The 144179-nt window shown below is 37.0% G+C and overlaps 2 protein-coding genes, 1 non-coding gene and 1 pseudogene across 4 annotated transcripts; 2 read left to right on the plus strand and 2 right to left on the minus strand.

The window, feature by feature from the left end:
- Positions 1 to 13657: 13657 nt before the first annotated feature.
- SCRN3 (secernin 3) lies at positions 13658 to 59231 on the minus strand. Of its 2 annotated transcripts, XR_012474263.1 has the most exons (9): positions 59113 to 59194; positions 47109 to 47280; positions 35935 to 36116; positions 35385 to 35581; positions 30807 to 31016; positions 24683 to 24845; positions 24138 to 24318; positions 16600 to 16827; positions 13658 to 15190 (listed from the first exon to the last, which is right to left on the minus strand). XR_012474263.1 is itself a non-coding variant. In XM_074215684.1 (8 exons), exons 2-8 carry the CDS (start codon positions 47262 to 47264, stop codon positions 16654 to 16656), a joined length of 1263 nt encoding a protein of 420 aa, XP_074071785.1. In that variant the 5' UTR covers positions 47265 to 47280; positions 59113 to 59231; the 3' UTR covers positions 16590 to 16653. The 2 variants fall into 2 exon arrangements, 1 of the variants encoding a protein (XP_074071785.1); XM_074215684.1 differs by lacking the exon at positions 13658 to 15190 and having other exon boundaries at positions 16590 to 16827; positions 59113 to 59231.
- Positions 18475 to 18581, minus strand: LOC141510382 (U6 spliceosomal RNA). Its single transcript, XR_012474877.1, has one exon. It is a non-coding gene; the product is annotated as a U6 spliceosomal RNA (small nuclear RNA).
- On the plus strand, positions 21472 to 23550 carry LOC141510201 (small kinetochore-associated protein-like; annotated as a pseudogene).
- A 32-nt stretch (positions 59232 to 59263) lies between the features above and the next one.
- On the plus strand, positions 59264 to 104480 carry CIRSR (corepressor of RBPJ and splicing regulator). The gene is made up of 10 exons (XM_074215685.1): positions 59264 to 59404; positions 67852 to 67946; positions 69862 to 69935; positions 70485 to 70495; positions 70595 to 70659; positions 71371 to 71419; positions 72675 to 72792; positions 99383 to 99489; positions 100323 to 100408; positions 101696 to 104480. The coding sequence occupies exons 1-10, from the start codon at positions 59333 to 59335 to the stop codon at positions 102477 to 102479; spliced, it is 1461 nt and encodes a 486-aa protein (XP_074071786.1). The 5' UTR covers positions 59264 to 59332; the 3' UTR covers positions 102480 to 104480.
- Positions 104481 to 144179: the final 39699 nt, after the last annotated feature.

Consider the following 144179-nt stretch of genomic DNA (forward strand, 5'->3'; position numbering starts at 1 on the left):
TATAATACTTGCTATCTATGGAAATGATATTATTATTATTATTATCATTATCTGAGGAATTCTGAAAAGTGATCTTAAAACAAAATTATTAAAAATTATACATAAATCACCTCTAGATGTTTCAATCTGAAGTCAGGAGGATCTGAGTTCAAATGTGACCTCCACAGACAACTAATAATTACCTAGCTGTGTGACCATAGGGAAGTCACTTAACCCCCATTGCCTTGCAAAAACTAAAGAAAAGTAAAATATTTAACTAAATATAAGACCTCTAACTAGGGACAATTCAGTTAACTCCTCCCTTTACTCTCCCCAGATGAGAAAACCAGGACTATATAAAGGATAAATGATTTACCTAACATTACCTATAGTTGGCATAACTAGCATTAAACTAACATTTACAACAGTAAAATCAGTATTTCCATAGAAAAAGGCCCCACAAAGAAGAAATTAAGATGGCCAGATCTTTGACAAGTTATTTTATCTCAATTTCCTCCACTTTTCAAAATATAAAATGTGGTGTATGAACTAAGACTATCACTCCAGTGTTCATGTTGCCAATAGTTTTCAAAAAATCCTACTTATATTAGAACTTCTAAAAACTCAACTTGATAGAAATATAGAATAAGCTATGAGTTTTCTGTTATGTTTATTATAATAGATCACACATTAATAATTCAAACAGTAAAAATTGATAAAATATATACTTTGTACAACTATGATTAAAGAAAGAATTCTTAACGTATAGAGATCAGAGAAGATTAAAGATGAAAAACTTTTGCATGGAAAAATCAGTACAAAAAAATTAAAATCAATGAGTTAATTGGGAAAAATTTTTGCAGCAAATGTCTGATAAAACTTTGATGTTCCAAGATACGTAAGGAATACACACACACGCACACACACACACACACGCCACTCACTGCCTTGCCAAAGAATATAAGCAGAGTTTGGGGGGGGGAGCACAAGCTATCCACAACCACATAGGATGTTCCAGATCACTAATAATAAATTGCCAAAAAACATCAAAAGACAAAAATGATAGCTGTTGAGCTGTGGGAAGGCAGGCACTACTGGAACTATGAAACAGTTCATCCATTCTGGAAGGCAATTTGATGTTAGATTAAGAAAATCACTTCCATCAACACATGCTATTTGATTCAGCATACAAGGTCAAACAAAGAAAAAGGTTCCACATATACAAACAGGAACTTTTTAATAGCATAGAAGAGGCTGTTGACTCCTGGAGAAATGAGTGAACACATGGCTGTTTATGAACCTAATGGATTATTATTGTGTCTTAAGAATAAAAAATTCAGTGAAACAGTTAGATCCGAATGAATATTGAATAGAATAAGCAGAATCGAAATAATTTTCACAATGCCCACTGTATGTCCTAGAATCTTAGTTATTATACCACATTTTATGTTTTGAAAAGTGGAGGAAGTAGATAAAATAACTTGTCAAAGATCTGGCCATGATCTTAATTTCTTCCTTGTGGGGCCTTTTTCTGTGGAAACATTTGATTTTACTGTTTTTTTAGTCATGAAGAGTTGGACATGATTGTAACAACTAAACAAAATCATAGAAATAATTATCTAGTCCAGGGATTCAATCTGGTGAAGACTAAAGACCTCTTGTATTTTGCTTTGTTTAACATTCAATATTTAAGTTTTGAGTTCCAAATTCTATCCTTCTTTCCCTCCCCTTTCTCCTCCCTGATATGGTAAACAATCTAATATAGGTATACGTGTGCAAATGTGAAACATTTCCATATTAGTCATTTTGAGTTAGAAAAAGAAATCAAGCTTCAGTCTGTATTGAATCCTTTGGGATTGTCTTGGATCAGTGTATTGCTGAGAATAGTGAAGTCATTACTGTTGTTGATCTTCAAATAAGATTGCTGTTACTGTGACCCTCCTTCTCTCCCTTTGTCCCCATAGGGAATCATATCCTTCCTTGCCTGCATCCCAAAGGAATATAAATTTTGATCACTGAAACCACACAAGATATCTTGGGAATTACCATGCCTAAAACTCAAAATCACTCTGGCTCTTATTGTTTGGTTAACACCAGGTCTCAACCCAAGCCTTACTTGGCCATTGTTTGGACCCTAATGGCTCAGAGTGGAGTGGAATGACAGTTTCAGTTTTGCCCCAGAAACCCTTAAAAGTCTTCACCTCCCAGATTGAGTTTTTTTTTTAATTAGCCAAAGAAGCCATTTTTAGTCTTATTTCTTACCTAGTCACTGAATGGCAAGACCTTAACTGAAAAAGGCTAAGGTCTCCCACTGCACTGTGGTCATCTCCAGTTGTTCTAATCCATATCTTGCCACTGAACCCAGATGGGTCCAGAGGAGAAAGTGAGGCTAGTGTCTTTGCCCAATCCTCCCTCACTTAAATCCAATTCATTTGTAAGTCACAGCATTACCTTCCTGATATCATGGGCCTCTTCAAGAAAAGAACCAAACAATAATACTGAGTACAATGTTCTAGTTCCTTTCACTTCAGTCTGCATCAGTTCCTGTTTCCTTGTTTTGTTACAATTTATTTACTATTCCCCAATTGATAGGCATCCCCCATATTTCCATTTCTTATCATCACAAAAATAGGCCTTTTTAAAAAAAATCTTTTTGGGATACAGACCTATTAATAGTATTGCTGGCTCAAAAGGGTATGCATATTTTTTAGGTTTTTCGTAAGGCAAACAGGGTTAAGTGGCTTGCCCAAGGGCCACACAGCTAGGTAATTAAGTGTCTGAGGTGGGATTTGAACCCAGGTACTCCTGATTCCAGGGCTGGTGCTTTATCCACTATACCACCTAGCTGCCCCAGGGTATGCATATTTTTATAGCTCTTCTGCTATTGTTCCAAATTGCTTTCTTGAATGATTAGATCATTCACAACATCATTAACAATGCATTAGCAGGGGCAGCTGGGTGGCACAGTGGATGGAGCTCTGGCTCTGGAGTCAAGAGGACCCAAGTTCAATTTTTGGCTTCAGACACTTAATATTTACTAGGCTGAGTGGCCTTGGCCAAGTCACTTAACCCCATTGCCTTGCCAAAAAAAAAATTGCATTAGTGTTTCCCCACTTCCCCCTCCAACTTTTATCATTAACATTTTTGACATATTACCCAATCTGATAGGTATGAGATGGTACCTAAAAGTTGTTTTAATGCGCATTTCTTTAATCATTAGTGATTTAGAGCATTTTTTCATGACACTGAAAAACTGCTTGTTCCTAACCTTCGACCTTTTATTTATCAACTGGGAAATTATTTTAAAATTTGACTCCTAGGGGTGGCTAGGTGGTGCAGTAGATAGAGTACTGGCTCTGGAGTCAGGAGTACCTGAGTTCAAATCCAGCCTCAGACAATAATTACCTAGCTGTGTGGCCTTGGGCGAGCCACTTAACCCCATTGCCTTGCAAAAAAAAAAGAAAAAAAATTTGACTCCTCTAGAATACTGATTTTTGAATACATTAAATAAAATACATAGAATTATAAAGGAAATCAATTACCCTAAAATATATTTACCAAAATCTTTAAAGAAATAAGTTGGGTGGGGGCAGAGCCAAGATGGCAACAGGAAGGGATCCATTCTTAGGAGCTCTCTGATAAAAACTCATAAACTAAGGACTCTAACTAAACTTTCGAGAGACAGAACCCACAAAGGGACCTAGTGAGGCAGTTCTCCTACTCAAGGTAACCTGGAGAAGAGCAAAAGGGCTCTGCTCCCCCAGGGCCGGAGGGGCGACGCCAGAGGGGTGGCCCACCAGAGCCAAAGAACCTCAGCCTCCCGGAGGCAGCCCTAGGGCGCTGGGAGCTGAGGCTCACAGCAGCGGGGGAGTCTCCTGAGCTGCACCCCGGGGAGCACTGGCACAAAGTGGGGGAACGGGGGGGGGGGGGGACCCCTGCCAGAGTGAGCACGTGGAGCCCAGCCCTCAGGGCACACAGCCTAGACCGGGAAACAGAAGCAGGTGGAGCCCCCAGGGCATGAGCCCATTGAGCTGAGGGAGGGGAGTGAAGAGAGGCTACAGAGCTCTGTCCTCTGCCCCTGGAACAGGACTCTGGAGCTCTGAGCACATTCAGATTCTGATCACAGTCTAGGCCCCCCCATAGAACAGCAGGGCCCCCCCCCACCTCAGCCCCGTGGCAGAGGGGGACGCTTATGGTCATTCACAGACCAGGAGGGAGGACAGAACCTCACACACTGAGACCCTTGTGGGAGTGTCCCAAAAGCTCAGGAAGCACCCCCCAAAAAACAGGCTTAGGCTGGGAAAATGAACAAAGAAACAAGAGGAAGACCATTGAGAAAGATTTTGAAAATGAGCCCAGGAAGGATCAAAATACTCAGTCTGAAATGAGGAAGCACAAGCTCCTGCATCTAAAGACTCCAAGAAAAACAGAAATTGGGCTCAGGCTATGATAGAGCTCAAAAAAGACTTTGAAAACCAAATGAGGGAGTTAGAAGAAAAACTGGGAAAAGAAAGGAGAGAGATGCAGGAAAAACATGAAAATGAAGTCAGCAGCTTAGTCAAGGAAATCCAAAAATATGCTGAAGAAAATAGCATGCTAAAAAACAGCTTAGGTCAAATGGATAAAACAGTTCAAAAAATTATGGAGGAGAAGAATGCTTTAAAAAGCAAAATTGGCCAGATGGAAAAAGAGATAAGAAAACTCTCTGAGGAGAATAAATCCTTCAGACAAAGAATAGAATTCAGGGAGATTGATGAATTTACCAGAAATCAGGAATCAATACTTCAAAACCAAAAAAATGAAAAATTAGAAGAAAATGTGAAATATCTCATTGAAAAAACAACTGATATGGAAAACAGACTTAGGAAAGATAATTTGAAAATTATTGGAATACCTGAAAGTCATGATCAGGAAAAAAGCCTTGACATCATTTTCAAAGAATTACTACAGGAAAATTGCCCTGATATTCTAGAAGCAGAGGGCAAAATAGAAATGGAGAGAATCCACCGATCCCCGCCGAGAAAGAGATCCCAAAAAACCAACCCCTAGGAATATTATAGCCAAGTTCCAGAACTCCCAAGTCAAAGAGAAAATATTACCAACAGCCAGAAAGACACAGTTCAAATATCGTGGAGCTGCAGTCAGGATCACACAGAACTTAGCAGCAGCTACACTGGAAGCTCATAGGGCTTGGAATACAATATATCAGAAGGCAAAAGAGCTTAGAATGCAGCCAAGAATGAACTACCCAGCAAGGCTGAATGTTCTCTTCCAGGGAAAAAGATGGACTTTCAATGAATCAGGGGAATTTCAAAGGTTCCTTTTGGAATGGCCAGAGCTGAACAGAAGGTTTGATCTTCAGATACAGGACTCAGGTGAAGCATGGAGATTGGAGGAGAGGGGGGGAAATATGAGGGACTTAATGAGGATGAACTGCATGTATAGAAAAATGATACTGATAATATTCATATGAACCATCTCAGTTAATAGAGCAGGTAGAGGGAGCTTTTATAGTTGAAGCACAGGAGAAAGCTGAATTCGAAGATAAAATATGGTGTAAAAATGGAGTCAATAAGAAAAAAAGGGAAATGGAATGGGAGAAAGAAAAAAGGGGGAATAGTCCAAGCTATTTCACATAATAAGATTTTTTTTATTACAATGAGGTATTGCAATGATATGGAAGGGGGGAGGCAAGGGGGAATGAGGGAACCTTTGCTCTCATCAGAGATGGCTAGGAGAGGAAACAGCAAATATACTCAATGGGGTATAGACAACTGGAGTAAGAAGGAGGGGGGGAGCAGGGGCAAGGGGTGGGGATGTGAATAAAGGAGGAGGGTGGACCATGGGGGCACAGTGGTCAGATATAACACATTTTCTTTTTCTACTTCTTGCAAGGGGCTGGGATTTGATGGCCTGCCCAGGACCATAGGGCCAGGTGGATTCTGGGCCTAAGGGGTGGTATGGGGGCTCAGGGCTTCTTGGCCCCAGGACCAGGGATCTGTCTGCTGTGCTACTCAGCAACCCTACAGCAGAGTCAGAGTGAAAGGAGAGAGAAAATATAGTACATGGTAGTGGAGAAATAAGAAAGGAGGGAGTTGCAATCAGCAATGGCAATGTTAGAAAAATATGGAATTAACTTTTGTGATGGACTTATCATAAAGAATGTGATCCACTCACGACAGAGTTAATGGTGTTGGAACAAAGACTGAAACACATTTTTTGTTATTATTATTTGGGGGAAGGTGCAGGGCAAGTGGGGCTGGGTGGCCTGCCTGGGGCCACATAGCAGGGATCATTGGGTGTCTGGGGCCGGATTCGGACCCAGGTGCTCCTGGCTCAAGGGCCAATGCTCTGTTTGCCACCCAGCCACCCCTACTATTATTACTATTTTATTTTATTTTGGGTCTTTTTTTTTCTTTTTGGTTTTTGCAGGGCAGTGGGGATCAGGTGGCTTGCATGTCACATGGCTGGGTGATTATTGGGTTTACGAGGCTGGATATGGGCTTGGATGCTCATGGCTCCAGGGCTGGTGCTTCGTCCATTGCACCACCTGGCCATACCTACAATTATTACTATTATTTTTTTTAATTTTAATTTTTTTCTTCCCCCTTTACTTTTTTGCCCAAGCAAGTCTATCTATATTCATGGGGGGAGGGGTATTTTGTTTACTTGTAAACAAGTATATTTTATTAATGTAAAGAAAAACATTTGTACAAAATGAGAACAAAAAATAAATTAAAAAAAAAATTTTTTTAAAAAGAAAGAACTAAGTTCCGGACTTTGGGCCAAGATGGCGGAGAGGAGACAGGCACAGTTCTAAAGTCTCCTGATCTCTTCCCCATCTATCACATGAAACAAACCTCTTTTTTTTTGTTTTTTGTTTTTTAGATTTTTGCAAGGCAAATGGGGTTAAGTGGCTTGCCCAAGGCCACACAGCTAGGTAATTATTAAGTGTCTGAGACCAGATTTGAACCCAGGTACTCCTGACTCCAAGGCCTGTCTTTGTCCACTGCGCCACCTAGCGGCCCCCTAAACAAACATCTTAAAAGAAATCCGACCCACAAAACCCAGAAAGAAAAGCCAGGAGAAAGAACATCTACCTCAGGATTTGCCTCTGGCTGCAGTTTTGGCTGAATTCGAGCTGGTGAGTCTGGGCTCAGAGGGAGGATCAGCCCTGGATCAGCCAGATTAACAGCTGAATTGAGAGCCAGACTTGCTGGATCAGAGATGGGGCTGGATGACAGGGGCTTGGGTCAGTGGGGCAGCAGAGGCGCTGGTGTTGGCCCTGTCCCCCTGGAGCTTGCAGACGGGGTTGGGGGGAGAGTTCTGGTGCAGGAGAGCTGTGGACACCATGCCTGGGCTCCTTGGGTCTTGAGGAACTCAAGTCCCATTACAGCTCAGACTTCTTCAGAGCAAACAAATGCAAACTACTTCTGCCTCAGGCCCAGGTGTGTGAGCAGAAGAACCAGCCCAGTTGAGGAATGACCTCAGGCCAGGGTAAAGCCCACCATTGATTGAAGGCAAAAGAATTCAATAGCTCCAACTCCTCCCTTCAAGCAAAGGGAGAAGGCCTCGGCCAAGGTCACAGACACTCCAGAGAAATCAACCAACACCTCTTCCTGGCCAGCCACAGAAACTGCACTCAGGGAGTAAAGCCTTTAGCAATCCCAAGCCCTGGTGAACCAGCACCCCCCCCCCCACAACTCAAGGTCTTAGCAAAATGAAGAAGGGTCAGCGAAAAGGTGGAGCCATAGAAAAATTCCTGGAAGGGAAAGACCCTAACTCAGAGAGACCTGGAACCTCTGAGGAGAAAACAATCTGGTTTCCAGCACAGAAAGACTTCCTTGAAGAAATAAGGAAGGAGATTAAAACTTTGGGATAGAAAATTAATACCTTGCAACAAGAAAACAAAACCTTAGAAAGTACAATTGGACAAATACAAAAGGAGAATAAATCTCTCAGATCATCAATTGGACAATTACAAAATGAGAATAATTCTCTCAGATCCTCAAATGGCAAATGCAAAAAGAAAGAAATTCTCTCAAAACCTCAATTGGTCAAATGGAAAGCTCTTTCAAAAGTAGAATTGACCAATTGGAAAAGGATTTACAAAAGGTTAATGAAGAAAACTCCTCCCCCCAAAAAAGAATGGAGTCTGCAGAAACTAATGACTCCATGAGACAGCAAGAGTCAGTTAAACAAAATCAAAAAATAGAAAAAATAGAAACAAGTGTAAAATACCTCATCAACAAAAGCACTGACCTCGAGACTAGATCGAGGAGGGGCAACCTGAAAATATAGGACTTCCTGAAAACATTGAAGAGAAAAAAAGCCTGGACTTAATATTACAGGATCTAGTGATGGAAAACTGCCCTGATATCATGGAATTAGAGGGCAAAGTAGTTATCGAAAGAGTACATCGATCCCCACCGGAAAAAGATCCTCAAATGAAAACACCAAGGAATGTTGTGGCCAAACTCCAGAACTATCAGATAAAAGAGAAAATCCTGTAAGCAGCCAGAAAGAAACAATTTAAATATCAAGGAGCCACAGTAAGGATCACTCAGGACCTGGCTGCATCAACATTAAGGGATCAAAGGGCCTCAAATGAGATATTTCGAAGAGCAAGGAAGCTTGGAATGCAGCCAAGAATCTACTTTCCTGCAAAGTTGAGCCTTCTCTTCCAGGGGAAAAAGATGGACATTTAACAAACTGGAAGAATTCCAAAAATTCCTAATGAAAAGACCAGAGCTAAACAGAACATTTGAACATCAAACAGGAGGTTCAAGAGACAAATGAAAAGGTTTAAAAAAAAAAGGTGGTGGTAAAAGGGAAAAAAATGCAATCCAGTAAGTTGAAACTGGCTATATCGCAGCATGGGTTGGCGGGGTGGGTGGGGGGGAATTCTCATAAATCTTGAGAATTGTAACTCTAACAGAGAGAGAATACACCTAGCCAGAAATGATGGACATTCATGACCTATCCACGGAACTGCTATCTAATGGGATGTAACTGGCTTTAACCCCACTTGGAAGAAAGACTTAATAACTCTCAGGAATTTCGACTCTATTCGATAGAATATACTGAAGTAGAAGGGACACTCGGAATTTTCTATGACTTAGAATGATCTTAAAAAACACTACCTCCTTAAAAAGGGGGATAGGAAAGAGACTGGAAGAGGGAGGGGATTGAATAGAGTAAATCTCATTACACTAAGAGGAACAAAAATCCTATGGTAATAGAGGGGAAGAAGGGAGCAGAGGAGAAACACCTGAATCTTCTCATCAGACTTGGCTTAAAGTCAACCTACACATACTCAGTTAACTTATAAAACATCTAACCTTTTAAGTATTAAAAGGGGAAAAGGGGAGGGGGGAATGGAGAAAGGGAAGGGGAGTGGGGGAGAAAAGGAAATAACAAAAGAAAGGGAAGGGAAAAAGGGAAAGGGGAAAGAACGGGGAGGGTGTGATATAGGAGGGCAAACACTGAAGGGGGTAGAATTCAGAAACAAACTACTGGGGAACATGGATAAAGGGGGGAAAGGGGGAAAAATACAAACAGAGGGAAGATAGCATGGAGGGCAATAAAGAATTAGTAATCATAACCTTGAATGTGAATGAGATGAATTCTCCCTTAAAACGTAAGCAAATAGCAGAGAGGATTAAAAACCAGAATCCTACAATATGCTGCTTATAAGAAACTCATTTTAAGCAGAGAGATACATATAGAGTAAGGGTAAAAGGTTGGAGCAAAATATATTTTGCTTCAGCTGAAGTAAAAAAAGCAGGGGTAGCAATCCTTATCTCAGACAAAGCAGCAGCAAAAATAGATAGCATTAAAAGAGATAAGGAAGGAAACTATATCCTCCTAAAAGGTACCATAGACAATAAAGTCATTTCAATATTGAATATATATGCACCAAGTGGGACAGCACCCAAATTCTTAGAGGAGAAGCTGAAAGAACTACAGGAAGACATAGACAGCAAAACTCTACTAGTGGGAGAACTCAACCTCCCGCTATCAGATCTAGATAAATCGAATCATAAACAAGAAAGAAGTTAAGGAGGTAAATAGATTGTTAGAAAATTTAGATATGGTAGACTTATGGAGGAAACTGAATGGGGATACAAAGGAATATACCTTTTTCTCTGCTATACATGGAACTTCTACAAAAATTGACCATGTACTAAGATATAAAAACCTAATGATCAACTGCAGAAAGGCAGAAATAGTGAATACATCTTTCTCAGATCACAATGCAATAAAAGTTATACGAAATACCGGGCCAAGGAGATATAGACCCAGAACAAATTGGAAACTGAATAACCTCATTTTAAAAAATGAGTGGACCAAAAAACAAATTATAGAAAGAATTAACCATTTAATTCTAAATAATGATAATAATGCAACAACATACCAAAACCTATGGGATTCATTCAAAGTGACTCTCAGGGGATATATTATAGCTCTAAATGCTTACATGAATAAATTGGAGAAAGAGGAAATCAATGAACTAAACAATGCAACTAAAAAAATTAGAGAAAGAACAAATCAAAAATTCCCAATTAAATACCAAATTAGAAATTCTAAAAATTAAAGGAGAAATTAATAAAATTGAAAGCAAAAAACTATTGAATTAATAAATAAAACCAAAAGTTTTATGAAAAAACTATTAAAATTGATAAACCTCGGGTCAATTTGATTAAAAAAAGGAAGAAGAAAACCAAATTGCTAGTATCATAAATGAAAAAGGTGAACTCACCACCAATGAGGAGGAAATTAAAGTAATAATTCAAAATTATTTTGCCCAACTCTATGCCAATAAATTTGATAATCTAAGTGAAATGGATGAATATTTACAAAAATATAAGTTGCCCAGGTTAAATGAAGAAGAGATTAAATACCCAAACTACCCTATCAGAAAAAGAAATTCAACAAGCCATTATTGAACTCCCTAAAAAAATCTCCAGGGCCTGATGGATTCACATGTGAATTCTACCAAACATTTAAGGAACAACTGGTTCCAATCCTATATAAACTCTTTGGAAAAATAGGGAACTCTGCCTAACTCTTTCTGTGAAACCAATATGGTACTGTTACCTAAACTAGGAAGAGTAAAAACAGAGAAAGAAAATTATAGACCTATCTCCCTGATGAATATAGATGAAAAAATCCTAAATAAAATCTTAGCAAAACGATTACAACAATTCATCACTAGGATAATACATTATGATCAAGTAGGATTTATTCCAGGAATGCAGGGTTGGTTCAATATTAGGAAAACTGTTAGTATACTCAATTATATCAACAACAAACCTATCAGAAACCATATGATCATATCAATAGATGTTGAAAAAGCTTTTGACAAAATACAGCATCCATTCCTATTAAAAACACTAGAGAGTGTAGGAATAAATGGACTGTTCCTCAGAATAATTAGGAGTATCTATTTGAAACCATCAACAAGCATTATATTCAATGGGGAGAGGCTAGAGGCATTCCCCAATAAGATCAGGGGTGAAACAAGGGTGCCCATTATCACCATTACTATTCAATATTGTATTAGAAATGTTAGCTTCAGCAATTAGAGAAGAAAAAGAAATTGAAGGAATTAGAATTGGGAAGAGACAAAACTCTCACTCTTTGCAGATGACATGATGGTCTACCTAGAGAATCCCAAGAAATCTTCCAAAAAACTACTGGAAACAATTAGCAATTTTAGCAAAGTTGCAGGTTATAAAATAAACCCTCATAAATCCTCAACTTTCCTATATATGTCTAGCAAGAAACAGCAGGAAGAGCTAGAAAGAGAAATCCCATTCAAAGTAACCTCAGACAATATAAAATATTTGGGAGTCTATTTGCCAAGACAGACTCAGAATCTTTTTGAAAACAATTATGAAACACTTCTCACACCAATTAAATCAGATTTAAATAACTGGGCAAATATCAACTGCTCATGGATAGGGAGAGCTAATATAATAAAAATGACAATTCTACCAAAACTAAACTGTTTAGTGCCCTACCATTCAAAATTCCAAAAAATTAATGAGTTAGAAAAAATTTTAAGTAAATTCATATGGAGAAATAAAAAGTCAAGAATTGCCAGGAGCTTAATGAAAAAAAGTGGAAAAGAAGGTAGCTTAGTCCTACCTCATCTAAAATTATATTATAAAGCATCAGTAATCAAAACTGTTTGGTATTGGCTAAGAAAGAGTGGTGGACCAGTGGAATAGACTAGGTGTAAAAGCAGGAAATGATTATAGTAATCTGCTGTTTGATAAACCCAGAGTCCAGCCATTGGGATAAAAACTCCCTCTTTGATAAAAATTGCTGGGATAATTGGAAGTTAGTATGGAAGAAACTTAGATTAGACCAACACCTCACACCCTTTACCAAGATAAGATCCAAATGGTTACAGGACATAGACATAAAAAACAATACTATAAGCAAATTAGAAGATCAAGGACTAGTCTACCTGTCAGATCTATGGAAAGGGGAGCAGTTTATGACTAAGGAAGAGTTGGAGAACATCACCAAAAACCAATTAGATGATTTTGATTACATTGAATTAAAAAGCTTTTGCACAGATAAAACCAATGTAACCAAGATCAAAAGAGATGTAAATTGGGAAACAATCTTTACAACTACTGATTCTGACAAAGGACTCATTTCTAAAATATACATAGAACTGAGTCATATTTTTAAAACAAAAAGCCATTCCCCAATTGACAAATGGTCAAAGGATATGCAAAGGCAATTTACAGATGAGGAGATCAAAGCAATCCATAGCCATATGAAAAAATGCTCTAAATCATTATTAGAGAAATGCAAATTAAAGCTTCTCTGAGGTACCACCTCACACCTCTCAGATTGGCCAATACGATCAGGAAGGATGACGATCATTGTTGGAAGGGTTGTGGGAAATCTGGGACACTACTACACTGTTGGTGGAACTGTGAACTCATCCAACCCTTCTGGAGAGCTATTTGGAACTATTCCCAAAGGGCAACAAAACTGTGCATACTCTTTGACCCAGCCATACCACTACTGGGTCTATACCCTGAAGAGATGACGAAAAAAGGGTAAAAACATTACTTGTACAAAAAATATTTATAGCAGCCCCTGTTTGTGGTGGCAAAGAATTGGAAATCAAGTAAATGTCCTTCAGTTGGAGAATGGCTTAGCAAACTGGTATATGTATGTCATGGAACACTATTGTTCTATTAGAAACCAGGAGGGATGGGATTTCAGGGAAGCCTGAAGGGATTTGCATGAACTGATTCTAAGTGAGATGAGCAGAACCAGAAGAACACTGTACACCCTAACAGCAACATGGGAATGATGTTCAACCTTGAAGGACTTGCTCATTCCATCAGTGCAACAATCAGGAACAATATTGGGCTGTCTGCAAAGGAGAGTGCCATCTGTATCCAGATAAGGAGCTGTGGAGTTTGGACAAAGTGCAAGGACTATTCCCTTCAATTTAGAAAAAAAACATATCTTATTGTCTGATCTTGTTACCTCTTAGACTTCTCTTCTTTTAAGGATATAATTTCTCTTTCATCACACCCAATTTGGATCAAGGTACAACATGGAAACAAAGTAAAGACTGACAGAGTGCTTTCCGTGGGGGTGGGGTGGGGGAGGGAAGCAAGATGGGGGGGGATTGTAAAACTCAAATAATATCTTTAATAAAAATAAATTAAAAAAAAAGTTCCTAGATTTTAGATTTATAATTCCTATCATTGGGCCTTATTCTTCAGATAAAGAGCCTGAATTTTGATCAATGTATAGTAATTTTGATTAATGTATAGCAATTGTGATCAATGTATAATGTTTGATCAATAGAAACAATGTAAAGACTATCAGACTGCCTACTTTGGGGGGTGGGTGGAGGGAAGGAAGCAAGATTGAGGGGAAAATTGTAAAATTAAAAAAAAAAAAAACAATTGCAGTGATTTCCCCCAAAGCACACAAGTAGTAAACAGAAAAACCAGGCTTTAAATCCAGATGTCCTGCTTCTAGCTCTGTGATCTTTTCTATATGTTACTAAGTGATCCACTAAGATGTCTCCTAGTTCTAAATTCTCTTTTTTATAAGTATTTTCCTATTGCTGATGCGAAAAGTCAACCATTACATAGGCAGGCATAAAGCAATGCTCATATACCGCCCCCCCCCCCCCCATTCGGAAATGTCTTCAGTCTTAGGTTTTGGTGCCTTACTTTATTATTCTCGAAATGAAGAAGTGAAAATAAAATTGGACCTAAGAGTTGAGACCTAGTTCAAATCCTGACTGCCACTAACCTAACATCAACTAAATCACTATCTCTGTAAACCATTTACTGTATTAAAAAAAAGAGAGGTTTGGGTCAGATGTGTCTGAAGCCTTGTCCAACCACAAATTCTTAAATACCGTATGCAGATAGTAAAGGGAACATCAGAATAGGACAAGAATGACAAACCTATATTTTTTCTTTTTTTTTCTTGGTTTTTCAAGGCAATAGAGTTAAGTGACTTGTCCAGGGTTACACAACTAAGTATTAAGTGTCTGAGGCCGATTTGAACCCAGGTCCTCCTGACCCCAGGACCAATGCTCTATTCACTGTGCCACCTAACTGCCCCTATACTTTTTTCTAATAGTAATAATCTACATATAGGGGAACCACACAATATACAAATTTTTTATTAACACTTGAGCTACAAAGACCAAAGTATTATGTCCTAACTTCTATTGATCAGTTATTCCTTTAGTGTGGGGACTCCCTCCACCAGGGCAGAAAAATATTCCTTCCCAACTGATAACTTTCTCATTCTATATGACTTTTATCCATACTTGTCCATAAAGGATCACACGCATTATTCTTGGTTCCTTCTTTTAGTTTCTTGAGGATCAATGTGCATTAGATATGCAATATAAAGCTTAATAGGAATAGATATGGGGATCAGACCCATCATTTTACTGATATAGAGAACATCCCAGAAGAAGAAAAAACTCCTTGTACCATTCTAGGCTGGCACCTTCCCAGATATAAATTTAAACACTACTTACTTGAAATATATGTCCAAGGGGTGGCTAGGTGGTGCAGTGGATAAAGCACCGGCCCAGGAGTCAGGAGTACCTGGGTTCAAATCCAGTCTCAGACACTTAATAATTACCTGGCTGTGTGGCCTTGGGCAAGCCACTTAACCCCATTTGCCTTGCAAAAACCTAAAAAAAAAAAGAAATGTATGTCCAAACACTTAATTTTCTGCTTTTTCCTAATCTTCCCCCCCTGGCAGAACGAATATAAGAGTGAAAGGACATGAGGAAAAAGAAACAGCTAAGGCCTAGTTTTCTCCATTTTATGTTCCCAGACAAGGTTTCCTCCAATAGGATGAAATAAAGAAACAACACAACTTTAGAGCTGGCAGGGCAAATATGGGGTTTAGAAGTACACTGATACTGAGAATGCAGATGTCACTTGACATTAGATACGGATAAATTTTTTTTTTTTTTTCAAAAAAATACTGGAACATCAACTGGTAGGATTCACTGATTGCAAGTCTTTTTTTTTTTCCTTAGGTTTTTGCAAGGCAAACGTGGTTAAATGGCTTGCCCAAGGCCACAGAGCCAGGTAATTATTAAGTGTCTGAGACTGGATTTGAACCCAGGTACTCCTGACTCCAGGGCCGGTGCTTTATCCACTACGCCACCTAGCTGCCCCTGATTGCCAGTCTTACAAACAAGGTAGGTGCTACATAAAGTGCCTTGGCAGAATAAATATATTGAAATTGAGTAGAAGAGCAGTATGTAAATTGAAAAGTTTCTTGTTTATGGGACATGGCAGCACATACCTATAAACTATGGATGGGGAGGCTGAGCCCGGTGAGTTGCTTGAACTCAAGAGCTTTGAGCTGTAGGAGGCTTAGTGTCTGGCACTAGCATGGGGGAAGGGGAGTTGGGGAGGGGCCTCTGGGGAGGGCAGATAATGATGGGAAAGGTTACTAGGAAAGGGCAATCTAGTCCAGGTCAGAAAGGGTCAGGCTCCAAGCTTCCATGCAAAGATACAGTGGTATAAATATCATGAATGGCCAACACACTTGCAGCATGAGAGAAAGGCAGACATAGAAAGAGAGGGAGGGAGAGGGAGAAGGGGGAGAGAGAGAGAGAGAGAGAGAGAGAGAGAGAGAGAGAGAGAGAGAGAAACTTGGTCTCTAAAAAAGAAATTTATTGTTCTGATAATTTTTATTTAAGATCAGATAATCTTAAACCAGTCTGCATCTCTAAAACAGCCTGTTTTCTTATTGTAATTGAAAGACTTTTTAGGATACTGCATAATAATTGTATTAAATGTGAATCTGCTTCATTATACACATTATGCTTCCATACAGCATTAAAAAATCAACTTGAAATTCATAATTATTTTGACAGCAACAACATTCTAGTCTGCTAACTCCAAGTAACATTTAAGTGTTATATGAAATAAGTATGTCAGTTAAAATTCATGTAAACCTTACTTTCTTCTTCAGTATCTCAGAAAAATAATGGCTTAATGATTTTACTGTAAAATTCATGATTAAATTTCAGTCCCCTTTAGATTATTAAAGAGTGATAAAGTCTACTGAACACAGATTTACCAGATTTAATCAACTTAAGGCTGCCTTTGAAGAAGACCTCGGAACATGGTATGTTCACTGAGAGTGAACATTTGGCTCATAAACTTTAATTTCATTTGTCACATACTCAGAAAAAAGGTTAATAGCTTTGTTCACATCAAAAAACTTATTCTGAAGGATTGATTCCATCTCTTTGATTATTTCTTTCTCCAGTATCCTCAGCTTCTCCTGTATTTTTTGTCCTGTTTCCTAAAAGAAAAATTTTCAAATAAAACACTATTACAGTACAAGATTTCAAAAGATCAACAAACATTTGTTCTAGCCTCCTACTTATTAACCAATCTCTTCAAGTAAGATTCATTTTAATTTCCAAACAATTTTCCTGGATCTCTCCTACTCCCATCATTTGAAAGGCAGATATGATTATTTTTAAAAAGTTTTTAAATTGCTGCCATTTAGACTTTTATAAAGGACAATAACGACAACAAAAACAAATTGCCCTAGAGGGAGATCTAGGATAGCTTTTAAGTTCATACTTCTTCAGCAAGGTGAGAAAAAAAATTTCTTAATGTGGCCTTTAAAAAAGTACAGCTCCTCATTTCTAAAATTATAACATTTTCTGAAATTAATGTAAAATATGTTTCTTGGTAGGCCATACTTAATGAGACACTTAGAACCACCCTTGTGCTCTTACTCTATTCTAACTATAATAGTTAATATTTGGTTTTTTGTTACATTCCTCCCTTACCAGTGATATCAGGGACATATCTTACTTCTCTTTGTCAAGTGCCTAGCATACTAATTGCCTTGTCTAATGTATTTAGTTCACACATGCTTAATTGAATGAAACAAATATGCAAAGAAGAAACTAAATTTCAAATTTTTCCAACTGGAAGTAACTAAATTAGGAATAAAACTGTATCTAACAATACAATTCAAAAATGGTAAGTAACCTACCCCAAATTCCACAACCAGTTAGTGACAAAGCTAAAATTAAGGCCTACACAATCTTTCCCTACCTGTAGCCTTCAGTATTTTTAAAATATTTTTAAAAATTCATAATTTTTAATGTTATTTCAATATTATTTGTCCAAAAAGTTCACATTAATTAGTACTCTTTTAAAGTCTACAACGAATACCCTTAGCGTGGAATTTCTATGCTCTGTACCTTTAAATACTTCTGATGAATATAAATTATACATACAGTTGATCACTTGTAAGAGATATAATTCTAATTTTTGCATCATACACTAAACTTGCTTCAATAAATTCCCATTACAGTTTTGCAATACTTCAGACTTCCAAGATGTTGAATTCCGTTCTGGAGGCCTCATTTTTTTTTAGGTTTTTTTTTTTTTGCTTGCAAGGCAAATGGGGTTAAAGTGGCTTGCCCAAGGCCACACAGCTAGGTAATTATTAAGTGTCTGAGACCGGATTTGAACCCAGGTACTCCTGACTCCAGGGCCGGTGCTCTATCTACTGTGCCATCTAGCCGCCCCTGGATGCCTCATTTTTAAGAGGATATCAATAAGCTAGGAAAGCGTCCACAATGGGCCTTGCATTCATGCCATGGGAGAATCAAATAAAAGAATGAGCTATTTACTTTTCTATTCTTTATTTTGTCTTTGGTTATTATTTTATTTTTCCCCTGGTTACATGCAAAAACATGTTTCAACATTCACCTCCAAAACTTTGAGTTCCAAATTCTCTCCCTTTCTCCCCCTATGCCACTTCCCTCATTGAGAAAATAAATTACTTGATATGAGTTAAAAATGTGTAGTCATGAAAAACATTACCATAGTCATGTTCTAAAAGTAACCCCCCCCAAAAAAAGAAACCTCAAGAAAAATAAGGTTTTTAAAAAGTGTGCTTCAGTCTATTTTCAGACATCCTTTGGGAAAGATAGTATTTTTCACAAATTTGCATGTCATCTTTGCTCAGGGGCCATGCTAATCTTCTCTGTATCGTTCCAATTTTAGTATATGTGCTGCTGAAGCAAGCACGAAGGATAGTATTTTTAATCATATGTCCTTCAGAGTTGTCTTGGGTCATAGCATTGCTGAGAAAAGGTAAGTCATTCATCCTGCAATGAATGTTGATCTTGCAATATTGCTGTTTGTAAAAATTACATTTCACATTGTATCTGCTCAGAGCATCCTGTTCATCATTTCCCATAACAGAACAGCATTTCATCTCAACCACATACCACAATTTGTTCAACCATTCCCCAACAGATGGACATCCCCTTAATTTCCAGTTCCCACCATCAGAAAAGAACTCTGCAGATAGAGGTTCTTTTCTTCCAGTATTTTGTCTCTTTTGGAATATAGATCCAGAAGTGGCACCACTAAGCCAAAGGGGAGGTATGGTTTTATAGCCCTTTGGGCATATTGCCCTACAAAATTGTTGGGCAACTCCTCCTACAATGCATCTGTATCTCAGTTACCCTTCATGCCTTCCAATATTTATCTTCCAATATTTTTCTCCATCTGTACTATTAGACAATCTAATAGATTTAAGGTAGTACCTCAGAATTGTTCCAACCCACACTTCTCCTATCAATAATGAGTTGGGACATTTTAAAAAATGATTCAAACAGATTGCATTGCCAATCTCATCTGAAAACTCTTCATGATCATTTATCAGTTATGGAATTATTTTTATTTGACTCAGTTCTCTGTTTGAGAAATTTGTTTTAGTATTTTTCCCCACAGTTAACTATTCCTAATTTTATTTCCCTCCATCTTATTCCCCTCCACCCTTCACTCTATCTCTATTCAAGTATTTTGCATCAGACTACCTCCACACATAATCTTCCATCCTTCCTATCACCTAACTTCCCCACTCCCTCAAAATAAAAGCATCTGCATCCAAAGCCTCCAAGAAAAATATGAATTGGTCTCAGACCACAGAAAAATTCAAAAAAGATTTTGAAAAGCAAGCAAGGGAGGTAGAGGAAAAATTGGGCAGATAAACTAAAGTGATGCAGGAAAATCATGAAAACCAAGTCAGCAGCTTAGTGAATGGGATACAAAAAAATACTGAAGAAAATGACATCTTTGGTTCTCAGACTGGGCCAAATGGAAAAAGCCAATGAGAAGAATGCCTTAAAAAGCAGAATTGACCAAATAGAAAAGCTACTGAAGAAAAAAATTCCTTAAAACAGAATTAAGCAAAGGGAAGCTGATGACTTTGTGAAAAATGAAGAAACAATAAAACAAAACCAAAAGAATGAAAAAACTAGAAGAAAATATAAAACATCTCCTTGAAAAAAACAACTGAACTGGAAAACAGATACAGGAGAGATAATTTTAAAATGCCCTGAGGGGCAGCTTGGTGGCTTAGTGCATAGAGCATCCTCCTGCATTCAGGAGGACCTGAGTTGAAATCTGGCCTCAGACACTTATTAATAAATGCCTAGCTGTATGACCTTAGGCAAGTCACTTAACCCCACTGCCTTGGGAAAAAAAAATTCTTGGAATACCTGAAAGCCATGATCAAAAAAAAGAGCCTATCATTTTTCAAGATACTATCAAGGGAAATTGCCCTGATATTCTAGAAGCACAGGGTAAAATAGAAATTGAAAGAATTTACTGATCACCTCCTGAAAGAAATCTAAAAACTGTCAAGAATATTATAGCCAAATTTCAGAGCTCCAAAGTCAAGAGCCAGAAAAAAAACAATTCAAATGTTATGCAGTTACAGTCAGGATAACAAAATATTTAGCAGCTTCTACATTAAGGTATTGTAGGGCTTGGAATATGATATTCTGGAAGACAAAAGAATTTGGATTACAACTAAGAATCAACATTCAGCAAAACTGAATACTTTCAAGGGAAAAAATGGAAATTCAATGAAACAGAGGTCTTTCAGTCTTTCCTGATGAAACCACCAGAGCTGAACAGAAAAGTTGATCTTGAAATACAAAACTGAATTGAGGCATAAAAAAGTAAACAAAGAAAAGACAAATCATAATGGCACTGAATTGCTTATTTTACTGCATAGGAAGATAATGCCAATGATTCATATGAACTTTTACATTTATTAGGGCAGTTAAAAGGGAACATAAGACAAGGCACAGTTGGGAGCTGAACTTGTAGGAACAATGTATTAAAGAGATGATGATGATGTTTGTCCTTCATTTTTGAAGGAGACCATGATATCAGAAAGGTGATGTAATGACAAGCACGTGAATTGGCAACTAGTGAGGGGATGCTGTGCTAAGTCATCAGCTTAACTTTCTCCTCCAGAGCCATCTCAGTCCAGTGGCCAGATATTTATCAGAATGACTGATAAATTTAGCCAATCTAATAGATATAAGGTAGTACCTCAGAATTGTTCCAACCCACATTTCTCCTATCAGTAATGAATTGGAACATCAAGATTGAGTGTCAAATGTCTGAGGCTAGATTCAAACTCCTATCTTCTTGACTCCAAGCAGTGCTCTATCTATTGCACCACTAACTATCCCTATTAAAAAGATAAGAGTTAATGGGCAAGAAAGGAATGGAGAAAGGGAAAAGAGGTAGAATGGGGGTGATTATTTCACATAAAGAGGCAAGAAAAAGCTTCTGCAGTGGAGTTGAAAAGTAGGAAGATGAGGGAGAGTGAGCGAGCCTTACTCTCATTAGAATTGGCTCAGAGAACAAACAACATACACACTCAATTGGGTATAGAAATCTACCTTACCATCAAGGAAAGTAGGAATGGGCTATTTAGCCTAGAGAAGACTTCAGTAGAAGTTGTCATCAATCATTTGAAAAGCTGTCAAGTAGAAAGGGGATTAACCTGCTTGTTTCCAGAGAACAGAACCTGAAAAAATGGATGAACAAATTACTAATAATTAGAGCCATCTAATGAAATGCCATGGGAATGTGGTTTTCTTCTCAAACAATGGCTGGGTGACCACTTGTTAGGTGTTTTATAGAATGAGTTCTGGTTTGAATAGATTATTCTGAAGTCTTGTTCAACTGAAATTTTGTGATTCTAAAAAGACATTTTCAAAGCTTAATTAAAATGAGAAAGGGACTAAGTGATATAATGAAAAATAGGCAGTCAACACGTAACTATGAATCAAATTTTCTGATCAAAACTTGTCTCTGAATTTCTTCCCCTACTTAACTGATCAACTTGTTTTCCCAGAATCCCCAAATTTGGAAGGGGATATCCAAAGCACTCTAATCTCTTTATCTAGTCTAATCTGTTCCTGTGCAAGAATCTTATCTACAAAATGCCTACCAAATAGTCAAAGTTTTTGCTTCAAGATGAACAAGGAGAGAGCTAATCAGGGTAGAATATTCCTTCTAACATCAGGCCTCAATGGGCTTCTCTGTAATTTCTCTGTACAACAGAGTTATGCCCTCTGGGGTCAAGCAGAATGTTGGTTATGCCCTCTTGGGTCAAGCAGAATAATGTTTAATCCCTTCCAACACCAGTCTTTCACATGCTTCAAAAAAACAATCACGACCTACCATTAGTCCTCGGATGGCTTAACATCAAAGCCCTATACCATCTTGGATGCCTTCCACTTGGTACTTCCCAGATTATCAATATCCTTCTAAAATATCCTGCCCATTAGTAAATACAGAATTCCAGATGCCCTCTGAGTAAAACATAATACAGAGGAACTGTAATCTACCTAGTCCTGGATACAATCTCTCTCATGAGACTTTAAGACTAATGAAGCTTTTTTGGTTGCCATATCACACTATTAAATTCCATTATATTAATCTTAGCTCTAAACCCTAAATATTATCCAACCATACTTCCTACAATTTATATTTGTGAAGCTCATTTTTGAACCCAACTGTAAGGTGCATAAATGACATGCTCACATTGGAATAATTTATCTTGTTCAATATTTCCTTTTAATGTGATAATGAGGGATAATGGACTAAATTATTTGCTTTTCAAAGACATAGATTAGATATGACTTAAAGTAAGAAATGAACTGTAATTTTTGAAATAACTGACCCCCGCACTGCCAGAGGCTTCTGAGACTGTCTGGGAGGTGGGTGAAGGAGAGGGCGGCCAGACTGGGAGCCACGGACCCAGCCTGTGAGCATCCGGGAGACCCATTCTCAGGCTGTTTCTAAGAGTCAGATACCCCAGAGATCCAAAGAAGTAGAACTCCACAAGGCCCTCACTCAACTCAACAGGCCCAGAGAATGAATTGTACAAAACCACCAAGCAGAGGCAGATGAAGACTAAGGATACTGATATTAAGAAGAACATTAAAAAGAGTTACAAACCTTTAAGTAAATAAAGAAATGAGGAAGAACTCAAAGAGAAGAACCAACTGTTAGAGGCAGTTAACAAGCAGTTGCATGTGAAGCTAACTGAAAGTCAGGAAGAGGTGAAGGTGTTGACTCAAAGGGTGGAATTGCTGGAAAAAATCTCAGGAGAACTACTTGGCAGTTTTGGAGAACAGCAGTATTGACCCAGGCAAACATCCTGGGAAACCTGCAAGAAACAGTCAAAGAGGAAGTGGAGTCTTCGTTGGTCTTCGGAAAACTGAAAGATCAACTGAAGCATTTTAACCAGATAGCTACAAAGAGAATGGAGGAGTTACAGGTATTGAAAGCTAAATTGAAGATAAATGAAGAGGAAAGAGCTCGTTTCCTAGAAAAACAGGAAGCATTTAACAGTGAAAAAGATGAACTCACAATCACCATTGAGAAAATGAAACAAATGTTAGCAATCTGGAAAAAGGAGAACATTCCTTAAGCTTTAGGTCAAACTATAAGAACATTTTCTTAAGTTTTCCTAAAATAGGACTTCCCTCATTCTCCCAACTAAAATACCTTCAGAAAAAAATAATCTTAGTTTATATTGAAAAATATTCCTGCCAAAGAAACTTAATGCTGTCCAAGTAGTCAGATATGTGAATCATCTGTGGGTAGATAACCTTAAGATCCAACTAGGAGAGGACAGACCTTTGGGTAGCCTTCCTGTAATAACTAAATAGCAATTCAGCTTGTGGGCAGAATCAGAAATTGAAATGACTTATCAGAACATCCAAGAAGTATCATTCCCAGATTGGGGCCTGGAAATTTTAAATGTTGAAAAGTTTGTAGAGATTTACTTAAAAGAAGAGGGAAGGTTTACAGGTAGATGACTATTATCTTTCTGAAATAACTGAATAGAATAATAAGACTTGGAATGATTCTTTATTGTCATCATTTTGGTCCAACTCACTTGGTGTTTGGGTTTTTTTTTTATTATTTTCTTATAATAAAAATACTTCTATAAATAAAAAACAAATAAAAAAGAGATGAACTATAATAAAAGTTTACTGAATAAAAGTGTCACAAATATTCCATTTTCCTGTGCTTTAATAAAACTCTTTTTTGAGCCCACTTAAGAAATTGAAACTCAAATTGTTGACTATGGATAAAACTCAGATTAACTGAATCTTGAGGACACTAAAACAGACTGTAACTTCTATTATGGCAGATTCTTTATCTTATATAAACTTGGCATCCCACAACCATCACACCTAGACCTATCACATAGTAGACATTTAATTAATGTTTTTGAATTAAATGGAATTTTCATACCTCATATAAAGTCATTACTTCCATTGCATGTTCATGTTTGAGGTAAAGAATATGTCTTCTGTCAGGTTTACTCTGAAAACGTGGCTTCTTTTTAACTGGATCTTCAAGTCCAAATGTTGGTGAGACAGTATCTAGTAATTGAGGTGTATTTGGTACAAAAATGAATGGCTTAAAAACAGATCTGGAAGCAAAAAAAAAAAAAACAAACAGAATCTTGATTACTGTACGGGCAATCAAGATGTACAAAGTATTTAATACACTAATTTTCTTCTATTACTCCTTCTAGGAAAGTTTTCATTAATAAATTTATATTTAATTTCTATAACTGAAATATATTAAAAGGTAATTCTCTTCTTATAGAAACAAAGAATTCACTATTATCAATTATATATTCATAGAGGTGAGACACTAAATATTTACAAGAAAACATTCTGTATTTTGAACCTTTTAAAAATTAGTTATCTCATTAAAATTAAAATGATATTAATTTAACTAAATGTTAAGTTTCTTTTCCCTGCCCACCAATCCCCCACCTCTGACTATACCTTTCAGGATTAGGGGTTCCTGTCAAGAAATGAATGCATGGAAGGCTGGGATCTGAAGGCAAAACAGAAACCATGCTACTAGTAGTCTGAAATTCTCCATCCATATTAATTCCACTTTTTTTATCTCGGAGAATTTCCATCATTGTTTCAAAAGTTATATTTCCTATTGAGAAATTTGAAAGTCAAATTAGTAATGCATCTATGTTATGCATCTATGTTAACACATCCTAATTCCAATCTGTGTACTTTATGGCAATTTATTTCACAGACCTATATAAGACTTATTTTTCCTAAATCATCCTGTCAGAAGCCAAAACAAAAACCTGTTAGAATTAGATTTGTAATTAACTCAAGCCAAACACTCAAACACTTTTGCTTAAGAGAATGCCCTTTTCTCAGCTCTTTTCCCAAGTTTGCTGGTAGGACCCACTGCTTTAGTCAATTGTATTCCTGAAATAAGATGGTGAAGATTAGAATTGATGGATTTGGCTGTATTGGGCACTTGGTCACTCAGGCAGAGTAGATGTGTGGCCATCAATGACCCCTTCACTGATTATAAATGCATGCTTTATATGTTTCAATATGTTTCCACATATGGCAAGTTCATGGGCACTATCAAGGCTGAGAATGGAAAGCTAACGGTCAATGGAAAAGCCATCTTCCAGGATACCATCAGTATTAAATGGGGAGATGCTGGAGCCAAGCATGTTATAGAGTTCCTTGGTGTCTTTACCATTATAGAAAGGGCTAGGGCTCACTGGAAGGGAGAGCCAAGTGGGTTATTATCTTTATCCCTTCTGCTAATGCCCCAATGTTTGTAATAAAAGTGAACCATGAGAAATAGGATAATTTCCTTAAGATTGTCAGTAATGCTTCCAGCACTACCACAATGGGAGGCCATGACATGAGTGAAAATGTAGTAAAAGAGATAGAATAGCAATAGTCAGGTAATCAGAGGAAACCAGCAGATATCAGTATCACAAAACTCCACAGAGAAAAAAAAGAATCAAGGAGAAGAGGATGATCAATTAGAGGTCAAAAGGATGAGAATTGAAAAAAGGCTTTTAAATTTAGCAATTAAATCATTGTTAATTTTACAGAGAGCAGTCTGGGTTGAACAATGAGGTCAGAAGCAAGACTGAAGTGCGAAGAAGAAGAAAGAAAATGAAAGCACATATTGTAGACAACCTTCTCCTGGTCATGTCTTTCCAGTAGCCCAATAATTTTTAAATTATCTCTTCTAGATCTGTTTTTGAGGTTGGTTGTTTTTCCAATGAGATATTGCACATTTTCTTGTTTTTTTTTTTAAATAGTTTTATTCCTGATTTTTTGCAAAGTCATTGGCTTCCTTCAGTTCCATTAAGCAGTTGAAGGAGTTATTTTCTTCAGAGAGCTTTTTTAGCTCCTTTTCCAACTGTGCAATTCTGTTTCTTTAAGGCATTCTTCTCCTCATTTGCCTTATGTGTTGCTTTTTCCATTTGGTCTAAACTGGTTTTTAATATATAATTTTCTTCAGTATTTTTTGTATTTCTTTTACCAAGCTGCTGACTTGGTTTTCATGATTTATCTGCATCACTCTCATTTCTCCTCCCAAGTTTTCCTCTACCCCCTTAGTTGCTCTTCAAAGTCTTTTTTTTTTGAGTTCATCCATAGTCTGAGCCCATTTTCTATTTCTCTTGGAGGTTTTAGATACAGAAGCTTTGATTTTTTTCATCTTCTGAATCTTCATGGGAACAAAGTAATTTTCTAAGGTCAGATTCTTTTTCTTTTCTTTGCTCATTACTTCAGTCTATGATTGATTTACCACACTTCCAAGAATTTGCGGGGAGGGGTTTGGGGGACATCCCACTGGGACTTTAATTCTTCCAAGGTCTTATGAGAGGCTCTGACTGCTTTCTTGCCTGTGCTTTGATATAGGGACTCCCTTCTGCCCTGGAGCTGTGAGGAGAGTCCCTGCTTGGCCATGGTGGTATGGAAGCCCAAACTGCAACCTGAATCTAAATGTGGGCAAACAGCAGAGTCCTGCCCCAGGATGAGCAGAGATTACTCTGAAGTCTCCCCCACCCCCTTACCATCTGTGGGCTGCGCTCTGGAGGTGCAGGCTGACTTCCCTGATTCCTGCTGCAAGTTCTCACCTTAGGGCTGCTCTGAGGATGGTGCTTGTTCTGCACTCACTCTGGTGTGGCAGAGTTCTCTCACCAAGCTGTTGCAGGTGATCTCTGGGCCAGGAGGTCTGGAAACTGCCCCCTCTGCCACAGCCGGCTGCACACTGAGGCTGTGGCTTTTCCAACCCCCAGTCCTGGTGAAACAAAACTTTCCTATGGAACTTCTAAGTTGTCTTGGACTGGGAAATGGTGTCACTCAGTCTTTCTGTGGGTTCTGCCCCTCTCAATTTTGGTTAGAATCATAATCTGACAACTTTTGTAGTTTGGGAGGGGAATGAGTTTCCAGGAATTCCTGCCTTGGCCCCACCCTCCTTAAGAAGGTAGACAACTTTCTCAAGGAGTTTAGCTAGAAAGGGAAGAGAAATATAGGATATGAGTTAGCAGGGATGGTTGGATCAAATGAGGATTTCTTGAGAATGAGAGAGAGAAATGGGTTTATTTGCAGGCAGTGGAAATGCAGCCAATAGACAAGAAGGAAATGAAAATTAATGAGAGAGTAGGGTTGATAAAGGGGACAAACTTCTGCAGAAGATGAGATGTGATGGGATCACTTATGCATGGGGATAGATTTACTGTGGCAAAAAGAAGATCTACTTATACATATGAAACAAGTGAAGGAGGAGATAGTGGCAAAGGACATCTGAGAGTTGTGAGATGAGATGGGGAGAAGAAGGAGCAAGGTTCTCGGCAAAAAAAAAAGGCAAAGGTAAAAAGAACTCTAGATTTAGAGAGGAAGAAAAGATTTGGAAAAGCCACTCTGATGAATGGAATAGTGAATCGACTAAGGAGGTGTAAAAGAAGTGCTTTGCTCCAATGAGGGCCCAGTGGAGATTATGTAAGATAAACTAGTAGTGGACCCAGTCAACATGGCTTCATGATTTTCTCCAGCTTTGTTTAGCAATATGTATGTGAAGGCAAAGGTAACAGACAGTGAGAGTTATCCAAACTGAAGATTGGCAGGGCAAGATTTTCAACTGGACAAAGGGGCAAAAGCTTCCAGAGAAGAAGACAGCATAAATTTGAACTGGTTCATCAAGAAATCAAGATGAGAAAGGGAAGAACATGCATTAGATGTCAGGGTGAGAATGAAAAGCAAGGTGTGGAGTTGTGAGAGGGGGGGGGGGAATTATGAAAGATTATGAACAGATAAAGGAATTTCAGAGTTCATCCATATGGGATGTTCAACACTTGTTGTATAGATCAAGGGTATGGATAACCTTTGATGATAATGACCAACTAGTCTCATATACTGAATACATTTTCTGAATAACTCCATTACAACAATGTTTCTGCCAGTGTTTTTCCACTATAAAAATCTCTATTTTTAAACTGGACTAATCTCCTACATATATAATGAAGTAATTTTTTTTTTAGGTTTTTGCAAGGCATTGGGGATAAATGGCTTGCCCAAGGACACACAGGTTAATTATTAAGCATCTGAGGCCAGATTTGAACTCAGGCACTCCTGACTCCAGGGCTGGTGCTCTATCCACTGCACCACCTCGCCACCTTTCAAGTAAGTAAATTTAAAGAATTTGAAGTTCTTAAAACCTCTTCCTTTCTGTGCCAAGTTATTTTTCCTGACATTTCACTATGCATGTATACATTTCATTAAACGATGGCTTTAAAATGCAGAGAAAATAGTTAATTTTTCTCCATAAATGACCCTATCACAAGTTAAATAATCTTTCTACTAAATTTTACATTAAATCAAAAATAAAAAGCAAAAAGATAGGGCAGCTTCAAAAATCAACTCAGTCTGTTTTTTTAAAAGATAAAATCCAAACAACTACCAAAAACACCAAATAAAACCTATGAATCAGGCAGATAACAGGAACACCCAGTGTGATTTTAAAACGGTTGAGATCTAAATTCCTGAAAATAAGGATTTATAATGAAAACAGTGTCAGAAATATAACTCTGCTATAATACAGATATTATGAAAATGTCTTCTCTATTCAAAACCTACAATTCTCAAAATGAAGGAAGAATTTACATGATCATAAGAGTAGGACAGCCATAAGTAATCCACTAGGCAAGCACTGAATAAGTACTAAGGCTGTGGTAGAAGGGTTCAGTAAAATGAATAAAAAACACAGGGGTGCAATTTCATTGCAATTTAAACTAGTTATTTCAAATGCAGGAGTGAATGTATTTGCAATTTGGATATACATGCAGCACAGTTAATAGCTACCATGAAGGAACACTTGGAAGAAATATAGAAGTGTTGGTCTACAGAAATCTAAAGAAAAGTTACAATGATTATAAGAAAATTGAATGCTCATGTGAGGAGAAAGGCCTTTCCTCTCTTGAGGATTCACAGTGAGCTAAATGGATTGCCCTTTCCACACAGAAAAATAAAAAAATTAAGACCCACTTTTTAAAAAAAAAATAACTACCTATGTATTAAAAAAATTCATTTTCTAATTAATTTATAATTAAACAATTTAATTTTAACACATTACAAAGTAGATGATGAATTCAAAGCCCTTTTTCTTCCTCCTTCAATTGCCCTAATAACTTATGATCCTTTACATTTCCTCTTCTTTTACACTTCAACAGTGACCTTTAGGTAATAGTGTCTGATGGTTATAATTCATAAGCCAAAGTTTACTGTCATAAATAAGGACACACAATCCCTTAGCACAACAACTCTAAGTGATTACTCTATTCAAATTTCTAGAAGAGTGTCCAAGTTCACAAAAATAAACAATAAAGAAAAATAATAAAAAAGAAAAAAGAAAAAATAATAAAGAAAAAAAATAAATCTTTAAATCTTTCTAAATGTAATCCAGATCTAACCAGGTTAAAAACTATATAACCTAAGAGTTGATTTTCTAATTAGAGCATTGACATTATTTGAAAACATTTTCATTAACAAAAAAATGTACAAATTTTACTCCATCAAAACTAAAAACAAAAAAGTCAATCTGTATTTTTAGGAACCTGTTGATAAGAAGCTATCTAAGCTATCAGTCCACCATTGAAGAGACTGCTAACAGTAAAATGAAATAAAGTGATTTCAGCCTAGATTGACATAATTGCAGGAGGAGTACAGAAAAGGAAAAAGGGAAGACTAATCACTTCCCCAATTCAATGCCCTTAACTATTCTTTTTCCTTAATACCACTTGCTTAATTGTTATTAGAGCAACAACACCATTATATTCTTCCTTCAGATATGAATTTTTTTTCCAGAGGTCATCAGTATTTCAGTAATAGATCCAATGAAATAGAAATGAAACAATATTCAGATACCAGACATAGTAACTAAGAAAATGCATTTTTAAACATTCTCTTACAACTCTACTCTTCAAATGAGGAAAAAAAAATAATAAATTTTTCTTAAGCAGCATATTTATAAAATAACTTCTATAAATGTTCCAGAAATTGTTCACAGACTGTTTCCTACTGATGCTAAAGTTTTCACTTTCCGGTGTTACTATTAGCAAAGCTATACTATCTCTCTTCAAAATAGCAGTAAATGAAAATATTGTGGAACATTAAAATATTCCATTACAAGGTTTTTTCTTATATATATTAATACATAAGCACTAATGAAGAAAATTATAGACCCTGACTTTTTCACTTATGAAAAGCTGTATTCTGATTGACTTTCAGAAATCAATTTGTATTTCAGCTAGTGATGCAACATGTTGGTCATGAAAAGGTTATTATCTAAACAAAACAGACTTCTTTTAGTAAAACTCACTTTTTCTTTTAAAAGAAAATATCTGCCATTCAGCAATTTGCTAAAAGATAATTTTTCTGGCATAATTTTGGAGTTCAGCATATCAGAAATTAATACTACATCAGAAGCAGTGATTAACCTAGAACATAATAAAGTTTTAATACAGTTAATAAGTCCTTATAATGAATGATTATTTCATCATTATTATATAGAAAGACAGAAAGGTATACAAAATTTTATTCAGATAATTTATTTAAATAAAAAGATTACCTTTATATTTGTTCAGAAGTTTGTTACCCTCAGTGTATCTGTCTGATGAAGCAATAATCCAAAACTTATTATAGCCATATGTAGCAGAAAAATTAAATTCCTTTTGACCATCCCACCAACCTTTGCTTTTAGCATATTCTCTCATTTTTGGATGTTCTCGGTCAATCTTTGTTGTTATAGAAAGTTGATTGGAAATATTACGAACTCCCTCTGTTATCAAAGAAAAAGAATATAATATATATATATTATATATATAATATATATAATATATATATATACACACATATACATATACATAGCTGGATTGTTCAATAAACATTTGTTAAGCAACTACTGTGTACAGTTTGCTAGGCAGTAGGGACACAAGGATATAAAAGGAATAGTTCTGTCCTCATGGAGTTTATATTATATAAGGAAAAACAGCATTGCAAATAGTAAATACAAGGTAATTTTCAGTGGGAGTTACTAGCAGGCACCTCAAAAAACCTTGTGATAGAAGGTGGCAGGAGTTGAGTTTGGACAAGGTTTGAGATTCTAACAGATGAAGAGATATCAAGCATTCTAGATAAGGGGAGACAGCCTGTACAAAGAAATAGAGAAGTAAGGAGGTTCCTATGAGGAGCAATAGGCAAACCAGTTTTGCTGAGCCAAGAGTAAGTGAAAGGGAATAGTCAGGTTATGAAGAACTTTAAATGCCAATTAGAGCAGTTTGTATTTGATTCTAAAGAAAAGCATTAAGAGAACTTTTGAAGTAAAGAAGAAGAGTGGTCAAGCTTGTGTTATTAGAGTCTCGTACTGGCAGGTAGATAGAGGACAGACAAGAGGAAAGAGACACTTAGGTAAGATGACCAATTAGGAGACTCTGCAAGAAACGATGAAGGGGGGCATCTAGGTGGCCCTAGAGTCAGGAGGATCTGAGTTCAAATCCAGCTATAGACACTTAATAATTACCTAGCTGTGTGACCTTGCACAAGTCACTTGACCCCATTGCCTTGCAAAAAAAACTAAATAAAGGAAAAAAAAAAGAAGTGATGAAGGGCTGAATCTGTTAAAGTGAATTGCAATTTATGAATCGTTTCTTAATTATGATTTACTTTTACTCACAAAAATGCAGAGCTGAAGAAAATTTCAAGTAAATAATTTAAAGAACAAAATCTTCTATTGAAATTATCATTGGAAAAGATAGTTAAAATTGTATCTAGAGGGGGCAGAGCCAAGGCGGTGACAAGAGAGGATATCTCTTAGGTGCTCTCAAACTTATAAACTAAAATTTCGAGAGACAGAACCCACAGAGGGACCCAGTGAAGCAGTTTTCTAACTCCAGGTAACCTGGAAAAGAGCAAAAAGGCTCTGCTCCCCGGGGTTGGAGGGGCGGCCTGCCAGAGGGGTAGACTGCCAGAACGAAGGAACTTCAGCCTCCTGGAGGCAGCCCCAGGATGCTGGGAGCCACAGCTCACAGAAGCGGAGGAATTTCCTGACCCACACCCCGGGGACCACTGGGCACAACTTGGGGGATCAGTGGGGGACCTCTGCCAGAGTGAGCACGTGAAGCCCAGCCTACAGGGTGTGGCTGCAACAGCCCAGATCCAGGAACAGGAATCAGAAGCCAGTAAGAAGGAGCCCCCAGGGCATGAGCACACTGAACCTAGGGAGGGAGCCCAGAGAGATTGCCAAGCTCTGTCTTCTGTCTCTAGAACAGGACTTGGGTTCTGACCACATTCAGATCCTGATCGCAGTCTAGGCCCCCAATAGAACAGCAGCCCCCCTCCACAGTACCAGGGCAAAGGGGGGCACTTATGGTCATTCACAGACCAGGAGGGAGGACAGAGCCTCACACACTGAGACCCTTGTGGGGGTGTCCTAAAATCTCAGGAAGCACCTCCAAAGCAGGCTCAGGCTGGGAAAAGGAGTAAGCAGAGAAAAAAGAACACCATTGAGAAATACTTTGCCTGTGATCCCAAGAAGGATAAAAACACTCAGTCTGAAGATGAGGAAGTACAAGCACCTGCATCTAAAGACTCCAAGAAAAAAAACAGAAATTGGGCTCAGGCTATGACAGGGCTCAAAAAAGACTTTGAAAATCAAGTGAGGGAGACAGAAGAAAAACTGGGAAAAGAAATGAGAGAGATGCAGGAGAAACATGAAAATGAAGTCAGCAGCTTAGTCAAGGAGATCCAAAAAATGCTGAAGAAAATAGCATGATAAAAACCAGCTTAGGTCAAATAGATAAAACAGTTCAAAAAGTTATTGAGGAGAAGAATGCTTTAAAAAACAGAAGTGGGGGCTGCTAGGTGGCACAGTGGATAAAGCACCAGCCCTGGAGTCAGGAGTACCTGAGTTGAAATCCAGTTTCAGACACTTAATAATTACCTAGCTGTTGTGGCCTTGGGCAAGCCACTTAACCCCATTTGCCTTGCAAAAACTTTAAAAAACAAAACAAAACAGAATTGGCCAGATGGAAAAGGATATAAGAAAGCTCTCTGAGGAAAACAAATCCTTCAGACAAAGAGATTGCTGATTTTACAAGAAATCAGGACTCAATACTTCAAAACCAAAAGAATGAAAAATTAGAAGAAAATGTGAAACATCTCATTGAAAAAAACAACTGATATGGAAAACAGATTTAGGAAAGATAATTTTAAAATTATTGGAATACCTGAAAGTCATGATCAGGAAAAGAGCCTTGACATCATTTTCAAAGAATTACTACAGGAAAATTGCCCTGATATCCTAGAAGCAGAGGGCAAAATAGAAATGGAGAGAATCCACCGATCTCCCCAAGAAAGAAATCCAAAAAAAAACAACCCCCAGGAATATTATAGCCAAGTTCCAGAACTCCCAAGTCAAAGAGAAAATATCACAAGCAGCCAGAAGGACACTATTCAAATATCGTGGAGCTACAGTCAGGATCACACAGGATTTAGCAGCAACTACATTAAAAGCAAGTAGGGCTTGGAATTTAATATACCAGAAGGCAAAAGAGCTTAGAATGCAGCTGAGAATCAACTACCCAGCAAAACTGATGTCTTCTTACAGGGAAAAAGATGGACTTTCAATGAACCAGGGGAATTTCAAATGTTCCTGTTGGAATGGCCAGAGCTGAACAGAAGGTTTGATCTTCAAATACAGGACTCAGGTGAAGCATAGAGATTGGAGGAGAAGGGGAAAATAGGAGGGACTTAATCATGAACTGCATGTATTCCTGTATAGAAAAAATGACACTGATCTCAGTTAATAGAGCAGGTAGAAGGCGCTTTTATAGATGAAGCACAGGAAAAAGCTGAATTTGAAGATAAAATGTGGTGTAAAAATGGCATCAATAGAAAAAATGAGAATAAATAAATTTAAAAAAATTTTTAAAAATTGTATCTAAAGAGATAAAATGATAATGGCTGGAATTTAGACAGCCCTTTTCAGGCGTGCAAAAATGTTTTATATCCATTATCCCATTTGATTCTTATAACAACCCAATAAGGTGTTGTTATTATCCTGATTTTTCAGATGAAGAAACTGGGACCCATAGAAGTGATGTGATTTGCTCAGGGTCACATAGATAATAAGCATCTGAGGCAAGATTTGAACTTGTCTTTATGACTCCCAGGACTGTCTTTTAATTACTGAGACACCTAAGCTTCCTGACTTCCTAAATGTGTGAAACTGGGCAGGTCACTTAACCTCTTTGCCTTCATTTTTTTAATTTGTAAAATAAAGGAGTCCAATGTAATGATCTCTAAGATACTTTAAAAAAATCTAAACCCATGATCCTAGATTCTAAGGTTGTAATGTTTCTATCAATTATTATGGAACAGTCGTAGATAGTACTACATTATTTTGTATTATTATTTAACTTTGTCCTCCTATATATCTGCCTTGCCTTCTCAATGAGACTTGAAGCTTCTTGATAAAAGCAACTATCCAAAGCACCTGTAAGCACATAGAAGACATGTATTTAACTTAATATTCATTTATCCATATAAAAGGACTAAATCTAATGTAAAGTATTTTCAAGCAACTGAACTGAATTATTTTTTTGCAAGGCAAATGGGGTTAAGTGGCTTGCCCAATGCCACACAGCTAGGTAATTAATTATTAAATGTCTCAGACCAGATTTGAACCCAGGTACTCCTGACTCCAGGGCCAGTGCTTTATCCACTGCGCCACCTAGCCGCCCCTGAACTGAATTTTTTAAAAATAATGACTAGATTTTATATTTCAATGTATACATAATAAAAGCTTTTCATCTAATCTGTGTACTTAGAAAGAACAAATGTTCAAACAATTCCTCTCTAAGCCCTCTTGAAACACCTTTGTATTTCAGTTCTGAGGAACAATAAAAAAGAAAAATAGAACTTAATAAGCTAATAAGGACAAAGGGGTATTTACTAAAATCTCAGGGATATTTTACATTGTCCAAGTAAGGAAAAACAACCAAAAGAAGTTCATTTCTCCCTCTTCTCCAAATGATCCTCATATTACATCAGGTTTGTATCTTGGACAAATGAATACCTTTCAGCCCTGAGAAGCAAGCCAGTAAAAGGTGTGAGTATTTAATGTATTATAAAATGAATTCATACATACCTTCTATTTTTTCTGCTGCCCAATATTGTCCTGCAGTCTCAAGAATCCAGGCTTCATGCCTATCAGCTATCAGAAAACTATTGTGATAGCTAAGTACCATACTCTCCGAACAATTTCCACCCTGGCCATATTTTTCTAGTAAATCAACAATAACATTGACTGCTTTTTCAGCTGTATCAGCTCTTTCAAGTCCAAGCCTAAAATAAAATTTAATAAGTTCTTATAATTGCATTCTTTCAAAATTGTTGTTTGTAAGGTAGCATATATTAATTTCAACATAAAATTTATTTAAAAATAGCAACCAATTGACGAGTATTCTTAAACTTATCCTCTATCTCTTACATCTGGACTTCTTAGTTTTTCATCTTTCTATTCTGTGGTATTTTAGCTAAAAAAAAAACCTGATGTTTTCATTCTCTTACGGTAATATAACAAATAACAGAACATTTTAAAATAGTCTGGCATTATAAATTAAAAAGTAAAGTTAAATTCTATAAAATGTGATTTGTTTTTTTCCATACAAATGTAAACCATAAGTATATCTGATAACCTGACGAGGTCCATGCCAAGTAATGCTTCTTCTTCGCTTACTTCTTCTCTTCCCCATACAGCTTCATTACCAATGCAAACTCCATGTTCATTGGCTCCCATTTCTGCACCCCATATCCAAGATGGCCGACTCAGTATAACAGCATAAGTTTCTGGCACTTGTTCAATTTCTATATAGGTGCACTATAAAGAAATTTATAGTTTAAAAATAAGAATCTATTAATGATTCAGGGAAAGTTGGAATTCAATAGTTTTACAATCTAAACTATTACAAAAGAAGTATAACAAAAATCATTGAACAGGGTAAACAATAACTAAAATTTTATAAGATATATTCAAAATTACCCTAAAAATGAACCAATATTCCAAATAAAAACAATGTAAAGTACAGTATTCTTCTTAAATGAACCAATCCAAAAAATAAATTTGAACATATAACCAAAAGGGAAAAAAACTACAATATCAACATAACCCCATTTAAAAGTAAGTAGCACAAAATGTTATGGTTCCATTAGTAGACATTAGAACAAATAAGATCACAATAATTTTATTTATTGCATATTAATGATTATAAATGATTACTAACAAAGACATAATTTTTAATTAGCTATGTATATTGTCAAAGAATTGGCTTAAATCAAAATCAATACCAAGTAAGAATAAAGTAAAATCAAAAGAGATAGCAACTAAATTAAAATTACTCAAACTTGTCCTATTTAAATATACTACTGATTCAGAAAAAAAAATTTACTTAGAAAGAGTATCATGATAGTCAAGGCAACAGTGACTTTAGAATATTAACTCATTTGTAAAATTATAATGAAGAAGAAAGGTATAAGATTATAAACCATATATATTATCTCATAAAACAGCAAGAACTAGTTGAGATATAAAACAATATTGGTGAGAGACCAAATTAAGTCAGATCATTCTTTTTAGGATGAAAACAGAAAAAGTCATGTTAATATCACTGTTAAAAACCATTTTTTTCCAGTAAGGATAGTATTTTTTGTTTTGTTTTGTTCTGTTTTTAGGTTTTTGCAAGGCAAACGGGGTTAAGTGGCTTGCCCAAGGCCACACAGCTAGGTAATTATTAAGTGTCTGAGACCGGATTTGAACCCAGGTACTCCTGACTCCAAGGCCAGTGCTTTATCCACTACGCCACCTAGCCGCCACCTAGCCGCCACCTAGTAAAGATAGTATTGCTGCAATATTTGAACTCTTAACGCTACAGTTCCTGATCTACTTTGTGATGTATTAGAAATGCCACTAAAGAAAGATATGAAAAAGCAATCAGGTTAGAATCTATGGAAGATCTATGTGAAGATGTTATAATTATGAAAGTACTGAAGGACAAAGATTCAAAATATCTAAAAGAGGAAGATACCAAAACCTTGGTGGGGGAAAAAACCCACCATATATTTTACTCTTGGAAAAAGGCAATCAAGAAAATGCCAACAGAATCAGTAATGACCAATTCATATGCTTACATTCCCATTGCTATAAATTTGTTTATAAGAATAATCTATATCATTATCAAGGACAAAAATAATCAAAGAATGAGAAGGGAACATTAGAAAGACAGAATTCGAAGACTTTCATAAAATGAGATTCTATAGCAGACTACATTTTATAATCATTAGATTGACTTAAAGGTTACTTTGCTTACTGTTTGTTGACTACAAAAAAAACTCACAAGATTCAGTTCAGTAAAATGACATCTTCTTCATCCCATGGGTATGTAAAAACCATACAAAATTTCTTGAAAGATATAACAGAGATAATTCTAATTCATACTTACTGATTATAAGTAAAGGCATTAAACTAGTTAGTCACAGAGAATATCCAGGACAGAATTGAAATGAAAGAGGAATTTTTATTGATGGTGAGGTCCTCCAGATGTGCCTGTTTGGGGATTACATTATGCTGTTTTTATCAAATCCTGTAATACTGTTGTGCCTCCTAAATGAAGTCAATAATAACAAAGATTTTAGCCTAATTATCCACATAGGAAAAATAAAAGGGGAAAACAAGTATGCCTGTTGAGCAGACTATGACAAACTGTATAGTTCTTCCACCAGCAAATATAATTTGGGCCTAGAATTAAATAGGGGGTGAGCAGGTTAGAAATTGTATTTGAAAAACTATATGGTATTTTTAATGATCTCAAACTTCTCCATGAAACAAGGTTCATTTTTTAATCCCTATGAATGGGTTAAAATGTGAGATTTCTTATAGAAAACATTTTAGGGGGCCCCCACCCTTTCTTCTTCACCTCCTTCCTGGATCTGGTATTTTAGGACATCCTATTTATCCTCCCCTTGTTCCAACCCCAACTGCATTAGGTACCTCGGACAAATACATTGTGTTAATGTCCCTTTTTCTTTAGATTTCGTGCTTAGATTGTAAACATCACTTTCTCCGCGGAGGAGGCCAGCGGTCAGTGGCCGGCGGACTCGCAGCCTCCCTGCGGAGGCTCGCCCGTGAAGGTGCCGCCCGCTTCTCCCGAGTCTCTAGATCTTCATCTTGCTAAGTCTATACCTTCTATACCATACGCTTTGGGGGGCTTGTTCGGGATTGTGTGACCAGCATGGAGGCTGAGGGCTTCTCTCGCCAGCAAGGCACCACCCTGCCTGATTTTGGGGGTTCAGAGGCCTATGACCTGAAGTGGAGAGACTCGCTGCAAAATGAAAGTAGATTCTGCGGCTCAAACTCCTGGCAGCCGGGCAGCTTGTGTTCACAGAACCCGGAGTGAGCCTGTGCCCCGGCGGGGGGCATTACTGCACCCCTGGGGGTCAAGACCACACCGGGGGACTGAGGATCGGAGGCGGCTCCAAAGAATTTGGCGTAAAAGGTCTGGAATTGGAGTATGCCGGCTCCTTCCACATATTTAAGATAGGAACGCTCAGTCCGAGCCCCCCACAGAGAAATAGAGGCGCCTATAGATAGCCTATAGATAGCCCCGCAGGGATTGAGCCGAGTTACCAGAATATAGGGGGATGAGTAAGAAGGAAAGGATAAAGGACTGTTGGTTTGTACAGGGGAACAAAGATATAGGAGGAGGAACCATTTGGCCCTTGTGGGGTTCAGCTGAAAATTGGGGGTGTCAAACATTAAATGTGTTTGTGAATGGAAGAGAGCCTATCACTCTAGAGGAAATAATGTGTGCTAACCCATGGCTCCTGGGGAGAAAATATTTTTGAACCAAAAAGAAAAAGATGAGAAGGAAGAATGGGAAGAGGAGTGGGATCCCCTCCTATCACTTCCTCCCCCTTACCCCAATCCCTGGCCTATCATCGCTCCTCCCCTTGCTCCTACTCCTGCCCCTGCGACTCCTATTATGCCAGGCCTTCATGTTCTCCCAGGGAGGGGAATTAGGCAATTACAAAGGGATCTTGAAAAGTTCCCCTTGGGGTCATGGATCCCAAATTACCAGCAGGGAGGTCCCCACTGGGGCTTTTGTAAATGCCCCACTCAGCATTGCTGACATCAGGCATTTTAAAAGGGAAATGAAATCTTTAATGGAAAAACTCACAAGACTAGCAGAACAATTTAACCAATTTCTGGGTCTGAACTTGTACACCTGGGAGGAGCTAATGTTTATATCTAAAACCCTGTTTACACAGGAGGAACTGGGGATAATAAGAGGAGGAACCATGAAGGAATGGGACCGGAAGGCTCCCCACCCCACCCCCGCAGGAATTGTTCCTGCTGAACAAAAGTTTCACCTGGGGATCACTATAACCCAGTCCACCGAGGGCATTTGCAAGACTTGAGGGAGTTGATAGTTACCGGAGTTAGAAATGCGATACTGAAGGCTCAAAACTTAAAGAAAATCTTTTTAGTGATACTGGGGAGAGAGGAGTGTCCTGTTGAATATCTAAATAAATGAAAAGAAAGCATGAAGTACTCTGCATTTGACCCTGAATTTGACCCTGATGACAAAGAAACTGAGGGAACCCTAAAATTGCATTTGCTACTAATGCCTGGCCAGACATCAGTAGAAAGTTACAGAAGATAGAAGGATGGAATAATAAGTCCCTCACTAGTCTATTGGAGGAAGCTACCAAAGTTTACACCAGAAGGGATTATGAGAAACAGAAGCAGAAAGCCAAGGCTTTTGTACAAGCTGAAAAGAATTAAATTTAGGAGGAAGAGAAGTGTTTAGAAGAGAAGTATTTCAGCCCTCAGGCCACAGACAAGGTTCTGTTGGAAGGAACTCCTCTGAGGGTGGGATGCCTAAAGGCAGAGGTTCAGGAAACAGGGCCCCAATAAAATGTTGGGACTGACAAGCAGAGGGACATATTTTGAGGGACTGCCCAGGGAGGAAGAAAGGACAGCAAGCCTATTCCCTCATAAAAATGGATGATGATTCAGGAAGTCAGGGGTTCTTTGGTACCCACCTGGAACCTTGGTAAATTTGAGGGTGGGGCTGAGGGAATGACAAATATTGTCTCCTCCTTAGACACAGGAGCTGCTAGAACTTCACTCATACAGCTTCCCATTGGGGTTGGATTATCTAAAGAAACCATTATTATCTCAGGAGTCAAGGGAGAAAAATCCCTGGTCCCTATGACCAGGAAATGGAAAGTTAAATTGGGAAAACAAACTACTCCTGATCCCAGAAGCTGGAATCAATCTATTAGGAAGAGACTTAATTTCTAAATTAGGCATAGCGTTAATACCAAAAGGGACAAATATATGTCCTAACAGAATAGCAAGGCTCTGGGAAGATTTACTGATTGCAGGAAATAATAGAGAACACACTAATAAGTGTATAGAAAAAGAGGTCAAATATTTAGGACATCTGATTAGTGAGGGAAATAAGAGGCTGGATTAGCTAGGATCAAGGGTATTCTGCATTCTCCATTACTTAAAATATTTTCCCCAATGTCTGGGCAGGACCCGATAACCCAGGCAGAACTGATATAAACCCTAACAAAATTACCCTTTGAGACTCAAGGGAGGTAGTCAGGATTAGGAAGGGAGGTAGTCAGGATTAGGCAATATACACTCTCCCAGGAAGGCAGGGTGGGACTGTAATATATAGAGACTCCTGAAAAACCACCTGATTGAACCCTGTATCTCACCCTTCAACACTCCCATTCTATCAGTCCGGAAGAAGGATAGTAAATTTAGAATCCTTTAGGATTTAAGAGAAGTCAATAAAGTGGTCTTGTCATCTCACCCTGTTGTCCTGGACTCATGTACCATTTTACGAAAAATCTCTAGTGCTATCAAATGGTTAATGTGGTAGATTTAAAGGACATATTCTAGATTTGCCCCCTAGAAGAGGGTTGCAGAAAAATATTTGCCTTCAAATGGAAGGACCACAATACCAGGAGGAAACAACAGTCTCAATGGTGTGTTCTGCCTCAAAGTTTACACCAGAAGGGATGATGAGCAACAGAACTTAAGGTTGATAAAGTAAGGCTTCGTTATAAACTGAGAAGTGATAGGGCTAACCAAATCTCCAAATCTATTTAGGCAGGTTATGGAAACATGTTTAGAGAATTTTACCCTGGTTGTGGATACTAGAGTTCTGCAATATGTGGATGATTTACTGATTGCAGGAAATAATAGAGAACACACTAGTAAGTTTATAGAAAAAGAGGTTGAGGGGTGGCTAGGTGGAGCAGTGGATAGTGCACCAGCCCTGGAGTCAGGAGTACCTGGGTTCAATTCTGGTCTCAGACACTTAATAATTGCTTAGCTATGTGGCCTTGGGCAAGCCACTTAACCCCATTTGCCTTGCAAAAAAAAAAAAAAACCCGGAAAAAAAAGGTCAAATATTTAAGACATTTGATTAGTGAGGGAAATAAGAGGCTGGATCTAGCTAGAATCAAGGATATTCTGCACACTCCATTACCTAAGACCAAGAAAGAGCTAAGGAAGTTTTTGGGCCTAGTCAGATACTGCTGGGCCTGGATCAACTCCTATGCACTGATCACTAAACCTCTATATCAACACCTATTGAAACAGAGTCCAGACTTCATAGATTGGAATCTTGAAAGTAGACAAAACTTTGAGAAACTAAAACAAATGCTTATTTCACCCCCCCCACCAGTGTTAGCACTCCCAACATTAGAAAAGCCCTTTCATCTGTTTGTGAACATAGCTGAGAACAGGGTAGCATTGGGAGTCCTAGCCCAAATAAGAGGAGGGCAAAGGAGACCCATAGCTTTCCTATCCAAAATACTAGACTCTGTAGCAAGAAGATGGCCCATCTGTGTGCAGGCAGTGGTGGCCACTGCTTTGCTGATGGAAGAAAGCAGGAAACTCACCTTTGGATGAAGTCTCGTCAGCATCCCTTACCAGGTTAGAACTATATTAAACCAGAATGCAGGCAGATGGTTGACTGACTCTAGAATTCTGAAAGATGAGGCTATAGTATTAGAAAAAAGACAATTTGGTAATATCTTGAAATCATAATTTGAACCAAGCCTCATTTTTAACTTCAACCCTAGAGTCTAACCCAGATGAAGAATATTATTGTCTGGAACTAATAGAATATCAAATTAGAGTGAGGACTGACTTACAGGAGTCCCCACTATCAGGGAGACTCAATTCATTGATGGATCCTCTAGAGTAGAAAATGGGAAAAGAAAGAATGGATTTGCCATCATTGATGGAGACGTGACCATTGTTGTAAGATCTGGGGGGTTACCAGTCACTTGGTCAGCACAGACCTGTGAGCTGTTTGTGTTTAATCATGGTTTACCTTAAAAAATATTAAATCATGCTTTAAAACTAATTAAAGGAAAAGGATGGAAACATATACACTGATTATAATTATTCCTGGGGAGTAGTACATGTGGTAACTCCTTTGAAACCTGAGGTAACTTATTAGCAGATGAGAAAGTACGAGAGGCTGTAGGGAAAAATGAGAATCCAAGTATGTTCATGCTGATTCCAACATTCCCCATCTTTACAAAAGAAGAGACATAAAAAGCTTCATGCCTTGGAGCAGCTAAAAGGGCAGATGGTTGTTGGTGTCTACCAGACAGCAGAGAGGTACTGACCAGAGCAAGTATGAGACAGGTTCTCCAATGCCTATGTCAAGGGAGCCCTTGGGGTGTTCAAAACCTGTGTGATGCCATATTAACTAAGTATGTAACTCCTGGGTTGCACACTCTGGCTTGACAGATGGCAGACGGCTGCTTGATTTGTTGGAGGATGAACAAGATAGCCCAATGCCACACCCCATGGAGAAGTTGACCACCCAGCATAAGGTCTTTTCAAAATACATAGGCAGATTTTACTGAACTTCCCCCAGTAGCACGACTCAAATATTTGTTAGTCAAGTGGACCATCTGACCTCTTGGGAGGGGGGGAGGCCTTCCCCTTGTCTAGAGCAACTGCTTCAAATGGTAACTAAGACTTTATTAGAGCGAATTATACCTATATATGGAACAGTGGAGAAGACAGACTTGGATCAGGGAACACATTTTACAGACAAGATTCTGAAGGACCTAGCTTCATACCCCTTGGCATCCTCCATCTTCTGGCAAAGTTGAGAAAATGAACCAGGAAATCAAAAAGCAGTTGACTAAACTGGCAATAGAAACACACCTCCCCTGGACCAAGTGTTTACTTTGGTAAGGATCAAAACCAAACTCCATTGAGATATTGCATTATTGCCTTATGAATTACTATATGGATACCTCTTTCTCACCCCAACCCTTCCCTGGGATCCTATCTCTGATACCAGACTTATTCCTGAAAAGGTACCTTAAAACCTTAATAACTCACAAGAATTACAGCAAAAAGGGTTAATTGCACCCCCCCCCCCATTTCCTTGTACATAAATTCTAAATTGGAGATTGGGTATACCTAAAAATTTTAAAAGATGAGAAATTAATTCCGGGCTAGGGTGGCCCCTTTCAGGTTTTGCTAATTTCAGATATGGCTATCCACACTCAGGAATGGGACTGCACACACCACACCTAGGTTAAAGAACCTGCACCCCCACCAATACCAGAGTCTTTGACTGAAAAGTAGAATGATCTCAAACTACATCTGAAAAGGAAATCTCCCACAGGTGGATGCACGATCTTTGATGTGCATCCAGCTTCACCTCTTCCTCAGTCTCTAAGGGTTATTGGTGTATTTTTCTTCTAGTTATAATATTGTTAATTTTGGTGTTTGTGGCGAATGTATTGTTTTTATTTCTGAATCTTTCCAAACCTATCCCATTCCAGGGTTTAATTATAGTGTCACTCCTTAGGGTAAGCCCTATCGCTTCTCAGCTTATAATGAAGCCTTAATTTATCAGCCTTAAGTTAGCTTATGTTGCAACCCTCTTGACATCCTCATTCCCGCTTTGGTAGAGGACCAATTCCTATTGCTTATGCAGAAGATTAGAGGAATTTTTAACCTTTCCAACTGTTGAATTGTGGGGTGCCACACCAATTGGATCAGTAGCTTTGGGTTCCAGTTCCACTGGACCCAGCATGGATACTCAGAAAAACTTGTGGGGAATTGAAACTATCCAACTGTTGTGTCAAAATTGATGGTAATGACCAATTGCTAAAGAAAATCACCAAAGACATCATCAACAATGTGAGGCAGCATTATGAAATTTTGAAGAAATCTCATCAAAATAAAGAGGAGGGATTCAATGGGTTAAAATGTGAGATTTCTCATAGAAAATATTTTAGAGATCCCCTGCCCTTTCTTCTTCACCTCCTCTTTCCTGCATTATATACTTTAGGACATTCTATATTACCCCCTTGTTCCAATTCCACCTGCATTAGATACTTTGGGCAAATATGTTTCATTTACATCCTGTTTATTTAGATTTCGTGCTTATATTGCAAAATCACATCCTCAGTCAATGAGGATAAAGGTCAGTGGTGGGCAGAGGCTGTGTCAGGGATCTTATGTAATACCCTCACTATTTTGTATTTTTCTGCCTCCCTTCAGTTGCTTGTCCAGTGAAGGTGATGCCCACTTCTCATGAGAAACGAGTAAAACCTTTCATTTTGTACCTAGAAACATCACCAAATTTTAGTTTTGGTTAAGAGTCAACTTCTGTACCATACACTCATATTCTAATGGTGATGGTCACATGAATAACAAATCATACAATACTGGTTTTTTTAAGCTTTCGAATTGTGGTTCATTCAAAGGACAATGGAAAGACACTAGCTGAACATGAAAAGGTTTCATCACATCATATAACCAATAAAAATACACAAGCAAAGTAGCACGAAATAGGCTATCAGAGAGTTAGAGAGACCCAGAAATGAACACAAGTCATTCAGAAAGTCTGAGGGCTAATCAATGAATAGTCCATGTGGACTCTAGACAAACTGCTGAGATCTAGAAAAAAGCTAAAACATCTTAGGCCTCCTCCCAGGGAAGATTTACTAGACATGAACAAAGCGTGGATGGACCACAATCTACACATTTGGAGGGGGCACCCACATTGATGGGATAACGATTCATCAAAATACTAATTTTCAACTAATTCCACATGCATAGACACAATGAGAACTATCCTACATTGGAAAAATCACCAGATTTGGAAACACAAGAACCTGGGTTCAAATCTTGGGCTCACTCACTTACTATCTATGTGAGTTAGGGAGGTCATTCAACTTTTCTGTGTCTGTTTCCTCACCTATAAAATGAGGAGGTTGGGTTAGAGTGTCTCTACTAGATGACTTCTATAGTCCCTTCTAGATTTATGGTATTCTGATAGTGACATCATTAGATCTAATTACTCTTCTTTGATGTCTGGGAAAAGTAAGATGATATAAGATTTTTCAAAGATTATTTTTATTCAATCAATTGAATTTGACATACAAGTTCTAAGCTCCTACTAGTTATAGAGCACTATGCTAGGCACCATAGGAGTTAATTTTTTTTTAAATGAACCTTGCCCTCATATAGTTTATGAGCTATAAGAAACAATATATATGCAAAAGCTATAATACAAACAGAATGTAAATTTTTAATTAAATTTTGCTACTCTGAACTTGATAAACATTTTCATATTCAAAAAACCAAAATATTATATATAAAACTGCAAGCCTCTGTTATGGCTCTATTATTTTAAAGATTCATACTAAATTCAACAAGGATAAATGAATTTTTAAAAAGTATTTTGCAAGGATAGAAACAAGAAAGGTCATACCCAGCTGGGAGACTCAAGGAAGACTTCATGGACAATACGGCCATCTGGCTTAAAGTATAGATGAGAATTCAACAACTTGAGACAGAGGAGAAGAAACTGTAGGCTTTATGTAACAATGGGAATGGAGTTAAGAAAAGATGCAAGACTTGTAATAGGAAAATGAGTATCCAAATTTGGCTGGAATATAAAGTTACATTGTAAAGAGTAATGTGAGATAAAACTTGAAAGATAAGATCATAACAGACCATGATGGTTCTTGAATGCAAGGATAAAGAACTTAGACTTTATATAATAATACACAGTGGATAGAATCCCAGGTGTGGATTCAAGAAGACCTGAGTTCAAATTTGATGTCAGATATCTAATAGCTGTATCTGGGTAAGTCGCTTAACCCTATTGTCTCAGGTTCTTCATCTGTAAAATGACCTGGAGAAGGAAATGACAGAACATTCCAGTATCTTTACCAAGAAAACCCCATATGGGATGACAAAGAATCAGACACAACTGAAAACAACTAAACAACAAGAAGTACATAATCACTGAAGAGTTTTTTTTTTTGGCTTTGGTTTTTTTTTAGGTTTTTGCAAGGCAAACAGGGTTAAGTGGCTTGCCCAAGGCCACACAGCTAGGTAATTATTAAGTGTCTGAGACCGGATTTGAACCCAGGTACTCCTGACTCCAAGGCCAGTGCTTCATCCACTACACCACCTTGCCGCCCCCTACTGAAGAGTTTTAAGCAAAGAAGTTACATGCAAGTGACAGTAGAATGTAAATTCCCAAAAGGTAGGGCTTGCCTCAAAAGTCTTTATATCCCTTAGTTCCTAGTACAAGACTTTGTACAAAGAAAGTAATTAATAAAGTCTTATTAAATTAATTTGAACATATTATAAAAGTGCATCTATTTTTACTGGATTTTTTTTCATATTCAATTTCTTGAATTTTTAACTTACCTATCCGTGGAATAATAGCTCACTCATAAAAAATATCAACACAGTTCTTAAGAATAGTATTTTAAACAAAACATTTTACCTTACCTCAAGTTTTCTTACAGCACCATGAACTAAAGAAGGAAAATAAACTATCTCTTGTACTTCATTAAAGATTCTATCTGAATTTTTTCCAAAAATAATCCGGTTGCCAATTGTTGCAGGAGGCAAGGCCACAAATGTATCACAAGAAGTAAGTTCCATGTTTCTTGAGTCAATCCTTTAAAAAAAAGTACAAAAAAATCTTTAGAGGAAGGAAATTTGGAAAATAAATCAAACAAGAAAATCTAGTTTATTTGAAGATCAAAAGCTTATTGGGGGGGGTTACTAAGTGAGATTGTGCATTTAATAATCAAAAGATTTTTCTGCAATATTTGAAGGGCCTGTGATTATGTTAATGTTATATATGCAAATTAGACCTTTCTATGATGTGAAAATCTTTATGGTTTATGTAACCAAAAAACTCACCACCCTGCTGTCAATCTAGAGAAAAACTTCTCTCAATTTCAGCTGGCCATCAGGTGACAAAAAGTAATTTGTGTAGATTTGAAATCTTTCCAGCTTGGGAAGCCTTTGGGAATTCCTCTCCACTCCACCCCCACAATGAGGCAGTAGGTGGAAATTCAAAATGGGACAGAATTATGGAGAAAACTGGGCTCCCAAAGGCTATGCCTGTGAAATAAAAAGCTCCAAGGATCCCATTATAAGCTCCAAAGACTTCATATTCAAAAGATAACAAGATTTTATAATGATAGCCTAAAAAGAGTGGCAATAAGAATACCTATATTAAAGAATCAGGGATTGTTGAAGTATGAACTATGTGAACCAAAGAAAATGGTATAGGATAGTATTGGATCCAGACCTGTTGCCCACTAGACCCCACTGATTATCCTTTACTAAGGACACAAACCTTAACCTCCATAGAAACTCCAAATAATGCACAATCTCACCTTAGTGAACCCAAAATAAAACATATGCTCCATGGAGACTCCAATGACTCTCATACCACCTTGACTTCTATATTCAATACACTATAAAAGGGGGGGGGTGGGTAGCTAGGTGGTGTAGTGGATAGCACACTGGCCCTGGAGTCAGGAGGACCTGAGTTCAAATCCAGCTTCAGATAATTATTGCCTAGCTGTGTGACCTTGAGCAAGTCACTTAATCCCATTGTTGTAAACAAATTAAAAAAATGTTTAAAGTACCCTATAAAAAGACTTGCTCTCCCCACTAGCCACTGCTGGAGTCTGCTTGGACCCAGCCCACTGTACTTTCCTCAATAAACAACTTTGCATTTACTTCCATTTATAAAGCATCATCTTCCTTTTTACAGAGGGTTCATTTTTTGACCTTTCATTTGGGGCTGAAACCTGGGAGAGGAAAAGCAGGGATTCATGAAGGTTTGAGCTCCAGCTAATTCCTTGATCTTCCCTAAGGGAATCCTTGCAACCCTTTCCTGGGCCTACAGATCCTTCATATTTTACCACCACTGCTACCAGTCCTCCTATTCACCCCAGTCACTTCAGAAGAAGTAGCTAATTTGAGAGATAAGACTCCTTTCAGGGCACTCCCCCTTCCTTCTTGCCAGGACACCTAGAGTGTTTCTTTCTGAAATCCTACCTAGGTGGGGAACTACCTCGAAACAGAGAAACAGAACTGGCACACCACTTTCTTGTTTAAACTATAACCAAATGACTCAGCAGGTGGGGATGCCCCCATGAGAGTCTTAGGTATGGTCACTGGGCTCCTCTGTGGATCTTCACCCCTCCTAGTACTCATCTTCATGGGGATTTTACATTCCAAAAACAGGCCAGACACTCCACTGAGATGTGCCTACAAAATTCTGAAACAAATAGATCCCCAACTCAGGCCTGAAGGACTTGTCTTTCTTTCCACCATACAGTGGCCTCAATATAAATTGGATAATGGGAAGGCATGGTCACCTGAGGGGACTTTTGGTTCTCTACCCTCACTGACCTAAACAACCTGTGACAGAGGCAAGGCAAATGGAGTAAGATTCCATGTTTTTTGTACTAAGATGGAGTCCTTCCCTATGCAAATCCATCTCCACTACCCAAATTCTTCTCCAGCAACTAGGACTTACTAGAATAGTACAGACCCCTCAGTCCCTTGCATGGCTCCTCCAAATGATCCCCTGGAAGATCCCCTCCTTTCAGCCCCACTCCACTTTCCCCTTCCTTAAGCTCCTCCTCTTCCTCCACCTGATTCCACCTCAGGTCTTTTGCTGAATGTGGCCACAACATCCATTCTTCTTCCTTCTATGTCAGATAATCTATCTTCTTCAACCACCACCACTTCTCCCCTTCTTTTACCTCCTCTCGGGGTTTGCCTTCGCCCCTGTCCTGTTCTCCCTCTTCATGAAGTGGCAGGTCCCAAGGGCAAACCTATCAGGGTCCATGTCCCTTTCTCTTTTTCCAACCTCAGTCAAACTGAAAAACACCTTGGTTCCCATTACACTGATCCCTCTCAGAAATCCCTCTAAAGAATTTCATCATTGGGGGCGGAGCCAAGATGGCGGCAAGAGAGCACTGTCTCTTAGGTGCTCTCTCATATAACTTCTAAACTAAGGACTCAACTAAATTTTTGAGAGACAGAACCCACAGAGGGACCCAGTGAGGCAGTTCTCCTACTCAAGGTAACCTGGAAAAGAGCAGAAAGGCTCTGCTCCCCGGGGTTGGAGGGGTGGCCTGCAAAGGGGGGGGCCCGCCAGAGCAAAAGAACTTCAGCCTCCTGGAGGCATCCCCAGGGCACTGGGAGCCACAGCAGCGGGGGAGTTTCCTGGCTTACGCCCCGGGAAGCACTGGGCATAATCTGGGGGAACAGCTGAGGGGGAACCTCTGCCAGAGCGAGCACGTGAAGCCCAGCCCTCAGGGCACACAGCAAGCAGCATGGCCACTGCATTCCAGATCCAGGAAACATAAGCAAGCTGAGCTGGTAAGCAGGAGCCCCCAGGGCATGAGCCCATTGAACCTAGGGAGGGGAGTGAGGAGAGAGACTGCCTAGCTCTGTCCTCTGTGCCAGGAACAGGACACTGGGGTTCTGACCACATTCAGATCCTGATCGCAGTCTAGGGCCCCCCATAGAACAGCAGGGCACCCCCCAGCCCGGTGGTGGTGGTGGGGTGCTTATGGTCATTCACAGACCAGGAGGGAGGACAGAGCCTCACACACTGAGACCCTTGTGGGAGTGTCCCAAAAAGCTCAGGAAGCACCCCCAAACCAGTCTTAGGCTGGGAAAATGGGCAAACAGAAAAACAAGAGGAACACCACATTGAGAAATATTTTGCTTGTGAGCCCAAGAAGGATCAAAACACTCAGTCTGAAGATGAAGAAGCACAAGCTCCTGCATCTAAAGACTCCAAGAAAAACAGAAATTGGGCTCAGTCTATGACAGAGCTCAAAAAAAAAAGGCTTTGAAAATCAAATGAGGGAGATAGAAGAAAAACTGGGAAAAGAAATGAGAGAGATGCAGGAAAAACATGAAAATGAAGTCAGCAGCTTAGTCAAGGAAATCCAAAAAATGCTGAAGAAAATAGCACGCTAAAAACCAACTTAGGTCAAATGGATAAAACAGTTCAAAAAGTTATTGAGGAGAAGAATGCTTTAAAAAGCAGAATTGGCCAGATGGAAAAAAGAGATAAGAAAACTTGCTGAGGAGAACAAATCCTTCAGACAAAGAACAGAACTCAGGGAGATTGATGAATTTACGAGAAATCAGGACTCAATACTTCAAAACCAAAAGAATGAAAAATTAGAAGAAAATGTGAAACATCTCATTGAAAAAACAACTGATATGGAAAACAGACTTAGGAAAGATAATTTTAAAAATTATTGAAATACCTGAAAATCATGATCAGGAAAAGAGCCTTGACATCATTTTCAAAGAATTACTACAGGAAAATTGCCCTGATATCCTAGAAGCAGAGGGCAAAATAGAAATGGAGAGAATCCACCGATCCCCCCGAGAAAGAGATCCCAAAAAACCAACCCCTAGGAATATTATAGCCAAGTTCCAGAACTCCCAAGTCAAAGAGAAAATATTACAAGCAGCCAGAAGGACACAATTCAAATACCATGTTGCTGCAATCAGGATCTCACAGGACTTAGCAGCAACTACATTGGAAGCTCGTAGGGCTTGGAATATAATATACTGGAAGGCAAAAGAGCTTAGAATGCAACTGAGAATCAACTACCCAGCAAGGCTGAATGTCCTCTTCCAGGGAAAAAGATGGACTTTCAATGAACCAGGGAAATTTCAAATGTTCCTGTTGGAATGGCCAGAACTGAACAGAAGGTTTGATCTTCAAATACAGGACTCAGGTGAAGCATAGAGAGTGGAGAAGGGGAAAATATGAGGGACTTAATGATGATGAACTGCATATATTCCTGTATAGAAAAATGACACTGATAATACTCATATGAACCTTCTCAATTATAACAGAGCAGGTAGAAGGAACTTTTATAGATGAAGCACAGGAGAAAACTGAATTTGAAGATATATTGTGGTGTAAAAATGGAGTCAATAGATAAAAGGGAAATGTAATGGGAGAAAGAAAAAGGAGAGGGGGAATAGGCCAAGATATTTCATATAATAAGATTTTTCTTTATTACAATGAGCTATTACAATGATATGGAAGGGGGGGAAGGCAAGGGGGAATGAGGGAATCTTTGCTCTCATCAGAGGTGGCTAGGAGAGGAAACCGCATATATATTCAATGGGGTATAGGCATCTGGAGTAAGAAGGAGGGGGGCAGGGGGAAGGGGGGAATGTGAGTGATGGAGGAGAGGATGGACCATGGGGGGAGAGTGCTCAGATATAACACATTTTCTTTTTTACTTCTTGCAAGGGGCTGGGATTGAATGGCCTGTCCGGGACCATAGGGCCAGGTGGATGCTGGGCCTAAGGGGTGGTATGGGGGCTCAGGGCCTCTGGGCCCCAGAGCCAGGGATCTCTCTGCTGTGCCACTCAGATACCCTACAGCAGAGTCAGAGTGAAAGGAGAGAGAAAATATAGTACATGGTAGTGGAGAAATATGAAAGGAGGGAGTTGCGATAAACAAAGGCAAGGGTGGAAAACTATGGAAGTAACTTCAGTGATGGACTTATCATAAAGAATGTGATCTACCCATAACAGAGTTGGTGGTATTGGAACACAGACTGAAGCACATTTATATTTATTATTATTATTATTATTTGGTGGGGTGCAGGGCAAATGGGGCTGGGTGGTCTGCCTGGGGCCGCATAGCAGGGTGACCATTGGGTGTCTGAGGCCGGATTTGAACCCGGGTGCTCTGGGCTCAAGGGCCAGTGCTCTGTCTGCCACCCAGGCACCCCTACTATTATTACTATTTCATTTTATTTGGGGTCTTTTTTTTTTATTTTTGCAGGGCAGTGTGGTCAGGGTGGCTTGCACATCACACAGCTGGGTGATTGTTGGGTGTACAGGACCAGATATGGGCTCAGGTGCTACTGGCTCCAGGGCTGGTGCTCCATCCATTGCACCACCTGGCCATACCTACAATTATTACTATTATATTTTAATTTTAATTTTAATTTTTTTCTCTCCTCTTTATTGCTCAAGCAAGTCTATATTTTTTGGGAGAGGGAGTATTTTGTTTACTCTTAAACAAGAATATTTTATTAATTTATAAAAACATTATTTGTACAAAATGAGAATAAATATTAAATTTTAAACAATTTTTAAAAATTAAAAAAAAAGAATTTCATCATATAACTGTATCCCATGACCTGATCTGGACAGATCTTTGTTATTTTTTTCCACTTGCATGACTGCTGATGAGAAGGAAAGGGTCCAGGAAGTGACACAGGATCATGCAGACAAGTTAAATAGATAGAATCCTGCAGACTGTCCCATGGGGACAACTGCTGTCCCTACTGACATTCCCAAGATTTATATTCTAGGGATTGCCTGGTTCTTTGCCTGATAACTAACTGCAGCTATCAACTTTGATAAAGTTAAGGAGGTTTTGCAGGGCTCAAGTGAAAAACCCCACAATATAAGCTCTTAACAGATTTAAAGAGGCTACTGTCAAATATACTGTTAATTCTGAATCTCTTGAAGAGATTATTTTCATTTCTCAGTCAGTTCCTGATCTCCATAGAAAATTGAGGAAGATGAAGGCTGGGCCCTAGACACCTAAAGGAGATCTGGTCAATGTGGCCTTCTTGGTCTTTAATAATTGGGATGAAGAGAAAGTTTTATCTCAAACCAAATCTCTCAAGATGTTAGCCTCTGCCATTAAGGGGTCCTGAAACCCCCAAAGAGCATTTAGTAATGGCAATGATCCCAGAGGTGATTGTTTTATATGTGGTAAGTCAGAACATTGGGCAGCTCAATGCTAAAATCCCAGACCTCCCCCCCCAGCCTTGCCCAAGTATGGCAAAAAAGGACACTGACAATCAGACTGCATGCACCTCCCTTCCTCAAAAGGGAGTACCTTGGTAGGCTCCTAATGACCTTCCTGCTCTCCTGGGTTTGGCCATGGGTGACTGATGATGCTTAGGATCTACCTCAGTCTTCAAACCCATCATACATTTAGAACTTTGGGAAACTCTACAAATAAGGCAAGTAAGGTAACATCTTTTCTTCTAGACACAGGGCCACTTTGTCGTGCCAGAATATAAAGGACCCACAAAGAACTCATTCATTTCAATTATGGGGACTGAGGTACTCACCTCTAATCCTCTAATTACTCCTCCTTTACCCTGTTCTACTTGGGGCTTCTATTTTTACTCAACCCTTTCTGGTGGTTCCCAGTTATCCTTCATCTATATTAGGCAGTGATATCCTCTCCCATCTAAAGGCACATATCTTAATTCCTTCCCTTCAGCTATACCATGCAAGGATCCTATGGATAGTTTCCTTTTCTCACTTTCTGACTACTCATGCTACTTCTACTCTCCCTCATCTCCCCATAAACTGTCATTTGAGACATCTCTGTCCCTGTAATCGCTTTCCATCGTGAGCAAATTCTCATTAAGCTGAAGGACCCCACCTCCTTCCCTAACAGACCTCAATAGCTTGTCCTTCTTGCAGGTCTTAGAAGTCTCAAGCCTACAACTGTTACACTTAAGGTGGGGCTCTTATGATCCACATCCTCCCCTTATAATAGCCCTCTTCCCCCACAGACTTCCTCTCAGTGAGCAGAAGTCATTGTCTTAATTCGAGCCCTAGCTCCAACAAAAGGGAAGCATATTAACATCTACACAGGCTCTAGATATGCTTTTCATTTTTTACATGCTTATATCTCTATATGGGCAGAAAGGGACTTCCTTACTTCTAAAGGCTCTCTGAGAACTAATGCTGACCTAATCCTTTGGCAGTGATGCATTGTAACGGCCATCAGGGTATGTCCACCTACATGACAACTGGGAATGAGAAGGCCGACCAGGTGAACAAACACAATGAATGCTAACCCTATACACACCTTCAATTAGTTAGCTTGCCTTCCCTGAATCCAGAATATATACTGGATGAAAAACAAGCCCACCTCTCTAAAGGGCCATTTGGCATGCATCCTGGCTAAGGCAGAATGGTCATTCCTTCCCCAAAAGCAAGCTGGTACCTTTCTTTCTCACTTTTATGATTCCCTCCATGTAGGACATAAACCTACCCTATAATTTCTATCCCTACTGTTTAGTACTCCTGCTCTGACACCCTCCTGAGACTTATCAAAGACTGACTTATCTCTCTCTCTCTTTTTAAAGAGATTTTAGTAATTTTGAGTTTTACAATTTTTCCTCTATTCTTTCTCCCCCACCCCCCACCCCCCACAGAAGGCAGTCTGTTAGTCTTTACATTGTTTCTATGGTATACATTGATCTAAGTTGAATGTGATGAGAGAGAAATCATATCCTTAAGGAAGAAACATAAAGTATAAGAGATAGTAAAATTACATAATAAGATAACAGTTTAAGACTGACCTATCTCAAGGAGACCTTTGTATTCCATCCCCTTCTTTCCCAATCCTCTCACTTTGGCACAGGGAGAGGAATGAGTTTGCCCACCTCTTCTCTGCCCAACTTGGTGTATGCTTGAGAGGAGATGAGATCTTCTTCCCCTGTAGGAATGTAGCATACCTTTGTCTCCCCAACTGGACAATTTGTTCACTGATCTACTTCTCACTCCACATTGAGGTAGCCCCTCAGGTCCTTACTGTCACCCTCAAGACACATACAAGGTACCAAAGGGCTCCCGCTCTCATTCCTTTCTTAGTGGCTATAAGTATCCTTTCTGGATTGGACATGGTGGTAGGAGACATCACAACTTCTCTGTATTACTGTCAGCAGCTATCACAAGACCTTAAGAACCAAAAGCTTCCTACAAATTCAAGAGCAACTGGATTCCCTAGCCACTGTAACACTACAAAACAGACAGGACCTGCTGACTGCTGAGAAGGCCTCTGTTTGTTTCTGGATAAAGAATATGGTTTCAGTCTGGATTGATTCAGGATGCTGCTAAAAAACTGAAAAATCAGCTGACACCTGATCCAGTTGGTTTCAGTCTTCCCGCTTACATAGTCCCCTAGCTCCTTCCCATATGAACCCAACTAATCATGGTCTTTCTGGCACTCTTCTTAGATCCTCCTTTGTTCCGGATGTTTATAGCTTTCATCCAAAAACAGTGAACACTACATCTCAGATGGCCAAACTTATGATTCTACTTCAGGCCCAAGGATACTAATAGTTCCATCCTTTACCCTGTGCTGTACCTGATGATATCATTGCCCCCATCAGCCAAAAAGTGCAAAAGTAGCTCCAGAAGAAGCATCTCCAACCCCAATCCCCCCCCCCCTTTAGCAAAATTAAAATAAAAAAGGCTGGAATGTTGGATCCAGACCTGAGTTTCATTGTCTCTCAGGAAGAGCCCCATTGATTATCCTTTCCTAAGGACACAAACCCTAACCTCCATAGAAACTCCAAACAACACACAATCTCACTTTGGTGAACCCCTAAAGAAAAATAAATCCGTCATGGAGACCCCAACGGCTCCCAATCCCTATGGAAACTATACTACCCTGCTTCCTCCTATATCCAATACCCTATAAAAAGACTTACCCCTATCCACAGCTGGAATCTGCTTGGACCCAGCCCAAAGTTCTTGTCTTCAATAAACAACTTTGCATTCAGTTCCATTTATACTACCATCTTCTTTTTTAACCAAGGGTTCATCTTTTGACCTTTAAGATAGGCACTATTTTTATATGTAATAATTTCATATATATATATATATATATATGTGTGTGTGTGTGTGTGTGTATGTGTGTATATCTATATCTATATCTATATATATACATATATCAAACAAGCATATATATTTTTCAAAGTAAATCTTGTGTCTTTGGATTTGGAAAATCATTTTAATAGCAATATAAGACTTATTAAATTCTACATAGAATCATTTATACCAACTAAAAGAGATATTAGGGAAATGTTTTGCAACAAATGCTATTATTGTTATTATGCTGGCAAGTCCAAAAAATGATGTCATGATTTACAAAAATTCCAAACTACTGAAATTCTTAGTTATACAAAACCCAATGAGCATTTCAAAATGGATGTCCCATCAAATTCAACATATTCTAAAGAAAATTCATTGTCTTTTCCCAAAAAGTATGAATCTGAAGAATTCTTATTTCTTAGTGACCTAAATAAACTCACAATGCTCTATTCTTTAATTTCTAATTTTGCTTGTAGGAGCAATATTATTTTTATAATTCATCACTACTTTTAGGTATCTTGTATTTTCCTTATTTTGTCATCCTTTTATTGACATGAAGGCTATGTACATTTAATAAATAATATAATCTACATAATATTATATATATTATAGCATTTATTCATTAGTATACTAGCATTCTGAAGAAAAATCTAGGAAAATCCCTAGCACATTGGCAGGACCTCCTATGGCAAAATTGGACATTGACAAGAGTGACAAAGCAGTTGGGTAAATATGGATGTTGATGATCTGCAGATTACTGACACATTGAGAATATTAAAAGATTCATTTGAGTGAATTTTTTAAAAGTCTAAAAACAAGGACCATGAAGAGTCCTGTAGGAAAAAAAATGCGGGAAATTTCAAGCTCACCACCTGACATTTGGGAAGATTCTGCTTCTCTCTGGTCCTTAGTTTAATCTTTCATTAAGAGAATGCTTTCTAAATTGCCATTTAGCTTTAAAACCAGTGCATTTAATTTTTCTTCTTCCCCTTTATTTTCTATCTACTGTAAGGGCAATAATGCCCTTCTCTTGAACCTCATTTCTGTGCCTCCCTACTCAACCCTAAGCTGATTCTTTTCTCACTCCTGGCCCTCACTGTTGACACTACTTACTTAACCAGCCACTTTTCCCAGTCCTAGCTGACCAAATGGGGCTTGATCTGGGACCTTTTGTTGATTAAAGAGAACAAACAACAAACAACAACTTTCCATTGATTCTTCCAGACTTTCCTTCTACCACCATCACTTAACTTCTACTTCTAATTTCCTATTATCCAAATTCATCACCCAATCAGATGCTGTTTATTATCCACTGACCCAATATTCCCCCTTTCTCAAAAAGTTCAGGACCAGACTGTCCTTGTTCTCCATTCCAACTCCAACCCTTACTCATACTAGAAGATGGTAATAAACATATGGATATTCCCTCAAATAATCTAATTATCCAATCACTCAAGTTATTAATTTTCTTTTTTTAAAACTTTATTTATTTAAGGCAATGGGGTTAAGTGAATTGCCCAAGATCATATAGCTAGGCAATTACTGAGTGTCAGAGGCCTCATTTGAACTCAGGTCCTTCTGACTCCAGGGCTGGTGCTCTACCCACTGAGACACCTAGCTGCCCCAAGCTAGTCATTTTTCATGACCTTCTTTTTCCTCCATTACCTCAGCTACATAAAGTTGGTCACAATTTTGATCTTCTCTATCCATTGATCCTCCAATTCCACATTTATAAACTTCAAAATGCCTTTACCTAATCAGAATTTTTTTATCATTTCATCTTTCCCTGTGCCTTACAACCCCAAACACAGTTCTTTGTACTCCATCTCCCATATGCCGCAATCTTTTCCTAAGTCAACAACCCTCCTGAACCTTTCCAGTCTTGACTCTTTGGTGACCCTATTCAACTTGAATCCCTTGCCTTTTTTATACCCAATGAAACCTTGCAAAATCCTAACTCTAAATGACTTCCCACCATTCTCTCCTTTCACTCCTGCTCCTGTGCTTGCTGTGGGGAGTCACAGATCCTATTGATCAGATCCACTATTACTTTATTTCCTCTACTCTCACATGGGCCCAGACGGGGAGGCAATGCAATGCTACAGTTTCCAGATTTCTCAACACAGCGGTAGTCCCAAACTTTCCTACTTCTCCTCAGGCCTCTGTGCCCAGTCAGTGGAGTACCAGTCACGCAGCATCCCTGGTAGCAGGCCCAGTGCTGCTTGGCAGAGGAAGCAAAAGGAAAGACAGAAAGGACCAGAACCAAAAAAGACCCTGGAGGAGCTCACACTGGAGGAGGGCTGAAGGGGAGGGAAGTGAGATGCTGCCTAGGGGGGGCTCCCTAAAGGGAAGATCTGGAAGGGGGAAGGGAGGAACCTCTGGGAGAGGGTCCTGAGGAGGGGGATCCTTCATAGTTGAGGATATTTTGCCGGATTATAGATTTCTGGAGGTCGTGATGAGGGGGAAGGGGAGCTGGAGACAGATCCCCACAGACAACCCTAGCAGGTGGGTGCTGTTATTATCCCCATTTCACGGACTTGGAAACTGAGGTAAACAGAGGTCAAGCGACTGGTTCAAGGTCACAGCTAAGTAGTGTCAGAGGCCGGATTTGAACTTGGGTCCTCTTGGCCAAAAGTGCAGCACAGGATGACCTCCTTCGTGTCACCCTTTGCCTTCTCCAATCAGAGGGAGGAAGGGGCTCCGGGAGCAGAGAAAAGAAGTCCTGCCTGCTGCGGGCTGGGAAGCCCCCTCCCCCCCGACCCAGTCAAACCCCCCGCCGCCCGGCCCTCACCTGGGCGAGGGGCTCACTGGAGCCTGCGACCAGCGGGGGGCGCGCTGGAGCCCGAGAGGGATGTCAGTTACCGGGTCAGGCTCAGGCCGGGGAAGTTCGTTGGGGCGGAAGTCGCGTCCTCCGACCTCGGAAGTTGTCCCCGAGAGCCGGAGCAGTTCCGGTTCGACGGTGAGAGATTGTTGACGTTGGGCGCCGCTCGGCCTCCGCCACCGTTTCAAACATGGGGAAATCGTTCGCAAACTTCATGTGCAAGAAGGACTTCCATCCCGCGTCGAAGTCCAATATCAAGAAAGTAAGAGGGGCCCGCTCAGAGAAAGTGCGGCGGGGCGAGCCGACGGCGCCGGGGAGGCTAAGGGCGGGCATCGTCCCCGGCCCGGGGCCGCCGAGAGCAGCCCTCGGTGCCGCCGCCGAGGACGGGGCCTCTGGGGGCGCAGAGGTGGCGGGCTGTTGTCCAAGAGGTCTCCCCCCACCCCCAGAAACCCCTGGAGATGGCCTCCCTTCTCTGATCGGGCCTGGCCCAGAGTTCTGGTTAGAGTAGTTAGTGGCAGCCCCGGTTTTCCGAAGGACCCCGACCCTCAGGTTAAGGAGGCCGATGGGGCGGTTGAGCCCCTTCCACTGACTCCGCCTGAGACCATAGAGGCTTAAATAGCTCATAACTGGCGCTCCCCCAGGGGTGCTGCCCGGGAAGTTTCAAGAACTCTGCTACAAATACAAGTTCCCTCAAATAGAGTGACTATTAGGATAGCCAACATCTGGCTCACCTCCTAACCTAATTCAGGGTACTTGTTAAACTTGGACTTCTTTTTGTTTTGTCCTTTATTCAGTTCGGATTTATTTGGAGCAATACGGAGAGCTTATGCTGAAAAGATCTCTAAATACAATGCAAGGTTTGATTGGGTATAAAAAGGGCAAAGGGATTCAAGTTGAATAGGGTCACCAAAGAGTCAAGACTGGAAAGTATACAGAAATGATGCTACTTGTTCGACTTAACCTATTGAATAGAGGAGACAACAATGTAGTGGGAAATTCTGGGGGTTTTGTACCTCCAATTTTGAAAGGGCAAAGAAAGTTTTTCTCCATATTAATTCACAAAGCTGGATTTCTAATTGACATTTTGAAGTCCCACAGAAATTACTCTACTACCCTTGTTCTTTGAAGTGTGGTTATGGTCTAGTCTGGTTGTCTTTTTCCCCCAAAATTCCTTTGATTACCTATTTGCCCTTTTAAGAATTAATGTTCTCCTTTTCCTCTTCCTCATCTCCTTACATTAGGAAATACTAATCTTCTCTTAAGGGCCAGTTTTTTTTTTTAAGGTTTTTTTCCAAGGCAATGGGGCAAAGTGGCTTGCCCAAGGCCACACAGCTATTATTAAAAGTGTCTGAGGTCGGATTTGAACTAAGGTACTCCTGACTCCAGGGTCGGTTCTCTATCCACTGCACCACCTAGCTGCCCTGAGACCCTTTTGTATACCATGATCTAATTTTAATTTTATTCAGTGAGCACTTGAGTGCCAGTGCAGTTTTGTAAATAGGAAAGAGATACTGGAGCAGTGTTTTAGAAAGACTGAGATATTATGATTTTTGAAGACTGAAGGGGAGATGGAATAATTTAGGACCTTAACCGAAATAACTGTTGCAAGTTCAGAGGAAGCTATATCAACTAGCAAAGGTGTGACCAGTCTTTCTTGACATATTATTAGATATGTCAAAGAAGGTAATTCATGGATGCCTACTAGGATATGAACCTAGATGATAGGAAGAATTGTAGGATCTCATAATCTTAGGTGAACAATATTGAATAGGATTTAAAAGGGACTGTTGTGATCATTTTTATTTCCTTTCATTCGTTTTTATTATTTTTGATACTTTTTTATTAATTATTTTTTTCTCCAGAGCCTTCTCTTTTGTTTAGATTATTTGAATGACAGAAGCCTTTTCCCTTGGAATGTTAAAATTAACTGAGGGTCCTTTGATAGTCATGAGATTAGAAGCCTAGTGAGAGGTCTGAGAAATTTAACTTATATTTTAAGAAAAGATCCCAACTTGCTCTGACCTGTATTATTTTTTAACATGTAAATAACTGCTCTCTATTACCCCATTGTAAATACTCCCTTGTAAGAATAAATCTTAGAGGCCTAGCTTTGATATTCAGTTCAGTTTAGTTTATAAATAGTCCCCTTATTTGTTCCTGTGGAGTTTCTATGTATGATCAAAAATTATTCCAGTCTCTCTGATGTAATTGAAAATTACAGGGACAGCTAGGTGGCGCAGTGGGTAGAGCACCAGCCCTGAAGTCAGGAGTACCTGAGTTCAAATCCAGCCTCAGACACTTAATAATTACCTGCTGTGTAGCCTTGGGCAAGCCACTTAACCCCATTTGTCTTGCAAAAAAAAAAAAGGAAATTACATAAACTCTGTTAGAATCTTAATGAGAGTTCATTAATTTTTCTGATCTCTGGACTTATAGTTAAACATAATAAAGATTTAGATTTTAATCTCTTGGATTTCTGAATGGTGATAATGTCATTCTTCACCAGCAGTTTCAGATCCCAAGAACTCAGGTGAAATATTTGTCCTCAAATTTGGACTACAATTGTCCTAGACTTGTGATTTCATTGCTAAAGAAAGCTCCTGGTCAGGAAATTCACTTAACCAAATAGCAAAACCTGCTTGGCAGCTTAAAAATCTTAGAGAACAACCTGGGACCACCAAGAGGTTAGGTGATTTGCCCTGGTTCAGAGGGAGTTTTTTTTTCTCTGACCTTTACTTGAATTCATGTCTTTGTGACTGAGTTCTACCATTATGAAAAGTTTCTTGTTATGTTAGCAGTTATGACATGCAAATCTGTTGTAGAATAAGTGATTTCTTTTTGTTTTTTGATTTTGGGAGGTTTTTAAAGTCTTCCATAAGACTAGTAATTTCATTAGTGTGGATCCTCCCTCCAAGCAATGGATATCACAACCTTTCCCTGTCTTGGAATTGGCCAAAAAATATTATTTGGTAGCCAACTTTCTGATAAACACCCTCGACAGAATTTCCAGGTACATATTCTTTCTGCTGTTAAAAGATCTGGCAGAGCCTGAACTCACCTGGAATAATCTGGGGCTGCATGGGAAGAGATATCTAGGTTTGTCTTGTCAAAGTATAATAAGATTCTCAAGAATATGATCCTGGTTAAAAGACTGATTTCTTTAGAAAGTACTCAGCCTTCATTAATCAGTCACCCTGTGAACTCAGTAAGAAAGTAAGACTCCTGGGTATCTCCCCATGTTAATTACAAACTCAAGAGAGCATCTATCAGGATGCTGGGAGACTTGTCCTGCCAGGAAGAGACAACACAAGATCAGATAGTATTATACAGGGACAATAGTCTTTGAGGAACATTTGGGCAACTTAATGTGAAATTGTTGCATAAAAGTTCACCCCTTTGCCTGTTCAGGTATGGTCATTTGACTTGATGGTTAAAAGTAAGATCTTAAGAGAATAAAACTTAAAAAACTCTAACCTGTATTTTCTGTCATTTTATTTTAACCTTATTTTTTTTAAGGATTTTGCCATTTTGGGGTTCACAGTTTTTGGTGTCCTTGATACTCAGATATGGATGAGAATTTTAAGGAGCAACAGATTTCATTCTGTACTTAGATACGCTATTTGGAAGGAAAGAGATCTATAACTTTCCTAATCCCAGTCTTTTAGTTTGACAGGTGTGGATTTAGACAATTTTTGACTTGGAATCTTTTAACAATAATGAATATGGGAACCCTAAAAAAAAACTAAGACATTTTGAGGCTAGTCAAAACTGGCCTTGAAATTAGTTGGGGCTACCACTTTTTCAACTCAGATGTTTTATTTTGAAATTAAATATTCACAAGATTTTACTTCTGGCTTTAGGAATTATCACCTTTTGGTGCTAATTGCCTGTTTTCTTACTGGGTAAATATTGAGGACTTGACCCTAGTCCTAAGAGCGGCAGTTTTGTTTTTTGCTTCTTTTGGAAAGAGGCCCAGTATATAGGTCTATTTTTGGCACCTTGTTGAGTGTGAGGAATTTTGTCTGCCATTTTGTTGTCTCTCTTTGTGTTAGGTTCCTTCTAGTATGAGCAGAGTTTTCCCCTTGAGTCTCTGGTGCCTCTCTGGTATGAGAATTTGTTTCAGGGTTCTCTAACTCAGTTTCTGTATTTTGTCAGTGTTTAAATTGATGTTCTATGTGGTAGAGGTAGAATCAAACTCTCCCATTGTCTCTGCCTTGCTGTCATTTCTCTGTGTCCTGATTGACCAATCTCAGCTCCCTCTACCCACTCCCCTCCCCTGCTAGGCCAGCATCTCACTCCTCCCCTTCTCTGTTTCACAACCAGGAAATAGGGAAAATAGAATTATTTTTTCCCTTTCCAAAAACACCTGGATGACACAAGATGGATTTTCCTGAAAATCATGTTGTTTTTGAAAGAGAAAAAGATTCTGCTTAGGTTCTGGACTGGCAGAAAAAGATAGAAGCTGTTGTTTGTGACTGACTGTGGCCTTCCTACCTCTCTCTTCCTCTCTCATTCTTCCAGAGGCTCCTCAGAGGCAGTTTTTCCTCCCCTTTCTGCACTGTGCTTACCTCTACTCCTTCCCCCTGCTAAGTTTTAGCCTCTCCTTGTCAGAAAAAGCTACCCGAGTTGCTGTGTTCTGTAAAATGGGAGAAATTAGATTTAGTCTTAGAATAAGAGAGAATCTTGTTTTTCCTATTCCTATCTTGGGTAAAAAATGATCCATTCATTTCTTAGAGTTTGTTCTGATAACTTGTCTGAGCTGCTCCCTCTCTTATCTTTCTTTCTATCTTATTTCATTCACATTAGAGGCTTTTCTCCTGGATTCTTCAGCTTAGTCTCTCTGTAAAGCTAAAAAAAAAAAAAGATAACAAAGGCTAGCTGCTATTTTGAAATCAAAGTTTTTTAAAGAAAATGTAATTCAAAATAAGAGATATTAATTGAGTATTTTAAAGGTTACAAATTAAGGATTATTTTATGTAAAATGTTATAGATAAGTTTAAAAATTTAATTATTGTTTGGATTCAGGAGTAATGACTGTGTGGCCTTGTTAATAAACATGTGCTAAAATAATGAAAAGGAATGTTCATTAGAAAAAGTAGCCTGAAATATAGTAAGAGACAGTATATTAAAAATAATTAAAGAAACTTATAAAATGGATTTTGAAAGACTTGGGAGAAGAATAGAAAGGGTTAAAAGGAAAATGGGAGTTATGACAGGTTGGGTTTTCTGAACCATAAGAAAGATATATTTGACAGGAAAAATGGTCTGAAGCATATGAAGAAAGTATGAATAAGATTTTAAAATGATATAGGTGTGAGTATCTATGTATATATAATAGACTGTAAATTAAAACATAAGTTAGGAAATCTTTCTGGGAGTGTGGAACCCATATTTGAAATGATTTCAGGATGTATTCATGTTTGGGGTAAATTGAATCCTAGCATCATCAAAGTGAGCACAATACTGGTTTAGTGAGCTCTCATGAAAAAATCAAATGCTGGTTTCAAAATTAGGGAAGCTTGAAAATCCTGTTCTGATATTAACTTTTCAGTAAGAAACTGTAGAAAGAAAAGGATTTTGTTTTGTTTTTAGAGATCAGATTATAATCAGTTAAAAAATAAATGAAAACAGAGAAATATATGTATCAGATGTTGAGGATTTATAAATTTAGATTTACTTTAGATTTACTTAGATTTACTTAATCCAAAATTCATTCCTGAAGGGAAAAGGAATAGGATTACCTAAAATAAAAAATTTAAAATTCAAGCTATATGATTGCTTTTAATTAGATAACCATATATATGGACTGCTCTTCTGTGCATTATTAAAAATGTATTATATTAACTTAAGAAAATTTTAAGTTTTTAAAATGCATAATTATGATCATGGTATTTTGAGTATCCTAAAGAAATATTGGTCAATAATTGTATCAGCTATGATTACTAGTAAGATTAAAAAGTCTTAATAAACTAAACATTTGAAAATTTTAAATTGTGCTATTAACAATGAACTGAATGAAGAAAGAAAATTTAATCCCTTATGTATTATTATTTTTGTCCCCATTTTTTTTGGTGAAGCAATGGTTTAAGTGATTTGCCCAAGGTCACACAGTTAACAAGCATTAAGTATCTGAGGTCAAACTGAAACTCGGGTCCTTCTGACTCCAGAGCCAGTGCTCTATCCACTATGCCACCTAGCTGTCAAATTTCTATTTTTCAAGATAGTAAAATTGGAAATTTACTGTTTGTGAAATATTTTATCATTAGGTAGAAGCATTTTAAGTTACTGTAATAATTGCAAGTAGAAAAGATCTTGCTGTTTTGACCTAAATCTATTTCCATTCCATGGAAAAGCAAGAGTTATATTGATATTTTGAAATTATCATATGTATAAATAAGATTAAGTTCCAGAAGAATCTCATTTTCTTTTTGAGATTGATATGAGTATTTATGAAACTAAAATGCAAAATCCATTAAGATAAAAGTTAAGAAATCTCTTTGATGCTTTGTTCTTAAAAAATAAATTTTCAGAATGGAATAATTCATGTCCTCTTATTGAGATATTTAATATATTTTATGTTGTTGGTAACATCTGGAATTTGGAACACCTGTAGAACTATATGCAGATCATTTGAAAGTCACCTAAAGATATTCCAATCGTTTTAAAAGGATTCTGGAAGCAATAGTGTGTTGCTCATGTTTTATTTGAACATGGATAAAATAATTTGTATTACTCTCTTGTTTTGCCAATGTGAGATTATAATTAATATTTGATCCTTGTGAGCTGAACTTACCGGAAGTTCTCATTATTTGGAATTTGCTATTTAAAATCTTATGGCCTTGGGCAAGCCACTTAACCCCATTTGCCTTGCAAAAACCTTTTGGTCTTATGGACTATTAAAATCGACATTATTCTGTCTGACTCCAGGTATGATCAGCAAAGGAGTTGCTGCTGGGCCAATGTTCTATTGACACCAGTAACTCTATGGAATTTTAGGTGTGATACTTCAGGTGACAGACTCATTGGGACAAAGTTAGGAGAGCACCTGTTCAGCGTGTTCTGTGGTTGGACTCTTTTGACTTGATTTCCCAAATATAGCATTTTGGAAATGTCTCACCTGGTGGATTTAAAGTCTGGCATAAGGCATTTGGCCATTCACATGACTTCTACCTGGAAACTGACATTTGAAGAAAAGAAGGAATTTTTCCTTTTCCTCTGTCCTTGATCTTTATGGTAAATTTCTATAATCATGTCAGGTGATTGATATTAAAATCAAGTATAAAAATTTATCCCATGTTCTAATAGTTGTCTAGACTAGTATATAACTTTGGCATCTGTGGTCAGCTGCATGTTGCTGTAGTAAATACATTTTCAGTTAAAGATTTTTGATTCATTTTAAATATTAGCAAGAGGTTAAAACTTTTATTTGTGAATCACTTATTGAATACTCTTTGTTCTAAAGTGATTATCAAATGTTAAGAAATTAACTTAGGAGATCTTTAAAGAATTCACTTTTGCAATGGAATCCTCATTTTGATGGGAGTTTATTTTGTTGAGTAAAATAGCATCTTCCAAATGGGGGAATGAATAAATAAATGAATAAGATAATGTCAAAAACAAAACTAGTTTAATTCTCAAAATTTTCTATTTGTAAAAATAAGGTGTATATGTGACTGTTGGCAAATCAAAGGGGTTCCAAAATATGAGTTTTGACCTGTGTAAAATTTTGTGTTGAGATATTTCTTTTACCAGAAAAGAAGATATCTACAAAGTAACCTGAATGTACTTGGAAAAGCCTATTCATAGACAGACTCTGGAGATACAGAGAGACATCAGATGTCTCCAGAAGAAAGAAGAAATGAACCAGAAGTTTATGTTATCGTTTACTTTCTCCCTCTTGTCTTTATTTATACTGGTTATTTAATCAAAGAGGACTGCCTTCTTTTGATCTCTATAACTTTCTTTTTAATTCTGTAAATATGTCTTCCATCCTTATTTCATCTCCCCCCCCCCCCCCAATGGATAGGTCTCATATTCATTGCCTGACCGGTCTTCTAGTGATCCTAGATTCTCCAAGAGATGCTATTCTCTCCCTCCAATGTACCCCTAATTTTTTTCTTTCTACACATTTTCTGATGATCTATAGCAGAAGTAATGATATTAGCTGTGATCAAAATGAAGTATAATGTCAGATTTTAATAAGATTCTCAAAAACATAATCCTGATAAAAAGATTGATTTCTTTATAAAATACTTAGTCTTTATCAGTCACCTTGCCTACTTAGTAAGAAATTAAGACTCCTGGGTGTCTCCCCCATGTTAATTACAAGCCCAGGAGGCCAGTGATCAGTAGTATGCTGGGACACTTGTCCTGTCAGGAAGAGATAAAAGATAAGGTAATATTGTACAAGGATGGTAGTCTGTGGGCAACTTAGTGTTGTGTAACTTTCATGGTCAGGCCACAAAAGAGTAAAGAACATCTCTTTGCTGATTCAGGTATGATAGATTAGAGGGAATATCTTAAGAGAATAAAACTTTAAAATGTCTAGCCTATATTTTTGGTCATGTTTTTTAAGGTTTTTGCAGTTTGAGAGTTCAGTTTTTATTGGAAGAAGCCGACTCTAAATAATAGAATTAAATCTTTTTTTTTTGTAAAAAAAAGGAAACAAATTATTAATTATTAAGTTTAATGTTTTACTTTATTGAAAAGGTATGGATGGCTGAACAGAAAATATCATATGATAAGAAGAAACAAGAGGAATTAATGCAACAATACCTTAAGGAACAAGAGTCATATGATAATAGGTGAGAAATGGCATGTTGTTTGTGTTTTTTTTTAAGTAAGCAAACAGCTAAAATACTTAAGTGACAAAAATTCACTACTAATCTACAGCAGCCCTCAAATCATAATTTGTCTTTAGCATTGTGGTTTTTCAAATGTTTTGCATTTGCCCCTTTCTTGTTATGACTTCTCAGTTTTACCTAATTATCCATATTGAACTGTGTGAGAGAAGAAGTATGGTGTAGTTAACAGAAAGCCAGCTTCATTGATGACCTGGGTTCTGCCTCAGACACATACTTGCTGTGTTGCTTTGGGCAAGTCACTTAACTTAGCCCCAGGCAGTTAAGTCCATAAGTTGCAGTACTATTGCTTTTCTGAATGGGTAGGAGTTTCCTTGCTGTTGAGTACTCTATATACCTATCACTGCAAACTCATACCCCAAACAACAAAAAAATCCAGTCCTATAATAGGCATGGGTACTCAAACCTATGTATGTGTGTGTGTTTTTAAATCCTGAATGTGTAAATGAATGATAATAGCTGAAATCTCTTTATGCCTTTAAAGTACTCTTACATGCATTATCATATTTGACCCCAGTCACAGAAACACTGTGGTAAGTACTACAAGTTTTTCATCCCCATTTTACAATTAAGAAACTGAGTTTCTAAGAGGCTTGTTTGGGTTCCTTCAACTAGTGTCAGAGGCAATATTCAAATGTACGTCTTGGGTGACTCTTAGGTCTAGTAGTATTCCAGGCTACTTTCCCAAATGTATAATAGTAATTTTACAAACACTACACTATAAGACAGACTACCAACTGCATATGATATACATTGGTATAAACATGTATGGGTGGATTCTAGGCCAATAAAAGGCCATTCTTTACCAATTTCACCCAATCTTCGTTTTCCACATTGAATAAAGGCATACATTGTGCATAGTTGATAACAAGTATAATGAAGTGGATAGTTTTACTATGAGTGCCTATACTCTATTGGAACTTTTTTCTATCCCAGAGTTCCATAGAATACAGTTTGAAAAACTGATTTAGACCATAGCATGAAATCAGTTTCCTCATCTTTGTTGCATAACTGATGCAGGTGAAATTCACCAAAATCTTTAACTTGACATCTAGGTCTCAAAATTATTTAATGTCCTTATTTTGGTCTTGACTCATAATTAAAACCGTTACTCATTTTTGACTGAATAAATATATTCATAATATTTATTTCAAATTATATAGGAATATTATTCATTATTAATAATTACTATAAACATCTAACTTGGGGTAGATGGAAAGCAGTGAAGAACTGAATGTTGTAGCATTGATTAATCAAGCATACTGCTATGTACATAGTAGACAAATAATTGTGTAAATTAAACTCAGTTCTATTTATACAAAATGTCTGTGATATCTTTAAAATGCTACTGCTTTTCTTTAGTATCTCATAAGTTGAAGGATGACTCTAAGGATGACTACAGTAATTCTGTCTTTCAGGTATCTGGGGTCTTAAGTGTAGGGGTAAAACTCCTTAATCCTTGCGCAATTTGTAGTCACACGTTTTGTGCTAATGATGACTAAAACTGTTTGAATTTATTTTTTTTTAAGGTTTTTTTTTTTTTTTTGCAAGGCAAATGGGGTTAAGTGGCTTGCCCAAGGCCACACAGCTAGGTAATTATTAAGTGTCTGAGACCGGATTTGAACCCAGGTACTCCTGACTCCAGGGCCGGTGCTTTATCCACTACGCCACCTAGCTGCCCCGCCAAGCTGTTTGAATTTATATGTAGAAATGTAAAGAAACTTGTTTGTGAAGTAAAAGAAGTCTTACTTAAAAAATAGTTTATATCAATATAGGTTCTGTTTTTAGGAGGAATTATCTTTAGATTATATTTTGGTTTTCTTTTGTATAATATTCAGATCTGTGTTCTTTAATTTAGGTTGCTTATGGGTGATGAACGTGTAAAGAATGGCCTTAATTTTATGTATGAGGCCCCACCCGGAGCTAAAAAAGGTAAAAGCATGGTTGTTTTATTTTGAGTAAGGAGGATTCAGGAATATTATAGCAGATATTAAGGAAATTGCTTTTGTAAATGGTATTACATGTCTATAAAGGTAATAAAGTAACTAATAGGGAAGAGAAAAACTGTGTGTGTTGTTTGTGTGTGTGTGCTTGTATTGCCTGATAACATTTAATTTTGTTTTTCTTAAAAGAAATATTCAGTGTAAAAACAGATTTAATCTTCCATTTGTCCAAATATCTTTATTACTGAATATAATTCATAAAGAAATTGAAAATTTAATATTCCCATTTCAGTATGATGTGTGTGCAGAAAGTTTAAAAATGAAGAATTTAATATGCTTGTTAATAGTCTTATTTTAAATTGCTTTCAATTCTTTATTCTAAAACTTACTCTGAAGATAGAAGCAAGAAAAACTAGAAATTTAGTTTTTTATGGATTGCAATATGATGCCCTTATAAGTTTTTACATTAAGAGTTAATATAGCATTTATTTTAATGTTCTTAAACCTGTCTTTTTCATGTGTTTGATATTCAATCAAGAAAACAAAGAGGTAAATGTTTCTGTTTTTCCATTTACTTTAAATTCAGTAAACATGTATCATTAATTGTAACAGTTTTATGGAAATTTTTAAAGACATTTATATTTTTAGCAAGAAGATGCAAAAGGAGAGACTGAATATAAATTTGAATGGCAGAAAGGAGCCCCACGAGAAAAGTAAGAACTTTTTCCTAAATAAGGTGTTTTCTTTGTTGTTTTTTTTAGATTTTTCAAGACAATGGGGTTAAGTGGCTTGCCCGAGGCCATACACCTAGGTAATTATTAAGTGTCTGAGGTCACATTTGAACCCCAGGTACTCCTGACTCCAAGGCTGGTGCTCTATTCACTGCGCCACCTAGCTGCCCCCTAAATAAGGTTTTAAATCATAGAACTGGGGAGGCTAGGTGGCCTAGTGGATAAAGCACCGGCCCTGGAGTCAGGAGTACCTGGGTTCAAATCCGGTCTCAGACACTTAATAATTACCTAGCTGTGTGGCCTCGGGCAAGCCACTTAACCGTTACTATTTGCCTTGCAAAAACCTAAAAAAAAAAAAATCATAGAATTAATCTGTTCTTTTCCCCTTTTTTACTTCTTTTTTTTGCTTCTTTCCTTCATCTACAAAAGGTGATTAAAAAAACTTTCGTGTGACCTATCTGCTTGATCTCCGTAATTTTTTATTTAATTTAATCTGCTTATTCTGCAAATTCTGAAGCACCTTTGGAAAATTACTTTTTCATTGAGAATTGTTTCTTATTGTGGATTTATAGTTCTTTTCCTGTTGAAATGAAATATTGTGATAACCTATGTATTACAAAACTTATTCAGATTAATATTTGTGACTGAATTGTTTCAAGTTTTTGCAATATATACATTTTCTGTACTCAATAGATATGCAAAGGATGACATGAATATCAGAGATCAGCCTTTTGGTATTCAGGTAAATGATGTCTATTTCATTTTGTCAGAATATTTTTATTATAAAAAGTTCTTTAGTTATTCTATTGAGCAAAAATGTACAGTTTGAATGAACACTTGTATAGTGTTCATAAGTACAATGACAAAAATAACAGATTAAAAACAATATGAGTACACTGATAAAATATGGGCAAAACAGTTATATGTATGCAGTACTCTAGCCCTAAGGTGTTGCTTCAAGCTTTTGTTCTCTTGAGAGCTGTGGAGATATTTAGTCAGGGTCTAGAAAAGGACTGATTAAGTCTGGGCCACTAGGTCATCAGGGTACCTAAAGATTTTGTCATCGTATTTAGTATTTGGGGTGCAAGGCTATAGAAGGATGCTTTTTTCCCCCACTCATATTCATGTTTTTCTGTCACAATAGCTAAAGGAGTCTAGAGCACCATTCACTATAGAGAGCAAGAAGAGCCAAACTTATGCCAACTCCATATTGAACTCTAATCCCTCCATATACTTAAGAAAGGGAGCGGGGGTGAAAAGGAACAACAGCATACACTGTATAGGACTTTGGAAATACCCTGACAGTTGTGATACCTTCTTTTTTTGAGGCTTTCCATAGAATTCCTTCTGTTTTGACTCTCGTTCTCAATTTGAGAACTAATTTTTTAAAATATTAAAACTTGCTGGTTCATGGATTATACAGAAACAGATAGCAGGCCAGATTTGGTCAAATCCATAGTTTGCCAATTTCTTCTTTAAAGCAACATAATGGTTTTTTTTGTTTGTTTGTTTGTCTATGAATATAAAAATTTTTAAAAATTAATCAGTCTCCTACTTGGAGGCTGACTTCTAGACCCAAAATGAGCCCATATATACATATACATATATATATATATATATATATATATATATATATATATATATATATATATATATATATAAAGATTTCTGCCTGGATAATTCAGGACTAAGGGGTAGAATAATAATTGTCATCTTAAAGAGGTAGTCATTCTACCATTTAAGATGGTAAAAAGAAAGAGGCTTAAATTTCACCATTAGAGATTTAGATTAAATATTAGAATTTACTTATAGTTAAAACTTTTTAATCACTACATATAAGACTTTTTAAAGGACAGTATAACATCTCTTTTCCTGGAGATCTTTAAAAATCATTCCAAAATAACTTAGTTTCAGTGCTTCATGAAACTAAAGGAGTTAAAATAGCAAGAAAAACTGCAAAATATTCAGTAACCTTAACAATTCTTCTGGTTCCTTAGGTGAGGAATGTGAGATGCATTAAATGTCACAAATGGGGTCACGTCAACACTGATAGAGAATGTCCTTTGTTTGGTCTTTCTGGAATCAATGCAAGTTCAGTTTCCAGTGATGGATCAGGTAGGCAATGGACAAAGATTTTTTTTTTAATTGGGTTTCTTTCCATCCTAGGCACATGAAAAAAATGATAAAATGTGATTTTTTTTTTGATTGCCTTGTGTATTTGGATTGGTACATCATTTGTCCTAGAATGAAAATTAAGGTTATATCTCTAAATCAGATTTGTTGTGTTGTCAAAACTATTTATCAAAATTAAATTTGATTTTTCTGTACTCTGTACTAAGAATCATTGCTTTTGTTTCTAAGATTTAAGAACCCTTACAACATTTTTTAAATGGGGAGAGAAAGGAATATACACAAAGAGATTGAAGTAGTAGTTTCTCATGTTTTGACTCCTTCCTTTTGAAAGTAAGTGAAATGAAAGCCACAGCCATCTCTTTTCTTTTGGGCCAGCTAAATTGGTGAAATGCAAAGAGTGCTAAAACTGAGGTCAGGAAAATTAGAATTCATATCTTGTCCCAGACACTTAATAGTTGTGTGATCCGATCAGATATTTGGACTTAAAGGTTTTGAAAACCTTAAGTGCTTATTCTTATTACAGTCCTCTACCTTTTGTATTGCTGTGTATGTAAAACTATCATATTTAATTTGATTTTTTTATGCCTTGGTGCATTTTACCAAAAAAAAGTTAAAAGTGGGAAGATGTGACCTGAGTTCATCTGCGTCTTAATAGCCATGAGAGGCGGCAACACACATAGGATTGTAAATCTAGAGCTGAAAGGGATGTTAGAAGTCATATGGCCCAGGCGTTTTTCAATTTACAGAGCTCAGAGAATTTATATGACACTGCCAAATGTCATACTTAGAGTAAATGAAGAAACAGGATGCAAACTCAAGGTCTTTGATGCCAAATTCACAAGCTACCTCTGGCTGAAGGCTAAACCATGTTCTCTACCCAGCCTCAGAACAAAGATTCGGGACCAAGGAATGCACCTCTCCAAAAAAAATTAAATCAAAACATTGATAAAGCCAATGTAACCAATAAATAGGGCTCTCTCCCCTAGAGTTCCTTCATGCAAGATAAATTCAGACTGGGGGCTATAGGATGCTTGTTTCTGAGGTAAAAAATTTGAGTTCAGGATGTTAACCCTTTGGGATTAGATTTGACACAGTCCATAGGAATGGGAATTAGAGACCTTTATGAGTCTAGTAATGGAAGGACACTAAAGAAGGACAATACTGAGTAATAGAAAGAGTGTTGTTCTTTAGCTTTAGATATTTCCTCAGGGAACCTGACCCACAGCCCATCCTGACTTGAATTCTAGATACTTGGTTTCAGATATTGTCTCAAAGTATATAGACTAGCTGTGTTTCCATGAGAAAATCACTTAGCTTCTCTGTTCCTCCACTTCCTCATTTGTAAAATAGATAATATCTGTAGTACTTATTCTCAGAAGTGATATGGGGAGCATCCCAAAGAGATGATATATAAGTATAAGATGATTTATAAGTCTAAAAGCACAGTGTATGTTTTCTGTTATAGCATTGGTTTCTTCCTAATTTTTAAGTATTTTACATCATGTAATTTGGTTAGATAGTTAAGTTTCCTTTACTTACCTTCTAATTTTGAGGAAGGAAAAAAAATAGTGGTTTTTCCCCCCATAATTCCCATTCTATTGGGCCCTAAAAAAGAGACATTAAGTAGGTCTCTGAAAAAGTAAACAACTTTTTGCTGTAATTTTAAAAAGTTTTCAGCCACTCTTCATTTCACATGCTTTTGTGTGCCTTCAAAATTCTAATCTATCATAAGATCAGAATTAGATCTGGGAGCAACTTCAGAGATCATCCAATCCAACCCTATCATTTCACCAATAAGGACCCAAGAGGGCTGAGTAGCTTGCTCTCACCCAGGAGTAGTATCAGAGATGTCCTCTGACTCCAAGGCCATTGTGCTTTCTCCACTGTCCTATACTCTCAAAGATATACCTCCTTCCTCCTATAAAATATTCTCTCCTTCTGATAGGCTGAAATAGGGGCACCCTAAAGATTATTGGTAAGCAAAGGTGCTCCATTCATTGAAGTAGATATTTAGATCTGTAGATATAGCTACTGTTGCTAGAATTGAAAGTTCTCTATCAGAAAAACCTCTGTAGGCTTAGTAAAAGACTTAAAGGTATATGAATAGTGGTTAAGGACTCTTTCTCTTGCTTTCAGTAAATAGGGTTATTTCTGTTTCTCTTCACAAGCATTTAGAGATGTCCTGTTGCTAATCAGAAATAATATTACTCTGAGAAAGATTTAAAAAAAAATATTTCCTGTAAGAGAATTGAGAGAAGGAACTCAAGTAAATATGGTAATCCTCTCTATTTAACAAGGACCTGCTGATAGGATTTAACTATGAAGAACAATAGGAAAACGTAGTGTGTTCATTCATCTTTTAGTTTTCTTTAAACATGAAGAAAATTTCCTGCAAGGTCTCCCAAATTTATGCACTTCTTTTCCTTTTCCAAATGGGTCTTTTCTTTATACAGAGAGAATGGGAAAGTCTCTCTGCAAAGTGTCAACTCTGATGAAGCAGTCCTTCACTTAAAATTTTTAATTCTTTAAAAAATTTAATAGCAGTACTTCTTCATATAATAATATTATGGGCTTTTTTATGTTTTGTGAAGTATTTTTATATCTATAATGTCATTTTATACTCCTGCCTCTTGTGAAAATACTTACTTGGTGCATAACTAATGCCTTCAAAACTCTCAGAAGAAAACAGAATTTAGGCATATAAGACCAAAACATGTGAAATATTAATGACTACAAACTTAGGGACAGCTTAGTGGCACAGTGGATAAAGCCACCAGCCCTGGAGTCAGGAGTTACCTGAGTTCATATGTGGCCTCAGACACTTAATAATTACCTAGCTCTGTGACCTTGGGCAAGTCACTTAACCCCACTGCCCTAAAAAATAAAGAAAGAAACTTAATTTAGGACTGTCCAATAAATAGTCTTTTTAACTGGTTCTTAGTAAGATTTTTTTCAAACTCCACTTAAAATTTCTTTTGCATTTTATGAGACAGACAATGATGATGATGATAATGATGATGATGATAATAAAGAAGAGTTTATGTGACCCTTTAAGGTTTGCAAGGTACATTTAACTCCTTTGTTCTAACAACCTTTGAGATAAGATATTCTCATTTTACAATTCAGGAATCTGAGGTTCGGAGTGTTCAAGTGACTTGGCCAGTGGCATAATTAAGGCATATTTGAGGCATAATTCAAATTCAAGTTTTCCTGGCTTGAGGGTCTACACTCTAGCCCCTATATTCTCTAGTCAGTTATCATCTTTGATCTAATATGATCCAAAATTTTATCTGATAAAAATTAGAAGAAATTCCCTTTATTGACTTAAGATCATCTTGATGAAATGACTTTATTTGGCCACATTTGTATTTAACAAATCCCTGGAATAGAGGGTCAGTCTCAATTATGTCCCATATAACCAGGTAGTTGCCTTTCAGAAAAATCTGTACAAATGACTGTATTATTTGCTATATCAATTAATCAGTTCATTTAGAATTTTGGAAAGTCTTCTAATAACTCTATCACAAAATGAAAAGAAATTAGACTAATCATTCCTCAGTAATATAACGTGCTGGTTTTCATTATTAGATTATAAATTCTTTTTAGGGAAGAAACATCTCTGTTAACACAAACACACACACACACACACACTCAGAGTTTAGTGCAGTGAGTGGAATTAGAGCACAGTGGGGGTGTCCAGGTGGCGCAGTAGATAGAGCACTGGCCCTGGAGTCAGGAGTACCTGAGTTCAAATCCGACCTCAGACACTTAATAATTACCTAGCTGTGTGCCCTTGGGCAAACCACTTAAACCCCATTGCCTAGTAAAAACTTAAAAAAAAAAAAAAAGAATTAGAGCACAGTAACATTTGTTGAATTAATGAATAATGAAAAAAGTTTGCCACATTGCCCAGTGTATTATGATGTCATCATTATTAATTTTGATAATTCTAAATTTATTCTGTATAAGGTTCTTTTTAGTTTAAAATATCAAATGAAGCTTAATGTCTTTGAACTCATCCTTAACTTCATCTTGTGATTACAAGCTTATGACAGAAAAAAGAGCAAATACCATGGGTTTATTCTTCTGCTAGTGATTAAAGTTAGTAACTCCTTCTACAGTAAGACAGATGAACTATCACTAAACTGTTCAGATTTCAAAAACCCACTGTCCTTTTTTATATGCTTGAAAGATGGTGAAGTGAGCCTTGTATCTGAGACAAAATTCTTAGTTAAATTTTGGGACTGTTACTGAACCTTTCATTCTAAATTAATTATGTTTAGAAACTATGCATTTGACAACTTATGTATCTTCAGGCAGGTGTGAAACCATACACCTAAGGAGCTATAAAGTTGACAGTATTTGAAATGATTATGCTGATTATGTAGTATAGGCTTTTTTGAGTTCAGTAAAGGATTAGAGTAATTAGAGATAATTTCATCAAAAAAAAATGTTTGGGGGGAACCTTTATAAAGGATGGGTAAGATTTATGTATAAGGAAGAAGTAAAGAGGGCTTTATAAAATTGAAACAAATGAAATAAAGTATAATCTTACCTGCATTAAGAACAAGAAAAGGCCTTGCCTGTAGTTTTTCAAAATAAGGTTGAATAGAAATCAAATCATAAAGGGTTTGAAAGTTATACAGAAAAAGGACATGATAGAAATGGAGTTTTCAAAAAGAAACTTAGGCTGACTTTCAGACATTGAACATCCTGATGCTATTCATGAGATCACACATTTTCCTTAGAATACTTGTCCAAACTCTAAATACTTGTCCAATAATTAAAACCACTAAGGAATTAGCAGATGATTTGTTTTGTTCTGATAGATATCCTTTAAGACTAGTAAGCTGGAGGTACATCAAGTTGGGGAAAAATGAAAAATTGAACTGGTTATAGAACTGGTTATAGATCAATCACTAAGACCAGAAGGAGAGAGTTAAAGGATCTCATGGGTGAAATTTTGACATTATTGATTAAAATATGTAGCCTAATGGACTCTCTGCTAGAAAACTGATAGAATGTTGGTGTGAGGTGTTCCAGAATATAGCTAGGGCAAATTTGTGACTTTAAAAAATTTTGTGTGTGTGTGTGTGTGTGTGTGTGTGTGTGTGTGTGTGTGTGTGTGTGTGTGTTTTAAATTTAATTGATAGAATGCATAGCAATCATCAGTTCATATTTATGTTTAAGATAAAAAAGGTAATAACTTGGACTATTTATCTTTTTTTTTTTTTAGTTTTTGCAAGGCAATGGGGTTAAGTGGCTTGCCCAAGACTACACAGCTAGATAATTATTAAGTATCTGAAGCCGGATTTGAACTCAGGTACTCCAGACTCCAGGGCCAGTGCAGTGCTCTATACACTGCGCCACCTAGCTGCCCCCTATCTTTAAAAAAAAAATTGTCAGTGTTTTATCTACATAAAAATTTCCAATGACCAGAGCTACATTTCTCATTCAGCACCCATGTTTGTCCCTGAAAGGGGCAAGTACTGTAGAAGAATGTGAGTTGTTTTTCTTTTGATATCACCCTTAAAAGTTAGAGAAATACTATAAACATTCAATTAAAAACTTGTTAAATTTGGTTTATCTGTAATTGTGTCTAAGCTTTTTCCCAATCTCTTTATGTTCTTAGTCTGTACCATTTTTTAAATGGTAATGTAATGAACTTCCAAAATTCTACCCACTGTGTGTAGTACTTAAAATTTTTGTTTTCCATTCTACCCAAATTTTAGGGACAACTAGCTTAATTTAATTTATTATGAACAATGATAAAGGAAGCTGTGTTCCTTTTACAAACTGTTCTTAATTTTATAGGCTTGATAGGTTCAGATAACCTTTCTAAATCTTCATTAATTCCATCCTATCTTTATTACTCACAAACTTGGTTCCATTTTTGGTCCTTATACCTCAAAGAACTTTTATCTTTTGAGTTACCTTAAATTGAAATTATTCCAAATTTATGATTTATCAAAAGTGGAATGTACTTGACAGAATGGAATGCAAAGTCTACAGAATCTCCATACTATATTTCATAACTTGCTTCTTGAGTACATTTCCCATTTCTTCATGAAAATACTAAACAAATATATGTGCCACTATTAAATTTTACATTTTATTCTGTATGCCTATTATATCTAATTCATAAGGTACCATAAGATTCTTTTTAATTACTTTATAAAGGGAACTTACAAATCCAAAATGAAAGAAATAGAATGTGGATTTATATGCTTTAGATTTGTGATTTTGTCAGTGGGTTTTCTTCCAATCCTGCACATAAAAGATACTTTTCAACCTCAGATCATCTTTTATGAGTCACTATAGCTGAAATATGCATTATTTTGTGACCAACCTTCTGGTAAGCAATCTCACAAAACTTAGTCAGCCCCCAAAATGAGGGGCATCTGAACTCAAAGCCTTTTTAGCTTAGTTTAAAAATACAAATTTAGGGGCAGCTAGGTGGCACAGTAGATAGAGCACCAGGCCTGGATTCAGGAGTAACCTGAGTTCAAATCTGGCCTCAGACACTTAATAATTATTTAGTTTGTGGCCTTGGGCAAGCCACTTAACCTCATTGGCTAGCAAAAACTAAAAAAAAAAAAAAAAAACCCACAAATTTATTTTTGTGAATTTTAGTGAAAACAGATTTAATAGCTATGAAATGTAATAAAATCTCAAATATAAAAGTCATTCACAAAATGTATTTTTATCTACTCTATCAAAGATTGAGCTTAATGCTTGTTTCCTTTACTGTAATTTTTACCTTGCATTTAAATATCTTGCCCTTTGCAATGCAGTTACTGACAATTAGAAAAGATATTTGTATCCCAGAAAGTCTGTTAGCTCAAATACTGACAATGATGCAAAGTAAATGATCCAAATTTAAATGCATAGTCAGTAAAAAAAATGTTTTTAAGTTCTTAAGGGATTTGAATTTGTACACATTGCAAAGTTGTCAGTTTTTATAATAGTCCCTTGAGAGGAAGATTAGACTAAGTCTGGCCTTGCAACCTGCTGTCTAGGCATGCTTTCAACAAATATTAGCACTGTAATGCCCCAAACAGTACTGTTATATATCTAGATCTATAAGAAAGTTCTTTACAATGTTAAAATTACATGTTTACACCTCCCCTCCCAAGAGTCCCTTATCATTCAATGCTTTTATTCTTTTCAGAGCATTTTCATATACATTATCTCTACAGAATAAATAAACAGTTATCAGAGAACCAGGACTGAAATTCAGAAGAAATGTATTTTACAAAAAGCATGATGTACATGTTCAAGATTCATGACTTCATATGTAGTCATCCTTTTCTGTTATATTTTGCTTATGAAATGCTCCTGTTTTTGGTCTTAAGGGCCTTTATTAGTCCAAATTATATACAAAAATTAAGGTACTTTGTGGCGTTAATTTACTTTAATTGCATATTGTACATAAAGCTATGTATGTAACAGTATGCCTTAACTATGAATGATAAATACCAATGGGAGTATATTAATAAGTCTATCATTCAGACATTTCTTGACATGACTCCTTTTTTTTTAATTTACAAGGTTAGTGTTTCATAGTATTAAAATTCATTTAAAGAACTAGGTATGTTGTTTTTTGTTATAAAAATGTGATTTTGATACCTACACCAGGAGAGACAAAGTTGAAGAAGAAAACCAAAGACCAGTATTCCTACTGGGACATCATCTTGACATAAATATTAGACAGGACTGGAAATACTTAACCCAGAGAAATGAAGAGAGATGGGGGAGAGGATGGGGAAGGGGAGTTGAGTCTTCATTACAGCTGACTTCAAGTATCTAAAGGGACACCTTGTGGAAGAAGTATTATACTTGTATCATTTGATCCCAGGGAACAAAAGAAGGATCATTGGGTGGAATATGCAAAGAAACTGTCAGGATAAACTTCTTAACAATTTAGTAGAGCAGTTGAAAGGTGGAATGAGCTCTTAAAAATGTAGTGGGTTTTCCATAATTCCATAATTTCTCATAAGAATAGTGATTCCTTTTGCATATGGCTTGAACTCAGTGTCCTCTAAGGGACCCTTCAGTTCTCAAATTATTTGATTGCTAGTTTGCTTTTTTTGCTGTTACTGTAATGAAAAGACATAAATGAGGAAGAGTTGGAAAAGTAGAATTTGGAAGAATTAAATATGAAAAATGTGGAATTCTTAAAATTGCTGAAAATTTTGTCATTTCTAAGAGTTGTAGAAAGTGACATTTCTAATGAATATTAAGTATCTAATCTTAAATCATATCTTTGGTCATTTGATTAAAAAAAGTTTTTTGAATTTTGATGAAATTTTATCTGTTTTCAAGCAGTGTTTTTAAATTGCAAGCCAGTAAACAAACTGTGATTAGTGAATGCATTAGAATATTGTACTGTTAGAAATTACAAATATGAGGAATCCAAAGAAACATGGGAAGTATATATTATATATATATTATATATATATATTATATATATATATATTATATATACACACACACACACACACACACACACATACACACACACGAACAATCAGATGGGAAAGCAAAATGAGAGTTATATGTTATACAGTGACTAAAGTAATATAAACAAATACATCACTGAATGGCAACTGAATTCAAATCACCAGGTGAACAGCTGATGAAATACACCTCCCTTTTCTCAAGAGGTTGGGGCTTTGGATGTAAAACCTTATATACATTGCTAATTATAATCACTCTGCAATTGGTTTTGTTTAGCTGTTTTTCTCTGTTCCGTGGAAAGGGTGAAAAAAATTTTGGGAAATGACTGATATAAAAAGTAAAAGATAACAATTTTCCTCCAAATTTGAAGAAATGTCCATTTAAATTTCATAAGAAAAATATTTTATGATTCATTCAAAACTGGACATTTATTTGGTTGGGTTTTTTATTTTTTTTATTTCTTTAGACAACAAAGAGTATGAGGAAAACTATGAACAATCACCAATAGAATTAACATTGAAACATACCTTTAATTTTTGCCATCTGATGTCTTATTTATAGGAATTTAGTGGAGGCAGATAGGCAGTTGTAGACTGTAAAACATTAAATCACATTTAATGCCTACAGTTTTGGACTTAGAATCAGAAAACCTGAGATTGAACCTTAGTTCTGTCTCTTCTGGATGTGTGACATGGGGCAAATCACTTTCTAAGGTTAAGATTTGGATCTACATTAATTAATTCAGTTCCCCTAATTTTAAAAATGAGTAACTGAAGATCATAAAGGATAAGTGACTTTTCCCAAAATTGCACATCTTGGTGGTGTCGTTCTGAAACCAATACTTTGCACTGGGTGCTTCTATAATAATACACATAAACTAAGATTCTAACTCTTTATAAACCTTAAAGCACTATATAAAGGAGTTCTGATGAGCATGAAACTTAGTAAATATGGATATAAATGGACAGTTGTCTTTAAAATCTCTTCACTACTTATGTCATGAATGTCATGAATTTAGTTCTTTTTAATTCATTGTGGATTTAGGTAGTTTCTTTTAAGGTAGTTGGAGTTTAGTTGGGTTTTTATTGCTAAGTAGATGCTCCATTGAATCTTTAAGGTTGGCCTGAGCAAATTAGTGGTAACCTTTAGAAATACTTGTCTGATAATAATAGAAACTCTAAGAGCTTCTCAGAAACAAAATCAAAGCTATACTATATCAAACAGGAAAGCAAGTAATAACAATCCTGTATTCAAAGTTTGAATGCCAAGAAAAATAAACTGACCAATTTCCTAATCTACTTGCTGATTTGAGCTAAAAAATACAATCTTTTCATTTAAAAAAAAATCACCTATTGAATAATGTCTCACCAGTGAATAGAGATTATTTTTGCAATAAGGCAATTTCAGTGGATGTGGTTATCATGGGATAATCACACCCCTGGGGTACAGCCTTGTGTCTGTAATCTCCCAGGAGTGTAATTATTTCATGATAACCGCACCCCCTGGTGTTGCATTATTTCTATTATGAAATTCTAGTTTAGTATATAAAGTAACTTACTTTGATCACTTGAAACTGTAAGGTAGTGTTAGAATGTTCCAGCTGTGAGGTTTACAGAGACCAACTATAAGATTTACTACTCCTTTACAAAGTTAAATTAGGCAATCAAAATGCTTTTTTGTACTAAGCTGGTTTAGAATATGTTTTCCACTGATAAGATCTTCTTAACTTTCCGTTCTCATCAAGATAACCACAAAAATTATAAGTGAAATGTGTAAGTTTCAGCAATAAACTGAATACACATAAAATGTTTATATTAAAATATAGTGCATTAAATGACAATTGACTGCCTTATGACTGTTTATACTATGGCCCTTATTTTTCTCAATAACTGTTAGCATCTCTTATTTATATTCTTATTGTTCATGACAACTTAGCTATCATTTTTATTTTTAAATCTTATGTAGTTCTCAGTATAGCAGTTCTTTTAATAATTATTCCCTTTTAATATTTAAATACAACTGAAATTTGTTTTGCCATTGGTATATTTTCTAATTCACAAAAAGCCCTAAATAAGTTAATCTCATAATTATGTACTTTTCTCAAGAGCACAGGACATAAATTATAGCTATCCTTCATTAAATGAAAAAGATAGTTGAATTCCAATCAAGTTGTTGACCAGTTGCTGAAGCTTACTTTATCATTAGAAGTTAGTGGTATCTCACTTTCCCTAGGCAATTTATTAATCTAACAGACTATGTGCTACAGGGTAGAAGAAAAGCAGGATTTGGTACCAGAGAAACTGGGTTCAAATCCTGACTCAGCCACTTGTATGATTTAAGATAAGACACATAAATCCCCTTAACCAAAGTTTCTTTATGTGTAAAATAAGAGATTTGGCCTCTTGCTCTAAGATTTAAGTCTTTAATTGGGGGGAGAGGGGAAAACAAAACAAAAAATGCACTTTAGAGATACACAATTTGCAAAGAATGTTGGATTTGGAGTCAGAGTCTTAATTTCTTTATTGATAAAATGAGAGAGCCCTTCTAGTTCTAATTCATTTATGACTTGCAAATTCTTTATTTCTGTGGTTAATGTAGTACTTCTAAAGGCTACAAGTCTTGCTCTTCTAGTCTACTAATTTATCCCCACCATTCAGTCCTTTCAGAAAAATAAGGCTACATATCTACTAACACTGCCCATCTAAGCCAGGTCATTTTTTCCCTTCTTTTGACACTTACTTACTATGTCACCTCAAGCAAATGATGCCTCTCAGTCTTCATTTTTCTCATCTTTAAATTAGGAATGATGGCCTGCACTGCCACAATAATGTTGTGAGGAAAGTGTTTTGCAAACCTTAAAGCAGTATATAAATGAGAGCTAATTAATATTGTTTTACTTCTTTTCTACCAACTGAGCAGCATTTACCCCAGAAATACAGTCCTGACTGTTGTATCATACTTTCTGCGAGGACAGTGACTATTTTGCATTTTGTCTTTGTTCCCTCCCACTCCCCAGTCTAGCACAGTGCTTTACACATAGTGGTCACTTCTAAGTACATATTTGATTGAATTGGATTAGCAAGAAAAACCAGTGACACTCTGCTGTTTCACTGTTTCACAAGATCATGACATTACAAAAATGAGATTAATAGAATACAATATTTCATGAATTTGTTATTTTATTAATTTGGTTATTACTTCCACTGATGAATATTATAGAATAAACTATGACCAAAAATAATAATCACTTGATGACCAGCTTTCTGGTCATTTCTCAAATGATAGATGAGCAGTCTGTTTTATGGTTTTAAAAAAATTTTAATTAATTGGTGGGTCCTCCCAAAATTGTGCTTCATTGGTAAAGCCTTCCAAAATCCAGTTTTGCCTGTATGCTACCATGAATACTAATGGTGTAAAACTTGAAACTCCTAGAATTTCATTAATTTGAATATCATTGGCAAATATATTGAATTCATTTCCTTGATTTTAGTTTCTGGAGTTTGAAATTCTAGATTCAAGTTGCTATATATATATATATATATATATATATATATATATATTGAAATATCTATGTAATTTTAAAATCATAGTACAAAATGATTTTATAAGACTCTAAAAATGTCAATTGAATTACATTTAATTGCATGTAGTATAAATTTTTAATCATGTATAAAGAGTATCTTAATGTCAACGGTGTATACTGACCAAGATGTTGGTTTTGTTAGTTGTAGCTAGCATTTGACTCTTCATATTTTAATATTCAAGGTAGCTGAAAAGGTTGATAAGAGTGCTCCTTTTTCTGAATGGAAGAGTTCATATATAGAAATTATTAGTGGAAAAAAGGGTTTACTGCACTGATGAAGAATTGTTTGTGGAAGGAGTTACTTCTTCCATTGAAAGACACCTATTGCCTTTGGGGAAGATGATTGGCCAAGAAATTTCACAGAATTTATTTGATCATAAGTTTTAACTGACATAGTTAAATATCTGAAAAAGTGCAGAGAAACAGCTCTGAAAATTCCACCTCATTAGGCCATAGAGTATCTAAAAGCCACTCCCTCAAGAATTGGGAAATCTTACTGAGATAGCTACTAAGACAGGCCAATATCTGGCAGAATTTCTTAATAGAAATATTCTGTATACAAACAAACTAAGCTAATGAATGAATGAATGAATGGTCCAAAACTGAGGCAAACTGGATCCAATTTGTCTCTGTCTTGGTGTTGTTTTCATATGTAGTGGACCAATCAGGAAACCAGTTAATAATTTTTGTATTTAGGTTTTTTTTTGGGGGGGGTTAAGGTTTTTTTTTGCAAGGCAAATGGGGTTAAGTGACTTGCCCAAGCCACATAGCTAGGTAATTATTAAGCGTCTGAGACCAGATTTGAACCCAGGTACTCCTGACTCCAGGGCCGGTGCTTTATCCACTGTGCCACCTAGCCACCCATAATGTTTGTAAAAGAAGCTTAGTACAAAATGAATATTAATGTATACAGGAGAAATCTATAAAAAGCCTGTCAAGTCAGAGAAAGAACAAAGTCAAACTGGTAACCACAGTGCTCCAAAGGTCTGAAAACACTAATAAAGATGATTAATACTTTTGTAAAATCTTTGACCATTTTACTTTAAGTCATTACCAGTGATTAAATCATTTGGAACTGTTTTTAAGCATTATCATAATTCAGCCTTATTAGATTTGTTATTAAAGTGACTGTTAACATGAATTCCATTGTGATCTACTAGTTAATTGTAGTACTATTATATCAGAATTAATCTTAACTCTGTTTTAAAGAAATATGAGGGATGGTAGAAGCTACGTATTTCCTAATCTCAAAAGGATGTTATGATATGTGTATTTCACACACACCCATAAATATAAGCCCACATATTCTCTCCTACTACTTTTTTTGTATAATGTTTTATATATACTGTTAAAATCATTCTACATATTTATACTCTGCAGACTCCATATTAAAAGTAACTTGTGTATTAAGTAGGAGAGAAACGTAGTACAACCTAATGACTTCCTAATTGACTTCCATCTAAATCACTGATGAATTTTGAAAAATGCTATTGATACCTTTTGCTCTGATAAGGGTACATGTTCCTACCCTTTACATGTTTTTATGTATCTAATTATAGGATAAAACTAATCATCAAGGCCATAAACTTACTGTTATGAACTCTTAAAAAAAGATAGTAGCATGAAATAAATACTATATTCACTGTAGTTAGGAATATAAATAAAACTATTTTCAGTTATAGAGTGTCCCAGATAGTGGCAGAGAAAATAAAAGTGAAGAGGAAAGGATTGGCACCAAACTTTAAATCTGGGAGAGTTTTCTAGACAATACCTAACCACCTAAATAAGTTCAAAGCTAGATAACAGTAGCACTATATAGATTATATACTCACAAGCCTTTGATGTATATAACTAGGGCTATGCAGCTCACTGTCTAGTCATTGCTCTTTCTTTCCACAGCAGGTGATGATAAATTTTGTTTTTATTTTTTTTCTCCATCATAAAGCTCTAAGGCTAGAATTGACCTCGAAGATAATTTAATACAATTTCTTTATTTTAAAAATAATTTAGCAATATCTACAAGAGTTCCAAAAACAAAACAAGTCCTTCCCTGGAGAAGCTTATAGTCTAATACTGAATTCCTATTGCTTTATTGAATATTTCCACTTGGATGTCTGCTGTCCCCCCAAATTCAACATATCTTGAAATAAATTAATCATCTCTCAAAATTGATTCTCTTCTAACTTCCCTGATTTCTCAGTGGTATCATAATTCTTCCCATGACTTAAGTAAAAAATTTCAGAGACACTGATTCATCCCTGAAATCCTGTGATGCTGGACTACTTGCTGTTCTCTTGATGATATTCCATCTCCTGACCACATTTTCAGTGATTGTTCCCCATGAAACTGGAATTCTCTCCCTCCTCATCTCCATCTCCTGACTTTCTTAGTTTCATTCAAGTCACCACTAAAATCCCACATTCTACAAGAAATATTTCCTGATCCCTTTTTTGAAAACTAAGGTTTTCTTGATATCTTGTTCCCTTCTAGTATTCCTTTTCCCAATCCTCCCAGAGATCTATCTCTTCTAACATGTAGTTATTTTTAAAAACAAAAAAAGAAAGGGGGGGGGAATCAATATAATCAAATAGTCTGAAAATATATACAATGAGCAATATTTGTGAATCTCCTATCTTTGCAAAAGGATGGAATGGGAGTGTCTTACATTTCTTTTTTCAAACCAAGCTTGTTCTTTAATTTTGCAATATTCACTTTCTGTGTGTGTATGTGTGTTCCTTTCTGTTTGCAGTGTTATAGTCATGAATTTTGTTTTCTTAATGCTTAATGCATTTTTTTTTTTTTTTGCAAGGCAAATGGGGTTAAGTGGCTTGCCCAATGCCACACAGCTAGGTAATTATTGTGTCTGAGGCCAGATTTGAACTCAGGTACTCCTGACTCCAGGGCCAGTGTTCTATCCACTGTACAGTACTGCTATAAATATCTTGGTATATATGGAAATCCTAATCCCTTTTAATGCTAGAGGTTCCCTTTTATGGTATCTCCAATTTATCCTGTAGATTTCTTTATTAGTACATAGTTGTTACGTGAACTAGCTCCTTGCAGAGCGGGCTTGGTCCAGGACCTAGCACATTGTAAGGACTTATTAATAAATGCTCATTAACTTACTAAATGATTCCTCTCCTTTATACTATATGTTCTTTTCAGATATCTTTGGAATTTATATCTTTCTTGATACCTCCAGTGCCATCACCCATATTCAGGTTAAAGTCAATAAAGAAATATTAAGTACCTACTCTGTCAGGAACTGTCTTAGGGGCCTGGGTTAGAACTAAGAAGGAAATAATCACTCTTCTAATCACATTCTAAATAGTAATACAGATTCCTATGAAGACATACATATGTGAAGTTAATACAAATGTATACAAGGTAGTTAAATTAAGCTTAATTTTGGATAGAAGGCGCTATTGAGAAAATATTAGTAAACATTGAAGAAAGAACTTCAAGCTTGAAGATGATACTTGAACTGCTTTCTGAAGGAAGAGAGGGACCCAGTTGAGATGGAGTTAAGGAGGAAATAAATATTTCTGATACCTATTACTTCTCAAGATCATACAGCCAGTATGTAATAGAGACAATACTGGAACTCATTTCTTAATGACTTCTAAGTTGGCGTATAATTCACAATGTTATGTTGTTTCTCAATTTCTAGTTTGTCTACATACAGTTTAGAAGTAGAATTTTGAGGATTTTATTTATTTTGAGTTTTACAATCTTTCCCCCAATCTTACTTCCCTCCCCCACCCCACCCCCACAGAAAGCAATTTGTCAGTCTTTACATTGTTTCCATGTTGTACATTGATCCAAATTGAGTGTGATGTGAGAAAAATCATATCCTTAAGGAAGAAACTTAAAGTATAAGACAGTAAGATATCAGTGTTGTTTTTTTTTTTTCTGAATTAAAGGGAATAGTCCTTGAACTTTGTTCAAACTCCATGGTTCTTTATCTGGATACACATGGTATTCTCCATTGCAGACAGCCTCAAATTGTCCCTGATTGTTGCACTGATGGAATGAGCAAGTCCATCAAGGTTGATCATTACCCCCGTGTTGCTGTTACAGTGTACAGTGTTTTTCTGGTTCTGCTCATCTCACTAAGCATCAGTTTATGCAAATCCCTCCAGGCTTCCCTGAATTCCCATCCCTCCTGGTTTCTAATAGAACAATAGTGTTCCATGACATACATATACCACAGTTTGCTAAGCCATTCCCCAATTGAAGGACATTTACTTGATTTCCAATTCTTTGCCACCACAGACAGGGCTGCTATGAATATTTTTGTACAAGTGATGTTTTTACCCTTTTTTCATCATCTCTTCAGGTTATAGACCCAGTGGTGGTATTGCTGGATCAAAGGGTATGCACATTTTTGTTGCCCTTTGGGCATAGATCCAAATTTCTCTCCAGAAAGGTTGAATGAGTTCACAGCTCCACCAACAATGTAATAGTGTCTCAGATTTCCCACAACCCTTCCAACAATGATCATTATCCTTTTTGGTCATATTGACCAGTCTGAGAGGTGTGAGGTGGTACCTCAGAGAAGCTTTAATTTGCATTTCTCTAATAAGTAATTATTTAGAGCAATTTTTCATATGGCTATGGATTGCTTTGATCTCATCTGTAAATTGCCTTTGCATATCCATTCGTCAACTGGAGAATGAATTTTTTAAAAATATGACTCAGTTCTCTGTATATTTTAGAAATGAGTCCTTTGTCTGAAACATTAGTTATAAAGATTGTTTCCCAGTTTACTACATTTCTTTTAATCTTGGTTACAGTGGTTTTATCTTTGCAAAAGCTTTTTAATTTAATGTAATCAAAATCATCTAGTTTGTTTTTAGTGATGTTCTCCATCGCTTCCTTAGTCATAAACTGCTCCCTTTTCCATAGATCTGACAGGTAAACTAGTCCTTGATCTAGAAGTAGAGTTTTAGTAAGCATCTATAATTTTAGATTGGAGAAGGAAATGGCAAGTCATTTCGCTTAAGCCAAGAAAACTCCCATTGGGGTCGTGAAGAGTCAGACACAACTGAACAACCACAAGTGGATGCAAATATTACTATGACATGGATCTTAACCTGAAAGGACTTTTCGTCTTAGCTTTTTAAAGTCTAGTGATCAAAGCACATTACTCTAACAAGGAACTGATTGATACATGCCCAAAATTGCTTCCTTTCCATTTCATTATATTTTTCACATGTATTGTTTTAAATTTCTTTACAAGGTCACTCTGTACACTCCATTTGTGACACTATTCCACACTTCTACATGTTTACTTTGTCTTCGATATATATATGCAATTTGGAGAAACCTGGAAAGACATGTATAAATTGATACTAGCTAATGATAGCAGTATTTATATAGCACTTTAAGGTCTGCAAAATGCTTGTGTAGCTTATTTGATTTTCACAACATCCCTGGGTAGAAACTATTATCCATTTTCAGGTGGGGAAACTGAATCTTTAAGCGGTTAAGTGACATGTCCAGGGCCACATAGCTACATGTCAAGAGATAAGATTCAAAGTCAGTTCTTCCTCTTGATACTTCTGATGGAAAGTTATGAAAAGAGGACCAACTTGCCTTCTCAGTGAATGGAAAAAGGGAAAAAGAGAGAGAGAAAAAGAATTTGGAACTCAAAATTTTAAATTTTAAAAATGGGTGTTAAAATATTTGCTAAATTTAATTGGGAAGACTAAAAGAATAGAAAAATATATTTAAGGAAAAAAGAACAATAAACATAATGATTACAAATGAAATAAATAAAACAACACAAAAAGCCTAAAATTAATTACAATGATTAAACTTCAGTGACTCCCTATTTCCTCTAGTTAAGATACTGACTTACTTAGTCTAGCTGTCACTGAGTTTTGTGAGCTTTCCTTAACCTGACTCATATCTTCCAAGTTTTCTGTCTCTGCCTGTTAATTCTTAAGCTATTACAATTCTTGGCTTTGCAGAAATGGTCCCCTTTGTTTGGAATGTACTTCTTCAGCATCTCTGCCTTATCAGCATTTAGACCTAGTTCATATGTCAATTCCCAGAGGATATTTCCTTATTCTCTTGTTTATCAGTGTTTTTTTCTCAAAAATTCTTTTCTCTCTCTTTCTCTCATTCACTTACTCTCCTCCTCTCAGTTGGGGAGTATAGAGCTTGGACATGTAATGAATGTTGCATATCTTGCCAGACAGGACCATTTTGTTAGTCATTTTTAACTGTTTCCTTTGCCATAGGAGAGAGTTCCTTTAGAGGAGGGAGATTATATTGGAAAATGACTTATATAAAAAAACAAAAGGGAATGAATAAATTTTTTTAAATTGAGCAATAATGAATAAGACAACCATATGTAATTCTCTTACTACCTCTAACTACAGAGGCTCCCTAAGGTGGACAATAAGAATCATCAAGACTTTTTCTAGAACATGTTGATATGAACAATTATAACATGACAGTTTTGTCCTAGAAGAGAGTTTTATATTTCCTTGCCTTTTATGTATCTTTCAGGAAACATTTAGGGATAAATTAAATGTTGAATTTCTTCTTAACTTTGAACATTTTAATAGTGATTAAATTGACTTTCTTTCCTATGAACTCAGATAAGGACAAATAAGAACCCTATTGTTCTCAGCATCCATGAAGATGAACTGGCAATGTGTCAGGAAAATTCCCAGTACGAAAGTTTTATTCCAATCCAGTACAATTGGTTCTTGCATAACCCTTAGAAAATCATACATAAAACATTTTCATTTATATAAATAAAAATCACCCACACACTCTATTAATAACCAGTTCACTTTTTATTTGGGACTTCTATGTTGCTTATTCTTACTGTGAAATTTTTCAGAGAACTATTCACTTAGGCTTTCTTAAAAGCAAAAGTTCTGTGACCACGTTAGGAAATGAATATAATTCCTAACAATTTCTCCCAGTCATATCCCATTCTTGAACTTCTGCACATAGGTAGCAGCCCAAAAATATCCTTTTACATGTCAGTAAGCAGGAATGACATGCAAACTCAATAAAGGCAGTTTAGGGTATTTGTTTTATAAATTATGCTTAATGTGTCATATCAGACTTTATTTTCAGTTGCATTAAGGTCTTTAAATTTTTTTTTCAACAAACAAAAGTTCTTGAAGTCTATAACTCCATAGATGTCAACTTTGCTGAACAAATAGAGATGTAAGTTCTTGAATAACTAAAAAGTAAGAACCAGATACATTTAAATCACCTCTTTCCTTATATTGTTCCATTAGCTAGCAGCAGGTTTTGTATTCAATGTCAGTGATGTCCTATTGTTTTTGAATTATAAAGATTTTATTTATTTTGAGTTTTACAATTTTTTTCCCCTAATCTGACTTCCCTCCCCCCACAGAAGGCAATTTGCCAGTCTTTACATTGTTTCCATGGTGTATACATTGATCTAAATTGAATGTGATGAGAGAGAAATCATATCCTTAAGGAAGAAACATAAAGTATAAGAGATAGCAAGATCAGACAATAAGATATCAGTTTTTTTTTTTCTTAAATTAAAGGTAATAGTCCTTGGTCTTTGTTCAAACTCCACAATTCTTTCTCTGGATGCAGATCTTATGGTCTTATTGGCCAGTCTTAGAGATATGAGGTGGTACTGCAGAGACACTTTAATTTGCATTTCCCTAAGAAGTAATGATTTAGAGAAATTTTTCATATGACTATGGATCACTTTGATTTCCTCATCTATAAGTTACCTTTGCATATCCTTTGACCATTTGTCAATTGGGGAATGGCTTTTTTTAAAAAAAAAATTTGACTCAGTTCTCTGTATATTTTAGAAATGAGTCCTTTGTCAGAAATATTAGTTGTAAAGATTGTTTCCCAGTTTACTACATTTCTTTTAATCTTGGTTACAGTGGTTTTATCTGTGCAAAAGCTTTTTAATTTAATATAACCAAAATCATCTAGTTTGTTTTTAGTGATGTTCTCCATCTCTTCCTTAGTCATAAACTGCTTCCCTTTCCATAGATCTGAAAGGTCAACTAGTCCTTGATCTTCTAGTTTCTTATAATATTGTTTTTTATGTCTAAATCCTGTATCCATTTGGAGCTTATCTTGGTATAGGGTGTGAGGTGTTGGTCTAATCCAAGTTTCTTCCATTCTAACTTATAATTTTCCCAGCAGTTTTTATTAAAGAGAGAGTTTTTATTCCAATAGCTGGACTTTTTTGGTTTATCAAACAGCAGATTACTATAATGGTTTCCTGCTATTGCACATGGTCTATTTAACTGGTCCACCACTCTATTTCTTAGCCAATACCAGACACTTTTGATGACTGATACTTTATAATAAAATTTTTAGATCAGGTAGGGCTAAGCCACCTTCTCTTGAACTTTTTTCATTGAATCCCTGGAAATTCTTGACCTTTTATTTCTCCATATGAATTTACTTACAACTTTTTCTAACTCATTAAAGTAATTTTTTGGAGTTTTGATTGGTAGAGCACTAAACAGGTAGTTTAGTTTTGGTAGAATTGTCATTTTTATTATATTAGCTCAAGTATCCATGAGCAGTTGATATTTGTCCAGTTATTTAAATCTGATTTAATTTGTGTGAGAAATGTTTTGTAATTGTTTTCAAAAAGTTTCTAAGTCTGCCTTGACAAATAGACTCCCAGGTATTTTATATTGTCTGAGGTTACTTTGAATGGGATTTCTCTTTCTAGCTCTTCCTACTGTATCTTGTTAGTCATATATAGAAAATTTGAAGATTTATGAGGGTTTATTTTATAAGTGATGTACTATTTAAAAGGACATTCAGCTTGCAAAATGTCATTTGTAATATCAGGTATAGGGGAAGGAGTTCCTCAGAGGCAAATTGGCAACAATACAATACCCTTCCTCCTACTACTCAACACCTTCTTCTCTAGGCAGCACAGTAGAGCCAGGGGTGGGGAAAAAAATGATCACCTGGAAGGTCTTTATAGTTTAAATAATGAAACATATTTGGTCTTCAGGACCCTTCTTTTAGTAGAGAAATCAAGATATTTAAACTGGAGCCTTTGCTGTATGCGCTACAGAATCTCTCTGTATTATAATAATTATAACTCACATTTAAATGGTGCTTTCCTCACAAAAATAAGGGACCTGAGACCTAGAGAAATAGTGACTTGACCATACTTTTTTTTTTTCAAATATCCTCAGCTTTATTTTAAATAGCCTTTCTTTAAGATCAGACAATATCAGGGGTTTTTTTCCCCTAAATTTAAGGTAATAGTCCTTGGTCTTAAAACGCTGCAGTTGTTTCTCTGGATACAGATGGTATTCTCTATTGCAGACATCCCCAGATTGTCCCTGATTGTTGCACTGATGGAATGAGCAAGTCCATCAAGGTTGATCATTACCCCCATGTTGCTGTTAGGGTGTACAGTGTTTTTTCTGGTTCTGTTCATCTCACTCAGCATCAGTTCATGCAAATCCCTCCAGGCTTCCCTGAATTCCCATCGCTCCTGGTTTCTAATAGAACAGTATTGTTCTGTGACACACATATACCACAGTTTGCTAAGCCATTCTCCAATTTAAGGACATTTACTTAATTTCCAATTCTTTGCCACCACCACAAACAGGGCTGCTGTGAATAAGTGATGTTTTTACCCTTTTTCACCATCTCTTCAGGGTATAGACCCAGTAGTGGTATTGCTGGATCAAAGGACATGCATTTTTGTTGCCTTTGGGGCATAATTCCAAATTTCTCTCCAGAAAGGTTGGATGAGTTCACAACTCCACCAACAATGCATTAGTGTCCCAAATTTTCCACACCTGACCATGCTTAGCTACTGTTTCAAGCACTTGTTATTTTATAGGCTTTTATGCATCTTAAGACCAAAAGGTTTTCTTAATTTCACAAAACCTTTATTTCTTTTGTGATATAATTTGAGTTATTTTATGTAGAAGTTTTCATTTTGAAGCAAGAACTTAACAATGTTGAAATCATGTATCTTTGAAATACTAAAATAAAATTATCAAATTTTTCATTTTCCTACTGAATATTTTCATCTGAGAATTATCCTAGCATATTGAATAGAGAGCTGATTTCAAAGAAGGAAAACTTGGATTCAAATCCTGCCTTCAAATCCTGTGGGCAGGTCAGTTAATATCCTAAGCTAATATCTTAATACCTTTCAAGATAACAAGATATTCATTGATCTGCATTGGATGGACTGTTCTCACTAGAAGTTCTCTGAAATCATACATCTAGGAAAAAAAAATAACTGTCAGTGGTCATTCCTCTGTTTTGTCCATTTGCTTAGTCTCATTCAGGGATTCTTAACCTGGAATTCGTGAACTTGTTTTGTTTTTACCAATTTAATAACTCCTTTATTAGCAGATTTGATGTCCTTGTAATTTTCAGAATATTATTTTATGCATTTAAGCTATTATTCAGAGAAGGTGCTCATTGATTTCACTGGACTGCCAAAGGGGTCATTAACACAAATCTCTACTCTTGTTCCTTACATATAGAATTTGAATTTCAAGTGCTACCTAATTCTGCCCATAGCTGGTCCTGGTGCTCCATGTTACCTGCTAGGATCGATTACCTGAGTGGGAACTTATTAAGTTTCTTTCTATAGTGATCCAATGAGATTCAACAATAGATCCCTCAATAGGAGTTCTGGGTTAAAGTACCTGAAAAACATGCAAGCATATCTTCACACCCATTGTCTTTTTTCACAGTCATTTTTACTAAGTTCCATCTGGAAGAAAGACAAATGCCCATCTATTCTCTTTTTCTATGAACTATACAAGCAGCTTAGATAGTAGAAAAATAATCCTAACATTGAGAAATCTAAGTCCTTCAGTTTGAATTACAAAGGAAGTGCATAGAATTAAATGTCTTCAAAGCTGATAAATCATTGCACCAATATCAGAACTTTTAGATAAATGATCAAAGCAGGAATTTATTTTACTTCACAATGAATATCTATTACAAGGATTTTTTTTTTCTGTTTTCTTTTTCAGTGTGGGTTTGCGATGTTTAAAAGGGAGAAAACAGTTTTGTTCATTTGAAAACAATAAAATTTAATATGTATAACTATCAAAGATAAACAACCATTTCTATTTCCAATGTAGAGACAGTTTTCATATATTCATCTTAACCTGTTTTATAAAATAAATTGTAAACTATAAAGTGCAGATTCTTCTTCAGTTAATGTATTACCACAATTTTACATGCTAATAAATATTTAATAAATATAATTTAACCCTACTTATTCCAATCTTCAGATAGAACATTTGATAATGCTAAGTGACAAAATATGTCATAAAAATTCATCTTTATTTACATAGCTTATCTTGTTCAGAACAGAAATTCAGCATGATATAGTGGAAAACATGTTAGATGTAGAGTAAGAAGGCCTTATTTTTCCAATCCCATCTCAGACACTTAATAGCATTGTATTTCTGGTCAAGTCATTTATCTCTTTGATTCTCAATTCCCTGATTTGTAAAGTAAAGATACTTGCACTACTTGGTATCATACGGTTTGTAAAAAAGCAAAAAAATTTTATAAACAAGATGCTTTTGTGTAAATGGCACCATTTTCTTTGAAAACATTATAAAGAAAATATCATTAACCAGTTTACAGCTACTGCTACTTGCTAAATAGAAAATTATCATCAGTAGATTACAATTTTACATAGAGTATAGTAATAAAGAGATCCTCCTAGGAATAGTAGTCTCCAAGAGTTCCCAAGACCATAGATCTCGGTATGATAAAAAAATTATATTAAATGTAAATAAATGATTGCCTTTTTTCCTGAATTTATATATAAGAAAGCAAACCAAAATATTGTCCCATTCTTTTTCTTTTCCATTTCTTCATGCTTCTAGTTGTTCATTGCATTGGGTCAGACCTTTTGTTTGGGGATTTTGAGTAGCAGTTTTGTTTTACTTTTGTAGCAGAACCCTTTATATTACATAAACTAAACTGCAAAGTCTAAAACTGCCTTAAAGGAGTATTCATGCATAATTTTATCACAGATGCTCTTCTGTGAGCAAAGCAGATTTTTTTTTTAACTGCCAAGATTTTTACATTGAATGAGACCCACTGGAAACAGTTTTGTAGAAGTGTATTATAACCACTATTGTGGTGGAAAAGGGAAAAAAGTTATTTTTTATATGTGTGTTTCCAAAAATATCTATAATATATCCAAAATGATATTAGAAACATTTTATTCCATTCTAATTCTAACGGATATTATTCAATTATTATCAAAATTATATTTTATTATCTTAAATGTTCGAAATGACCAGACTAAAGGTCTCAAATAACCTAAGTTTCCCTAATGCAGGAAAAGTTTAGTTGGGATAATAAAGAAGTATATTAATTCTACAAAAAATTGAGATCAATGGATTAGAAGGGTCTTTACAGATCACACAATTAAATTCTATCAGGGAACTGAGGCCTAGAGAAGTTAAATATTGCTCTGAGTCAGGATTTAAAATTCAGGTATTTAAACTTCAAATGCTTTCTACTAGATGGTGCCTACTGACATTTGTTTAAGTTATAGTCAGTCCATACTAATAATTAGTTATAATAACAATAATTACCAATAATTAATCTGAGGAAAAAAAGGACTTTCATTTCCTTGGAGTAGTTATAAATACCACAATAAAGTTGATGTGAAAACCATGTTTTCTAAAACATCTTATAAAAATTATCCATCTTTTGATGAAAACTAATGAACTTTATAAACTTATTGACAAGTAAATGTAATTTTGTCATATTAGCACAGAAATTTCCTACTTTGTAAATTATACTCTTAAATGTGAAGTTCAGATAGCCACCTAAATGAATACATCATAGAATGTTTAAAAGGTTTTGCATTGTTATGGTTAACATTGTATTTGACTTAAATGCAGTCAGTAGAATAACAATAAAAATTCTGGTTTTATTAAGAAATTTAAAATTTTTCAGGATAGCTAGGTGGCACAGTGGATAGAACTTCAGCCCTGGAGTCAGGAGGACCTGAATTAAAATCCAGCCTCAGACACTTGATACTAACTTAGCTGGTGACCTTGAGCAAGTCACTTAACCACAAAAAAAGAAATTTAACATTTCTAATTATCAAATTTCACATAAACACATTGAATTAGTTGAAATAGCTTAAAATACCTAGTAATAATTAAAGTTCATGAGTAGGGACACTCATGTATATTAGATTTCTTTCTCAGTAAATAATTAGAATGAAGTGTAAATAATTCAATTATATTTAAATATATATTATTATATATTATTATATATATTATATTTAATAGATATTAATTTTGTTATTTACTTTTTCAGTAGATTAAAATATAATTATCTTTACTTGTTAGTTCCCCCCTAAATAGACTTTCCTTTTATTTTTCCAAAGTCAATAGTTAACTCTAAATTATATAGTAAAATCTTTAACTCACTTGTATGTTATCACTTGATTCTGACTTGACCCACAAAAACATTTCCAAGGGAAACAACCAGGGGTCAAAATGGACTAATTGTAATTTCTTTACCTTTCTTTTTCCATAATCACCCTCTAGTGAACATGGCAAAAGAAGTTAAATGTCTTAAGTTTATACTGCTTTTACATTCAGAACTGGATCATGAAGATATTCAGCCCACAGAATGTTTTTAATAAAGTCATCATATGTACAAATTTTATTACTTTTCAATGATTGCTTTCAAAACACAGAGTAGACAAGGAATAAGGACAATAAGAAATATCCACTAATTTTCTGGGAAAAGGTATAATAGAGAGGGAGAAGACATATTCAGAAATCTATTTAGGACTATTCTAGTTTTGTATGCTTTTCCATTTTTTTTTTCCTGTCCCATTCTTTCCTTTGCTACTTATATCATATTCACATGGTCAGAAAGAAAACTTTGGGTTGAGTTCTTGCTCATATTAAAATGGCAATTTCAGCAGTAAACAAAAGCCACCCCCATCCTTAATCTCCAACAAGAACAACAAAAATATTTATTCGTCTGGCCTACCTCAAATTCCTTTTCACCAAACTCAAGCTCATGATGAAAAATTTCCAAGTCTAGGTATGCTGTATATGTACTATTTGAGAATTTGACTTTTTTTTGTTTAATGTCAGCATCCACATCAGGAAAATTGTTTTTATGCCTTTAAAATACTTGTTTTTAATTGGGTTTTTGGAGGAAGTGGTCATTGGAAATTTAATTATGATCTTTTCTTCATTCTTGTTAGGTTTCAAAATCTTAAATCCAACAATAACAAAATGCATTTTTTTCAATATGACAAAGTTACATAAGAAGAGAATCCCCCTTGCACGTAAAGAAAAATGCAATTATTTTCTATTCTGAATCTCCAGACTGCTGTTTTAGAAAATCATATCTGATTATTTGCTCAGCAGAAGATTATTGAGTTGATTTAGCTGTGATTTTACTTAACAAAGCTTCAACTGCATTCCTACTGTGGAGTCCAAAAAAGGTAGAGAGATATAAATGATACATTCAAACTGTGATTTTTGTGAACAGGGCCATCAATGCACCCCTCGGAGCTAATAGCGGAGATGAGAAACAGTGGGTTTGCACTAAAACGAAATGTACTGGGGAGAAACTTGACCGCAAATGATCCATCACAGGTAATGATCTTTTTATCAGTAAGCTGAAAATGTCTATAAATCTAAATGTGATTGCTTGTGAATTGCTACTTAATGTTTTCCAATATGCATGTCCATAGGAAAGCAAGAGAAAGCAATGGAAAATGTCTAAGATCTATTGTAGTTTTGCTTCTTTACCAAGATGGCAAATAAGAATTTATTTTTAAACCTCTCTTTTAATAAATGAAACCTCCTCTGGTTACTGTAAATGGTCTTTCCACTGGCACCATGCTTAGGATTCTGAGTGTGTTTTGATGCTACCTTGAACCTGAGGAATCTGGATGACAGAAATCAGTAGAAATAAGAAATATGTAAAAGCAAACCCCCAACATTACAATACAGTATTTTAAACTCTTATTTATTGACTTAAGTTTTTTTTAAAGTTGTCCACATATGGGAACACAGTGCTTCTGAGCATTGAGAGGAATTGTACAAATTAAGAAGGCAGCTCATATATGAAATGAAAGACTGTTGAAAATTTGAAACCAAAAGGTTGGAGTGGCTTTAAGGTTCCTTTAAAGGTCCATGATCTTATTCATTATGTAGATTTCTTAAATTCAAAATAAATCTCAAAGATTTGACATGATTCAGCCTGAGGGAAGAAGGTGGGGACGAAAGCTATGATATGTGATGATTTGTAGCTCTGGCATCCCGCCTTAAAACACCCCTGATGCTGGCTCACATGTTCATCTCTGCCCCAGCTTATCCTATTCCCTTCGGGTGTTTTTTCTACTACTCACCCAAAGTATTCGTCAAGCAGTCTTATAACTTGTTAGGAAATTTAGCAGTTTAATATCAGTCTCTTGTTGGTACAGGAATATGTTGCAAGTGAGGGTGAAGAAGACCCAGAAGTTGAATTCTTAAAATCACTATCAACTAAACAAAAACAGAAACTACTCAGGTAATTATACCAAAGTATATACTTGATGACTTGAGCTATAATTTTCTTACATATTTAACTGCATGTGAGCCTTTGGGTTTACAGTAGGTACTTTGCACTCCTCTTCATCACATTAATTGGGTTTTTTTTAAGGACAACTGTAGTATGAAATTTATTAGGAAATGCACCATTTTATACTTACTTTAATACAAATTTATGGGCTGAGGTTTCCAATATACTTAAGATATTTATAGATTGTACTTTTTTAGAAGAAATTTTAAATTTCTTTGTTTCTAACTTTCCTTAGAAAATATTTTCAATTTCTTATATTTTTGGTATTTTTATTTAATTTTTCCCCCTCATTTGAATTAAACAAGTCTTAAGTTGCCAATGGATATTTAAGTTATCTATACTTTCTGTGTCAGTTTACCCCTAATGTTATGTAATTTCTGCTAGAGTACCAATAGAGGGAGCATATATTTTGTAGGTACCACAGAAGTGTTAGAGCGACTTGTAAATTTGCCTTTCTATTTTATAGAGACAAAGCCTAGTGAAAACATATGTGTTTTAGAGTAGATCAGATGTATCTAATAAACCAATTAAGTAGTCTAGGAAATTTTGGGGGAAAAAATTTTAATTCTAAAGATTACTTGGTAATAGGACTAACAAGTATCTTACTTCTTTAGAAAAATAGAGAATTCTAAAAGAAAACCAGTGGCATCTATTTTGATCAAAAAAAGTTATCAATTTTAAAAGAAAGGTAAATCCATTGAGTTTCAGATTCTTTTTTAATTTAAAAGCAATGTTGGGTAGCATTTTCATTGTATTTTGAAATAGCTTCACATGTATAATATATAAATTTTTTTAGACTAAATGTACCTATACACCCAAGTTCCAAGGCATCCCACATAGTGTTGTTTCATATACCTATCAATCTAGGCTTCCTTTAGTTTAGCAGCTTGTAATGTCAAATTCTGACTCAGTACTGTGAATAAAAGAGACAAAATTTAAGCAGTGGAAATAAGAGCTATTCAAAGAATTGTCCTTCGTTACTTCCAAATAATTTAATAATTTGAAACATTGTTCTTTATTTATTTTCAAGTATACCATTTAAGTTAGTTAATATTGCAGAAAAGGAAAGTAATACTGAATTTGAAAATTTTAAAAGAAAAATGTGTCATTTAATAGAGAAATTTAAAAGTTAGTATCACCACCTTTTAAAAAAGTCAGTGTATTGTCTTGAGCCACTTAACTGAAATCAAGGAGCTAAGTTAAGCATACTGATTACTCTTTTATCTCCAAATAAAGGAAATTGGATCGCCTTGAGAAGGAAAAGAAGAAAAAGAAAAAGGAGAGAAAGAAGCAGCAGCTGCAAAAGAAGAAAAGCAGAAGTAAACACAAAAAACATAAGAGCAAGTACTCCTCTTCCTCCAGTTCTACCACCTCATCCTCTTCATCTTCCTCATCCTCCTCTTCATCCTCCTCCTCATTTTCCTCCTCCAGTGAAACTTCAGAAAGCAGCAGTGAGAGTGACAGCAAAGAGAGAAAAGCACGCAAGAAAATGGTTTCTAAGAAGAAGAAAAAAGCCAAGTCTTCAGATGATGACAGCAGTGATTCTGAAGGGAAAGGGGGAAAATCTGTGAAGGCCAGGCTTGATGAAGAGCCCTCCAGTAGTCATAGTCACAAAGAAAAGATGAAGGAGAAGTCAAGGTTTTCAAAGCAAGAGAGTTTTGGGGAGAATCACAAATGGAGTGCCTGTGATTCTGAAAGAAAATCCAAAAGGCAGAATCACAGCCCAGTAAAGAGACAATCTGAGGGCAAGGAGAGGAATAGTGGGAACCAAAGCAGGGAAGAGAGGGATCACAGAAACTCCAGCAGAAGTCACAGCAGTTCTAGACCAAGACAGATAAGAAAGAGACGGAGTCGGAGCCCCAGCAAAGAGCCAAGCAGAAAGAGCAAGTCCCGAAGCTCTAGCAGATGTGTGTATAGAGGTGAAAAGAAACACAGAGAGGACTCAAAGGATGAGTGTGGTAGGATTACACACAGAGAAAGAAGCAGGAGTGGAGAACGAATAAAGAGAGACTATCTGTGACAGGTACCTGGAAATAGAAATAGCTCCACTTTTTTATTGACTACCTTCCCCAAGAGCTAAATTATGTACTATTGTCTTTCTAATAAAAAAAGCTCTATTTTCATTTTCCACTCCTGTAAACTGTCATTTCACATACAGTACCATGAGAATGAATCTTGTGAATATTTGTAAATAGCCTATTTTTTGTCTGTAGAAATATTTTCTTTTGATATTTTTTGTTTTCCTATGCTAAATGAACATGCATATAACTTTGTAAATGACATTTTCTTTGTTTTGAAATATCTTTTAAAAAAAGAACAACAGTTCATTGAATGGGTATAATTTAATTTGAATTTCTTATTGTTTTTAAGGATTAGATTTGCTTTGGGCAAAGCATAATCTTTGCAAAATCCTGGTGTAGTATGGTGAAATGCTAGAGTTATATTTCCAACTCTTTCTGGGATAAGGAGTGGCCTGAATATAATGTTTTGGGCAATAATTGAGGGAGTTTGGGTACTGAATTTTTTTTTTATTCTTAAACTTCTACCTTAGAGGGCAGTTTTCATGAGCTAAATAATGGTTTTAAAAGTTCTACAGAATTGTATAACATGTTTTGGCCTCCTGCAGTGTATAATGGGGTGAGGACTGTCTTAACATCATGAACCCCTGTTGGTCTTTGTCACTGTGGAGTCAAGTTATTGTTCGATAATTTTTCAAGACATGAAAAGAATACTGTTTTCAACCTTAACTGTTTCCAGGTATTTCATTCTAGGCAGTAGGATATTAACTTGGATGCCTTTTTTTTCTGTTGGCATACAGCTGTTAAGCTTTTATTTTTCTAAAGGTTTAAGTTTTCACTTCATGTCATAAAGATGAACCATTTTAATAAATTCCATTATTTTTTAATAGTAGTGAGAAACGTTGCTTTTTGATGTTGTGTCTGATTTCAGAGGAACAAGGTACTAAAATCAAACACATTGTGTTGCAAAATAGCCTTAAATTCATATGGGGGGGATAAGAAAAAAGGATAGTCAAAGAAATATTTTCATATAAATTGAAAAAAGAGACATACAAAAACCAAGTAAGTGCCTATAAGTTTTAATATATATCTCTAGGTATTTTTCATCATGTTTTCACATTTTCAGAGTGTATGTGTTTAAGTTTGTATAGATTTTGAGGTTCTCATTCACCCCCTTGCAAAACAAAAAGGCAATTGAGATTTTTCAAGTAGATGTTTGTTTTCTGTTTAATTGCTTTCTTTAGGTCTGAAAGCTCAGTAAGACCATAATGAGTCTATTACTTGAAGCATTACAAATAAAATCACTTTATGTATTGAGATATATTTGTCTTTCCCACACCCAAGAAATCCATTATCAGTATTAAGTTAAGGGAAAACCCTAATCCTGTTATATTTAATTAACATCATACTGACTTTTTTCTCTTCTTTATGTCTCTTTGGAAGTAACTTTGCAATTTATTGAAACAGGGCATTATTAACACCTAAAAGAGTTTCTTGGCCAAACTAGTTTTACTAGTGGGTTTTGAATGAAAATTAAACAAACCAAATCTAGAGTATTCTCAACTGTCCTTTAGCCTCCTGACATTTGTCTTTCTGTAAAAGTGACTTATCAAGTCTAAAGTCCCCTTTTATGCTTAGGAAGCCCTTTGGATATTCTCTAATTTAGCTTAGCTTCTTGATACATTTAAGAGGCGGTGTAAAATGCAAACAAAGGCCCAGATATAACCTGTCTGGTTATAAGGAAGACTCCTACCAGACAAAACATTCCTTATACATACAGCATGTAGTTATAGTGGCTTTGAATTTTCAATACAGCTTTGGAATGAAGCACCTAAGGTGACTTTGGCTAAAGATCAGAGTAGAACTTGGATGGCTTTCATCTCAACTTTCCACACTTAAAAATCAAAAGGAGAGGCATTTTACACAACACACACACACACACACACTCTCTCTCTCTCTCTCTCTCTCTCTCTCTCTCTCTCTCTCTCTCTCTCTCTCTCTCTCTCTCTCTCTGATACAATAAAGCACGGTTTTATGGAGACCTGCTTTGTTTTATATGCCTTAATGTAGATAATAAGGAAAATGGCTTGAAAGTAATTTTGTTATCTTAACGTAGCTGTAAATTAAAAACTTCTAATTCTAGGTTTGTTTTCTAATTGTTGTAATGGGACTGTAAATTACAGGAGAACATAAAGAAACAAACTAGTTAATTCCTCAAGGTCTTTTTCTCTGGTATCACTTTCATGTGCAATTTTCTAATAAAAGATTTGGGAGAGAACTGAAACCATTCATAAAATAGATTCTTTACATTCTCTGATGCCAAAGAAGCATTATATAGTTTTAGTGAACCTCAGCTCAAGAATTTAAACTATCTTCTACATTGCCTCAGAAATGGCTAAGTGTCCATTTTGTTTGAGTATGAGTATTCCACCCTCATTTTTTTCCTGCAATAGATTAACAAAAAATCTGAGGATTAGTAGCTGATAGTCTTAGTTACATGCTTTCCATTTCCTGTTGTATATCTATCTTTGAAAGGGATAACTTTCTTTGGCTTGACTGGTTCACTAGTACCTGGTGATAGTGGATTTGACTTAATTTAATGTGAGCAAATTAATTCCTGTAGGAGGTGCTGTTGATTTACAAATGGCTAGGAATGAACTGGTTTCTGTGGTGAGACTTGATTGTTCTAATATCTGCGTATGGAAATGTGCCGTTAGGCAGAATTACATATAGTAAATCTGTGCCAAAATTGACAGATGTAGCATATCATTTACCAGCTGGTTGAATTACCTTGCAACATTAAAGGCAGATTTTTTTTCTTGTTTTGAAGAGGATAGGTTGATCATATCTGATAAAACCTCTGTAGAAAGCTTTAAGAAACCTTTTTGTTGTTTTTGTGGAGAAACCATGCTGGTAGTAAATCAGATCAGTCTTAAGCTCTGCAATAACAATGGCCTTAAAATATTTCTGTTTTTTAATCACTGAACATTTTGCATTAATTTAGCACTGACTTACATGGGTTTAAAAATCTACCTGAACCTTCAGGCTATCGATCTGTATCACCTAATGACCCCTTAGTCATAATATTGTCAGAATACTAAGTAATGCATTCTGCCTTTCCCTGTACTCCATTTTTTTCTCTGCAATTCTGCTTACTAGACCTCAGAGAGAGCTTTGCCTCAGCTAGGTGATCCCTTGCATTTATAAATCAGTATTGGTAACCTATTGAAAAATGAAATTTGTCATTACTAGCAATTTAAAACTCTTAAGGAAAATTTTGTATTTTTTTTTAAGAGATAGTGCAACATTTGCATCTTTCAGTGTTTCTCAAGCATCTCAAGAAATGATAAAAGAGATTGGTAAGGCTGGGCCCTTAAAATTTAAGTCTTAAGTAAATGACAGATGAGGGGCCTAAGTCCCAAAAGAGAGAACTTGTCTTAGTCTCTCCTTAAGAGACTTCAGAATCTAAAGGAATAGATAAATCCTTCCCTCCTCTCCTTTTGCTTCTTTACACAATACCATGCCTCACCTCCAGAATTAGGAGGCAAAAATACAAGTGAGGGAGAGGGAACAAGAAGAAGATTACAGACAGTGTAAATTGAAATCCTCATTTTCCTATGGAGAGAATCAAAAGGAGTCCATCTTGTTCTCACAAGGACCCAATGTGATTTTTGACAGGAATTGCATTATCATTAATGAGTTACTTGGAGGTGATGAGAGTCCAGGGCTCTTAGCTGCTGCCTACATATTATGGTTTCAGATGCTTTAGGACTAGCCAAGGAGCACTTTTCTCCAGTGATTAGACTTAGGGAGTACCTGCCTGGCAGAGGGGTGAGCCCCCAGTGAACTCTGTTGGAATTGCCAGACTTGTCCTAGCTCTTGGAGAAAGGAAATTGTCCTTTTTCCTCACCCAAGTAAGTGCCTCAGGCAAAATCCCGGACACATACCAGACTCAAAAGTGAACAGGGAATAGGGGTGGGAGATCTATGAAAAAGATTAAAAATCCTGGCTGGAAAAGTCTAAATCTGCTTTCCTCTTTCTCTCACTTTATGGCATTTTCGTTGTGTGTGCGCCTCTAGTTCAAAGAGAAAGTTTATTCCCCCCCAACACTGAACAAACCCTTTGGGGAGCCATAGGGTGACTGCAGCTACTAGGAGCTAGGCTGTTACTGAGAGGATATGAATTCCATCCCCTGCCTGCCAGCCTCACAGCAGTCTACAGGGTCGGCTTTCTAAATTCCTCCCTCTCCAGCACAGAGCACAGTTTAGGACGAAGGAACAGAATCTGAACAACAACCTATTCACTTGCACTCCCGGCAAGTTCTGAGCTCCCCAGTCCCCACTCCAAGCCCCTTACTTGGAAGCAAGGGCAAGCAGTTAGAAGAGGAAGCTGGTGAACTTAGCACCTGGCCAATCGCCTTCCTGGTTGAAAAGGCCTTTAATGCTGATTCCACAGGTGACTCAAGAGCCACGTTTTTTTTAAGCTTTAGTTTCTGTTTGTCCTCCCCCCCCCCCATCTTGGGCAACAATAAAATCTTCATGGAGACTTGATAGTCACAAAGTCAGTGATGAGTAAGAAGGAAAAGATTAGGAAGGGAGTCTGAGAGGGGAGTGGAATCAATTCATAGCTAAATCTTTAAAAAAAAAACCACCACGGAAAACAATGCCCTTAGAGGAGGCTTCAAAATGAAGAGTGGAGGCAAAACCTGCTTGTTTCAGCAAAATTTAAGGGTCCCTGAGAGACTGTGATCCCGAGAGAAGTCACTGTGAGAAGTCACAACCAACATCCCATCAAAGACACTCCCAGATATCCTTCACCCGAAGTGGATGGGTATACACAACGTATACAGACAAGTATCTGAATGTATTTGCCTCATATATATTTCTATAAACTCCCTAGTGTGGAAGGGATGGGGGGGGGAGTAAATAACACTGAACGGTTAAAATTATGGAGAAGGGATAATAACTGATTACTAATTTGAAAGTAAATAAACAGGTGACTTTTTCAGATCAAATTCCTCCTTGGATCGTTACAATAAATATCTCTGAAGGAAGCTCTCTATTTATGTTGTCATTGATTAATTCTTCACTACCTCATTTGATTTCGATTTAGAACGATTTGATTCTAATTTAATTAGCATGTAATTTGGATGTACATAATTACTGTAATTATGACATTCAGGTAAGGCAGCTTTAGGCTGAAAGGCAATTTCAAATTTTCTAGCAACCTACTTTGTACCGGGAAATGGACAAGGACTTTGCGCCCTGGTTCCCAAGTAGTAATTAGCCCATCTTTGAAGCAGGCAGTGCAGTGGGGTTTGTATTAAAACAGCAAACACACATGCAGCCGAATTAGCCGCTGCAGAAGCTGGCGAGCGGCTTCCCCCGGAGACGCGCCACGTTTACTCTGCGAGTTGGTGGGAGACCGGTCCCTCGGAACCGGCGCCCGGAGCCCGCCGAGCCCTGCCCGGCGCTGAGCCGCCGGCGGCTCCGCCGCAGGAGCGCGCTCGGGGTGGCCCTGGAGGTGGCTGCTTTTAAAATAAAAATAAAATAAGGCGGCTGGGGGAGGGGGGCTGTCGGAGAAGGAAAGAGGACTGGAGGAGAGAACAATCCCCACAGCGGAGAGAAAACGATCACACCGCCCCCGACTGCTATCCGATTTTAGAATTTGATTTAAAAAGAAAAAGGTGGGGGCGAAAAGGGGTCTGTTTGCGCTGCAAGAGAGCTTTGATCCCCTGGGAGGATCTGTGGGCGATGGGCTCCCTTCCTCTCCCTCTGTCCCTCCCTCCATTCCATGCCACACACACACACACACACACACACACACACACACATACACACCCCAAAATTGCAGCCTCCCAGTCATTGCCAGCAAGGCTGGCTCTCCAGTCCCAAGCAGGGGCTGGACCCGTCGGAGGATAAACCTCAGGGCGAAGCTGTTCCCCGGAAGGATGTGAGACGGGGTTGTCCCTAGCTCCCCAGCCCGGCTCCTCTGTCCTCCGAGGACCACTTGCATCCTCTAGCCTTGGACCGGGGCTGGTTTCCCATTTCGTCATGGAAACTTTGGGCCGGTTTCCCAAGCCACCCAGAGGTCCCCCGAGCCTGAAGGACCCCGGCTCTGGGCCGCCCCTGTGGGTGCTCAGAATGCGGGAATTCACGCCACCTGCCAAGCCGGGCGGGCCGGCGCTCTAGAACCGGGAGTTGTGTAGCACGCGCGCCGCAGGCATCTCTACAAGGACGCTCAGTGGCAGCGATGCCAGGCGTGGTGGGATCGAGCTCCCGGTAGTTTTTCGTTTGAGTTTGAGTTGGCACGTTTCTCCCGTTTTCTCAAGCTTGGGCTGTTGATGAACAGAGCAGCAGCAGCAGCAGCAGCAGCAGCAGCAGCGCGCCATGGAAGCGTCGCCGCTCCGGCCTCCCTCCTCTCCCGCGGCCTGCGGCACGCCAGACCCCGGCGCTTCTCCGCCGGACTCCCCGGCCCTCTGAGGCTCGGGGGTCCCCGGCCTTCCTTGTTTCTCTGGGACGAGGGGGACATGCTGCCCTTCCCAGCCCAGAGCTCTAGATGGCGCCAGAGAGCCACAATTACAAGCATCCTCTCAAAGGAATCAAGAGCGACTGTCAAACATAAAAGCAAATCAGAGTTTTCAGTTTTTTTAATGTGTTAAGAATGTTATTCCTTAAGAAAATTTGTAGCTAAATTATTCTCACTTAAAATAAACACTTAGTATACCAATTACACAAATGGGCGGGATTTATGTAAGATTTACTTCATCTGCATTTTTGTAGTGGAAGAGAGCCTTGGTGAATACAGATAATAGATGCAAATAAGATTAGAGTTAAAATAAATAAAGTTTTCATCTGAATAGAAGAAAATCATTTTTACATGACTTTTAACGACTTAACGAAAAGTCCACACATGCATTCAGGTGTACGAATCTAATCTCAAAATAATAATTTTTTCAGGGAAATACTGTAATTCTCAATCCTCTCCCCCCCCCCCCCCACTCCCACCCTCCACTCATCAGGTAGGAAGCTTCCGAGGGAAAGAGAACAATGACAATAACAGAAAATAGAACTCCTAGTAAATCAGAAACTTCACACAACGAGTTCTGGTAGGGTAGGGGACGTCAACTCCGGAGCCGGGGCCTCGACCCCCCGAAGCTTTGCTCCAGACCTGTTTGGATTGGGGCTGGGGTGGTGGCGGGGATGGGCGAAAACTTAGCCGGGCTCCCGGTACTGAAGGTGAAACTCGCAGAGCAGAGAGCATCTGCATTGACACCGAATCAAACGAAATTAAATTTTCAAAGCGTGGGGCCCAGAGCGTGTTCTAAAGCAGCCTCGCTGGACTAAACTCCCGAACCAGAAAGGAGCCTCCAAATGGCTTAGCTTTGTCCTTGGGCTCCCTTTCACCCTGGGGGGGGGGGGGGGCCGGGGGTCGATCCTCCCAAGCCAAACCAGAGGGAGAACCCCGGATCCAGCAGGTTCTCCACTCAGCAGTCTCCCTAAGGAAATGTTCAATAACTAGTTTCGAGGGGAAAATTAAGGAGTTTTCATATGATCGGTTTTGTTTTCTTCTCCCAAACATCCCCAGACTTTGCTCCAAAACTTGTTCTCTTCCGCATCACCATTTGCCAACAACCACTTGGGTAGACATTTTTCCGAACCCAAACTCATTCACCCTTCTGGATTTATCTGCTGATGCCCACTATGTCTTGGAACTGGGGATTTGGGTCTCAGAGGGAGAGGTGTGGATGGAGGGGTGCCTTTTTGCTTGGGGATTTTTTTTAAACGGAGAAGGAGAATGTTTCCCCCCCTTTTCCTCTTTTCTTTTCAGGTTACACGCTCTCTATTTTTCTCACTGAAGGAACCGGCTCTGCGGCCCCTCAGCCGTTTCCCCATCTGGGTTTCTGGGGAGTCTGCAGATGATGGACGTTTTTTGACCTGCAGGGGCAAAAGCAACGCAAAAGGGTCCTTGATCACTGAGCTGAGAAGTGTAGCCTTAGCCGGAGAGAAACTGGACCTGGATGGTCAGGTCCTTTGATCTGTTTTTATTATACATGGGAAACAAAGCTGACTTCTGCCCAACACCCAGGGAGCATCGCATTCCTCTGAAGACCCAACAACATTAACAACCAGCTAGGAGGGGAGATCCCAGCCCAGCAGCCCGGGCGATCTCACTTATTTATTTTACCCTGGCGCGACAGTGTCATCCCCTACAAGCTCTCCTCGCCCCCCCTCCCCCTCCCCCCTCCAAATACCACGCATCTCCCACCGGCTTTACCCCCTCTGGGTGGGAAGCCTGAGAGATAACACCCAAGGGAAAAACTCTGCTAACAAGAGCTTGAGGTGGCAGAGAAAACAGCAAAGAGAAAGAAGGGGAAATTCGGAGAAAAGTAATACGGTGTAGGAAAGCTGTGGGAAAGGCAAGCAAGGGAAGGGGGCTGGGGGCTAACAATGGTATCACGTTGCTAAATGACACCAAAACTGCGCTGAATGCCCCTGAAAATATGCTGCTGGCAGGGTAGATCCTTTTCTGTCCCGCGTCCCAGGCGACCTACACTAACACTTATCATCCTTAGGAGGCTAGTTCTTAGCTGTCCTTTCCAGAGCACTATTTTGGGGAAAGATGTTTTGTTAAAAATTAACAGCGGGTTATGGGAGATTTTCTTTTTTTTCTTCTTTTTTTAAAGATTCAGAACCCTCATTCGAGTTTATATGACCGGCAGTAATAAAACAGAATTTCCGTGGGGGCTGGTTTTAGCTTACGTTTGCTATTGTGTAGGGGGCACTTGGAAATATTTTTATTCTTTGAATACGGACTTTATTTTCTAAATTAACATTTTTTTGAATTGCGAAATTATCTCATTTAACCATTTTTTTTTTTTTTGCCCCTCTCCCTTCTCTCTTTTAAACTGTGGCTGTTAAGTTGGTGGTCAGAAGACAAAGGGAGTGAAAATAATTTTCATTTCAATAATTGCCTTCTGGTCAATTTAACTGTGCCTTATTTTGAAAGAGACTGTCTAAATGAGATTCCTGTCCCAAATGTGTTCCCAGGCCTTATCCCAGCCTTTAATTATTCCTGAGTTTTTTTTCTTCAGAATAAGACGCTGCGCTGAGTAATCACAAAGAAGTCAGAGAGCATCCTTGAACCTTTTCAATAGCAGAGCCACTGATATTCAAATAACCTGCGAGGGCCATTTGACTGCATGGGGACATAAGCATTTCCAATTCACTATTTGCATAGATCAACTGTCTTTGAAAAGGGAAGGAGCAGTTGTCTTCCATAACATTAAAAAGCCTAGTTATCAAATCAAGTGCTTAGTTTGGGGGCTTTTAAAACGTTTACACTTTATCTCAGGTTGCCCTTTACCGTTTGACATGCAAATTTGGTGCAGTTAATTTAGACAATTAAAAAGATCTTCAAGGGAGCTTTGTCACGGAGAATATTCCGAGTTTTCCCCGTGGACCAGCTGAGATAAAGTTGGCCAGAACAAATGATGTCTAGGAGATTAATTAGATATTTGATAAGACATGAATCCCTAATAAGGGAATACAAGGCACAGGGGGCTGCTGTGTGCTCTAAGTCAAAATTAATAACATTTAACAAGATTTTCATTTAGGCATGAAATGTCTTTTCCGGAGTATGACTAGCGATTTATCCCCTTGAGATCACCTCGGTGCAACCTACTCAGCTTAGGGAGGCCAGAGACATTTTTGTAATGTTTTATTATTTTTTCCTTGTTTAAAAAAATAAACAAACAAGCAAGAACTCCATAGTTTTACTATGATCTAGGAGTGTTCCCTCCAACTGAATGAGTTTCACTTTTTAATCATGTAAACTGCCGTCTCTTTTATCAAGCCTCCAGGAATTTAAAAATATGATCCTCTTTTGAAAGAGTTCACATTAAGAAGTGCAGCTATCATCTTTGAGAAACAAATTTAATTTAGCTGTTGAAATATAACTATTTTGCCTTTTTCAGACATTTTTCTATATATTGTTTTTAAATGAACCAGATTTGCCCTATATAGACTACGACTATCATGGATGAGATTTTTTCCCCCACCGGGGGGGAAAAAAAAAGTCTACCCACAGAAGGGTTTTGGGGAGGGAGGGGAGGAGAAACTGGGAAAAAAAGGAAGTGTATTGTTCAGAGTCCTTTAATAATAGCAAAAGGAAAATATTATGATGCCAAGATTTTCTTCATACAGATAAACGCATTTAATTGCTTTAGATGACCTTAACTTACGTGTTTGTGAGTGAAATGATAACTCAACATTTTAAATATCTTTACATATATACTGACTTCCACAAAGTGCATCAGAAAATGAAAAAAAAAACCTCCCTGAATTTCAGGAATTCACAAAAAAACCCTATTCGAATAAACATTTACAAGAAAATAAAAGAACACAATCTCTTGAACCCTATTTATACAGATGTTATGAATTATAGTTATGTGTCAAAAGGTCACCCTCCAACCCCAATTATATTTTAAAGCTCCTTGAGAGAAGAAACTGTGTTGTTTTGTCATCCCTGAGGTTAGAACGATGCACTACACATAGCATGTAATCAGCATGTAGTTAGTGAAGCTTTGCCCAAGGGTACAAACAATAGAAGAAATCATCCTTCTTAGAAAAAGACAGCCTTGTGAAGGCACAACTACTTACCCAGAGTCACTGACCTTTCCTGTTACTGTGGTTCTCAGGAATAAGGCTGAGACTCTCTTCCCAGGGTTTATAACACATGGTGTCCAGTGATTCCAGTAGTCTGTCCATTTTGTCTGCTTATCCCCATCCTGACTTTCTTGCTATTAGTTACATTGCCTAGATTATCCTCTAAAGTCTCATTTCATCACCCATGTGCTCTTCTAATACCTCATGTCAAAGAGTAGGCTACCATAGAATCTCAGACTTGAGAGAGAACTCAGAGACCACCCCACACCTAAACAAGAAATCTCTTTATAATAAAATCTACAAATGTTATCTAGCTTTTACTTGAAGCAGAGCTGTAACAAACTATTTTTGCATATATGTTGAGTACAAACCAAGATCATAAGGCCATTACTACTGGGGAGGATCTGTTGGGGTGCAGATAGGAAGAGCAAAGATAAAGAAGAGGGAGGTAATCTGGGCTGCTCCAAATAGATAGAAGATTAAATTTATCTGGTAGGTACCTAGTTTAAATAATTACTCTTAATTATTTAATTGATTATCCTTTAATTAATTACTCAACTAATTATTACTAAATAAGCACTGAGCTCTACTGTTGAAAGATTTCTTTCAGCATTATACAAGTCTGTCACCCTACAGAAAAGCCTCAGTTGACCTGTGCTAGTTATAGCTTTGACTTGAAGATCTTCAGTGAGGAGGAACCCACAATTTCCAGAGACAGTCAGTTTTTGAAATCTCTAATTATTAGGAGATTTTTCCTGACCTCAATGCTAACTTCCATCCACTGCTTCTAGTTCTACCTTCTGAGACCAAGCAGAACAAGTCTAAACAAATAGTACCAATGATAGTCCTTAAATTACTCAAAAATAGTCCTCATTCAGTTTCTACTACTTATTAGATATATAACTGCTACAAGTTCTCTTAACTACCAGTTAACTACTCTGTGTCTAAGTCACTTTAACTTGATGAATTTCAGGCTTTACTTCCATGAAATTATTTAATGTAACATTGTAGAAAGACACTATATTTTGGAGACAGGATAAAAATAATAGCTTTCTAATTTAGGCAACTAGCCCCCCTCCCAATTGTTTTTGTCAGTAGCTATTTCATGACATCCCACCCCACCCCTCTCTGGTTGCATTGTTCTCTTCAATGGAAGAATCTTGAATTTGGAGTCAGAAAATGTGTCACTCACAGTTTGAATCTGCCATTTTTCATCTGTATGACCTTTTGAAAGTCATTTAATTTCACTGGGCCTCAGTTACTATGAAATGAAAGGTTAGATTTTGTGATCACCTTATACCCCTCCTAAGAGCAGACCAAGACCTGCCTTCCTTCCCTCTCTAACTCTTGAACTCCTCTGTGACCACATTTTCCCCTCATATAATCTGAATTTTCTTCTGACAGTCGAATAGCTCATTCAATTCATGTAAAGTGTAAGCCCCTTGAAGGCTCATTTTTGCCTTTGCTTTCCCCAATGGCAAAATATAGGTGCTTAATTGAAGGAATGAAATCTTACCCTGCTTTAAGGACTGGGATGGGAGTTTTGTTTTGTTTTCTTTCCAGGGTCTTTATATAAATTCAAATAGTGTAGTAAAGAAGGTCCCTTTTAAGGTTTTTTCCAATGAACCTGATGTTTTACAGACTTAGGCCCAATGTTGTGGAGTCTCTTTTTTTCTGGATGCTTCTAGTAACATTCTAGAGATGAAATCAGACTTTCTGCGAAAACAATGAGAATAGAATGGGATTAGAGAAACCCACTAATACCCTACAGACAAGTACCTGAATGCAAGTAATGAGACCAAGATGGAAACTGGCCATCATTAGAATAATTTGATGGAGGGTTTCAGATGAGAGCTTGCCAGAAACCAGGCTGCTCTTCCTTGGAAAGCCCCTAACCCACTGTATACAAAAAAATATACATGCAAATATGTACATACACATCTGCACATACATGTTAATTCATACACACCAAGGAATAAATGAATATATATATATATAGAGAGAGAGAGACAGAGAGAGAGACAGAGAGACAGAGACTTACCCACTTCTGTAGAGAAGAGAGCTCACCTTATTCTCCTTAATCCAGGGAGCAAACACTTACACCTTCAGGCACACATAGACCACTCACTTCCATTCTAGCTAGTTATTAGTACCTTTCTCTTTAAAGGAGTAAACCCATTCTCTCCATGAAGTTTTTCTAGTTCTTTTGGAAGACCTGTCTGAGGCAAAGGAGAATGACAGTCCCAAACAATTCCTTCAGAACCTTTTGCAACTGCCTCCCTCCCAGTGTCTCTGGCCCCCTCCTTCTCTCCTTGTCTTCCTCCCTCTCTCCTTCCGTGTCACTTCCAGCATCTGCTGCTGCTTGCTGCTGCTCAGTTGTCAAGCCTCCAGCCAATGCTCCTCTTACCGCGAAGGCTGCTGCCACGGGCTCCTCCGTTACATCTGGCATGCATTGCCCTTTAATTGTCAATCCCATTATTGTGATCAAGTGAACTTTTACTAATCTCCACATTTATTGTTTAGGTAAATAGATGCTGCGTTTAATCAATACGCAGGGCCACACCAATAGCAGCGCCAAGTAACTTAAGTCAACTGTAAAGAGTTCAATGTGTGTATAATTACAGAGGACGGGGCATATTCACTTCGACTGAATTCGCTCTTTTTTCATCGCAAAAAGAGAAGCGGGGGTTGGGGCGGGAATGAAATCTCCATTTTCGAAGGGAGTCAAGGACCTACCCATCCTCCAGGGAGAGTGGATGGACTTTGCAGTCTCAAGCCAGCTTGCTCAGTCAAAGGTTCTTTTCAGAAGGGCAGAGAACAGCCCAGAGTCTGAATCAAGGCTGGCCCTGGAAAAGACCAGCTGAGTGATTAGAAGAACTGCAGGCGAGACCCTCCCCTCTGGGCCGCCCCACCCCCGGCTCTCCCTGGCACTACATATTGGGCCCTAGCCCTCCTCCTTCCTCACTGTCTGGGGCGCAAGGTGGGACAAATCCCTGAGGGAGGATCCGGGTCACAGATTTCAATATTGGCAGTTCTGGTTTAGGGAGATGCAAGGAGTCTGAAGGGCGAGCAGACGCGAGCACAAAAATATTTACATTTAGACAACTCTTTCTGCACAGATGTCTCTTTTTCGTAACCTTCCGAAAATTCCACAGTGGGGTCCCCTGCTTGGGGAGGGGGTGTCCATCTTTTATATGGATTTCTCCAGAGCATTTGCAGGCAGGATTCCACTCCTCCCCCTTCTTTTCTAGTTTTCCAATACTAACTCTACTGGACAGTTGCAAAAGACGATTTCAATGAGGCCCAGAAGAGAGAAGAGTGGGCTCCAGAGAAGTAGGTAATCCTACCCCAGGAGCAAAGAGGGAGATTTAGTTGCTGTTGCCTCCGTTAGTAAATCCCCTAGCTGAGCCGTCTTTGGTTTGGGGGTCCGCTGGGTCACTGAGTTTTCCGCAGGGAAATGCTTAATAGAGAAATTTCCCATTCAGCTCCGGGATGACTCGTCCTTTTCTACTCAGCTCTGGCACGCCCGGGGAGGAGTTCAGCACCCAAAGCATCTTCCTGTTTGTGGCTCTGAACTTCTTACTATTCTCTCTCTCTCTCTCTCTCTCTCTCTCTCTCTCTCTCTCTCTCTTTTTCTCTCTTTCCCCCCCTTTGTCTCTGTGTCTATATCTCTCTCTCGGTCTCTGTCTCTCTGTCTCTCAGTCTCTGTCTCTGTTTCCCTCTCTGTCTCTCTCTCACCCTTTCTCTCCCACACACATGCACACACACGTGCGTGCACACGCGCGCGCACACACATACACACTCAAGCATACATCTCTGTCTGCATATGAAGATAAACATATAAATATAAATGTACACTCCTTTTTTCTCTTCTCGTCACCCTCCCATTCCATCCATCTGCCCAAGATACTTTTCAAACTCCAGCCCCTCCTTTCTCCTCTCAGAGTTGCCCTATGTAAACTGCCAATAACAAGGGTGTAATCTGACACCGGTGTGGTTAACCCGCCCCGCTTTCAATCACCAGGACTCTAAAGTAAGCTCCTTTTTCAAGTTTAGGGTGTCAGATCAACCTCTGCACTACATTAGAGCTTGAACTTGAATCAAGACCCATGATGTTGGGTAGCCGCTAGCTGGTTTTTCTTTTCTTTTCTTTTAGCAATTAAACTGCAGTAGTTCTCATCTAAACTCTCTCTCTCTCTCTCTCTCTCTCTCTCTCTCTCTCTCTCTCTCTCTCTCTCTCTCTCCCTCTCCCTCTCCCTCTCCCTCTCCCTCTCCCTCTCCCTCTTCCTCTCCCTCTCCCTCTCAGGATTTCAGAATAACATAACATTTTTTAGAAGAGGAAAATGAAACACAAATGTCTGTGAAATTCCAAAAACCTATTTCTCTCAACTCTTTAACCCCCCCAGGCTTCCTATTAGTCTTACTCATTATTCAAACCAGTTTAGTTCTCACTATTGCATCTCCAAAGCCGAGATGGACAAAATTCCTAGGCCTTTTCCTGTTCCAGAGGGCTAGCTAAACATAATCCATCTGCTATATGAGGGAGTTGTCATTTTTTTCTTTTGAAAATACTTTTAAAATAAAGCAGGGGACAAGAAAGGCAAAATTTCTTTTACTTTATGCCATTCTCCAAATCTTAGAAGAATCTCTTTCCAAAGGCTAGATCATTGAATAATTCCAGCTGTATCACTTCCTCCTACAGTGTCTCATCTAGTAAGAAATTAAAAGCAAAACCAAAAACTCAAACCCCAGACTTGTTTTAAGGTAGGTGAGTAGAAAATCTGAGGTAGGAATAGTGAACTTCAGTTGATTGAGAATGAATCCAAAGTTTTGGCACAACTAGGGTATGGAAAAGTTTCATAGTAAAATTTTACCACCAATTTACAGCTTCAATAATCTGATTACTCCAATATCAATTCCTTTTTTCTGAAAAAATCATATTGGATCTTTTTTCCTTTTTTATCTTTTCTATCTTTTAATTGAAGCAAGTATTGGTAAGTAAGGCTCTGGCAAGATAAATTTAATTATCCTGGTATTTACCAAGTACCATAGAAAACTTCTCTAATCTCACCATCTCAGTAAGATTGATGAAAGTAAATGGTAGGAAAATAATTAGTAAATAATTTCTGCATGTAATTTCCACAGATCACGATTGAGGACATATTTTGACACTAGTTATGTGGCCATGGACAATCAATGAACTCAGTTTCCTCATCTGTTAAATGGTAACATAAAGTATCTGGTTCCTGCTTTACTGGAACAAGCAGCTTACATAAACCAAATGCATGTTAATTTTCTTTGTGTCAGACCCCACTTTCAAGTTTTCTTTTCAAAAGTCTTAGAGTGGTTTGTCATTTCCTTCTCCAGCTCATTTAAAGATGAAGAACTGAGGCAAACAGGATTAAATGACTTGCCCACAGTTACAGCTAGTAAGTATGAGGCTGCATTTGAGCACACCAAGTTGAGTCTTCCTGACTCCAGGTTTTTATTCACTGTGCCACCTAGCTGCTTTGTAAACATTAAGGCCAATATAAATGTCAATTATTAGTATTATTTTCAACAAACAGTTAACCAAGAAAGTTGCTCCCCCAATGGATCTACCCCCACACACACACACAAAGAATATAGAAATGTCTTAAGGGGAAAAAAACTGTCCCTATATTTTCTTTCTCCTTCCTCTCTTTCTCTTTCTTTCTTCTGCTCACCCCTTTCTCCCTGCCTTATAAAGTAGAACTAGATAAAGAGAAAACATTTCTTTAGAGTAGTTACTTTAAAATACCAGTCAAATTAGCAACTTGGTAGTTTGATATGTGATATCTGGCTTTTGTTACAGTAGTTTTGAAACCACAGTTGCCCTAGCAACTGGATACATTTTTCTTTAAAATTTTTTTAGCTGTCTGGAGGGGGGGAAAAAAACTTCTTGCCAGAATTCTCCCATAATAGCCTCCATTAACTGCAGTGACTTCTATTGGTGAGGCCAGCACTGATGTCTCCTGCTGTCACCAGTCACTCACAGATCTAGCAGATGTTTTGTTTGATAAGGCCAATTTGAGCTTTATAAAACATTTATTTTTTCACCTCCAAGGAGCAAATACCAGTAAGGATGGGATTTAGCCCTGATCGCTGGATACCAGACAAGGGGCTTGCCCTGATAGCTGTGCTTCTGATTGAGAAGAAAAAGCTAAAACAAATCTAAAGGGTCCTGTTCAGAAAAAAAGGGGAGGGTGTGGGTGATGGAGGGGTAGGGGAGTTAGATCCTTTTCCAGAAGATTCTCAGGCATTTGAGAGGAGGTGTAGTATAGTGTGAGTTAAAACATCTAGAAAAGCCAATAGCTTACCATGGAACCTTTCTGAAAAGCCCTTGATAAATGTGGAGCTACAAAAGAGGGCAGTGAAAAGTCATCAAGATACAGGGGATACAGAGAGCTAAGGTAGTGAAAACTCCATTGACCTTTTTCGTTGTATGTTTTTGTTCAACTTTTTTCTCAACTTTTTTTTTTGGTAAAAAATGATGCAGGAACTTTAAGATGGGGAAGAGGGAGAAGGCTGAGAGGTTCAGAAGTATAAACTTCACAAAAGGATGTAAATTAAGAAACTTCACTTGTAACCCTTGGGGAATTAGGGATGATATTCAATAGTTTCAGGAGATAATAAATAGGGATAACCATACCTCTCAGCAATTCATCACACAAACTCTGAATTCCCTTGCCTTTTAGTGATTAAAAAAGCAAAAAAAAAATCCTTATAATTTCTATTGAATAGAGAAGTAAGGAATGATTTAAGGAGCAGACAAAAAAAGCAGTTATGATAACTTTTCAATTAATGTTTTCTTACTCAAGTTTTAAAAAGTGCTTTATTATGCTGCTTTCCTGTGGGTCATTTATTTGGGAAGCCTGCTGAAATGGGATGCCAAGCCCTCTTTTGCAATACAATGGAATAATAAAAAAAATTCTAGGATTATAGTAAGAGCCATTAGATCTCATTTTTACATTCTTATACATAAAGTTTAAACTTAAAGAAAAAGACATGTTCTATTTATCAATCCATTATAAGGAATTCACCAGTTTAGCAGAAATCTGTTCTTAAAAGCTTAGAATTTTAGCATAGGGTAAGGGGGAGTGAGAAACTTTTGTTTTTAGGGAAAAATGAAAATTTCTCTCAAGAGGTAGGTATCACCAAGTCATTAAAAAAAAGACAGGGTATATGAATAATACTTGGACACTGTATTGTTTTATGGCAATAGTTTAACTCCTAGGGTCACTAAAATAGACTATCAAAGACTATCAGTATTTCTCTACTGACCATCAAACAAGAAGGATCCTCACATCTTTCCTTTTTGGCTCCTACTAGAAACCAAAGACTAGGAACAGGACTAAACCTCTCTAGATGGGAAAAAAGAGAAAGTTATATTCATTCTAATGCTCCTTATTCATAAAGGACTAGGCTTTGCCATATTTTCTTTTTCAATGCTGGGCTCCTGGCTATACTGAGGCAATCCATAGTCCAAGTGAGTAACAAATGAATCAGCTATAAGTTATGACCATAATCATTAGATAGAAAAATTAACAGATAGATAGGGAGGGAGAGAGTGATTAGACCTATGATTTCATTATTTTACTGTTTTAGGGGACTTCTTGGTGAGAAAATTCCCTGTACCAATGTAGGTTGGCACCTTTCTAACTCATGGTTTTAGAGTTTTCTAGAGATTTGTGGTTACTGATAAATATATATATATATATACATATATATACAAATATAATTAAGCATTTATATATACATTATAACATGTGTATAAATGTCCATTTGTGCATATGACAATACATATATATATATACTTCATATATATTATGTTATATTATGTAAAATGATAGGGTTATATTTTATTATATTACATATCACCTTCTTGGCCAGCAATTTCTACCTTTTCTTCCAACTCAAATTTTAGGTTTATGGCAATTACTAATACTTCCAATTTGAAAATATACCATAGGTTCAAAACTCCTAGCAGCAGTTTTCTCATCTTTAATAATCAATCAGTCAGTAGTAACATAAACTCAAAATTCAGGCATGTACTAAGTCAACATAACAAAACCACTATCTACACCATCCATAAACCTGGAGCACATTCTTCCATAAGTGCACATAGCATTAGTGAGAAGAATGGGTACATACATACATTGTCATACCACATAAGCTGATGGGGAGGCACACAGGCATGATGAGTTTGCCTAGTATAGAGTCCATCTTGTTCTATACCAGATGACTGATAGGGGACCCACCACCTCCTTGGAGTGGTCACTTCCCCTACCATTCTTTCTTCTGTGCCTTATATAAGCAATAAACTTAATTGTTGAGAGTACAGAACATACCCTCCTCTACTTGCCTTTCTTTTATCTCAACTCCCAGAAGTGGACCTGGAAGATGCTCATTTCTGTTTGGTGTCATTTGTCCTTCTCAGTTTCAGTTGCCTAAGGTGATCCTCACAGTACTGGAGTTCAAGTGATTGAGAACCTGGAACCAGGGTTGCAGATAGGATATACTTTGGCAGCCAAGCTGGTATGGCAGCCCTCAGGAGCCAGAATGCCTAGAACTCCAGCTATAGCCAGGGGGAAAAGTTGCCTTAGTCTGAGACTGTGCTCTTTGGGAACCAGACTAAGTGATGAACCTAATCTCCTTTCCCTCCCCAAAAACTGAGATGAAGGGAGAGGAGGGAACTGTGACTCCCATGATTTGGGCATAGTATGTTTGTATATCTCAATATACATTCTGAGTACATATCTCTAAAAAGGCCAGTATTACAAAAGGAAGAGAATAAGCATATTTAAAATTCTGCTGGATGCTAAGCACTGTGTAATTCTTTACAAATATATTTCATTTGATCATTATAATACCCCTATGAGGTAAAAGCTATTATTATTTCCATCTTATAATTGGAAAATTAGACATTGTGCCCAAGGTAATTCCTGCCTGCAGTACTGTAGAATTCTAATGTCCATTCTTTCATTGCGGTAGCCTCATGTTACTTTCCACTAGGTGAAGAATTTGTTGAATAGTTGGTTCAGTTTAGATTCCATGACCTTTGTATCTCCAAATCTAGAATCCTAACTGCAGAGGCTAATTTTTTCCTTGAATCTATAACTGGCTCTTTTTCATCATCCAGGGGATTAGACCCATTAGAGTCACCTCTTTTTAACTTGCCAGTAATGGCAAATTGGTTCCATTGAAAGATATACTCCTGAGTTTTGAATGTATTTGGGTAGTATTGGGAATGGAGGGTACACTGTACCTAATCTCATAGAGTGATCCTTTCTCAAGAGCTGAGTTCTTCCATAGAAATCTCTACTCTCTGCTACCAGGGATCACTTTCTCCAAAGCCCTCATACCTCTATTATGACAAGGTCTGCCAAGTTAGCTTTTTAAAAGACCATCCAATGTCTGCTTAATATTTAACCAGCCAATGGCAAGCTATTTCTCTAATTCTATCAAAGAACACTTCATAATGGGGTGACAGTATAAGTGCATTTTTTGCTGAGTTTAACATATTAGCACCTTTTTTATCTGTTCTTTTCTCCCATAATTTCATCAACTGGGCTATAAAGAGGGAATCAATCAATTTGGAATGTCCTGACTAAACTCCCTAGACCTGCAATTTAGTCAGTATAGAGAATTCACAGTGAAGAACTCTATGCACCAATACAGATTGGTACCTTCTATCCAACAGTCACATGGCCAGAGGTATTGAGTCTAGGAGACTTTAGCTAGGAAATCTTCCTAAACTCTAAAGTCAAGTCTCTATCCATCTTCCACCTCTGTGTATTTGCATAGTTACCCATGCCTAGAATGTTTTCCTTCTCCACTTCTGCTACTTGAAATATTAGCTTTCTTTAAGGCTCAGCTCAGCTCAGTTTATATTTCCTCCTACAAATAACTTTTACTGATGTTTTCCGTCCAGTTGTTATTCTTCTTCCCTTTGGAATTACTTTATATTGAATTTTACATGAAAGTTATGTGTGTGGGTGGTCTGGCTGTCTTCTAAATATACTGCTTTATGACTCTTCAGTGGTATATACATACCAAAGATATTCATATTTGGTCAATCTTAATAGAAAGTTAAAATGATCGATATTAGAGGGGATGTGGAAACTTTGGAACGCTAATGCATTGTTGATAGAGTTGTGAACTAATCCAATATTTCTGGAGAGTAATCTGGAACTACACACAAAGGACAATAAAACTGTGCATACCCTTTGATCCACCAATACCACTACTAGGTCTGTATCCCAAAGAAATTACAAGAAAAGATAAAAAATCTCATGTACAAACATATTTATAGTAACTCTTTTTGGAGTGGCAAAGATTGGAAATTGAGGGGATGCCCATCAATTGGGGAATAGTTGAACAAATTGTGGTGTATATGAATGTGATGGAGTATTATTGTTCTGTAAGAAATCATGAGCTGCCAAATTTCAGAAAAACCTGGAAAGTATTGCATGAACTGATGCTGAATGAACTGAGTTGAACTAAAGAACATTGTACACATTAAGAATTACATTGTATGATGACCAACTATGATAGATTTGTTCTTCTCAGCAGTACAATAGTCAAAGATAGTTCCCAAGGACTTGTAATGGAAACTACCATCCCCATCCAGAGAAGTAACTATGGAGTCTGAATGCAGACCAAAGCTTACTATTTTCAATTTTTTAAATTTGTTTTATGTTTTATGGTATTTTTCCTTCTCCTGCTTTCTTTCCCTTTTTTCTTTTTTTCACAACATGATTAATATGGAAATATGCTTAACATATGCATAACTCAGTTCATTAGATTGTTTTCTGTCAAGAGGAGGGAAAAGAGAGAAAGGGAACTCAAAATTTTATAAAAATGATTGCTGAAAACTATCTTTACATGTAGTTGGAAAAATAAATTTATTAAAATTTTAAAACTTGGAGAAAGTAGGGAAAATTTTATATCTCAACTGAAAGCAGCTTAGCTAGGGTGGAGGGGTGGAGTAGGGAGAAGGATATTACTTGAGGGAAATGTTTTATATATGCATATATGTTATATGTGTATGATATCTTTAATATATAAATATAAAAACATATACATATATATTTCTTTGTGGACATTTTTAATTCCCTCCTCCAAATAGAATTAAGTTCCTTTCCTTTTCTTTATTAAGGGTTTGATATCCAGGATATATAAACAATAAATTTATACTACACTAATAGTCATTCCCCAGTTGATAAATGATCAAAGTATTTGAACAAATAGTTGTCAAAAATGAACAAGTATTTACAATTACATGAAAAATGCCACAAATCATTAATAAAAGAAATGAAACAAAACAATTCAAAGGTTTTATCTTTGCAAAATGACAAAAATGACCAAAAATGATTATATTAAATATCAGAGGAGTTATGCAATGAAAGGTACACTAATGTATTATTGGTGGAATTGTTAAAGGGTACAACTATTTTAGAAAGAACTTTGGAATTATGAAAACAAAGTGATTAAAATGTCTATATTCTTTGACCAGAGTCTCCATTACTGAGTTATAACCCCAGGAAACCATGGATAAGAACAAAATCCCTAAATATACTAAAAAGAATTAGAAAAAATATAGACATCCACCCACTGGGGAATGGCTAAAAAGATTGTGGCACATTTTGTAAAGGAATGTTACTGTACTGTAAGAAAAGATGGATGTAATAAGTACAGAGAAGTATGGAAAGATCTTTATGAACGAATGCTGAGGAAAGTAAGTAGAACCAAAAACATATGTATACACACACACACACACACATACACACATATAAATACATATACACAGGCACAAAATAACTACAATCTAAATGGAATAATAGCCACACACCAAAAAAATTAAAATTAGATATAACAAAATTACTAAGATCAAGCAAGACTTGAATGAAGAGAGACAACCCTAAGCCCCCCATTTCATGGATATGGGAGATCTATAGGTGTCACACATTGCACAGGTTTTCAGACTTTTTCAATGTAAACTTTTTAATGTTTTAGACTTTTTCATTTATGCTGATTTGTTTACTTCTCTAAAAAAATACTATAGTTAAATAAGAGAAGGGAAGGGAGAGGAATATTTGGAAGTAATAAAAATAATAATGGTTGTCCTTTGTCCTCAAAGAAGACCATGACAATAGGGAAGTGATGCCATGACAAACACATGAATTGAATTTGAGTGAGGGGGTGCTGTGCTAAGTCGCCAGACTCACTTTCTCCTCAAGAGTCATCTGTGTCCAGATATGAACCAGGATGACTGTAGATATCAGATGTGAGGCAATCAGGGTTAAGTGACTTGCCCAAGGAACACAGCTAGTGTCTGAGGTTACATTTGAACTCAGGTCCTCTTGATTTCAGAGCCCACCCTCTAACCACTGTATCATCTATCTACCCAGGTATAGACAATAATGAGATAATTAGGGTGGTGACAGTTTGAGTTGCATGGATGCAGCTGCAAGAGATATTGTGGGGGGTAGAATCAATGGTACTTGGCAATAGGTTATGGAGGAATGGGGAAATAAGGGAGAAGTCAGATTGCCAGATGATTCTCAGATTTTGAACCTGGGTAAACTAGAGGAATGGTTATGTCAGAGGTATGCTGGTAAATCTTTAATAAGCACCTCTCTGAGAAAAAAAACATACTCATAACATTAAATTAAATTTAATATGAATTATTAACTTTTTCTTCATCACTTTCATAACCAGACAATCAGTAAATGGTAAACTGTCTTGATTTGTAGTATTTGCCAATTTCCAAGTTCCAAATAAATCTGCTCTTGTAGGGACTGGCTCCCACAGACCCCTGGTGGTGCCATTAGTAGAAAAGGAAATCTAAACTCTCATAAATTCTAGTGTTTGTATTAGAAACTTAAAGTGTTGTTTTTACTCTTTTCTGTCCCAAGTATTAATCTGAAGATTTTCAGCGCCAAATTGTATGTAATGGAAAAAAAAAACCCAAACCAAGAAACAATCAAAATAGCTAACAATGAAACAATGGTTAACAAAACATGTTACATTAAGTTAATTGAATACTTTAATGAAATCAAGACCAAGTACAAAAAATACAAGGTAATCTGGAGAGATCTTGATAAAAAAAAAGTTAGATGAAACAAGCAAGACCAGAAATGTAGAGTACACATGAACTCTAATGATATAAGGACAAGTGATTAAGAATAAATTGTCGGTCCTGACAAAGGTTAAGAGGGAGTGACTGAGCAATGATGATACTTTGTGCATTGAAATGAAGTTAAATGTAAAGAGATATTAGGCAATTTTAGTTGGTTTTATTGCTGCCCAATGTTACTTTATAATTAAACATTTAAATTTAAAAATCCAAGAATAATAACTAATATTTCTATAATGCTTTAAATATTGGGGAAAAAATCCTGTAAACTCAATCCTCATTTTACAGAGAGAAAAAACAGATTAAAAGATTTTAAATGATTTGCCTTGTGTCATATATCCAATAAGTGCCTAAAGCAGGTTTTGAGCTCTGATCTTCCTGACATTAAGTTTAGTGCTTAACTAAACCCCTAGCTTGCAGGATGGAATTCACTAGATTTTTCAGGGAAGATAATTGAGTTTGTATTTTTTTTTTTGTCATTTTGAATTTGAAATCATGGTGGAACACTGCCATAGTAATGCCCAGGAAGCAGAGAAATGTGACTAGGTATTAAACAAACCAAAATCTCCTGATTTGACCAGTGATTACATTTTTTTTTTTAATGTTTAGAGAAAAAGTTATGGTCTGAAAGTCAGGTAACCTGGGTACTTATCTTGTTTTATTACAGACTAGTGGTGGACTCTACACAAATCGACATTTTTCTGCATCTCTGTTTCTTCCCATCCATTAAATAAAAGTCAAATAATAAATGTTGCCTTTTGCACTTTTTAAAGATGTTTTGAGGGTAAATGCGATTCATTATGTTAGTTTCTTTTCTAATGTACAGGTTTGACCTCTGCTCAAGAAGCTTTAAGGGATCCCTATTGCCCCTAAGCCTTATTTAGTCCTTACAATAGGGTTCCAGGTTACCTTTCCAGAGTGATTACTTCCTTTCCCATATACTTTATTCTAGGGAAACTGATCCACCTGACCTTCCCCTGAAATGACACTTCAGCTCTTGTTTCTGAGCCTTTGCAAAGCATTCCTCAGAGACTCTTGGAAACCTTTGCCCCCTTCACAGCTCAATTCAAGACCCATATTCTTCAATAGGCCTGGATAGATTACATTAGTATTCCCCTCAACTTTATCACTTTGTACCTATTTTTTGTCTATCTTATATTTTATCTGTGAACTCAATTCTTGTTTTTGTTCCTCCAAGTGTCTAATAGCATAATAAATGCTTGTTGATTTATTGAATGAAGATCATGATAAAATTAGGTATGGGTATAACTTTTTATATTTTTATTTATTTTATTTTAATTTATGGGATAAAACAAGCATTTCCATAACACAGCAGAATAGAAAAACTTAGTGCAAGCCAAACTGCAAATTTATTATGTACAACTTGCTAGTCCTTTTAAATATAATAAATTTATCATATAAATTTCTTTTTTTCCCTTCCTACCCCCCAAGTCCCTCCCTAGAGATAGCTACATTAGACACAAATATCCATACATATATATATATATTCAAAATCATTCTATACATCTGTTTATCAGTGCTTTCTCTGGTTGCAGATAGCATCTTCCTATATGTCCTTTAAATTAATTTGAGTATTTGCAGTAGTCAAAAGTTGCTCAAAGTTGTTCTTAAAGCAATATTGCTGTTAACTCAATACAGTGTTCTCGATTCTTCTCATTCCACTGTCCATTATTTCATGCAAGCCTTTTCATGTGTTTCTAAGATCATTGAGCTTATCATTTCTTATAACAGTTGTATTCTAACACAATCATATACTGCACCTTGCTAGGTCATTCCTCAATTAGGCATCTTCATTCATAGAAACTTTCTTTGTGGTTCAAGAGAAATGGATATTACTTTAAAGGGGGCAGGTAGATGGCACAGTAGATAAAAAAAAACAGGCTTGAAGTCAGGAAGACCTGAGTTTAAATGTGGTCTTAGACATTTACTAGTTGTGTGACCCTAGGTAAGTCACTTAACCCTATTCAACTGTTTGCTCATTTGAAAAGTGATCCAGAAAAAAGAAATGGCAAACCCTCCAGTATCTCTGCCAAGAAAACCCCAAACAGGTTAACAAAGAGTCAGACAGAACTGAATAACAACAAAATTACATTTAAAAAACCCTCAATTTTATTTTCTGGTGGATTAAATAAAAAAGAAAAATAAAACCTTTGTTACAAATATTTAGAGCCAAGCAAAAAAGAAATTCTAATGTAGGTATACATAGATAAGTGAAAAGGAAACTTACCATAACTAGAGAATCTAGAGCTTTCTTAGGTATATTTCTGTGGTATATGTGTTTAAAAAAAAGGCAGGGGAATTTTTTTCATGAAAGCTTAGGGTTAAAAAGCAAGCAAACAAAAAAAAAAGCTTCTTACACACTCCTTATGTCTTCTTTGCTAGGAAGTGCTTTCCAGGATTTTACCAAAAGAATGAAATTTTAGAAGGATGTTTTGATTCACATTTTGGTTGCAACACACAATTTAGTTAATGCATTACAGGTCTTTAAACTTCTCATCAGCTGATGGACAACAGTAAGTCCTGAATTACAATATCTGTAGGAGTTTCCTTTTGGCTCAGAACACCACTGGGAGGGGGGGTTGATCTAATATCGTTTGATCATTCACTTTTCTTTAAAATAAAAAGTGAAAGTTCTCAGACTGCTTCAATTGAGAATGATTGGTAATAGTAACGAGCATGTTCAATCTCTCCATTGTCCTCTCCTTTTTTGTTGTTGTTGTTTCTGCTGCATTACTTAATCCAAGGGTTTGGAATATTGGCAATCAGCCTGAAGCTTCAAATGGCACCCTAATACTTTTCTTTGTCACGGCAGTTTTTTTTAAATGTGCACATGAAAAAAAGGCTGAGGAAATGTATGAATGTTTGGTTAACAAATTAAAAACCTATGTTCGAGTGCTTTAATACCCTGGTCCTATTTCACTGTGTCATCAGGGGTTGATTTACCAGCTGTAAAATTACATCAGAAACCTTTTAAATGTAAAACTGTTGACAATATTTGAACTTCTGTACATAGACTGTGATCTTTTGATAATGATTACATCAAATGTGACAGTTAGCTTACTGTAGCTCTCTAAAATGATCCCTGAAATCTCTAATGCATTCTTTGGGGATCTGAGGAGTGTCAAATGGTTGGACTTGATTTTAACAGATAATAAATGTTGCTCTTTCAACATTTCCTCTCCATTCTCCTTGTAAATCTTTCTTGCAAACTTGATTCACAAAAGGTTGTATTCTTAGATCAAGTAATATTTATTTGAGTTGCCCTCAATAAACATTGGGAAAAGTCAATTTTTGTAGAGTCTAGGGCAGAGTAGGAAGGGTAAGAAGTTTGGAAAGTTAAAAGGCCACCAATTCTAAAATTAAAAATAACTGATTAGGGGCGGCTAGGTGGCACAGTGAATAGAGCACTGGCCTTGGAGTCAGGAGGATCTGGGTTCAAATTTGACCTCAGACACTTAATAATTACCTAGCTGTGTGGTCTTGGGCAAGCCACTTAACCCCACTGTCTTGAAAAAAATCTAAAAAAAACTGATTAAGAGATTAACTAATTAAGAGATTAGGAGATTAATAAAAGATTCAATCAAATAAGGATTTGATTATCTGTGATAGTGTATAGAAGCACTGATGTGGATTAAAATAGTATATGCTTTGGAAGGTGGGGGACAGAAGTCCTGGGATGCTGCTAGTTTTTGTTGGGAATAATAGGGTTTTACTGTCTGCAGGACGGATACAGAGAGTCAGATTCAACAAAATGATATTTAGACAATATCAGGATGAAGTTGAAGATAATATAAATTCAATATCAGCATGAAGATATGTAAACTCCTTGAAGGCAGGAATTGTCTCAATGCCTAGACAGTATTATAACAACAGCAAACATTTAAAATAGCAATTTAAAGTTCACAAAGTACTTTAGAAGTATTATCCTATCTCATATTGATTGCCTGGAGGGAAAAAGAGAATTGAAACTCAAAATTTTTAAAAATAAAAATTAAAGTATAGTTATTTAGAATTTAAAGAATATTATCCTATTGATCATCACAACAATCCTGGGAAGTATATATTATCATCACCTCCATTTTACAGACAAAAAACCTTAGCCTGGGGGAGGTTCAGTGAATTGTCCAGGGCCACAGAGGTAAATAAGGTTCTGAGGCTGGGTTTAAATTCAGGTCTTCCTGACTCCAGTTCAGAACTCTATCCTATAAATAAGAAAGCCTTTGGTTCAAAACTGCCTCTGACTTTTACTAGCTATGGTCCATGGCCAAGTTATTTCCCCTCTATAAGTCTCAGACATCTCTTTAAGATAGATTATAACTGGGGGGAGAGTGGTCAGATATAACACATTTTCTTTTTTACTTCTTGCAAGGGGCTGGGATTGGATGGCCTGTCTGGGACCATAGGGCTAGGTAGATGCTGGGCCTAAGGGGTGGTATGTGGGTTTGGGGCCTCTTGGCCCCAGGGCCAAGGATCTGTCTGCTGTGCCACTCAGATACCCTACAGCAGAGTCAGAGTGAAAGGAGAGAGAAAATATAGTAAATGGTAGTGGAGAAGTACGAATGGAGGGAGTTGCGATCAGCAATGACAATGGTGGAAAAATATGGAAGTAACTCTTGTGATGGACTCATCATAAAAATGTGATCCATCTGTGACAGAGCTGGTGGTGTTGGAACACAGACTGAAGCACATTTATTATTATTAATATTATTATTATTATTATTTGGGGGGGTGCAGGGCAAATGGGGCTGGGTGGCCTGCCTGGGGCCCCATAGCAGGGTGACCATTGGGTGTCTGAGGCAGGATTTGGACCCAGGTGCTCCTGGCTCAAGGGCCAGTGTTCTGTCTCCCACCTGGCCGCCCCTAATATTATTATTATGATTATTATTACTATTTTATTTTATTTTAGGTCTTTGTTGTTGTTGTTTTTTGCAGGGCAATGGGGTTAGGGTGGCTTGCATGGGGTCACACAGCTGGGTGATTGTTGGGTGTATGGGGAGGGATATGGGCTCGGGTGCTCCTGGTTCCAGTGCTGGTGCTCCATCCACTGTGCAACCTGGCCATACCTACAATTCTTCTTCTTCTTCTTTTTTTTAATTTTAATTTTAATTTTTTTCTTTTCCCTTTATCACTCATGTGGGTCTATATTTTTTGGGGGGAGGGGGTTTATGTTTACTCTTAAACAAGAATATTTTAGTAATCTATAAAAAACATTATTTGTACAAAATAAGAATAAATAACTAAATAAATGGAAAAGTACAAAAAAGAAGATAGATTATAACTATAGTTTATTGTTTATAACTAAAGACAAGCTTTACCCCACTGGAGGAAATTCTCATACTGCTGTAATTTCAGGTCCTAAATTGACATATCTGTTTTCCTCAATCTGCCTCAAACTTAGGCATCAATAAATAAATGTGCATTCAAGTAAAAGAATCATTAATATAGACCCAAATAATTCTATGACCATAGACATAGGTACCTCTGATCCAATGCCTTCATTTTATACCTGAGGACACAGAGAGGTTAAGCAAATTTGTAGAACTTTCAAATTTATAGTCCTGTATTCTTCTAGGCCAACCATTTTAATTTAGTTAATTGCATATTTGACCCTTAGAATCAGTTATTTAGTTCTGAAGAATGGATATAGTATTTTATTCACTCTTGCCTCCATAGGACAAAACAGATTATTTTATAATTAAAAGTCAAATAAAATTCTGTGACAGCTCCAAAGGAGAGTCCACATTCTCTGGTTCTATTGAAGTTTATTCTATTACAAATTCATTTTTAAAAGTTCACTGGGAATCAGAACTCTTTATGTTTTATCAAGGCTGTCAACAACATGGTATTACTTAAGGGACTGGAAGACATTTATAAGAGTAGGAAGGTCCACTTAAAATTCTTTCTTGGTTTTGCCCAATAGTGATTTAAAAAAATATATCTCATAAGGGCATAGGGTCTTCCATATAATAGTTAATTAATAAATATTTGCTGAATAAAATTGTTGGCAAATGAATGAATGCTGTCAAAAATTTTCAGGACATAATTCAGTTGCTGATGTTATAATGATATCATAAAAGCACCAGAATCTGAAGGAATAGGGTTAAGTTTTGCATCACTTATTTATTTGTTCAGCATATAGTTATTAAGAGTCTACTATATCTCAAACACTACACTAGGCTCTATGAGTACAAAGACAAAAATAAAAATAGAACTTGCTTTCAAGGAGATTATAGTTTACTGGAGGAAAATAGCATTCACTCAAAGAATTAACTACATATATGAGGTATGATTAGGAGATTGTTATGTGGTCATTTTTTAGTAATGTCTGACACTGTGCCACCACTTTGGGGTTTTCCTTGGCAAAGATACTGGAGTGATTTGCCATTTCCTCCTCTGGTTCATTTTACAGATGAGGAAACTGAGGCAAGCAGGGTTAAGTGACTTGCCCAAGATCATACAGTTAGTAAGGTCTGAGACCAGATTTGAACTCAGAAATAGACTTTCTGACTGTAGGTCTTGCACTCAATTCACTGTTTGGCCTTGCTGCCCAAATACAGAGACTTTTGTCTGAACTGTGATCTCCTGTGTACAAGACATATACCATAGCACCTAGTTGAAAGGACATAAGCCCAAGACTCCCTCTTGAATACTGACGCTAGAGAATAGACCAAATTCTCCTACATAATGAAAGTATTTTTTAAAAAGAAAAATGCAAGGAAAATAATCATCCTAACTAACTATGATGCAACAAAAAAAGTCTAATTTAAAGTATTGTGCAACATCACTCTGCAAAGGGTAAGGTGAGAGTATCTTTTCTTATCCCTTCTTTCTTTTTTGTATCATATAAATATTTTATTTGTTTTCCAATTATATGAAATAGTAATTTCTATCATTTTTTGGGTAAGGTTTTGAATTTTACACATTTCACACATTTTCCCCACCCTCCCTTCCCTCTCCCTTCCCCCCTCCCCCGCAGAAGGCAGTCGGATAGTCTTTACATTGTTTCCTGCTATACACTGATCAAAATTGAATGTGTTGAGAGAAAAAAATCATATCCTTGAGGAATAAAATATTAGAGATAGCAAAATCATGTAGTACCTAAGACAATTTTTTTAAAAAGTTGAAAGTAATAGTCTTTGCTCTTTGTTTAAACTCCACAGTGCTTTCTCTGGATACAGATGGTATTTGCCATCACAGATATCCTAAAATTGTCCCTATTATTGCACTGATGGAATGAGCAAGTCCCAAAAGGTTGATCATCACCCCCATGTTGCTGTTGGGGTGTACAAGATTTTTCTGGTTCTGCTCATCTCACTCAGCATCAGTTCCTGCAAGTCTTTCCAGGCTTCTCTGAATCCCCATCCCTCCTGGTTTCTAATAGAACAATAGTGTTCCATCACATACCAATTTGTCTAACCATTCCCTAATTGATGGACTTCTCCTCAATTTTCATTTCTTTGTCACCACAAACAGAACTACTATGAATATTTTTGTACAAGTGATGTTTTTACCCTTTTTCATGATTTCTTCAGGATGTAGAACCAGTAGTGATATTTCTGGATCAAAGGGTATGCACATTTTTACTGCCCTTTGGGCATAGTTCCAAATTGCTCTCCAGAAAGGTTGGATAAGTTCACAGCTTCACTCACAGTGTATTAATGTCCCAGATTTCCCACATCCCTTCCAACATTGATCATTGTCCTTTCTGGTCATATTGGCTAATCTGAGAGTTGTGAGGTAGTAACTCAGAGATGCTTTAATTTGCATTTCTCCAATTAGTAATGATTTAGAGCAATTTTTCATCATATCCCTTCTTTCAAAATTTGCTTATTGTAGTTTTGTAAAATTTACTTTTGATTTTTTTTATGTCTGGTCATTCTTTCCATTTATATTGTAACCATTGTGTATAGTTTTTACTGGCTCAACTTACTTTACTCAGCACCAGTTCATGAAAATATATATTCATGCTTCTCTGAATTTATCATGTTTTCCATTTCTTAAAGCACAGTAATACTCCATTACATCCATGTGCCACAATTTGCTTAGCCATTCCCCCATCATCAGGTATCTACTATGTCTCCAATTCTTTGCTATCACTAAAAGTGCTGATGTAAATATTTTGGCATATATGGGGCCTTTTTTCTGATCAATGACCTTTTTGGAGCACAATTTCAGTTATGGAATGTCTGAGCCAAAGGATATAGATACTTAATTCACTTTATTTGTATGATTCCAAATTGTTTTTCAAAATGATTGTAATCTTCTAAAGTTCAACCAACAATGCACTAGTGTGCCTATCTTCCCACAACTCCTTTAACAGTAACCATTCCTCTCTTCTATCATTTTTTTTCTTTTTGTAAGGCAATGGGGTTAAGTGGCTTGCCCAAGGTCACACAGCTAGGTAATTATTAAGTGTCTGAGGTTGGATTTGAACTCAGGTACTCCTGACTCCAGGGCCGGTGCTTTATCCACTGCACCACCTAGCCGCCCCTCTTCTATCATTTTTGACAATTTGTAATGTCTAAGTTGAAATCACTGTGTTCTTTCAAGTTTCATTACTCTTATTAGTCATTTTGGAGCATTCTTTCTTGTGGTCATTGATCATTTACAGCAAAAAGTTTTAACCTAGGATCCATTCATTAGTTTTTTTAAAAAACATTATTATTGTATTTCAAAATAATTGGTTTCCCTTGTAGACCTATGGATTTTTTTATGTGTTTAAAAAGATTCTTCTGAGAAAGAGTCTAGGCACAAAAAAAAGATGAGAGGAACCACTCTTTCTCTGAACTATAAAAGTGAGCTGTGAAACAATACTAGCCTTTTTTTTAACCTTCTCCTTCCCTTTTGGTTGTCTTCCCTAGACTTCTAGGCTGGAGTGGGAAAAAAAAAAAAAAACTAGGGTGGAGAAAACGACTTTCTTGAATTCCAGGAGTAGAAAAGGGGTGTGTGCAATGCTTTCCTAGGAAAGTCTGAGACAAATTCTTGAACCTCTAGTTTCTGGATACTTTTTTGGGAGTTGGGGGTGGAAGGGGGATGGAGAGATCTTTTTATTTCCTTTTCTGATCACATCAGAGCTAATAATTCTGAAAATGGATGTTTTCTCAAGGTTATACTGCCTTCATTGTAATGGCTCCCTTTCCCTTTTTTCTTTTCCCTCTCTCCTAGCATGAAAGAACTTGAAGAAACTGGGATTATGTTTTAAGTCATACAAGATTCATACATGGGGCGGGGTGGAGCCAAGATGGCAGAGTGAAGGCAGGAATTCCCAGAAAATCATTCCCCTCAAAATTCCAAAAGCCGTCAAATTATGACTTTAGCCAAAATCTAGAGGGGGCAGAACCCACATAAAAATTGAGTGATACAATTTCCCAGTTCAAGACAACTTAGACGATCTCTGGGACAGGTCTGTTCCGCTGGGACCGGGGGTTGGAAAAAACCTCAGCATAGCTGAAGCACAGCCAGGCTGGGAGCCTGGATCTGTGGCAGGGGGGCAGTTTCCAGATCTCTTGGCCCAGGATCAATGGGAACAGCTGGAAGGGGTGGTGATAGAATTCTGCTGGACCAGAGGGTGTATAGAACAGAACTCCGGCCTCAGAGCAGCCCTGCAGTGAGAACCTATAGTAGTGGGAGCCAGCAGAACCACCCAGCACTTCCAAAGCTCTCAGTCTATATGTGGTAAGGGGGTCAGGGGAGACTGCAGAGGTCTCTCTGCTCTCCCTGGGGCAGGATGCAACTGTTTGCCCACACTCAGATCTAGGTTGAAGTTTGGGCTCCCAATCACTGTAGCCAAGCAAGGACCATCCTCACCGCTCCAGGGCAGAGGGGAGGGCCTGAATACAGGCAAGAGAGCAGTCAGAGCTGCACCTTGGAGAAGTTAAGATCTCTGTAAGTTGTCTCCAAAACCCCCAAAGCCTTGGAAGTGTGCTAAATCAGCCATAGGTTGAGGAAATGAGGAAACAAAAGAAAAAGAAGAATCTGACCATAGAAAATTACTTTGATCTCCAAGTAGAGGTGACCCATAAAAAGGGTGGATGAAAAGGACTAACTATGAGGAATTTAATGATGTTGAACTGATTGTATTCCTGAATTGGAAGAAGATACTGATAACTCATATAAACTTTCTCATTCATAAGAGCAGTTAGAAGGAGCATATATAGACAAGGCACAGGAAGGAGCTGAATATGATGGTATGATATAGTAAAAAGATGTAGTCAATGGGTGATAAAGGAAAGTACTGGGAGGAAGAGAAAGGAGAGGAAGAAGGGGCTAAGATGTTTCACATAAGAGTCAAGAAAAAGCTTTGATAATAGAATGGAATGGTAGAAGGCGAGGGGGGAATGATGAGCCTTCATTCTCTTCAGAAATACACACCTTGATAGGGTATAGAAATCTATCTTATCCTAGAGAAAAATGAAAGGAAAGGGATGGGATAAGGGGGAACAGAGGGAGGGAAGGGGGAAGTAGGTGATAGAAGAGAGGGAAGATCTTGGGAGAGGATACTCAGATAAACACACTTCTGGACAGGGACAGGATGAAAGGAGAGAGAGAGAATGGAATAGATGAGAGTGGGGAGGAATAGAATACAGGGAAATATAGCTAGTGATAGCAACTGTGGGAAAAATATTGAAGCAACTTCTCTGGTGGCTATGATGGGGAGGCAACTCATCCCAGAGACAGAGCTATTGGAATCTGAATTGGTCAGCTGGAAAAGGAGATTAAAAAAATGCTCTGAAAAAGTACACTTTTTTTCCCTCTCTTTATTCTTGAGATTTCTCATCTTTTTTGTAGAAGTGGGGTTTATGATTACTCTCACAACAAGATTATTGTAAAATTATAAAATAAATAAAAAGAAAAGTAAAAAAAGATTCATACATTGAAAAATTTTAATTTGCTAATGAGGCAGAAGAGCTAATAAAAGTGGCTTCTATAACTAGTAGTAGTAGAAGAAGAGACTTCTGGCTAGTGATTCTCTTAGATATAGCCCTCCACATGATAAAGTGTGATTTAATGAAGAATGGAAAAGGTCCTTCTCTACCATCTACCATAATGGCAATGGGGAATGCTACTACCTACAAGAAGCAGCGAGTCAACCAGCCAGGCCCCAAAAAGTAATATGTCCCCAGTGATGAACCCAAGACAAACCACAATAATTAAGTAAAGTCTAGGGCCCAGGTAAAGTTGCCTCACTGGTACAAACTGGCAACATGGGAACTCAGTCGAGTTGCCTCTAAGCTTTTATTCTAGATGAAGTTCTGAGTTTGAGAGTTCTTGAATTCAAGAGCCAGACACCAGCTTCCCAGCCAGAGATGATTTCATTAACAGTAGAGCACATTCTCAGTTGAGAAGACTATCAACAGTGGGATCCTGAAGCTGTGTGAATAAAGCTTTGATGCTATAAGAGATCTGGACTATTCCTCCATGATATTGCCATAAGCTGTTCAGAAGGTGTATGCTTGAGATAAATGGTGAATATTTGGTCTGTGGAAAATATTTACCTTGTAGGGGGATTTAATAAGTAAAAGGGGCAATTTGAGTGATTTATGTTTCTTGGAATTGTTTTTGTATACCCGAGTCCTTTACTTTTTATACAGTCTCTCTCTCTCTCTCTCTCTCTCTCTCTCTCTCTCTCTCTTTCTCTCTCTCTTCCTTCCTTCATTTCTTCCTTCCTTTCCTTTCCTTTCTTCTTTCTTTCTTTCTTTCTTTCTTTTTTTTCTTTTTTTTCCTTCTTTCTTTCTTTCTTTCTGGAAGTTGGGGTTAAGGGACTTACCCAGGGTCACACAACTAGTAAGTCTGAGGCCAGATTAGAATTCAAATCCTACTGAATCCAGGATGGTGCTATATGCACTTTGCTGCCCCATTTATACAATTTCTATGGTGAAGTTGGTCCCATGTTTGATTTCTGTATTATGGTACATTAAGTAATTTCGTGGGAGTCTGGGACCCTATAACTCATATATCAGGAAATCTTAGACACAAGTCATTCCTAGGCTCTATTTTAGAGATTTCCCTAAGGTTTTACTTTGGGTTGGGATCAGAACCAGAGAAGGAACTCAGTACTTTTGGATGAGGGGTCTAGTATCAAATCTTACTCAGATGAACTCAGAGGAATTCTTTGGATTCCAAATGTGGAAGGTGTTCCCAAAAAGGATTTGCCACTTGGGGATGTTGGAAAGTGGCTCCATACTTCCCAAACATCCAAAGTATCATAGGTGATTTTATATATCAATATCAAAAATAAATTTATACTGACAACAATGACAACTCCTCATGTGTTGACTACCCACTTCACTTTCAAAAACTGAACAACTTTTCCTTAAACATAGAAACACTTTGAGTATCTCATACTTAGGTAGACAACAATTTCCATCTACACTCAGTGAAATTTGATTCCCTGGATTTATCCACCAAGGACATATCAAGAAAGAAACAAACAATGAAAAACTCATATACTTAACTTCTTAACCAAGAAGTGAAGATGACTAGCCTTTTTGATTTCCTCTCTTATGGCATCAGGTTTCTAAAAGAAGGCAAGGTTTGGACAAAAGTGCCCATGTATTTCATACAAAGCCATCTTTTGTAGAGGACTAATTTAGAATTCTGCACATGTAGAACTCCCAAGGCAAGACAAAAGAATAAAATGTCTCACTCAAAAGCTATGGGATTTTGCTGCCCCTTCCATATATGCTCAATTCCAAATCTACATGTTTCTTAAAGCTTAGATGTTGGAATCCTGAAAAGAAAGAAAAATATGATAAAAATTCATTATACTTTGCTTATCTATTATTTACCTGAAAAGCTCATAAATTGTTTCCTGAATTGCCCACTTGATAATATTAAGTCTATGACAATTATTATTTGGTGACTTTTTTAGACTATGCTCCTAAATAAAAATAATCTCCAAAAGTATATTCAACTGAAACAAACAATAGTTTTCAAGTGTGTTGCGAGGCAATGAAAATTTAATTTGATTAAGGTCTGTCATATATAATATTGATAATGACTACAATAATATAAATGAAAAGTACAGTTATCTCTCCAAAGAATTAAGTACTCAGTGCCTCTGTGAACTGGAAAAATCTACATAAAGTTTTTTAGTTCTCCCTTCATACCAGAGAAGAAGTCTGAATTCTTATAATATTAAAAATAAAATATGTTGATATTATATAATACTATATTTATGCATTTCTGAGTTTCTACACTTTTTTCTATGTGCTTCACATGTTTCCTGCAGCCTCAGCAAAACTCCTCAAAAATTCCCATTTAATTTCTTATGCTGACTGTGACATACTGAAACCCACAATGAGGAAATTAAAATATGGAAGGTATAATAAAAGATATCCCAAATTAGCTTAAATGCATTGACTAAAACTCTAGAAAGGGTAGAGCTATCAGGGATTTTATCTGGGGCTCCTTTATTTATCAATGTAGATCTTGATACATGCTTTTTCCCCCCCTGGGTTTCTCCCCCAGAGATCTCACTATTCTTCACCTACTGGAGTCCTGGTCTATTGCCTAACATCCTGATCATGGGTCCACTTTCTTCCCTACATCCCTTGAAGATGTGGATTGGATGCTCTGGCAGGTAAACTAGACTACCTACTACCTGAATATAACCCACCAGTTGCCCTCATGCATTGTCCTCTGCTGCACCCTTCCCCTCCCCTCTCCATCCCAACTTCCAACTCAACTATTTTTACATTGTACAAATAAATCCCTAATCGTGGTTTATTGGCAGTGAACAATCATGGTCAAGAAAATTGGTAATGAAATAGATCAACTCATCAGCTGTCAGGAGAGAGAATGCTGCCTATGTTTTGGGAATGCTGCTGTCTGATGTCTTTACCATATCCCCTGGGTTTCCTTAACTATCTTTCTTTATTATTTAGAAGGGGTCTATCTGGAAGTGGGAGATATTAGGAAGTGGCTAGAGTATAAAATTTAAAATTATAGATTTTAAAAATAGGAAAAAGCCTTGGGAAATTTTAAAGCATTCAATATACTTTATCATTGGTTTAACTTATCAATTTCTTTGTTATACAAAAGGGACCTATAGGCTGATGGAGGTATGAGGAAGTAACTAGAAAAGAAGGGAACAAATAATTATTAAGTGCTGTTTTTCAATTATTATCTCATTTTTTTCTCATAATAACCTTGGGACATATGTGCTGTTGTAATCCCAACTTTACATTTGAAGAGACTGAGATAAATAGAGGTTAAGTGACTTGCCCAGGGTCACACAGCTAGACAGTGTCTGAGTATGGATTTGAACTCGGGTCTCAGAAACCTGGCAAGTCACTTAACTTCTGATAATTGGACAAAATTAATACACTCCACTGGAGAAAGAACCACTTCAGCCTCTTTGCCAAGAAAACCCCAAATGGTATCACATTAGACACCACTGAAGTAACTTTAATAAAAATAAACTTCCCAACTCCAGGTCCAGACCCAGCACCCTATGCACAGCACCACCTAGTGGCCCAGAATATAGAAATGAAAATGATCAATTCAGCATTTTAAAAATGAAAAACTTTGGGGTTTTTCTCTCAAAATATTCACTATGTATTAACTATAAAGAAAACAAACAAACAAAACATGCATATTACCATTTCAAAAGCAAATTTAGAATAAAAAAGGGCATTTTCCCTGAATTTTCTTATTATTTATTAAACTTCACTGTGGAAGTCCTAACTTAAACAAGTTCTTGGGCCTTGCTTTCCTGTACCAGAGAAGGAAGAGTCTCTCAATACTTATGAATTGGTCTCTCTCAAAAAGCAATTTTGACTGTGGTTATGTGGTGCAAAGCAACTTATATTGCAATTTTGTTCCATATTGACTAAATTTTAGCATTGTGGAGCTATAACCTTAGAGTTAAATTCCTTCTCCAATAATAAGTGGGTGCAATTTGTAACTTAAGGCATCAGGTCTAAAAAAGGAAAACTCAGGATCCTCAAAATTACATACAAATGATCACAAAAAAGAAAATTTTTGTCCATAGGTTTTTGTTGTTGTTTATTATTGTTTTGGTCATAAAGCCAGTAGAAAATCATATAGTTGCAAATGGCTTTGCACATGGTTTGAAGATATCTTCACTTTAACACTCCTAGGAGAAGAAGCATTCAGAATTTAACCAACCAATCAATAGGCTTTTATTAAACCTAATTAAATGAAAGACACTGTGTTGAATATTTAAAAAAGGGAAAGAACATGTAAATAACTAAGTATATAATCTTTTTAATTCATATCTGGCTACTGGACTTAGAAGACTCTGGAGGAGAAAGTAAGGCTGATGACTTAGTACAGCCCCCTCACTCAAATCCAATTCATGTGGTTGTCATGGCATCACCTCCCTGATGTCATAGTCTTCTTTGAGAATGAAGGACAAACATCATCATATATAAGACATATGCAGAATATATGGAAAGTAAAAATGGCATGGGATGTCTTTTGATTCATGTATGAATTGGATTTGTGAGGCAGAATTGTACTAGGTCATTGACTTCACTCTTTCTTCCAGAGTCAACACAATCCAGTGGCAAGATAACTGTTTATGGTTCTAAATGTAGTGGATAATCTTGGTGTCTTCAATGTCTAATCAGGCTTTAAGCACTCTATAGAGCCCACTGCAGCTGCCTTCATGGTCATTGGAACAAATTGTTCTCATCTGCCCATTCTACCAGGGGAATTCTTCACATGCTTGGGGTAGACAACTTCGGAGACAGGTTTGAAACCCTTTGGTTACCTTCGGTCTGGTTTAACCCATTTGCTAAAATGGATTGATTACCCTGGTGCTGTCCTTGCTACAGCTTTTTGGAGCCACTGGTGAGAATTAGGTGGATCAGTTAGACACCAAAGGTAGGTGAACAACCCTGAAACTCTTCTCAGTCCTTGACAACCCTCATATTAGAAGTATTGATCTTCCTTGGATGAACCCTACGTTTCAGATGGAAGGCAAAATTAGAAGAGAAGGCATGCATTTGAGGGACCTGGAAAGACTTCTTCAGAAAGGGGAATTTGAACTGAGACCTGAAGGAATACAGGAAAGATAAGAAGCAGAGAGGGAAGAGAGAGAACTTTCCAGGAATAAGGTCAACCAGTACAACAATAAGGAGAGAGGATGTGAAGGGTTCTGTTTGAGGAACTGCAAGAACTGTCTAACTGGATCATAGAGGTCTGGGGATTTGATTGTAGTGTAAAAAGGCTGGAAAGATAGAGCTAAGCCAGGTTGTGGCTTTAAATGACCACAAAGGATTTTTTTATTTGATCCTGGAGAAAATGGTGAGCCACTGAAATTAGTTAATGTGACATTGTCAGATCTATACTTACGGAAAATCACTTTGGTGATCAGGTGAGAAGGAAAGTTAAACTGGGCAGAGACGTGATTTGTGGAAACTTGTGAGCAGGTTATTGTAGTAGTCCAAGTGAGGGAATGAAGGATTGAACTCTGAAGGATTGAACATGTGACTGGAGAGAAGGTGACATACAGAAGAGTCTTCGTGGAGGTCAAAAGAACCAATTTTAGAAACTTTTTAATATAAGGTATGTATGATAGTGAAAAATTGAGAATAATACAGAAACTTCAAGTTTAGGTGACTAGGAGGATGGTAATGCCTTTGATAGTAAAAGGAAAACTCAGAAGAGGAAAGGATTTGTAGAGCAAGTTACAGAGTTCTGTTTTGGAAGGGTTGAATTTATGAGGCCTATTCTACCTCCATCCCATCTGCACCCCTATCTTGTGCTCTGCAATCTAGTGACACTAACCTCATCACTGTTCCTCAAAGAAGACATTCCATCTCAGTCTATTTTCACTGGCTGTTTGCCATGTCTGGAATGTTCTCCCTCCTCATCGCCCCATCTTGTCTTCCTTGGATTCCTTCTAATTCCAGTTAAAATCTTACCTCCTATAGGAAACCTCTCCTGACTCCCCTTTAATTCTAGTGCCTTTTCTCTGTTGATTATTTCCAATTTATTCTGTAAATAGGTCATTTGTGTGTAATTATTTGTGTGTTGGCTACCCCTTGAACTGTGAGCTTCTTGAGAGCTGGACTATCTTTTACCATTCTTTGTATCATCAAGGCTGAGCACAGTGCCAGGAAAATAATAGGGACTTAATAAATGTTTACTGACTCATTGAATGGTACTGTAGTTCAGGAGAGAAACTAGGGTTGGAAATATAGATTAGAGAATAATCTAATTTAACCTATGGGAGCTGATAAGATCACCAAGTGAGATCCCATAGGAAAAAAAATAGAGGTGACAAAAGGCTAATTTCTGATTCCAGGTAACTATGAATTCCCATAGTGTTCTGACTAAATAGAAAGAATTCCTTTAGACTCTGACATATGGTTTTTATTTAAACAAACAATATGTTGATAATAGTCCGTTTTGTTGACTACAATAAATTTTTTTAATCCTCCACTAAATTTGGGAAAGAGTAGGAATATTATACCATAAAGATTCTATAATTAAGCTCTCAAGGAAATGAAAGCATGCCAGTTCTGGATTTCAGACTATAAAATCCCTAGATGGAAAAAGAGACTGATAGGAATTTTCACTTCTTATAAAACAGATGTTAAATATATAGGCATAGAGTTGCAAGGAATCTTCATGGTCATTTGTCTAGGTCTTCATTTAACATATGAGGAAACAGACTAAGAGACAAAATCCAGATTTGAACCCAGGTGTTCTAACTCCAAATCCATCATTATTTACATTTCACTAGATCGTCTTCTACTGTTTATTGCCAAATAATATATTACATTTTCTACTACAACTATCAGGTACAGTACACATAACATATTCTTTCCATTTTCCAGGTGAAGAAACCAAGAACCAGAGAGGTTAAATGACTTGTCCAT

Source organism: Macrotis lagotis, chromosome 1 (genome assembly GCF_037893015.1).
Source record: "Macrotis lagotis isolate mMagLag1 chromosome 1, bilby.v1.9.chrom.fasta, whole genome shotgun sequence".
NCBI lineage: Eukaryota > Metazoa > Chordata > Mammalia > Peramelemorphia > Peramelidae > Macrotis > Macrotis lagotis.

Excerpts from the sequence above, each read along its gene's own strand:
- SCRN3 (XM_074215684.1), bottom strand. The coding sequence starts at position 47,264 with ATGGAACTTACTTCTTGTGATACATTTGTGGCCTTGCCTCCTGCAACA. Across the intron at positions 24,319-24,682 it reads GGAACCCCTAATCCTGAAAG|ATCTGTTTTTAAGCCATTCA; the intron begins GTATAGTCAGAG and ends TTTTGCTTCCAG. Across the intron at positions 16,828-24,137 it reads AAGTAATGACTTTATATGAG|GAAACAGGACAAAAAATACA; the intron begins GTATGAAAATTC and ends TTTTTCTTTTAG.
- CIRSR (XM_074215685.1), top strand. The coding sequence starts at position 59,333 with ATGGGGAAATCGTTCGCAAACTTCATGTGCAAGAAGGACTTCCATCCC. Across the intron at positions 70,660-71,370 it reads AAAGGAGCCCCACGAGAAAA|ATATGCAAAGGATGACATGA; the intron begins GTAAGAACTTTT and ends TGTACTCAATAG. Across the intron at positions 99,490-100,322 it reads CCGCAAATGATCCATCACAG|GAATATGTTGCAAGTGAGGG; the intron begins GTAATGATCTTT and ends TTGTTGGTACAG.